This window comes from Pelophylax lessonae (assembly GCF_965119305.1).
Source record: "Pelophylax lessonae genome assembly, chromosome: 10".
NCBI lineage: Eukaryota > Metazoa > Chordata > Amphibia > Anura > Ranidae > Pelophylax > Pelophylax lessonae.
Genome location: NC_138777.1, coordinates 201,344,205 through 201,466,100, shown reverse-complemented (window position 1 = coordinate 201,466,100; position 121,896 = coordinate 201,344,205). Strand labels below are relative to the sequence as shown.

The window sequence follows — 121,896 nt, the reverse complement described above, 5'->3', positions numbered from 1 at the left end:
GCAGATTCCTACTTTTTGGTATTCTAAAGAAATCCTCATTTGTTCCTCTGTCCTCATGTGGGAAAATAAATCTAATGGGAGTGTTTTCATAATTATCAATCAGCTGTGGCACCTGCAGGACACTTTGTTGGTTGGAATGTGCTCTAGACTGCACACGAATTTTCCCGCACGACAAAATTCTACTTCAGAAGTGATGTCATGTGTTGGATTGCTTTCTTTGTGTTCTTCTTTTATCTCTGAGCATGCCCAGTCTTGCTCATAAGATTTTTCCCTGTCGAAATCTGTACTGATTGCACGAAAATCGGACGTGTTTTGACGGAGGACAAAAATTTTATAGCCTGCACACCAGATTTTTTTCGGCCGAAAAGTCAGTCGGTTGTCGGAAGCATCATACTAACAAGCCGAAAATCGGCAGGTCGGACGAAAATTCCCGGCCGAATTTCGACTTGTGTGTACGGACCTTTAGGAGGAAAGTTGCTGTGCCTGCATCCCTTTTGATGTGTTCCTATTGGGAGTATCTCAGTAAAAATTTCATTTTTGTTGCAGGGGATGCCAGAAATCTGACTTGTATCTTAGTGCAGACTTCTGGGAAAATCAGTGAGCCAATCACACAAGCAGGAAACGTTTCTGGGGTGTGGTCAGTTCACATTCTGTATACAGAACACCTCCAGGTAGCCATATTGTATTTTCAGAAAATGACAATAGCTGCAAAGTGAATCTGTATGGAAATGGTCTTATAATTATCAATCAGCTGCTGCACCTGTAGGGCTCTAATAAGGAAAGTTGAAGGGTGTGCATCCCTTTTGGATGTGATTTCCCTTTGGGAGTATCATACCAAAAATGATATTTTCGTTGCAGACTTCTGGGAAAATCAACGAGCCAATCACACAAGCAGTAAAATAACATACCTGGGGGGCTTTCTGTGCATTTTATAGAAATAACTGTGAGTGCAGATGGAAAAGGAAAGGTAGCTTTTGATAACATTCAATTACAATATGATTTGTGTTTTGTATTGTATTGTATTGTTGTTACGTAAGATTATTTTTTTGTTTATTTGCTATTCCCCCCCCCCCATGAACATGGAGTTCTCCCCCCATGAACATGGAGTTCTCCCCCCATGAACGTGGAGTTCTCCCCCCATGAACGTGGAGTTCTCCCCCCATGAACGTGGAGTTCTCCCCCCATGAACGTTGAGTTCTCCCCCCATGAACGTGGAGTTATCATTTAAATGTACTACCTCTTACAGAGATAAAAAAAAAAAGTACGTGTGGAGTTTTATATATACCTCAAGTAATAACACAAATTTTTTTTTTTAAAAAAGATCAAAATGTATTCAAATATCAAAAAGTCAACAGTTAGACATTATTTCTAAAAACAACCCGGTTGTTGGTCATATGTTCCATACATGTATTCAAACACAATCATTTAAATAGTCTTCCTAGGACTTGCCACTGGAGGTGTCCTAGATGCTTAAGAGATGAGGTTGACGCGTTTCGCGGGAATGCCGCTTCTTCAGGACCTCTTAGCTTTTCTTAAATCTCAAATATGACACACAACCCCGGAGAAAACTACCAGGAAGCGGCGGGAGGGGGGTGGGCACCTCTCCCACCGTCCATAAAAGTGATCCCGCAGCGAATCCGCCACTGGGACCACTTTTATGTGAAAAAGGACCGCCGGCCACGTAGAGAAATACCGGGGTTATGGCAGCTATCTGCTACTACTAACTATAATAATTTGTTCAATTATAGCTTTAACTGTGTTTTGTGTCATATGTGAGATTTAAGAAAAGCTAAAGAGGTCCTGAAGAAGCCGTATTCCCACGAAACGCGTCAAGCTCACCCCTTAAGCATCTAGGACAACTTCAGTGGCAAGTCCTAGGAAGACTCTTTAAATTAAATGATTGTGTTTGAATACATGTATGGAATATATGACTAACAACCGGGTTGTTTTTAGAAATAATGTCTGTTTATCTGTTGACTTTGACATTTGAATACATTTTGATCTTTTTAAAAAAAAAAACATTTGTGTTTATTACTTCTGGAGATAAATATAAAATCCCACCCATGTACTTTACTTGTCTCTGGTTTTACAATAGGGATGATACCTCCTTAAGTAGTGATTAAAATAATAGGTGATTGCCAGTTAATTTGTTTATATACTACCTCTCACAGAGATCTCATTACACACCCTGACAATGCCCTTATCTGCATTTTTCTCCAGAAGGACAGAACCATGTTTGTTTAGGCATTCTCCAAGGTCAGTGTCTACTGTGATTTCCCAAAAATTAGACCCGATCTTATATTAATTTTGGCAACAAAAGGCACAGTAGGGCAAATTTTCAGGGTAGGTCTTATCCTGTAATGTGTATTTGCCAGTTCCTGTGCCCGATGTCTTCCCTCCCCCCTCTCCTTCCCTGCCTGTCAGCTCAGGAGTCATTAGCAACTGCAACCTTTGTTACAGCGCCGCTGGGCGCTTACGTGACCCTCCGGAGCTCTCCTTCCAGCTCCCAGCTTTGCAGAGAGAGGGGCAGCGATCCCCTAGCTGACAGCTGGGAGAAGAGGAGGAGAGCAACGGATGGTCAGCTGCTAAGCAGCACTGTAACGAAGGTATTTGGCCCAATAATATTACAGAAACACACGCAATGTACATTATATAATCCTGTAATAGAGTGGATTATAGGATTTTACAACCACTTTAAATTAGGGCTTATTTTTGAGGTAGGGCTTATATTGCAGCCATCCTGAGAAATCACAGTAGGTCTTATTTTCAGGATCGGTCTTTATTTTCAGAGAAACACAGTAAAGCCCCGTACACACGATCAGATTATCGAACGATCTGTCGTCCGTTTTTTGTGGCATGCTAGTCTGATGTGGAAAGTGAAGAGGTTATTTTCATACAAATTTTCCCGTACGACAGAATTCTACTTCAGAAGTGATGTCATGTGTTGGATTGCTTTGTATGTGTTCTTTCGTCTCTGAGCATGCCTAGTCTTGCCCTTAAGATTTTTTTCCGTCTAAATCTGTACTAATGAGAGAAAAATCGGACGTTGTTTTGACAGACGACAAAAATTCTATAGCCTGCACATCAGGATTTTGTCAGCCGAAAAGTCGGAGTCGGCTGTCGAAAGCATCATACTAACAATCCGAAAATCAGCAGATCTGTCGTTGGACGAAATTTCCCTTCAGATTTTCTTATTGTGTGTACGGGCCTTTAGTGTCTGACACAAATCAGCCCCCTGCTGCAGCCTCTTACTTGCTACAAAGTTACAATGTAGCAATCCGATCACTGGAGAGAAGAGACTGAGGAAATGCCTTATGTTGCCTGCAGAAAACAGATCAGCATCATCTCAGCCTAGGCAAAGTTAGGCCCCTTTCACACTGGCGGTGCGCCAGATGGACTCCAATTTTGCTCAGTGGTGAGCAATCCGCCGATCCCCACTGAGCAGGCAGATGACAGCTCTGTCTCCGCTTACTTTACAGAGACAGACCTGTCAGAGCCCCGCTCTCCTCTATGGGAGATTGGATGAAATGGACCGCCTGTCCATTTTCATTCGATGTTATCCAATCCGATCCTCCAGACAGATGGAAAATAGGATTTCCATTCATCCGGATTTCATGGACAGGATCGGATCGGATGGCAGCGGGTGTCAGCGGACATGTCACTGCTGACATCTGCTGCTCCATAGAGGTACATGGGGCATCCGATCAGGTCCGCCTAAAAAACTGACCGGCAGACCGGATCGGAAAGCCTGTGTGAAAGGGGTCTTACTGGACTGGAGCTCGACCATTACTTTTATACTTGTATACAGCCCTACAATCTAAAATTCTGATGTATTTTGGTCCATAGGAACCACAGGTGTTGCCTACTAATCCTGAAAAACAATTTTTCTTGCTATAAAGAATCGTTAACCTGCACTCCTCATTAAAAGTATCCTATATTTATAGTATGAAAGCAGCCAGTATGTCAGACGTGTACATGTATCTGAGATGAGAACGGTTAGAGGCTATCCTCCTTTGTGTACTTTGGAATCAGAAAAATGGTAAACCATTTCTTTAGACGAGAAACCATTCCATCTCGTAAACTCAAACCTCTTATATTTCCACACTGAGGACACGTTTATATTGGCAACAGGAATGATGGGCTCCAGAATTAACCTCTCCAGAGCTAAACTCTTATCCTTTGGTTACAAACATGGTAGTCTCAAATATTTAAACTGCCAGGAATGGAATTTATTGCAAAGTTACATTAGTCCAGCTTGGTGTTCTCTGATTGGATGAGGTGAAGAGGTAAGGTGGCGATGTCATGATCTCTACCTCATCCAATCGGAGCAAAAAATGTGAATTTCGCCCATGCCGAGCAAGCGCGCTACTTCTCTTCTGATTCTTCACTTCCACAGTGGTCGCACAGATATGGTGTATGCATACTTTGGTACAATGTGACTATGCATTAAACCAGGGCTCTCAAACTGGTGGCCCTCCAGCTGTTGCGGAGCGACAAGTCCTATTATGCCTCTGCCTATGGGAGTCATGCTTCTAACTGTCAGCCTTGCAATGCATCATGGGAATTGTAGTTATGCAACAGCTGGAGGGCCACCAGTTTTAGACCCCTGCATTGAACCTTGAGTTTAGGTTTAAAGTATATCTAAAGCAGGAGAGGTGATATAAGCTCTGGGCTGTTGGGTTTGCTTTGGAACCCGGAGTATGGGTCTGTGCCTTACTGGCCACTTGAATGGTGGCCACCAGTTTATTACCTCATTACTAAGCAGGCCATATCTATTGGTAATGTTTTCATACTGGTTCTTTTGGTGGGTGGTGCACGTAGGGTGATCGGGGCTGGAGGGAGGCTGCGTGCGCCCTGCCACGGGCACAGTTTGAACCCAGTTGGGGTGTCTGGGGTTGGGGGCGGGGCCTCTGCTCGCCCATCCGCTAACCAGTTTAGTTGGTCTTATGGACCCAGAACATGCCTCCTTTGATGCAATACAGTTAGGGCCAGTTCACACTATTGCAAGTGCGGCGATCACATGTAATTTGGAGCGCACTGCTCCTTCATTACATGCGATCGGATGTGCGGATGCGAATTCAGCCATACACTTTGTATGGCTAAATTCGCACTGTACCCACACAAAAGACGCACTGGACTGTGGGAGTGCATGTGGGGGTAGGAAATTTATATATAAATATAACAGTGGGTGTGCACGTGGGGGGAAGGAAGTGTGTGTGTGTGTATGTGTGTGTGTATGTATGTATGTATATGTGTGTGTGTGTATGTATGTATGTATATATATATATATGTGTATATATATATATATATAGTCCCATTGTCGGGTCGGTGCAGTGTTGGTCATGGAGATCGGATGGCTGTTTGTTATACGAGATCTCGCTGCCCGACCCTTTGCCGCGCATGCGCACTAGGACATGTACCCGACAATGTTGCGATGTTGTCAAATTTCCCTACCTATTCCACGCATGCGCAGTAGGACTTGTGAAGTGGCTACAGCTGATGCATGACGAAGCCATAGCTGATCCGCAACCGGAAATGACGGAGGTATGGATTTCTGATGGGGTATGGAGATCTGATAGAACACTGGTTCCACCCCCCTGCGTCGCAACGCTCTCAGGGAAGGGAACCAGAAGACAGGTGCCGGCATCTGCCGAGCACAACGCAGGAGGATAGCGGGGAAGGACGGCGGGGGATCGGAGGGCAAGGTGAGTTTTAAAATATAAAACAGATTTCCATGCAAAACAATGTACCGCTTTTAGCACAGAAATCCTGATATAATCAGACCGCCAGGGAGGGTAAAGTTATTTAGAAGGAGAGAGTGTGTGTGTGTAAACCCCCCCCCCGCCCCTTTCCAGCAGCCCCCAACATCCTAAGGCCTGGTCCATACCTATGCGTTTTTTTGGTGCTTTGTGCAGAAAACGCTCTGCAGTTCATTTAACATGGTTTCCTATGGGACTCATTCACACCTATGCTTTTCTCAGCTTTTGTATTTTTGGAAAGGGCCACAGACTTTTTTTTAAAAGCAAAACTGTGCTTTTTTGGTTCAATAGAAAAGCTGCAGAGAAGCAGTAGTGCATTTTTTTTTCTGAGATTTTACGCAATTTGCGTTTTTTAATCTGTCCAACAACAAATTGGTGAAAAAAAGCATAAAAAAAACGCAAAATGCATCAAAATGCATGTGCAAAAACACACTGCAGAAATGAATCAAAAGCAAACTGCGTAGATGTGAACCAATCCTTACAGAAATGGTCGTAGAAGGGTTACAATAAGTGCATCAATTATTTATCACCTAATAAGAAAACATGCAAAAAAAAAAAAAGACAGTAAAGCCAGGTAATGGGGGGACATTTTTTCCTTCTGGATCTCAGTATGTGTGTAACCTCAAACATTTTGCACCTCTTTTGAAATTGTAACATTTTTTCATCTGTTTATAAATTCTGGATTTAATTTGGATACATTGTTTCAGATTTCATTTCATTTTAAAAAGAATGGACACATTGCTCCCTCTAGTGGCACTTTTTATATCTACATTCTATGTTTAAAATGCATTCTTATTCCCATTTTTTTTTTAACAATAAAATTGTTTTTTCCCCTCCTTTTTTTATGTTATTGTACTACTTTTTTCTGCTTTTCAGTCATTTTTTTCAGTCATTTTTGCAACAAAAATCTAAAGTGTTTAGGCTTCCAGTTCCTTGTGCCCCCCTCCCTTCCCTGGGCACTTATTAGGCTTGGGAAAGGAGGTTGGCCTCTGGGAAGTGTTGCCTAGCAACCCCAGCATGACCCCTCTACCCGGAAGGATCTGATTGCACGAGGCCTGCACACAGCACTGCTCCTCTGCAGTCTATTTCCCAGCCTGGAGGACACAGATCACAGCCCACACTCACTGCCCCCTGCTGGCCACAGGAAGCTGCCACTTCCCATCACTCTTCTGGGATTACACATCGTCTTTCACAGAACTGTCAGCGTTGTCACACTGATCGCAGTGTCTGTCCTCCAGGCTGTGCCATTCTTTTCTCCTGAGAGGGATTACAGCAGACACACATGTGCTTTGCCTTCTTTTCCTAGCCAGTGCCATGCACTGTGGGGACTGTGGCCCCCTGCTCTGATCGGTGTCTTCTCCTCGGGGTCCCCAGGTCTCATAGTTTAGGCTGAAGACATGGATGGGTTTGAAGGAGAAGCTTCCACCGCCTCCATGGTGTCGGGGGCCAGCAGTCCTTACCAGCCCACCACGGAGCCAGTCAGGCTGAACCAGGGCTGGCGGGGTCTCCAGTGTGACATGGAATACATTCGCTCCCTCTGTGGAGTCCTGAAATGCAGCCAAGTGGTGAGTGATTGGGGTCTGGGGATGGGGGTGTAATGGAGTCTAAGGGGGTTGGGAGGGAGTGATGGGGATCTCAGGATGGTGAGTGATTGGGGTCTGGGGTGGTGTGTAATAGGGGTCTAAGGGGGTTGGGAGGGAGTGATGGGGATCTCAGGATCTTGAATGATTGAGATCTGGGGGGAGAGGTTGAGGGATAGGGCTCTGGGGGTGGTGATTGATGGGGGTCTGGGGTGGTGTGTGATTAGGGTCTGAGGGGGTTGGGAGGGGAATGATGGGGATCTCGAGATAGTGAGCGATTGGGGTCTGAAGAGGTGAGTAATGGGGGCGTCTGGGGGTGGTGAGTGATGGGGAGGGTATGGGGGGTGGTAAGTGATGGGGAATGGTCTGGGGGTGGTGAGTGAGGGGGGGTCTGAGGGTGGTGCGTGATGGGGGGGATCTGGGGGTGGTGAGTGATGGGGGGGGGGGTTCTGGGGGTGGTGAGTGATGGGGGGGTCTGGAGGTGGTGAGTGATGGGGAAGTCTGGGGGTGGTGAGTGTTGGGGGGGGGTCTGGGGGTGGTGAGTGATTGGGGTCTGGGGGGGGGAGGGAATGACGGAGATCTGGGAGTGGTGAGTTATAGGGTTCTTGGGTGATTGATTGGGGTCTGGGCATGGCGAGTGATGTGGGGGAATGATGGGGATCTGGGGGTAGTAATTGATTGGGGTCTGGGGTGATGGGCATCTGGGGTGATGAGTGATAGTGGTCTCGGGGGAGGGGGGAGGTGATGTGGGTCTGGTCTTGAGATGCCTGCAGTGCTTAAAATATCTTGGTCGATTGTTTTTTTGGCATTCTTTTTACTTATTGAGGGGTCAGACCACCCTATAATTTATTTTTCAAGTTTTGTTGTAAGTTTGTGGAATGCTGTTGGACTTTAATAACTATCAAGGACGTCAGCTTTGAGAATGCCCCACCAAAGGTCTTTATTTTCCCACCTCGAATGTGGAGTACAAGGGATTCTGTGCCACTACCGAGCTTTCATCCTGAAACTGCTATTTGCCTGGCTGTCGTATCAATCTAAAAGCTGCAACACTTCCTGAGTCCCTGACCAACTACAAGTAAGGAAAAATGCATGTTCCAGGTCAGTGATTTGGAATGTACTGGTCAGAGGATTGGCAGGACTGCCAGGGAAATAGGATTTTCTGCAATTGCAGCATTCATAGTCGCGGGTGCAGGTTTCATTTAACCCTTCACTGTCACCACTGTAAGGCTTACGGCGATGCCAGGGGAGATTATACTAGCGGCTGCAGCCTCCAGGAGTGTGTGTACCCTTCACAAACCGACTCTCGGAATTCTAATTTAAAAAGTTGTCAACCTCAGACATGAAATATGAACAAAGCCTATCACTCTATAGCGAGGGCTGGCAAGCCTTCAATTGCATTTGACCCGTGGACTGCAATGGTTTGATCGGGAACACAGTTTAGCACACAGTCCTTCCCCCAGCCTCCGCCGCTCCTTACTGTGTAAAGCTGAGAGTCGGTAGATTCGCAGTATTGGATAGGGGGTGGGAGCTGCTGGAGTTAACTTTTCACATAAACCAGCAGGTGAATGGTTGCCAGGAGGTCCTAGGAACCAATCACTTGCTTGTTAATGTAAAAAGTTAACTCCGGCAGCACCTGCCCCTGCCCTCTATCCGGTACTGTCATGCTTCCTGCTTTCTGCTCTGCTACACACCCATGTAGGGTAGGAGAGTGCTACTTACACACTGGTGTGAGGGAGACAGAAGTCCTTGCATTGGGGGGGGGGGTGCATGTAGGGGGGAGAGGACATTGCATGGGTGGGGGGTGTGTGTGAAGGGGTCAGAGGACATTGCTTGGGGGGGCGGCAGATAACACACAGTGGGGGTAGGTTGTAAATAGGACAAAGGATATTGCTTTTTTAGGGGGGGGGGCAGAGGACACTACAGTGGGGGGAGGTTGTACAGGGGAAAAGTAATATTGCTTTCGGGGGGAGGGGGGGCAGAGGATACAACAGTGGGGGAGGGTGTAAAGGGGACAGAGGACATTTTCTTTAGGGGGGGCAGGGGACAAAGGAGATTGCTTTTGGGGGGGGGGGGAAGAGGACATGACAGTGGGGGGGGGGTGTGAAGGTGACAGAGGACATTGCTTTGGTGGGGGGGTGGATTAAGAGGAGACTACAGTAAGTGTGTGTGAAGGGTACAGAGGACACTGCTTTAATGGGGCACAGGTCACTGCTATGGGGGTGCAGATGACACTGTAGTGGGGGGGTTGTGATGTGAAGGGGCAGAGGACACTGCAATAGTAGGAGGTGCAGAGGACCCTACTGGGGGTTTGAGGGGGGGGGGTCAAAGGACGCTATGGTGGGGGGAGTGATGTGAAGGGGGGCAAGACACTGCATTGGGGCGGCAGCGGAGGACACTACTGTTTGGGGAGCAGAGCTCCCTACTGCGGGAGAGGGGGGAGGAAAGGTACTGGGGGGGGGGGTGGCAGAGGACACCGCTCTGTGTATCATCTGAGGCCAACCACTTCACTGGGTATATCAAAGGGTTTACACCCACTTGAAAATGATCCAGCTGCTTTATGTGACCTCTAAATTCACCTGTTAGAGGGCGTCTATGTAAGAAAATGTTGTTTGGGATACACGTTTCATGTCTTCGCGCACGCCGAAGTGGGAGCCATAATTCTAGGGCCATGTTCATGGTTAACGCTAAACTGATCACCTCACTTTTAAAACATCGCCTATGCAAAATATAGGGTAGTGAAGTTTGTTGTCGTTTTACAGCTTGCCATGTTTATATTTTTCTAAAAAATTGGGTAATATATTGAGTTTTTTGCTCTACAATTAGCTTGAATGTATTTTTCTACTGAAATGTTGCGCGTGATAAACTGTTGTGAAAATATTGTGCAACATAAAAAATTGGAACTGCTGCTATTTTATTCTTCAGGGTCTCTGTTTTTTCAAAATATATAATGTTTGAGGGTTTCCACTTGTCTTCAGGCCTAAAATGCAAAATAGCCTTGGCAGCAAAGGTGATTAGATATGATGGTGATTGATGAGCTTAGGCGTATTCAGACTAGGACCCAAATTCACATGTTTGATCCGGTCAGGAAGCAGTCACCTGTACATGGAAATCATCATATTTATCCTCTAAAGCCAGCCACAGATAGAGCGGTTTTCTTTCCTTCAACCATGGGTCAGTGTTAATGGGGGTATCCCTCCCATGGAGCCATTGTGTTCTCCTATCGGTTATAACAGCCATTAGCAATAAGCGCATTAAAAATCTGACAGGCTGGTTGTACTATGTAACTATGATATGTAACCCAAGTTGTTCGATTTAATATATTTGGGTACATTCAGCCTGCCCATATATATGGTTCCAATCTCAGCCGGTTCCTGCTGAACCGGCTGAGATTCGAACCGTCTATGGCCGGCTTTAGACCTTTCCGCTGCCTTTGACACAGTCGGCCACCCACTCCCCCTCTATAAACTCCACTACCATGGCCTCCATTACTCTGCTCTTTCCTAGTTCTCCTACCTTTCTCAGTGCACCTTTTAGTGTTACATACAATTCTATCTCCTCTTCTACTCTTCATCTATCTATCTAATCTATCTAATCTATCTAATCTATCTAATCTATCTAATCTATCTAATCTATCTATCTACATAGGTACCCCAAGGCTCTGTCCATGGGCCCCACCTGTTCTCTCTCTCCAACCCTCTTCCCTGGGCCAGTTGATAACCTCTTATGGCTTCCAATACCATCTCTTCGCCAAAGGCATCCAGATCTTTTGCTCTATTCCTCAGCTCACCCCCTCAATCTCATGTATCACAAATTTACTAAGTGACCTATCACTATCAGTATGGATTCCAAACTATTTCCTCAAACTCAATCTGTATGAAACAGAGCTTATAATATTTCCTCCTCCCCAATTTCCCCCTCATGACTTTACCATTGATCAATAGCAGAATTATTGGTCCCTCCACGTCCGGGTTCTAGGTGTAATCCTGGACTCTGGCCTCTTCTTCAGCCCCCACATCCAATCACTGGTTAAATCTTTCCGCTTCAACTTCCATAACATTTTCAGATATCACCACTTCTTAGCTAACGACACCACAAAGCAACTTATTCAGTCGCTGATTATCCCCTGCCTTGACTTCTGCAACTTTCTCCTCACTAGTTTACTTCTACACAGACTTTCTCCCCTTCAGTCTATCATGAATGCTCTTGCTAGACTTCTTATACACCTTAGTAACCTATCCATTGTTGCTACCCTCTCTGCCAGTCCTTTTTCACTGGCTTCCAGTAGCCCATAAAATTCAAAACACTAACCACAACATGCAAAGCCATCTACAACATTGCCACCAGCTACATCTCCAACCTCATCTGCAGATATCGCCCAAATTGTCCTCTCCACTCCTCCCAATACCTCCCGCTCTCTAGCTCTCGTTTCTACCTCCCAAGCTTGCCTCCAGGACTTCTCCAGAACCTCTCCCATCCTCTGGAACCCCCTACCCCAGTATGTCTGGTTAGCTCCCACTCTGCCTCTAGGCGATCCTTGAAAACTCGTCCTGTCGCAATACAAAGGCACCAAATCGAATGTGATTCGTTATCTTTCAGGCATGTGTTGTTGGCAGTTATCTGCTTTGTGTGTATAGTATCTTTGTCATTCTGTTGTAGAGTATTTGTGAATGAAGATCGAGCCAACATGAACATTGGGTTCTAAATCAAACACACTGACAGCTAAAAGCCCATTATGATCCCACAGACAAATATAATTCATTGTGTGGCGGATTTCCCTAGTGCAAAAAATTGGCACTTCCCTCTATTTACTTGAAGTACACTGCTCAAAAAATGTAAAGGCACACTTGGAAAACGCATCAGATCTCAATGGGGAAGAATATCATGCTGGATCTCTATACTGGTATGGACTGGGTAATTTGTTAGGAATGAAAGGATGCCACATTGTTTGATGGAAATGAAAATTATCACCCTACAGAGGGCTGAATTCAAAGACACCCCGAAAATCGAAGTGAAAAAATGATGCAGCAGGCTAGTCCATTTTGCTGAAATTTCATTGCAGCAACTCAATTTGCATGGCCCCTATGTGCTTGTATGCATGCATGACAATGTCGGGGACATGCTCCTAATGAGACGACGGATGGTGTCCTGGGGTATTTTCTCCCAGATCTGGACCAGGGCGTCACTGAGCTGGAAAGCCTAGCTAATGCTCACATTAATATTCAATAGGTGATACCTACTCACTCTTAAAAAATCAAAAATATATCAACAGAGTGTTACTCATATGGCAAAAAAAAACATATATGAAAAAGAAAAGGGCATATAGACAGAAATGCCCAAAAGCGCCATATCCTGTAGAGCAGGGGTGTCAAACTCAATTTCATTGCTGGCCGCATCAACATTATGGTTTCCCTCAAAGGGCCGGTTATATCTGTAGGATTGGATGTCCAGAGAACCCCACACCCCCTTACACCCTTACATGAGATGTCAAGAGCCCCCCCCCACCATCATAAGTCAAGAGTCGCCCACCCTTCCTTACATCACAATGCACCCCCTTACCTTGTGCTACTGCCAGGAAGAAGCTGCGGATGGAGGACCAGAGAAGGGCTGGAGTCAGCTTACAGAGTCTGCTGAATGCTGAGACCAGGGGAGGCAGAGAAAGGTGGTGTTGTGGCTGTACAGAGGGGTGCGGGATCTGTAGGAGGAGTTCTGCCCTCCTCTCTGCTGAAGACTGCTGAGAAGGGGGGGGGGTGGGCAAAGAGGAGCCTTTCTGCAGCAGCACAGAGAAGCACAGGATCTGGCAAAGGAGTTCTGTCCTCTCTGCTGCCGACTATTGAGACGAGGTGGGAGCAGAGACAAGGGGGGTGCCACAGCTGCAGGAGAGGTGTGAGGGCCATATGAAATGACCTGGGGGGCCGCATTTGGCCCGCGGGCCTTGTGTTTGACACCTGTGCTGCAGAGTATAGAGGTGTAAACTGTAATTTTTTCCAAAAAATGCACCCACAACAGTTCCAAATATAAAATTTTAATTTATTGAATTCAAGAACAAGGGAGCTAAAATAGACAAAGAACCTTCCACCACACCACCCAAAGAAATTGACTACGTAGTCACTAAAAACATGCACACCACATGCATCCGCTGCTGTAAATCACTATTGCAAAATCACAAAAAACATATGAAAATGGAGACATGAAGGAGCAAAATGGGGACCAGTTGCTGAGCAGAGTATCTACACGGGACAAAATGGTCGTTTGCCGTCCTCATGTACTCAATGCTCAGACTGAAAGAAGGGCAAAACCGGTAGAGAGCAGGGATATCATAGAGTAGCACCCATATAAATCAAAACAGAGGACTCAGGGCAGCTGGCAGAAAAAAGATTCAGCTCATCCTGGTGCAATCAAATCAGACTGATAGCCCCCAATGAAGGATATCCATGAAAATTCCTGATCTCACCGGTATACCAAAATAAAAGCTAATGCAAAGTCACCATGGATTGAACAGTAGATCAGTAGAAAGGGCAACAAATAAATAGTGCTTCACATAAGTAGGTAAATCCCACAAAGGACCTATAAAAATAGATAATCAATAATATATGTAAGTGAAGCAAATAATTTGCATGATAAGATTGAAACTTTCATGGCACTGATCAATCAACTGTGGCAGATGGAAATGCGTGAGGAACAATACCGGTCAATGGAGCAAAATAGACCTATAGTCTTATGAAGGTTTCCCCATGGACAAATGGCAGATGAAATCACACAGTTTTATAGTCCATAAATTCTATTAGGGGGATAATCCCTGAGGCTCCATGCAAAGCAGATATTGGCAGTCAGTGTTGTAGAAAGATAGTTACACAGGCAGATTCCTCTTCATGGAAAAGAGAAATGGACAGAGGGCGCACCAGCCTAGCGCATTATCTTTAAAACAATTTATTGTAATAGACATGTATACACATTATACTCACAAAACGATTATGAAACACGGGCAATAAGCAATGAGGGACCACCAGGGGTCTCCACTGGGCATCCTCAGCTGCCGCAGGCCGTGGAAGGATGTAGACCTCCAAAAAAACGCTTACGCGTTTCGGGGTGTTCCCCCTTCATCAGAGCCCTCTTCATATCATAGCATAGAGAGCAGCATACAGACTCAAAAGCAGGCAAAGACAAATAAGTTACTCACATAGTCGTTACTGTTTAACCGCTTCCATACAGAGCAGTTAGACCCCCTTCCTGCCCAGACCAATTTTCAGCTTTCAGCACTCTCACACTTTGAATGACAATTGCTCAGTCATGCTACACTGTAACCAAACAAAATTTTTATCATTTTTTTCACACAAATAGAGCTTTCTTTTGGTGGTATTTGATCACAACTGGGGTTTTTTTTTTCCGTGATATAAGCAAAAAAAGAGCAAAAATTTTGCAAAACACTTTTTTTTAGTTTCTATTATAAAATTTTGCAAAAAATTAATTTTTCTTCATACATTTGGGCCAAAATTTATACTGCTACATATCTCTGGTAAAATTAACCCAAATTAGTGTATATTATTTAGTCTGTGTGAAAGTTATTGAGTCTAGAAGCTATGGTACCAATTACTGAAAATTGATCACACCAGATGTACTGATGGCCTATCTCCTTTCTTGAGGCCCTGAAATGTCAGGACAGTACAAATACCCCCCAAATGACCCTTTTTTGTAAAGTAGACAGTCCAAGGTATTTAGTAAGAGGCATGGTGAGTTTTTTGAAGTTATAATTTTTTCCCACAATTCTTGGGAAAATGAAGAAAACATTTTTTTTTCTTTTTTTTTTCCCAAAACGTTGTCAATTTATAAGCTATTTCTAACACATAGCATGTACACAGCAAAAATGACACCCCAAAATTCATTCTGCTACTCCTTCTGAGTATGGTGATACCACATGTGTGAGACTTTTACACAGCCTGGCCACAAAAAGAGACTCCACGTCCAAGTAGCACCATAAGGCGTTTTAGGAGCATAAATACACATAAAACTTTCTTACTACCTATCACACTTTTCAAGGCCCTAGAGCACCAATACAATGGAAAAGTCCACAAAACGACCCCATTTTGGAAAGCAAACACTCCAACGTATATTCTATGAGGCATTATGGGTCCTTTGAACATGTCATTTTTTTCCACAAGTTTTTGGAAAATGTGGGAAAAAAATAAAAACTTTTTTTTTTTACACAAAGTTGTAAATTTATAGAATATTCCTAACACATAGCATGTACATAGCAAAAATGACACCCCAAAATACATTCTGCCACTCCTCCTGAGTATGGCAATACCACATGTGTGAGACTTTTTCACAGCCTAGCCATATAGAGGGGCCTAACATCCAAGGAGCATCATCATGCATCCTAGCCACTTGCCTAGGCCTATTTTTGACATTTGGTGTTTACAAGCTAAAATCAGTTGTTTTTGCTAGAAAACTACTTAGAACCCCAAAACATTATATATTTTTTTTTAGCAGAGACCCTAGAGAATAAAATGGAGATTATTGCAATATTTTTTATCACACCGTATTTGCGCAGCGGTCTTCCAAACGCAATTTTTTGGGAAAAAAATCACTTTTTTAAATTAAAAAATAAGAAAACAGTAAAGTTAGCCCAATTGTTTTCCATAATGTGAAAGATAATGTTACGCCGAGTAAATGGATACCCAACATGTCATGCTTCAAAATTGCGCACGCTCACAGAATGGTGACAAACTTTGGTACTTAAAAATCCCCATAGGCGACATTTTAAAAATTTCTACAGGTTGCTATCTTAGAGTTACAGAGGAGGTCTAGGGCTCAAATTATTGCTCTTGCTCTAATGATCGCGACGATACCTCACATGTGTAGTTTGAACACTGTTTACATATGTGGGCGGGGTTTCCGTATGCGTTCGCTTCTGCGCGCGAGCTCGCGGGGACAGGGCGCTTTAATTTTTTTTTTTTTTTTTTTACTATTTATTTTATTTATTATTTTTTATTTTTACACTGTTTTTTTAAAAAAAAAAAAATTGATCATTTTTATTTCTATTACAAGAAATGTAAACATTACTTGTAATAGAAAAAGGCACGACAGGACCTCTTTTTTGTGAGATCTGGGGTCAAAAAGTCCTCAGATCTCACAAGTACACTAAAAGATAGAAAAAATAAAAAAAAAATTAAATAAAATGAAAAAAAAAAAAGGGACCTTTAAACTGGTTGCTAGGCAATGACGTTTGCCGTAGCTCCGGTCCTCCTAGACCATAGAGTCAAGTGAGGGCAAGCTTGCCCTCACTCGACATCCTGTCTGTGAGGATCTGGGACCGGATCGTTTTCCCCGCTGCCGGCGGGTCCGGTAAACGGGGAAAAGGACCAGAATGCAGCGGGAGGGGGGGGGGCACCTCTTCCGCCACCCCGAAAGGGTGATCCCGCGGCGAATCCGCCGCTGGGACCACCCTTATCGGAAAGCCAACCGTCCACCGTTTAAAAAAATACCAGGGTTATGGCAGCTATCTGCTGCCATAACACCGGTATTTAGGTTTAAACGGACGACGTATATAAACCTTTTTGGACTTGGACATGGTGGCTGTATGAAGGGTGATAGGTACTCGGGTACTTTGCTGGGCAGGTGACAGGTACCCTGGTACTGATGAGCAAGTGGCAGGTACTCGAGTACTCCGATAGGCAGGTGACAGGTACTCGGGTACTCTTATGGGCAGGTGACAGGCAGGTGATAGGTACTGATGAGTAGTACTGATACTGATAGGTGATACTGATACTGTACTGATGATGGGTACGGATGATCAGTACTGATACTAATAGGTGATAGGTACTGATGGGTACTGATGAGTAGTGATGGGTAATGATGAGCAGGTGGCAAGTACTCGGGTACTTCAGGTGTCAGGTACTCTGATGAGCAGGTGGAAGGTTCTCGGGTACTCTGTTGGGTAGGTGACAGGTACTTGGGTACTCTGATGGGTAGGTGACAGGTACTCGGGTACTCCGATGACGGGTACTCAAAGTACCAGAGTACCTGTCGTCAGAGTACCCGAGTACCTGTCGTCAGAGTACCCGAGTACCTGTCATCAGAGTACCCGAGTACCTGTCATCAGAGTACCCGAGTACCTGTCATCAGAGTATCCGAGTACCTGTCATCAGAGTATCCGAGTACCTGTCATCAGAGTATCCGAGTACCTGTCATCAGCGTACCCGAGTACCTGTCATCAGAGTACCCGAGTACCCATCATCAGAGTACCCGAGTACCTGTCACCAGCCCATCAGAGTACCTGTCATCAGAGTACCCGAGTACCTGTCATCAGAGTACCCGAGTACCTGTCACCAGCCCATCAGAGTACCTGTCATCAGAGTACCCGAGTACCTGTCATCAGCCCATCAGAGTACCCGAGTACCTGTCATCAGAGTACCTGATGGGCTGGTGACAGGTACTCGGGTACTTTGATGGGCTAGTGACAGGTGCTCTTTATTGGGGGGGGGGCAATCAGTGTGTTTGGGGTGCACTGTACTTGGTAACTAGCTGTTACCACAATCTCCTCCTCACACAGGATCAGTGTGTGAGGAGGAGAACACGGTGACAGCTAGTTACCGTGTTCTCTGATGACATTTGTGACCGGCTGTGATTGGACACAGCCGGTCACGTGGTAAAGAGCCAATTTCATTGGCTCTTTACCTAGATCGGGGATCGACTCTGTCTGAGGGATGAGCCTCGTCCCCGATCGCCGCGCTGCGCGCCCCCGGGGGCGTGCATTAAGGAAGGAACGAGCGGCTCGCGCTGGAGCCGCTCATGTGATCGGCTGTGATTGACACAGCCGATCACGTGGTAAACAGCCAATTTCATTGGCTGTTTACCTTGATCGGGGTTGGGCTCAGTCCGAGGGACGAGCCTCACCCCCGATCGCCGCGCTGCGCGCCCCCGGGGGCGCGCAGTAGCGGGGAGATCCGGGCGCCGTCATATGACGTCCGCCCGGATCGAGAAAGGATTTGTGCCGACGTCATTTGACATGACGCGGTACGGAAGGGGTTAAGGAGGCACTGATAGCTTGAGATCAAGCAGCTCACGATAGTAAAACACACCGGCAGGGGCCCTAGAGGTAAGCAGGCAGGAGATGGTGTAGATGGCGTGTAGCTCGCTCAGACTCGCAACCTGGCGGCATCGGATGAACTGAGTCCCAGAGGTGTTCTATTGGATTTAGGTCAGCGTGGGGGCCATTCAATGGTATCCATTCTTTCATCCTCCAGAAACTGGCTCCATACTCTCGCCACATAAGGCTGGGCATTGTCATGCACCAGGAGGAACACAGGACCCACTGCACCAGCGTAGGGTCTGACAATGGGTCCAAGGGTTTCATCCTGATACCTAATGGCAGTCAGGGTGCCATTGTCTAGCCTGTAGAGGTCTGTGCATCCCTCCGTGGATATGCCTCCGCAGACCATCACTGACCCACCACCAAACCGGTCATGCTGAACGATGTTACAGGCAGCAAAACATTCTCCATGGCTTCTCTGAACACTTACATGTCTGTCACATGTGCTCAGTGTGAACCTGCTCTCATCTGTGAAAAGCACAGGGCGCCAGTGGAGGACCTGCCAATTCTGGTGTTCAATGGCAAATGCCAATCAAGCTCCACGGTGCCGGGCAGTGAGCACAGGGCCAACTAGAGGATGTCGGGTCCTCAGGCCACCCTCATGAAGTCTGTTTCTGATTGTTTGGTCAGAGACATTCACACCAGTGCCCTGCTGGAGGTCATTTTGTAGAGCTCTGGCAGTGCTCATCCTGTTCCTCCTTGCACAAAGGAGCAAATACCGGCCCTGATGATGGGTTAAGGACCATCTATGGCCCTGTCCAGCTCTCCTAGAGTAACTGCCTATCTCCTGGAATCTCCTCCATGCTCTTGAGACTGTGCTGAGAGACACAGCAAACATTCTGGCAATGGCACGTATTGATGTGCCATCTTGGAGGATTTGGACTGCCTGTGCAACCTCTATAGGGTCTAGGTATAGCCTCATGCTACCAATAGTGACACTGACCCTAGCCAAATGCAAAATTAGTGAACAGTCAGAAAAGATGAGTAGGGGAAAAAATATCAGTGGCTTCCACCTGTAAAACCATTCCTGTTTTTGGAGGTTGTCTCATTGTTGCCCATCTAGAGCACCTGTTGTTAATTTCATTAACACCAATGCAGCTGAAACTGATTATCAACCTCATTTGCTACTTAACTGACCAGTTCAAAATCCCAGGAGTTTATTTGACTTCATGCTATACTCTGATTAAAAAGTGTATCATTTTTTTGAGCAGTGTACATTTCAGTGAATGTGAAGAGGTCGTCTTGTAGACCACGTATAGCTGGTTTTAGGATAAATTGGGAAGTCGTGTTTTTATTTCTCTGTCTGTCTCCATTACGGCTGGAGGGGATGCATAGGTGGTCTGCCCCCATGCTGACATCACTTTGGCTCTATACCCACAGGCAGGGTGGATAAAATCGATATTTTTTTTTTTTTTTCTTTTTAAATCAAAAAAATCTGATTATTTTTTTATTTACCCACTTAAGGACCAAGCTTTTTTCTGACACATGTTGTTTACGAGTTAAAATCAGCATTTTTTGCTAGAAAATTACTTGGAACCCCCAAACATATGTATTTTTTTGGGCAAAGAGTCCTGAGAATTAAATGGTGGTCGTTGCAATATTTTTTTTTTTGTCACGCGGTATTTGCGCTGCAGTCTTTTAAACGCAATTTTTTTGGGGGAATAATATACATTTCACTGGATTTAAAAAAAATAAATAAACCGTAAAGTTAGCCCAACTTGTTTTGCATATTGTGAAAGATGATGTCACGCTGAGTAAAGAGATACCGAACTTTGCGGTTTAAAATTGCGTACACTTGTGGAATTGCGAAAACTACTAAGCACTTAAAATCCTCCATAGGTGACAATTCAAAAATTTTTAACGGTTACCAGTTTAAAATTATAGACTGGATCTTTTTCTGGAATTATTGCTCTCGCTCTGATGATCGGGGCAATACTTTTACATGTGGTTTGAACACCAGTTGCATATGTGGGTGCGACTTGCAAAGGTAATCGCTTCTGCATGCGAGCTCGGAGAGATGGGGCGCTTTAAGATTTTTTATATTTTTTTTTTCTTATTTATTTTACCTTTTTATTTTTGCAACGTCCCTTTAAAAAATAAAATTCTTGATCATTTTTATTCCTATTACAATGAATGTAAACATCCCTTGTAATATAAATAACCAGGACAGGTCCTCTTTAATGTGAGATCTGAGGTCAAAAAGACCTCAGATCTCCCATCTACCCTTAAAAGCAAAAAATAAAAAAATAAAAGGCATTTTTTTTTTTCCCAGAAAGAAAAAAAATGGGGCCTTTAAGGCCATTGGGCAGAAGCGACTTATGACGTCACTCTGGTCCTCCAAGCCCATAGAGTCGAGTGGGGGGGCCATCTTGCCCTCTCTCGATTTTCTGCCTCGGACTACAATGGACCGAATCGTTTTCCCTGCTACCGACCGCTCTGGTAAGCGAGTAAAATGACGAGAAGTGGTGGGCGGCACCTCTCCCAGCGCCCATAAAAGTGATTCCACGGCGAATCCGCCACTGGGACCACTTTTATGTGAAAGAGGACCGCCGGTCGTGTAAGAAAATGCCAGTGTTATGACCGTTATCTGCTGCCAAAACACCGGTATTTAACGTCAAAGTACCGATGTAAAACTGTGGCGGGCGGTCTGGAAGTGGTTATGTTATTTAAAACGCCGAAATAGGCATTTTTGAATACTTTTAGTTTTTTAAAATCGGCGACATTGGCAGTAATTTAAAAGGATCTTTATCCCGACTCGAAACGTTCTGGATTTATGAACTTAAGTGTTTCAGATCACTAGGACATAATATCGAATGGGACATTAATGCCCACATCAACAACTGTTAACATTCACTTAAATTCACAACCTTCCTTTGATCATTTTAATTTATTATTTTAAACATAAGGTATATCTTAAATGGTTCATTTAACTTATATGTATGTTTAACATATATGTCATTTGGTTTTATATTGCCCCCACCTACATGCATTAATTGTATAGTGTGGAATTGGAGGAGGGCACTTCCGGTGTCAACATATACCAGTAATACTACGGAAAGAGGAAAACAATTGGTTGATTACATAGATACTTCCCATTAAATGACATCTATTTCAATTTTATTTTTGAGTGCTTTTTAATAAAAAGGGATTATTTTAATTGGATTGGGAATATTCAGTGCTTTTTCCTGAAAATTCTCGTATTTTAACTTCGGGGGGGGGGGAAGAAGGGCAAACTAGTGTCCTTAAAGAGGTTGTAAACTCGTTAAAAAAATGTTTTTTTCTTTTACAACCTGCAAGAGAAAGACATAATGAGCTAGTATGCATCGCATACTAGCTCATTATGAAATACTTACCTTAGAACGAGCCCCCGCCGTGCCGCTCTCTTACCTGTATGACGAGCGACATGTTCAGTCGCCCGTCTTCCGGGATCGCGGCATCCGGCCATCTGATTGGCCGGAGCCGCGGTGACGTCACTCCTGCGCACGCGCGCGGGAGCCGACGGTCACGGCACGGGGCTCTGAAGGAACGGCACGATCAGCCGTTCCTTCAGAGCGCATGCGCCAGTGACGTCACTGGCTGCATTAAAGGTAAATATCTCCTAAACCGTACATGTTTAGGAGATATTTACAGTACCTATAGGTAAGCCTTATCATAGGCTTACCTATAGGTACAACTTCCTGAGGAGGGTTTACTTCCTCTTTAATGACCATATCTGGTCATTCCTTGCGGACACAACGGAAGCGCTGTTCCCTTACCAAATAAAATGGTGGAAGTGACGGCGCGGGCAACCTCCTATCTACGTTGGTGCCCAGTCGGGGGAAACGCGTCAGAAAGGAGGCGCCGCACCGTCACAGCCAAGAGCCGCAGTCCGCACTGCAGGCGGCCGCGAGTATTCGATTGTTACACGTCTGTTTCTTGTTACAAATTGTAAGTGCAATTCTGTTTTTTAAATAAAATCTTGTGGGATAATGCACTATTGGCTGTTTCCTTCCATCCTTACCATTGCATGATTATATCTGCGGGGGAGGCTGAGAAGAAGCGATAAGCCTACAAGAAACTATCAGGGAAGTCTGGCATCCTATATATCTGTTAGGATTTACCACTCTGAGGTGTAAATATATTCTGCCTAAAAAATCCATATTAGCTGTTAAGAAGTGAATCCTGAAGGTGGTGGGAATTAATGTGTTTACAACAGCCAACCGTTCTTCTCTCTCAGCGGCGAGTGATCGCGTATGGCTGGCGGCAATCGTTTGCACAGGAGGGGCTGCCTGCCGCAGTAAAACTGTGGAGGGCGGTCCTTATGCGGTTACTGTGTGTAGGGCTGCAACTAACGATTATTTTGTCTGTCGACTAATCTAGCGATTATTTTTCCGATTAGTCGACTAATCTAACGATTATTTTTATTTTATTTTTTTCCTTAAGAGTGTTTTTTTTGATTAATTAATCCTTTGAATAACAAAAAGTATAGACCCCTCAGTAAGCCCCCCCACCTAGTACAGACCCCTCAGTAAGCCCCCCCACCTAGTACAGACCCCTCAGTAGGCCCCCTCCCAGTACAGACCCCTCAGTAAGCCGCCCCTCCCAGTACAGACCCCTCAGTAAGCCCCCCCAGTACGGACCCCTCAGTAAGCCCCCCCTCCCAGTACAGACCCCTCAATAAGCCCCCTCCCAGTACAGACCCCTCAGTAAGCCCTCCCACCTAGTACAGACCCCTCAGTAAGCCCCCTCCCAGTACAGACCCCTCAGTAAGTCCCCTCCCAGTACAGACCCCTCAGTAAGCCCTCCCACCTAGTACAGACCCCTCCCAGTACAGACCCCTCAGTAAGCCCTCCCACCTAGTACAGACCCCTCAGTAAGCCCTCCCACCTAGTACAGACCACTTAGTAAACCCCCCTCCCAGTGTAGACCCCCCAGGCTCACCTGCGATCACATGATGCTGCTGGAGTGGCGCGTGACATCTCGTCTGTGTGGGACAGTGGGAGGGATCATCGGCGTTGGCGGCAGTCTGCAGCCACAGAGAGTCAGCTCAGTTGATGCACAGGCGCAGCTGCCCCAGGACATCATGCCGCTCACAGCGGCTGATGTAGAAGAGCCGGATACTCTGGACTGGAGGGCAGCGGGGGCCGGAGGCGGGGCAGTGCAGCCTGCAGCGGCCCCAATCAATGCAGCGGCCCGGCCGGCAATGCGAGCAGGGGGTGTGTGACATCACGCGTGACTCGTCGACGCCTTTCACGCACGTCGACGAATTTTCGTAGTCGACTACATCGATGAGTCGTTACAGCCCTAACTGTGTGTATGTCCTGGTTTAAAGGGATGAGGTGGCAACCCACCCGTCACATCCAATGTGGTCAGTATCCGCCCACCTGCCCCACCCACTGTGATCTGTTTGACTTTCTTTGATAAATTTGTGTAGGGAGATTGGATGTTTCCAGTTCTAGGATCTCATGGCCATGGTTCTCAATGGTTCTGAGAAGCCAGCAAAGATATTCCTACCACCAACATCCAGGTGTAACTGAAATAATCACTTACTGAAAGGAAAAGTATTTTGCTATTATTTAACTTTGTGCAATTTACTAAATTCTTTATTCTGTTGGGTGTTGCTGCTGGTGAGGCCAATCTCTTCCTTTTACTAGCACTTGGTGTTGGTATTTGTAGCGTCTGTGCCAACCCCACGCCTTTCTGTAGGGTCGTTCCTTTGAGAAAGTGAAGACATGGTGGTGTGTACATTCCTGGTCAAGTCTAATAAGGAAAATACTGGATATAATCCTATTCCATGGATACAAAGAATCTGAAGAAAATAACTTGAGCTTATATAGAGGGCAAATTCCTTTATATATCAGGACTGTGTTCCCAGAGCCCCTTTCCAGCACCCATGGTTGCAAACAACCAGCTTGGGACCCCATGTGGCTCTCTGCTGCCCAGGGTGGATAAAAACCAATGATTTTTTTTTTTTTTTTTTTAATCAAAAAAGTCAGATTTAAAAAAAAAATAAATAAATTAAATCCGATTTATTTATTTATTTATTTATTTTTTCATTTTTATCAAATTTTGTTCTACTAAAATGCTTTTGGATTAAAAATCTACCTAAAGATAGTTGTCTACAAAAAATGGTCACTTACCCCACCTATAATTGGTCTTAAAGAAGAAGTAAACTCTAACTTTTTTTTCCCCCCTGCAAAGTAAATGCATAATGTGGTAGTATACATCGCATATAGCACATTTACTGTTACAGGGCCGCCGCACTGCGCAGGATAACGTTTGCATGTATATATGCGTGATCCTGCACTACTGGGTATCAGGCATGAGTGTGCGCTGCGGCAGCTCGCTTCTGCTGTAGTATTACACAGGGGGAGCTGATCAGCGTGTCCCATGGACCCGATGTCTGCTGGCACCCACTGATTGTTCAGTACACAGGCAGAACGGCGGTCTGTCAATCCAAACAAGGCAGATTGCGGTTATGTCAGTACAGAAGGCATTGATCCTGTGTTCCTGTAAAGCAAAAACGCAGATCCATGCCTTCCACTGAAAGCACCCCCCCCCCCCCCCCCATTACACTGAAACACCAGCTAGGCAAACAGTTAACCCTTTGATTACCCCTGATATTAACCCCTTCCCAGCCTGTGTCATTAGTACAGTGCATATTTTTAGCACTAATCACTGGTGTTCTCAGAAAGCATTAACATCCCCAAAAAAGTGTTAAGTGTCAGGTGTCCGATTTGTCTGCCGCATTATCACATTCCTGCTATGTCACTAATCACTGCCATTTCTAGTAAAAAAAAAAAAAAAAAGTTAATAGTGATAAAAATTCCATAAAAACATCTCATAGTTTGTAGACACTATAACTTTTTCGCAAACAAATCAATATACGCTTATTGGGATCTTTTTTAACAAAAATATGTAGCACAATACATATTGGCCTAAATTGATGGAGATAAATTTTATGTACAGCATCGCACAACTGCGCAATTGTCAATTAAACGAACGTAGTGCCGTACTGCCAAAAAATGGCCTGGTCATGAAGCAGAGTTAAATCTTCCGGAGGTGAAGTGGTTAGTTGGTAATGGTTCCCGCTAGTGAGAAAGCCCTTCTGCGTTGTAAGTAGAATCTTAGGCTCTGTTCACATTTGGCGATTTTGAGATCGTGGGCAGAATTGCCAGATGTGAGCGGGGCATTCATATAGGTGTGTCAGGTGAGTGTCCCCGCACAGCCACAAGACAGGTGTGCGCAGGTATTCATGACAAGAGCCAAACATTCACCCCATCAAAAGCATGTCGCATTGGAATACATTAGGACATGCATTGCTAAATGGCGGACTGCAGGCCAAATGCGGACTGCGTCACTCTCCCATTCGGACTGCCGCGGTCCCGCCATTTAGGAGTATTTTCTTCCCCCATGCTGTCGCTCTGTAATCCTCACAGAGCCAGCAGGGGGAGACGGGACAGTTCTGGTTGGAGGGCGGAGCTGCCTGAGGTTAAGAAGCAGGTGATTGGCTGCTAGGATGAAGGGCAGTCCTAGCAGCCAAACAGGGTTAAGGACTGAATGTGTGGAGGGGTGCTGATGAATGCAGTGATGAAGCTGAGTACATCATCAAAGTGGGGGAAGCTGAGGACTGGAATGTGTGTGTGGGGGGGGGGGTAGCTGAAGACTTAAATGTGGGGGGGTAGCTAAGAAATGGAATGTGGGGGGGGGGGTAGCTGAAGACTGGAATGTAGGTGGGTAGCTGAGGATTGGAATGTGGGGGGGGGGGGGGGAGCTGAGGATTGGAATGTGGGGGGGGAGCTGAGGATTGGAATGTGGGGGGGAGCTGAGAACTGGAATGTGGGGGGGGGGGGAGCTGAGGACTGGAACATGGGGGGAGCTGAGGACTGGAACGTGGGGGGGGGGGGTTAGCTGAGGACTGAAATGTGGGGGGGGGGGAGCTGAGGACTGATGTCAAGGAAGTGTGAGAACATCACTGTGGAGGGGGATGATGTAAAGGGGGAGCTGAGGACACTCATCAAGAGGGGATCTTGATGTGAAGGGGGGGGGGGGGGGGACTGTGATGTGCAGTGGGGACTGAGGACACCGATGTAAGAATGGGTTAGGATCTGTGCATGTACATTAGGTGCACACGTCATGGGCTACACCACCCGCAAGAGACACAGAAAGAAATCCTTTACCTTTTTAAAAAAAATTGCGCCGCACCAAGCCGCATGGTGCTACAACAACATCCCGCTTGGTGCACGTGAAAAGACGCAACAGTACCGACATGATATTCGGAGTCGGACCTCTGCTAGAAGAAAATATTAACTGACCGGACCCCGGTGAATTGTAATTCAGTACCCCTGCATTAGGATAATGAAGCATCTAGTGCAGGCATGTCCAACCTGCGGCCCGAAACCACAGGCAATGCGGCCCACTGCCCCCCTGACAACTTTTTTTTTTTTTTGCGAGGAAGGAAGTCGAGTCGGGGGAACAGCCACAGAGTCTGCGTCGGAGGGGATCATCCACTAGTTGTGTTAAATTAGTGCTTGGGGGGGCGCGGCAGCACGGGAAGGGCTATTACTTGTATACCTTAACTATAGTATATATGTTATATGCGGCCCGAGAAAATTTCTCTACACTCAATGTGGCCCAGAGAAGCCAAAAGGTTGGACACCCATGATCTAGTGCAGTGGTTCTTAACCTGGGTTCGATCGAACCCCAGGGGTTCGCTGAGTCAGTCTCGTGGGTTCGGTGGAGGTCAAGACACACCCCTCCTGACACCCCATGGTATGTCCTCCCAACCCCCCCAGTGTGTGCCCTCCTGATACCCCATGGTATGCCCTCCCAACCCTACCCCCCAAGTGTGTGCCCCCCTGACACCCCATGGTATGCCCTCCCATCCCCCCCAAGTGTGTGCCCCCCTGACACCCCATGGTATGCCCTCCCAACCCCACCCCAGTGTGTGCCCTCCCAACCCCACCCCAGTGTGTTCCCTCCTGACACCCCGTGGTATGTCCTCCCAACCCCCCCAGTGTGTACCCTCCTGATACCCCATGGTATGCCCTCCGAACACCTCCCCCCAGTGTGTGCCCTCCTGACACCCCATGGTATGCTCTCCCAACTCCCCCCCCACCCCAGTGTGTGCCCTCCTGACGCCCCATGATATGCCCTCCCAACCCCACCCCAGTGTGTGCCCTCCTGACGCCCCATGATATGCCCTCCCAACCCCACCCCAGTGTGTGCCCTCCTGACACCCCATGGTATGGCCTCCCACCCCCCCCCCCCCCCCCAGTCACACTGATTTGCAGTAAATATTCATTATGTTTTTGTGTGAAAATCATGTTTTAATCACGGTTTTGTTCTTTAATGGTTTTGTTCATTTTGTGCACCTATGTATAAATATATACCCAAATATATACCTATGTTTTGAATTTGAAAAAATCAGATTTTATTTTTCCAATTAAGAAGGGTTCGGTGAATGCGCATATGAAACTGGTGGGGTTCAGTACCTCCAACAAGGTTAAGAACCACTGATCTAGTGTGTATTCTGGTAGCAGGGGTACTACTGGCATCAAACATCGGAGTAATATTTCATAGAGATCTATGAGCTGAACTGTCAGAGGCAATGTCACTGAGTCGGCGTCCATGACTGGTGACAGGAAGTCCCTGCTGCAGTCCTGATATACGGACACATCAGCCTCAGATGTCTCCAGCAGCTGGAGGAGGAAACCGTTCCAGGAATAAATGGTCTTGTGGTTGAGTGAAGGGAAGAGCAGCTCAGACTGAGGAATGTTCTGCTGGATCCATCTGAGCCAACTCGCCATCCTCTTCTCCTCTCTGGAGTAATAAAAAAAAAACCACTGCTTTAAAGTGGACCTGTCATCAGAATTTTTATAATGTTAATGTATGCCAAAGTAATGTGTAAATATAACACTTCCAGGTATTTACTACCTCTCGGAGAGATCTTTGTAATCCCTCTCACAATGTGAAAAAAAGGTTAATACAGCGCCTATGGATATAAATCGAGGGGGAAAATGTGTGTATTGACCGCTGCCACTCCAATTAATGGTATAAAACCAATAAGCAATACTTAGAAAAGAGAGAAACGGAGCTGTTCTGTATCCATTTTTGTGACTTAGGCCTCTTTCAGACGGGCTTTCCGATCCGGTCTGTCAGTCTTTCAGGCGGACCTGATCGGATGCCCCATGCACCCCTATGGATCAGCAGATGTCAGCGGTGACATATCTGCTGACACCTGCTGCGATCCGATCCTGTCCGTGAAATCCGGACAGATGGAAACCCTATCTGGAGGATCGGATCGGATGAAAACGGACAGGCGGTCGGTTCTCATCCAATCTCCCCATAGAGGAGAGTGGGGATCTGACAGACCTCTGCAAAGTAAGCAGAGACAGAGCTGTCATCTGCCTGCTCAGCAGGGATCGCCAAATCGATCCCCGCTGAGCAAAACAGTCTGCCAGGGGAAAAGCCAGTGTAAAAGGACCCCTATGTAGGTATATGTGTGATCCTATTTTAAACGTGCAAAAAAATGTGCTATGGCATAATCAATTAAATCTAAAATGTGTAACACTTAATATACACAGTGGCTTCCTATAAACAATATATAACATACAAAAGAGGTGCAAATATTGTACATAATATGCAATATGGTGCAAACAAATATAGGCAATATGGTGCAGGACATTTATTTTGGTGCAAAATAGCAAATGAAAATGCTAAAAAATGACAGTGCACCGCGCTCACATATATAAATGAATAAATGTCCAAATGCTCAAAAAATGAAAAAAAAAAAATAAGAAAAAGAGTCCCACAAATAAACATTTCCAACGCTTCAACAAGTGCCAATCCTTCACCAGCCACACTAAACTGACTCACCAGATAATATGACTGACCAAGTTATAGACCAGCAGATAAGCTCTGCTACACACTATATTTCCACCATCCAAATGGTCTGTATTGTTCCTCACCAGAAGATCCACTCGAGCATGACACGGATAGGCATGGAAGTATAAAGGAAGGAAGGTCTACATAGCATAAAACAGTTTAAAATACTACAGTTTATTAAAAATAATTCAAATCCACCCACATGATGTCAGTGTCTCCCTGACATTAGTGTATTATCGCTTATAATAAAATCCTAACTGTCCGTCGTCTCTGGCCGCAATCGCCAAGCCGCAAGTTTGAGTCAGGCGTGCGTGATGATGTCAGTGTCCTTGCCCCGCCCTACGGGTTTTGTCATATGACGTCCTCAAGGAGCGGAAGGACTCTCACAATGTCCTTACCTGCATTTCTCTCCAGAAGGACAGAGACATCTTTGTTCAGGCATTATCCATAGTTGGCCTCTATGTCTGTAAAAAATAAAAGGCGGCAGAAGGCTGATTTGTGTCAAAGTTAGTGTAGCAGTCTGAACACTGGGGGAGAGGAGACTGAGGAAATACCTTTTGTTGCCTGCAGATATCAGATCAGCATCATCTTCGCCTGGGCAAAGTCACTGGACTGGTGCTCAGCGATTCCTTTTTAGGGCTCATGCAGACGGGCTTAAATTATAGCCCTACAATGTGAAATGTGGACGTATCATACCTGGGAGCCACGAGGCAAGCAGAATCTTTTACCTGCACTCATTAAAAGTATTCTGTTTTTATAGTATGCACACACCTAGTATATCAGACATGTGCAATACATGTTATTGAAATGAGGAGAACATTTTTGTGTGCTTTGGAGTCAATAAAATCTCAAACCATTTCCTGCTGCAGAGAAACCATTCCATCTTATAAATTCAAACCTGTATTTCTACACCGAGGGCATGTTGATATTGGCAACAGGAATTATGGGATCCAGAATTAAAGTGTTGTTAAATCCACAACAGTAAAATCAGTCTGTATATGCAGTAAAGCATTCTTGTAATACTCCCTGTGGAACCTAAGGGGTTAATCCTATGCATTGTGTAAAAAGGCTTTTTGATCCTGTCTTCTGATCCTCCCATTCTTCCACTGTCCCCAATGAATCTCCTGATACAACAGAGGCTTGGGAACAAGCTGCACATGCTCAGTTTGGTGTGTATTGCTAGAGAGTTGTTTTTTTTTTTTTCTTGTGAGAGTGCATGGGATCAGCACAGGGCCAATCAGCACTGTCCAGACAGAGGGTCAGGGGTCCTGCAGCCTCATAGGACAGTCAGAGCAGAATGAAAACGTCTTCTACAAGATTTACCCAGACACTGATAGAAGTCACAAGACTGTTCTAACTGCTAATGAGAAAAGGTATTTAGCAGTTTATATTTACTAAAATCATTGCATTTCCATGTTCTGTGTATTGTGGGAGACCAGAAATAGTGAATGCAGGGTCCTGGGTTTAATAACACTTTAATATTTCCAGGACGTTGTTGTGGTTTGGTTACATGTATGGAAGTATCAAATATTTAAGGCTGAACTTCAGGTAGATTAGTGTTCTCTGATTGGATGAGGTGGAACAGTGACATCACAATCTCTACCTCGTCCATCGGAATGAAATTGACCCTGTACCATGTGATAGCTGTGACCAGTCACAGTAATCACATGTGTAAACAAAGGCTGCATGTTGTTTCCTCTCACGATGCTTTCTAAAGTGATTGGCTGGGTTTTTCTTTTTTTTTTTTTGTTTTTAATAAAGGAAAATCTCAGCGTAGCAGCCAACCAGTGTCCCAGATTACTAACCACCCCGGTATATTGTCACTATACCAGTGCAACCAACCCCGATCACTAGCAATACCAGTCCAGCCAGCAACAGTGTGCCTGTTCTCTGCCACACCAGTGCAGTGTTGCCTTTGCCTTTCTCCTGTGCTGACCTGCTCTGTTTATTGACCACGTCTCTGCCTCCCACTGACTATGTTCCTGTAAGACAGCAGTCCCAGCCGTTCCCTGCAGACAGCTGCACTCCACGAACCACAGAACTTTTTTGTTCACCCCTTGTTTAGCCTCTTGTACTTCCTGGCCAATGAACATGATATTCCTGGAGGAGCCTTATAGGAATAGAGACTGCTTTAAAGTAATTCTTTAACCATAACAACTTGATAAAAAATAATGTTCTTTAGCAAGGAACATAAATTCCACATTAATAGTTATGGTACCAAAATTAGTGTGTGCTTTAAATTGCCTCCAGCATTGTTCCTGTCTCTTCTTGCTGGAGGTTGCCATTTTACTGAAGCTCAGAGCCCCTAAGCAGCAGTAAATCTTTAGGCTGTCACTAGCCTGCCACCATAGCAGCAGATGCAGCCTGTCACTAGCCTGCCATCACAGCCATCAGATGCAGCCTGTCACTAGCCTGCCACCACAGCCATCAAATGCAGCCTGTCACAGCACCAGATGCAGCTTGTCACTAGCCTGCCACCACAGCCATCAGATTCAGCCTGTCACTAGCCTGCCACCACAACCATCAAATGCAGCCTGTCACAGCACCAGATGCAGCTTGTCACTAGCCTGCCACCACAGCACCAGATTCAGCCTGTCACTAGCCTGCCACCACAGCACCAGATGCAGCCTGTCACTAGCCTGCCACCACAGCACCAAATGCAGCCTGTCGCTAGCGTGCCACCACAGCACCAAATGCAGCCTGTCACTAGCGTGCCACCACAGCCATCAGATGCAGCCTGTTACTAGCCTGCCACCACTGCCATCAGATGCAGCCTGTCACAGTACCAGATGCAGCTTGTCACTAGCCTGCCACCACAGCACCAAATGCAGCCTGTCGCTAGCCTGCCACCACAGCACCAAATGTAGCCTGTCGCTAGCCTGCCACCACAGCACCAAATGCAGCCTGTCACTAGCCTGCCACCACAGCACCAGGTGCAGCGTGTCACTAGCCTGCCACCACAGCACCAGATGCAGCCTGTCACTAGCCTGCCACCACAGCACCAGATGCAGCCTGTCATTAGCCTGCACCACAGCACCAGATGCAGCCTGTCACTAGCCTGTCACCACAGCCATCAGATGCAGCCTGTCGCTAGCCTGCCACCACAGCCATCAAATGCAGCCTGTAGCTAGCCTGCCATCACAGCCATCAGATGCAGCCTGTCACTAGCCTGCCACCACAGCCATCAGATGCAGCCTGTCACTAGCCTGCCACCACAGCCATCAGATGCAGCCTGTCGCTAGCCTGCCATCACAGCCATCAGATGCAGCCTGTCACTAGCCTGCCATCACAGCCATCAGATGCAGCCTGTCACTAGCCTGCCATCACAGCCATCAGATGCAGCCTGTCACTAGCCTGCCACCACAGCCATCAGATGCAGCATATCACTATATCTTAGGGTTGTCATTTTTGTCCACTCTGCCAACCCAGCCACTCTATGCAGTGTGCACTATCACACTTGGAATTTCTGCCCCTTCATTGTGCACTGTACATACCCTATAACATTACCACATTCTGGACTCACCTGATCAGCGCAATTGATACCATGCCCACGTTTTGCCACAGTGCACTTTGCACGCAGCATTTCTATTTGCCCTGCGCACACTGATTTCATGATACGCCCCTGGTTTTGGGATGTAATTCTAAGTATGTCCATACTGTGTTTTAGGGACATCTTATTCATTTACAACCTTTGTCTTAAAAAATGTTTTAATTTTCTCTTCCCATTTTCCAAAAACGTGTGCCAAAAAAAATGAAATCTTCAAAATATACCTTGGTGCGTCAGCTTACAAAATGTGGTCATTTTTGTGAGTGTTTCTCTTATTCTGGCAATCTAGGTCAGTGGTCCTCAACTCCGGTCCTCAGGGCCCACTAACAAGCCAGAAGTATTACCTTGGGGAGATGCAGACTAGAGTACTGCAATCACTGAGCAGCCAATGATATCACCAGGGATGTATTTCAGTTATCTTGCAAATCTGGCCTGTTAGTGGGCCCTGTAGGCCAGGGTTGAGGACCACTGATCTAGGGCCTCCAAACATGTTATTGGTAGTCAGGAAATTGTCCAATTTGTTGCCCCTTGAAAGCCTGAAGGACTTTCTTGGATTTGGCCCCTCTATGTGGCTAGGTTGCAAAAAAAAGTCTCAGATATGTGGTATCCCCATACTCGGGAGGAACAGCAGGGAGTGTTATTGTGGGGGCTGCTTTACTTTTCTTCTTTTCAAGCTTGCCTTTTTCACCTGGTGCTCCTGCAAATAGCAGACTTTCTATATTTGGCTGGCTATGCTCACTCCTGTATTGTATCTATTGTGGTAACCATGGTTGTCACTAGGCTGCTTTTTTGATGTGGACTATAAGTAGGTCTTCCTTTTATTCAGCTAAAGCAACAGTATACTTGGGATGCCTAAATCCTCTCTGTGTTCAGCACTAGGCAGGGTAGTCTCAGGCCTGAAGAATATATGAAGAATATAGTATAGATCTATCCTGACGTCATTGAGGAGGGAGGATGCAGCACAGGAGCATGTGTGTTTAGGTAGGTAACAGCTGAACCCCAATGGGGGGTTATAAGTGCTTCCACTGAACATCAAGGACAGCTCCAGGACTATTTGAACATTAGGAACTTGGTTGTGTATGATGACAATTGTATGTATGAATACAGAACTGCATTAGTTGGGTTTATATCTGGGACTTGGAATTCAGCTTTCAAAGCACTTATTTTCTCCTGTAAAGGACACAGGAGCACAATGTTTGTAGATTTTTTCTGAAAGAAAAAAGGACTTTTAACAAACCTCCTATCCCTGTGTCCCTAAATCCCTGCAATGCATGGAGACAGAAGCTTGTAAGTCCAAATGACCCAACATCATCCAAGCTCAAGTGAAGTAACTATTTATTCCTCGCCATACTGCACTGAAAATACCAAGACCTGTACGTTGGGGAGACCAAACAACCTCTCCACATACTAATGGCCCAACATAGGAGGGCTAATTCTACAGGTTAAGACCTGGCAGTCTTCCTACACCCTACATTTCTTTCTAGCACAATTAGGTGCACATTTTGGAAAGAGAGGACAACTGGATTGCAAGAGGTGTGAAAGAGGCCATCTACGTCAAACTGGAGCAATCATTCCTGAACAGCAGGGGGGTCTTCAACGCCATCTGTTTTCTTCATATAATGCTGTTTTAACATCTCTACCCTGGTGATTTGATGACCATTCACACCTTCATCCATGTAAATTGAGGAACTGCTGCTCATGCCGCCATCCTGGCACCAAGGATGGGGTTATGTAACAAGATCAGAGTGATTCCACAACATTTGCACCTCCCACCCTGCTCTTGGACAGTCAACATCTACACATTCCTTGGTGATCGGATTGACATGTCTTTGCTACCTGTGTGAAAATAAATGGTGGGGTATCTTAGGCTGGCCATAGACATCTCTTGCTGAACCAGTGGGGATTCGAACTGTGTGTGGGCAGGCTGAGTGTACCAAGTCGATGGATCAATGAACTTGGGTACAAACAGTCTGCCGGCGGCTTTGAAATCGTGCGACTTTAGGTGAAAAAGTCGGATTCAGTGTGAACGGGGGCTAAACGTGTATGGAGGATTCCTTTCCATGGAGCTATTGTGTTCTCCCAGTGGGGTGAGGGGGAGCCATCCCGGAATGGGAGAACACACAGTGATTGTTGCTAGTGCCTATAGCCGCTGGCAATAATCGCATTAAAATCTGACAAGCTGGTTGTAATCAATCGATCAACTCGGGTACGTTCAGCCTGCCCATACATGGTTCGAATCTTGCGGGGTCCCTGCTGAACCGTCTATGGCCAGCTTTACTGGCCAGATTACCAGGTGAAAAAAGCCAAAGAAAGGAAAAGGAATGCAGCCACCACATCTAATGATTAGTAAGATGCAATATATTACTTTTTTGGTTTTGGGTTTTACCCCCTTCATGCCTAAGCCTTTTTCTGACATTTTGTTGCTTACAAGTTAAAATCAGTATTTTTTGCTAGAAAATTACTTGGAACCCCTATATATATATATATATATATTTAGCAGAGACCCTAGAGAATGAAATGCCGATCGTTGAAATATTTTATGTTACACGGTATTTGCGTAGCGGTCTTTCAAATGCAATTTTTTTGGAAGAAATACACTTTCATGAATAAAAAAAACAAAAACAAACCCTAAAGTTAGCCCAATTTCTTTTGTACAATGTGAAAGATGATACGCCGAGTAAATAGATACTTAACATGTGATACTTTAAAATTGCGCACACTACACTTGCGCCACTGGAATGGCGACAAACTACGGTACTTAAAAATCTCCATTGACGACGCTCTGAAAATTTTTACTGGTTACCTGTTTAGAGTTACAGAGGAGGTCTTGTGCTAGAATAATTGCTCCTGCTTGATCCCGGTGATACTTCACATGTGTGGTTTGAACACCGTATGCGTTCGCTTCTGCGTGCGAGCCCAGAGGGATGGGGCGCTTTAACATTTTTTTTTATTTTTACACTGTCCCTTTTTTTTTATTTATTTATTTTTGATCACTTTTATTGCTGTCACAAGGAATGTAAACATCCCTAATAGGTAATAGGCGGTGACAGGTACTCTTTATGGAGGGACTCCAAACCCCTCCTCTGCACTTAAAAACATTCAAAACGCCAAGTTTGGCTGTTTTGAATGCGGTCATATTTTAAAAATCTGTGGTCCTTACGGTTCCAGTAACTGGAATTGATGTCATGACATTGTTTTCGGGTTTCTACATCGGAAACCCGATCAAAGCTATAACTGGCTTTGTTCGGGTCTTCGGCCAGCCGGCGGACGTGCCAGCTGTTCGCAGCAGGAGGGGGAACGTCCCCTCCCGCTCCCTGTAATAACTACTGAGCGGCTGCTTAACTGCATCAGTTGTCATTACAGGAAAGCCGACCGTTGGCTCTAAACAGCGATACTGGGGTGATGCCTCTAGCTGCAGGCATCACCCTGGTACAACTCTTTGAAGCTGAGGCCACATATTTGCGTTCCATTGGCACAAAGGGGTTTATACTGCTTAGCACTCTGTATGTTACAATTTATATTTACCATACACTGATTAGTTTTTTAGTAATTGTATAGCGTATCTCATTTTAGGAATTACTCAATGGGCATATTGCTGGCTCCAGAAACTTAGGTTGGGTTGAGTGCAAGAGTGTGTTCATCACAACTTGTTGAGAACCTGCTTAGATGCCAGGAACTGTAGTAATGTAGTGTGTGACCTAATTCGGAGGAAATTTACTCCTGCAATGGTTTTTGGTCAGGTATTTCATTACCTGCACCACTCAGAGCGTTGGGTTTATGCTCAAATTGAGTGTGGGTTCCAGCATATTTGCAGGACATCTAGGGCTCTACAGGTACGGTTAGGAGAACATGTAATACAAGAAGGGTCTCATCACAGTGTGTCAAGACACTTTAAGACCTGTCATCAAAGAAACCCCAGAGGCCTCAAATGTTGGGGCATTGAGAAGGTCTTGAGACACGAGAAGGGGGAACTTCATATTACAATTATGCCACAGGGAGTCATTTTGGATTTATCAGACCAAGGTCCTGACCCCTGCAGGCTTGAATGTCGACTATGATCTCCATTGTTTTATCTGTGATAAATAGATGTTCTTTATATATGTGTTTTATATGTGTGATCTACATCTTCTCTTGTGAGGAACGTCCCCTCCCACCACCTGTTATAACGATCAAGTGGCTTAACTGCTGCTATGATTGTTCCTATGGTGAAGGGAATTGCTGGCTGCAAAAGAGGATATCTGAATGATGCCTGCAGCTGCACCCATCATTCAGATATCCCCACTCAAAGTCCAGTATGTCATATGGCGTCCTTGGGCGGGAAGTGGTTAATCAAACTATTCTTTTGCTTATAACAATAAAATGTTAACACTTTAGCTATTTATAATGTTTTAAAAGTATGCAATTTTTGAAGCTTCCAGTTTGAGGCAGATCGTGTCTATCAGTATGGTGTATGCCTGCTCCGATCATCCCTGGGAGACAGATGCATCAGCGTCCCGTTGCCATGACGCTGGGTATTTAGGAGCGGGTTGATCACGTTGCTCTGATCCTGCTGACCAAAACCCCCCCCCGGACGTAACGCGTATGGGGAGAGGAGCAACGTATGACGTCACCCGCGGCCATCTTTTTGGTTGATTTGTACATTAAAAACGTCGACAACATGCACTTGGTGGAAATGCTATATTTGTAAGCGAATTTGAACCTTTTTTAAAAAAAAAAACATTGTGTGGGCTCTAGATTGTCTTTTTTTTTTTTTTTTCTCATCCATGTATGTTTGCCATGTGGACATACTGTTACTTACATCGAGAACCGATTGCTGGAGATAATACCCCCTGATGTGGGAAAGTGTCCTGTGACCTTTCTGGGCCGAATCAAGGAGGTAAAAGGCAGATTTTGTCTATGGTGGACAGGCTGGAATCACTGCCCATGTTTGCATGTTTTTATTGGACACATCTTATTCCACAGTGGAAGTCATCCTGATATCTCCGGGATGTGTGCTTGTTATTTTAATGTTTTGTTCTTATTTAATTGGCTTTTTTTTGTGCTGCACCTATTTGTATTAAATGGTTTCCGGTTAGCCTTAGGCCCCTTTCACACTGATGCGACTTAAGTCACATGATTTTACCGCAATGTCTTTGCTGAGATTTTACCGTGATTTTGACTGGACTTGAAGCAATGCCTAGGTCTATGGACCTCCAAAGTAGTGCAGGGACTACTTTGAAGTCGTTGCGACTTGAAGTCGCACAGATATGAACGGTACTCATTGGAAATCATGGAGTAGGACTTGTCATGCGACTTTGCAGTCCCAAGTCGTACAAGTGTGAAAGGGGCCTTAGCAGAACAGTGGGTGTTGTCTGGTGTAGAGTTGGTTGTACAGTCTGTTGGTGGTGTTTGTAGATCTCCTTATAATGCATCTTCCTGTTATTACACCTGTAGTTGTACTGAGGAATTGCCCGGGGCTCCTGTGTATACAGAAGTCAGCACTCCACCGCTTATAATTTACAAGCGCTCTGCGCTCTTCTCCCCGTCCTGTCGAGTAGTTAGGCTGCAGTGGCTGGAAATGTTTACTGAAGCTAAAAATACATTTTGTTGGGCAGACTGAGCTCGTGACTTCTGAATTTGCAGTAGAAATCCTGTTTTTGTTGGTCTGCTTTTTATAGTATACTGTTGGCTCAAAGTAATCCTACAATCCCAACTCCAAAAAAAATTGGGACGCTGTAGAAAATCTGCTTAAAAACAGAATGCAATGATTTGCAAATCTCATAAACCCATATTTTATTCACAATATAAAATAGAAAACGTATCAAATGTTTAACCACTTCCATGCTGCAGTACGTCATATCATGTCCTGGGCTTTGAGTGGGGACATCTGAATGATGGGTGCAGCTGCAGGCATCATTCAGATATCATTTTTTTAGCCGGTGATTCCCTGCACCATAATAACAATTTTAGCGGCTGTTCAGCTGCTCGATCAGTCTTACAGGCGGCGGGAGGGGACACCCCCCCTACTGCCACCCTCCGGTGCTTCTACCGGCTTGCCCATGCGATCAGGGAGCTGGAGAAGGAATCGGCCGCCGGTGGAAGTACACCATAGAGACTGCCGATGACCAGATGATCCCCAGCAGTCTCTGACTCTCGGAGGCCCAGGCGCGATGTGATGATGTCACACCCGGCCTGGCAGTTGTCAATACTGCTCAGATCTCGGCTCTTTTTTTTTATTTTTTATTTCAGGCTTTCCAGCCTGTAGGATAAATCGGAGGTCTTATTGACCCCGGATCTCTCCATAAAGAGGACCTGTTATGCACTATTCCTATTTTAAGGGATGTTTATAATAGGAATAAAAGTGATCAAAAAAAAAAAATTAAAGGGAAAGTGCAAAAATAAAAAAATAAAATAAACAATAAAATTTTTTTAAATTGCCCCTGTCCAGGGCCGCTGATAGGGGGGGACCACCAGCCCTCTTGTAGGGGGCCCGAGCACACAGGGGGGCCCACACAGAGAGGGGGATTAGTGATGGACAACAAATACAGAAATCTTCCTCCAGCACCTGAATCTGATCTGTCCCTCTCCCTCCTATCGGCTTGTATCTGTTGAGAAAGAGACAGTCGTCCCTCAATAATCCCCTTCCCTGTGTGGGCCCCCCTCCCAGCACTTATCTCTACTCAGGAGTTTATGTGTAAATTGTAACTTTGTTTCTCTCTCTCTGTCTCTCTGATCACTGAGCTCCAACTGCCCAGCCTGTATATTTTTCTCATCTCATCTTTTTTATTTAACATAGTTTTTTTTTTTTTTTTTTTTTTAGATTTAGCAGGAATTATGCGAGTTATTGTATATTTGTGTCTGATAATAGTGATTTTGTTGTAATTTTAGCTAAATATATCTTTTAATATTTTCTTGGGGGGCGGGCCAGGTAGTCTGTACGGGTCCCCACGATTTCTAACAGCAGCCCTGCCCCTGTCCCTGCATGCGTATGTCGTGGCCACATAAGTAAACAGCGTTCAGTCCATACATGTGAGGTATTGCCGCAAACGTTAGAGCGGTTGGGGGTTCTGAGTAATTTTCCAGCAAAAAAAAAAATATGATTTTTACATGGAGGAGCAAAGTGCCAGAAATCACCCGGTATGGAAGTGGTTAAACTGAGAAAATTAACCATGTAAAGAAAACAAATAGGGTAAGTTTGAGATGGATGGCAGCAACACATCTTAAATAAGTTGCAACAGGGCAACAAAAAGCTGGCAAAGTAAGTTATACTAACAAGCATGAGCTGGAAGAACATGCAGCAAGTTGGGTTAAAGAAGAGTTCTGGTAGAGAATGATAAAGGATGAGTTATGACGTAGACCGCTACCTTGGGAGGCAGCCCCTTTCGCGCTGGCTCGCTAGGGGAGGTTTTTCTTTCTCTGCTTTCCGTTATGGTTTCTTTTCATGGTTTTTTTTTTTTCTTTTTTTAAATATCGAGATAGGCTTGGAGTACATTAGTCAATATATACCTTAAAATGGAGCCCGTGGGGAATGAAGGGGGGAGAGATCGGGAAGGGTAGTTCCTGCCCCTCCTCTCTCAGATTCCCACCCTCCCAAGCTACTTACATTTTTCTATTTAACACGTTTGCGTGTCAGTGTACTATATACAGGCATACCCCGTTTTACGTACACTCACTTTACGTACACTCGCGAGTACGGACACAGCTTGGTCAGCTTGGCATTGCACTACTCCCGATTTTTAACGTTGGCGTCTATGGGAAATATTGGTCAGCTTGACATGGCACTACTCCCAAACCATAAGTGACAGGGATACCAAACTTAGGGAGCATCGAGAGGGGACCCAGGACTACAACATATCCTATTCTGTGGTCGGTCAGCTTGCCTAGGTAATCTACCATGTCAAAGTCCTGGTTCCCCTTAACATGCTCCCCAGGTTTGGTGTCCTTGTCACTTATGGTTTGGGAGCAGTGCCATGTCAAGCTGACCAAGACTTCCTATAGAGCTAGTGTATTTACATGCATTGAGAAGTATAAAAAGGTATTGCTTCACTTTAAGTACATTTTTGTTTTACATACATGCTCTGGTCCCATTGTGTACTTAAAAGTGGGGTATGCCTGTAGTTACTGTTAAGATACAATGACTACAATATCTTTATTGCTTAGGCTTTTAATTTTTTTGTTATAGTTTTATACTGTTATTAATGTACGTTATCTATTGGAAAACAATAAAGGTATTGAGCAATAAAAAAAAAAAAAAAAAAAAAGCATAGTCCTTCCTCCCAACAAAACAATTAAAAGTCAGCAGCTGCAAATTCTGTAGCTGCTGACTTTAAAATATTAGGACACTTACCTGTCCAGGGATCCCGCAATGTCTGCACCCCGGCCAATTTTCAGATCGGCTCTCGGGTGCTGCCACCATTATTCGTGCTAAGGGAAACAGGCAGTGAAGCTGGTTACCTACTGTGCATGCGTGAAGCGCGCTGCGCATTCTTACTAGCCCGGCAGAGGAAAGAGGAGGGGGGCTGAATGTCCGAGGGACCTCCCTGTGGCAGGGTCTCACGGAGATGGGGACGGGTACATGTCTAAAACCGGTACCTGTTCCCTCCCTCCCCCTGAAAGGTGCCAAACTTTTAGGTGGAACGCTGCTTTAATTGGCAACAGGTCAGTAACATGATTAGGTATAAGAAGAGCATCTTGGAGAGTCTGAGCATCTCAAAAGTAAAGATGGGCATAGGTTCACCAATCTGTGAAAAGCTGTGTCTTAAAATTATAGAACAATTTCAGAATGAATTCCTCAACTTAAAATGGAAAAGTACTTTAAATATTTCATCATCCACAGTGCATAGAATCATCAAGATACTCGGAGAATCTGGAGAAATCTCTGTGCGCAAGGCATAAGGTCAAAATGCAATATTGGATGCTGACATTGTCGGCCCTTGGCTGGTACTGCATTAAATACAGGCATGATTCTGTGATGGACATCAATCACTGCATGAACTCAGGAAAACTTCCAGAAATAACTGTCTATGAACACAGTCCACTGTACCATCCAAAAATGCAAGGTAAAGCTTCATCTTGAAACAAAGAAGCCATTACTGAACATGATCCAGAAACGCCATCATCTTCTTTGGACCAAAGCTCATTTAAAATGGTCTGTTGCAAAGTGGAAAACCTTTCTGTGGTCACAGGAATCAAAATTTGTCATTCTTTTTGTTAATCGTGGGTGTCATATCCTCCAGCCTAAAGAGGAAAGACACCTTCTAGGATGTTATCGGCTCTTAGTTCAAAAGCTGGCATCTCTGAGGGTATGGTGGTGCATTAGTGGGCAGCTTGCACATCTGTAAGGGCACCATTGAAGCTGAAAGATATATTCAGGTTGTAAAGCAGCATATACTCCCATCCCGGTGACGTCTTTTTCAGGGGAAGACCTTACATATTTCAACAGGTCAATGTTAAACTGCATACTTCATCCATCGCTTCGTAATCGAAAAGTCCGGGTGCTTACTGTCATGCCTGCAGTCCAAACATTTCACCAATTGAAAATATTTGGTGCATCTTGAAATGAAAAATACAACAAAGAAAACCCAGGAGTGCTGAGTAGTTAAATCCTAAATCAAGCAAGAATGGGAAATATTCCTCTCCCAAAACTCCAGCAACTGGTCTCCTCAGTTCCCAGACATCTACAAAGTGTTGGTAAATGTAGAGGGGATGCTACACCGTTGTAAAAGTGACCCTGTGCCAACTTTTTTGAGACATGTTGCTGCCATCAATTTCAAAATTAACTTATTTTTTTCTTAAAAGGTACATTTTCTCAGTTTAAACATTTGATATGTTTTCTGTTTTCTTATTGTAAAAAAAATATGAGTTTATGAGATTTACAAATCATCACATTCTGTTTCTATGTAGATTTTACACAGCGTCCCAACGTTTTTAAAATGTGGGTTGTATCACAATTTCAGACAAGTTAAACTGAAAATACAATAGCAAAGGTTCATGTTAGTGTGATGACACAACTAAGTGGTCCCAATGATATAAGCAGCTGAAGATGATTTATGCAAATCTTAACTTTTCCTGTAAATCTGTTGACCTTGAAACTCCACAGTTTTCAGACGCTTCTCATTACAGTTAAAGTGATACTTAACACACACTGTTTAATTTACATTGTCCCTTCTATTTCTGTATATGGATAATGACACTGTAATTTATTTTAATAAAAAAAAAAAAAAATCTACGTACCTTTTTCCTAATCGATTTACAGCTGTCACATGACCCAGATCTTCCCCAGCCTGTCTGCAGGGAAACCAGCAGGAGGAGCTTCTAGTCCCTGGCTTCTGGTTACATGTCCAGAATAAAAAAAATACCTTTGGAACATCGAGTAAAAATAATATCAATCAACTGTTTTAAATTTTCATACAAATATGTATTTAAAATTAAATCTTATTTATGGTGACAACATGGTGTTGGCGGATTTCTGCCAGTCACAGGCTATGTCAGACCCCTCCAGCCTGTGTCTTAGACTAAGAGGGAGGTGAAGCCTCCATTATTCTACATGTTATATCCCACCACCCTTGTGTTTAGCTGGTTAGTGGGCATGGAGGGGGGAGGGAGTAGGCTGTCATTTACCACTGTGTATATGCCCACATGTGTGACTATAGTCCCATGGGCTGCTCAAATGTGATAGGGAGGAAATGCTAGGCTTAGACCCATGCTGAAAACTGAGAATGTGCAGAGGTGCCAACACTGCTCTGCAAAATCCCTAGCTGCTTTGGGAGACAGAGAACGGCAAGATCAACTAGGTTTTTTGCAGAATACAGAAAACGAATCTCATAGTGACTGAGTATGAACTGCATGTAATACACCATTTATTGATAGTTTTTTGATGTGGGTTTAGTGACACTGAACCAGAAGGGGACTCGTATGGTGGTAAGGGGTAAGGTCAAGCAAATTTTACCAGTAAATATATTTACATATACAGTAAAGCACAATTAATCGTTAAAAATATCGCCATCTCAATTCAACCCCCCTCATGATCTTAGTCCGGTATTTCCACAATTCATGTAACGGGTGCAGAGCCGTTCTCTGCTCACAGCTGTCCAAAAAAAAAAAAAAAAAGCAGCTGGCAAAGTTTATCACAACATTGTTCAGCACTGAGATAAAAATAAACATTGTATCATTTGGTTCTTTTAGATCAAAGGGATGAACCAAGTCTAAAAATGAGGGCAATTTACCACTTGAAGGCCTTTTTCTGACACTTATTGTTTACAAGTTAAAATCAGTATTTTTTTGCTAAAAAAAAATACTTGGAACCCACAAATATATCTTTTTTTTTTTTTTTTAGCAGAGACCCTAGAGAATAAAATGGCGGTCATTACAATCTTCTTTTTTTTTTTTTTTTTCACACTGTATTTGCGCAGCGGTTTTTAAAATGCAATTCTTTGGGGAAAAAATACACTTCAATGAATTAGAAACACCTGTAAAAACAGTAAAGTTAGCCTAATTTTTTTTCATAGTGTGAAAGATGATACACCAAGAATAGTGATCTTTAGGCTCCACTCACATCTTGGCGTCCCGGATCGCGGGTGTTCCGCAATTTGCGTCACTTTTAATGGCACCTGAAATGTGGTGCGCTTTTGCCGCAAATGTCACCCGAAGAATCGCGATACCACATTGTAATGCTTAAAACACACATTAAAAGTAGAAACAATTGGTGGAACTCTGCTTTAAGGCTCTAGGTAAGCAAAGAAATGTTAAACTCTATGGTGGATGCTTTCAGTAAATTGTTTCTGTACATCATAATGAAGATGAGCAAAACGGCCAGGGTTTCTCAACCAGGGTTCCATGGAACCCTAGGTTCCTCCAGAGGTTGCTAGGGGTTCTGTAAACAATGTCTACCTCTCAGATAAGTTCCCACTGACACCATTGATCTTTTTTAGAGGGTCTGTAAGGGGGTAATTCTTCCCAATGACCACAAGTGTAAGGAGCATTCTTCCCAATGACCACACGTGTAAGGAGCACTCTTCCCAATGACCACACGTGTAAGGAGCACTCTTCCCAATGACCACACGTGTAAGGAGCACTCTTCCCAATGACCACACGTGTAAGGAGCACTCTTCCCAATGACCACACGTGTAAGGAGCATTCTTCCCAATGACCACACGTGTAAGGAGCATTCTTCCCAATGACCACACGTGTAAGGAGCATTCTTCCCAATGACCACACGTGTAAGGAGCATTCTTCCCAATGACCACAAGTGTAAGGAGCATTCTTCCCAATGACCACAAGTGTAAGGAGCATACTTCCCAATGACCACACGTGTAAGGATCATTCTTCCCAATGACCACACGTGTAAGGAGCATTCTTCCCAATGACCACACGTGTAAGAAGCACTCTTCCCAATCACCACATGTGTAAGGAGCACTCTTCCCAATGACCACACGTGTAAGGAGCATTCTTCCCAATGACCACACGTGTAAGGAGCATTCTTCCCAATGACCACACGTGTAAGGATCATTCTTCCCAATGACCACACGTGTAAGGAGCATTCTTCCCAATGACCACACGTGTAAGGATCATTCTTCCCAATGACCACACGTGTAAGGAGCATTCTTCCCAATGACCACACGTGTAAGGAGCATTCTTCCCAATGACCACACGTGTAAGGAGCATTCTTCCCAATGACCACACGTGTAAGGAGCATTCTTCCCAATGACCACACGTGTAAGGAGCATTCTTCCCAATGACCACACGTGTAAGGAGCATTCTTCCCAATGACCACACGTGTAAGGAGCATACTTGCCAATGACCATAAGTGTAAGGAGCATTCTTCCCAATGACCACACGTGTAAGGAGCATTCTTCCCAATGACCACACGTGTAAGGAGCATTCTTCCCAATGACCATAAGTGTAAGGAGCACACTTCCCAATGACCACATGTGTAAGGAGCATACTTCCCAATGACCACATGTGTAAGGAGCACTCTTCCCAATGACCACACGTGTAAGGAGCACTTTTCCCACTGCCCAATCACAGTAATGTATCATGAGTTGTAGATCTAATCATTTTTACCAGGGGTTCCCTGAGACCAGAAAGTTATTTCAAGGGTCCCTTTGTGTTTGAAAAGGTTGGGAAAGGCGGAAATAGGCTGATTTATGTTTAAATAGGGTATTTCTGGCAACCCTGGGCCTGTTGGCTAATTGCAATCTAGTATAGAGTAATGCAAAGTGTCCAAAGGGATATTAGATAATAAGTTTTGTTTTTTTTTTCTTTCATCCCCAAAAAATGGAACTGTCAAAAGACTTTTTAGTAAATTAAGACCGCAAGAATGAGGGAAAAGTAGGGAAAAAGTCTGAGGTTCGCAAGGCTTGCTTGATTTTATCTGGCTGTAGTAAGAAGCTGCGACTTTTGAAAAGTGCTCATATGCTTTGTGCTTTGTAATCTTTGTTATACTTCCTCTGGGAGGAGAATAATTTGCCTGAAACTCACTAGGGCATAAATGTGTAACGTGAAACAAAAAGACCAAGCTTGGTCAGATGCTGGTTCCTTGACGTCTGTCGCCTCATATTTTATACCGCCATCAGCCCTCTATGCAAAAAGATGTCTGTGCGTACGCGTGACATTATTTTACACTAAGAGAATTTCCAATCTGGTAGAAGTTCGTAAGCGGTGAGGGGGAAGGCTGCCTTCCCCGGGCTCTGATTAATTTTCCTGACACTCAGAAGGGGAAATATTAACTTGTCACTTCCGTCATCTGGGAGCTTTAATTCTTTGTGATGGCAGCTCCTCAGGAAAGCAGATCTTAAAGTTAAATCATATATTATTTACAAGAAGTAGCTGACGGACTCCTTTTTTTTTTTTTTTTTTAATTCCTCTTCTGCAGCTTATAAACACGTGTTACTTTTTACATTGATTTCAAGGGGATTTCTATTTTCAGCAAAAAAATGGGAACTTTGGTTTGTGAAGGTCAAAGAGGGTCATATGGAAAGTGGTGGAAGGCCATCTTCTGGTACCCTTGTCTAACAGTTGTTTTTGAGCTGTGTGGCAGCAGCACCAAATTGCCTAGAGAACTTGGACTCCATCTTTAGGTTCTAGTTGATTTAAACAGACATCACCTTACCTCATTCGTTCAAAACTTTGAGTGTCTCGGTGGGGGGGAAGGCACCCCCAACCCCCATATACTCCCCTTACTTGCAGCTCCTTCCTCCTCTGTTGGCAGTGAAGATACTTTGCGTTGTTGAAGTGCATGTGACCTACTCCACTGCCAAAGTGCCCAGGCTTAGCCGCCAATCGCTCAGCTCCAGCATTGTCACATTGACCGGGGTCATCAACGGAACCAATCTCTGTGTCAGTTGCAGAGGAGCAAAAAGTTCCAAGGAGCCACTAGTAAGGTGAGTATACAAGGGGGTGAGGAGGTTTTCTTTCCAGAAATTGTTACCTTGCCCTGCAATGAGAAGGGGGTAACATCTCTTTACCACTTACCATCTGGAAGATTTAACCCCCTTCATGACCAGGCTTTTTTTTTTAAATACGGCACTGCGTTACTTTAACTGACAATTGCGTGGTCATGCAATGCTGTACACAAATTTAATTTTTCATTTACCTCCTGCCATAAAAACATATCCAATAAAAAAAATTTAATAAATTTAAGCCAGTATGTATTCTGCTATAAAGAGGTGTACTGTATATTGATTGGTTTGCGCAAACCTTATAGTGTCTACAAACTATGGTGTGTATATATGCTGGAAGTTTTTTTTTTTTTTTTATATATATACTAGTAATGGCGGCGATCAGCGACTTATATCGGGACTGCGATATTGTGGCGGACAATCTGACACTTTTAACACTTTGAGGGAACCAATGGCACTAATACAGTGATCCGTGCTAAAATAATGCACTGTCACTATATTAATGACACTGGCTGGGAAGGGGTTAAATATCTAGGGTGATCAAAAGGTTAAATGTGTGCCTAACCAGTGTTTTAGTGTACTATATGTGCTGCTTTTACTAAGGGAAGTGATGGGTTTTATTCCCTGCTTTGCAGGGAAACAAAATCCAGCACATCTCCACCGACAGAATTGTTTACATATGCAGAGCTCCGTCCAGCCTCTCTCCTCGCCGATCAGTTGGTGCCAGCTAACATCCATTGGCTGGCAACCGCTGATCGGCTTCTGCTGTGACTAATAACAGCAGAATTGGCGTGCGCACGCATGCCCTACCTGGAACTGCGGGATCGCGCGCGTGCATGCGTGTGTGTGCGTGCGTGCGCGCGTGTGTGTGTGTGTGTGTGTGTGTGTGTGTGTGTATGTGTGTGTGTGTATATATATATATATATATATATATATATATATATATATATATATATATATATATATATATATATATAGTGCACAGAACAGCTACCCTGGTATTTTCTTACAGGGCGGGCGGTTCTCTTTCACATAAAAGTGGTCCCAGTGGCAGATTTCCTGCGGAATCACTTTTATGGAGGTGGGAGAGGTGCCCCACCCGCCGCTTCCTGGTCGTTCTCTCTGCTTACCGGAGCCGTCGGTAGGGGGAAAAACGATCCGGTCCATCCATGTCCCAGGCAGGAAGTAGAGTGAGGGCAAGATGGCCTTCACTTGACTCTGTCCTTGGGGGACCGAAGCGACATCATACCTCGCTTCCTGCCAACGGCTTTAAAGGGCCCATTTTTTTTCATGCTAAAAAAAAATTGCTATTTCTCGTTCGTTCATTGACGGACACAGCTCCTGATATTCTTAACCATTGGGTTATACTGCCCCCCTACAGGAGTAGGACACTAGGCAGAAAGTCTGGCTACGCCTATGGGCAGTCCCAGGGTATAGGTAAGGACCTAGTTCCTTGCTGGGATCTCTGTTCCTGGCAACATTTTTTATTTTTGATAGATTTTCTTCTCCTGGTTTTTCCTGTGAGATCTACAGTCAACTCCTGGACTGGGCGACGGGTTAGATAATCTAGATGCAGTGGTCACCCCAGTCTGACCAGCGAGCTCGTGCAGACCTCAGCTCGCTCTAGGTCAGCTGTGAGGTCGCAAACAACCGGGTCTCGGCCCGAGTCTCAGTGTTCCTCCTGCCGACAGCCCCCCGATTTCGATGGTGAGGGGTTCTGTCTGGAGGAGTGCCCGTCTGGTTCCTGGTATGGTGAGTAGCTGTCCCCCCCCCTCTCCCTCTGGATCATTTTTGGATGGACGCAGGCCCCTCAATGGGACGGTTGGACCCCCGGGTTCCCCTCCTTCCTGTTGGGCACCCCCCTCACCTGTCCCCCCATCTTACCCCCTTCTCCACTAATACTAGGGCTGTATGGGTGGTCTGGTACACCTTCCGGGCTGGGGGCAGAGCGCTATGCTGGGGATGGGGGCTGGGGTGGTACGCCGCCGGCGATCGGCTGTGGGGGGTTCTAGCTGGTGGGGGCTTCTGCCAGGGCCCCCCGTCCTGTCTGTGCCTGTCCTGAGGCCTAGGGATTCCTCCTGCGATGCAGGGTGGCCATGTTTTTGTAGTACAGTGGCCATTTTGCGGTGGTTTGCCATAGACAACAGAGGCTGCCATGACAGTGGAGCCCTGTGGGCAGCGATTTTGGCAGTGGGAGCCCCTCCTCATCCCCAGGTGCTGACTCCTGGATCTTCTCCTTTCTGGATTGCCGTAGGTGCAGTGCAGATTCTCCTGGTGGCTGTGGTGCCTGGTTTCTGCGGGGTGATGAGTTTGGTGGGGTCCTCTTCCTCTCTGCTGAGGATTGATTGGGGCTCTGTGACTGGCAACCAGGTGTGCTGCCAGAGCAGTTGGGGTGTCCCTTAGTAGTGTTTTACACTTTTTTGTGAGGTCCCCCTGGTGACTCATGAAATCTTTTAGAGCACTTCTCCCCACCTGATCCCATCTCTGAGGCTGTAGGGCCCTCCGGTTCCCATTCATCCTTCGATGCACTGACGGTGGTCCTGGAGTCCTTTGTGTCCTGGGTGGAGTTGGCTTTTGGGCGACAGGCTGACAGGAAAAAAGCGCCCCCTGCCTCATCTGTCCCCTCAGATCCTGAATCTGATTCGGCCGCTGCGAACGTGGGTCATCCTGCATGGGTCTGCGACCACACGGCCTAGATCCTCAGATAGTAAGGAGGATTCTTCCACTACTCCAACCGCGTACGAAAAGGCGCCCGGGGACGCACTAATGGTATCTGTGCGTGAGACCTTAAAGATGGAGGATGCAGCTGCAAATGAGGCGTAGGTCCCCTTTGCACTCACAAGCCATCCAGAGCAGCAAAGGTGTTACTTTTCCACTCCTTTTTTGACAGAATTCTCACTACAGAGTGGGGATGACCAAAGCGTCCCCTTGGTGTCCCTAAGCGCTTTTCTAGGTGATACCCCTATAAGGAGTCCCTTCTTAAGAAGTAGACTGTTCCACTGGTAGTGGACCTTCCGGTTTCCAGATTAAACAAGGCAACCGTGATTTTGGTTGAATAGTCCCCGGCCTTTAAGGACCCGGCTGACAAGAAGGCGGAGGCTTTGGCCTACAATATGTACACCCTGGCTGGTTGGGCAATGAGGCCAATATTCACCATTGCCCTGGTGTCACAGACTCTGGCCGAGTTGGCTAAGCTTTTATGCCGTGACCTGGAGGGAAAAATGCTCCCCCCTGCCTTTGCTGAGCTGTCCGACTAGCTGGTCCAGAGGCTGCAGTTTATCTGTGATACCTCTTTGGATACGGCTCCCCTAGTGGCTTGGCTCTCTGTTGCCACAGTGGTCCTTTTGGCATGTTTTTTGGCTCAAATGCTGGTCTGCAGACCAGACTTCTAAAAAGGCCTTGACTGATCCTCCCATTTAAGGAGATCGCCTGTTTGGTGCTACCCTGGATGTTCTCATTAAAGGTCTCACACAGGCTACTAAGGACAAGGTCCCTTATTGTAGACATGGGCCCTCCTTCTCGGTTCATAAGTTTTCTTTTTTTTTTTTCGTCCCTCAACTGACAAGGGATCGAAGCCCTTCAGAGGGCCTCCTTTGGAGGATACAAGTGAACTTGGTCTGGCAAGTCAAGACCGGGCTTCTCTAGACCCGAGAACAAGGCCCCTTCAGCTTGAAGGTGTGCTCTCACCTATATCTGGGGTGGGGAATGTCTTTGTTGTTTGCCGGACCCGTGGACTTCCCGATACAAGACAAGTGGGTCCACAAAGTCATACGGTCCAGCTACAAGATCGAGTTTCGCTCTTCCCCCCTGGAACCCGCTTACAAGCTCTCTTTGGGTGCGGTGCAAGACCTTTTAATTGAAGGGGTGATTGTCCCGGTTCCGACTTCAGAAAGTTTTCAGGGGTTTTACTCAAACCTGTTTACAGTCCCCAGAAAGGAGGGCAAGGTGCCTCCAATCCTGGACCTTAAGGTGCTGAACTGCTTGTGCAGAACTTAACTGATTTATCATATTTTATTTAAAAAAAATGTATTTAAAAAAAAAAAAAATTGCGTTTGTAGGACCTCTGTACAAATACGGTGTGACATAAAGTATTGCAACAATCTCCATTTTATTCTCTAGGGTCTCTGCTAAAAACAATATAAAATATTTTTGGGGTTCTAAGTAATTTTCTAGTAGCAAAAAATACTGATTTTAACTTGTAAACAACAAGTGTCAGAAATAGGCCTGGTCCTTAAGTGGTTAAATCACCGGGCAATTGGAAGCCAATGGAGGCATTGGCAGAGGCAGGGGGTGGCAGACACTGAGTGGTTGGTAATGTAGATGAGACTGCCAGAAGCATTCATGATGAAGAGAGTTGCAATAGTCCAGGCGAGAGATACAGCAACAAGGGAATGAATGAGTAGTTTGGTTTCATTAGTTGAATAGGTTAAAAATGTTGCTTACCACCTCCTAACAAGGCCAGTTGTATGGCTGCCATGTTGGCCCAGTGCCTTGGATACCATTCATGACTTTGACTTGATTTGCAGATTAGAAATTCAAAGTGAACTACTGGTACCACGACAACTTGTGCTTGTTTTTCAACATTTACCAATTAAATAAAAATGTCCCAAAAAAATAAAAATCAGAGTGAAAGTGGTATTAACCCAAAGCCGATATCCCCACCTCCGTGTTTGCAGGTGACTCCTTTTGGATGACTAGGTGCTAAGACACAACCTGTGCATGCGCACTCTTGTCTGGTACCTGGCCTGAGCTGTGTGTGTCCATAGCTTTAAAGACAAACTCTAAGCAAATATATATATATATATATATATATATATATATATATATATGCAAATATATATTTAAAAAAAATCTGTTATATGATTACATATTGATTAACGGATCAAACCTATTTATATACAGCCGTCTTCATTTTAACCTCTTGTAGTTCTTTGAGGGGCAGCACTCTATTGCACAATGTTGTTAGTTTTATACTGTGAACATGCTTGATTACCAATTACCACTTCTCTTCTATTGCCTGGGCTCTTGGACCAAGATGTGTTGCATAAGAGCAGTGTGGCCTGCAGAGAGATCCAGGACTGTTCTGTCTGGCAGTCGTGTATGGATCGCATGATTGGCTTAACAGCATTAGAAATGAGAGTTACTTATACATTTTTCAACTGTGCATAAAGCTGCACAGCTAAAGTTCAGCTTTAGGACTTTTAACACAACAGAAAAACCGGTCATCAGTTTTATACAGACATAAAATAGGAAGGGTTATGCCCTCTCATAATTCATATTTTCATTTTGCAAAGTTGCTCCCTTTTTATGTTTGTGTTTCTGTGTAACTGATTGTGATGTTTTTTGTGTTGACAGCTCCTGGCACTGCTGGCATTTATCTCCATCGAGACGATAATGGAATGCGCGCCATGTGAAGCATTGTATTTCTTTGAGTTTGTCAGCTGCAGTGCGTTCGTGGTGACCGGCGTTTTACTGCTCATGTTCAGCCTGACTCTCCATGAGCGCGTCCCACACATCAACTGGATTCTCACGGTGAGTCTCCTGCTGTCTGCGCAGTTTACTCATTTTCCTTGCACCTGATTGGGTATTCTTTACAAAGTGAAACGTCCCCACATTCACTAAGCTCTGGGGGGAAATGAGTGGAACAGCAAAGTAAACGGTCTGTTTGCTTTTAGTAAATCCACCCCATTGTTCATTTTTAAAATGGCACTCAGGACTCAAGTGGGTAAATTATATAAATCTGCTGTCTTCCAAACAAATTAATCACCCAAGCGCTCACTCCAATGGGAATAGTAGGCGTGCTGCTCTCCTCAGGCAGGGAACTCCAATCAGAAGTGCAAAGGAAAGAAAAAAGGAGGCGCAAACACCTAGTGCATTTATTTTTCTCCCACTGTTTACTTTCACTTTTGTGTGTGTTTTCACGGATTGTAGGGTGTGAGTCCTCAGGCTTACCCTGAAGTCTAGGGGGAGGATGTGTGGCCCTCAGGTTCCTTCCTCCCTTGCCTCTGGGTGGTCTCTCTGCGGGAGAGCCCCTCGACCTAGTATTCGGGGTCGGCTTCGGCTGGCCTGAAGAACGGGGTCTGCCAGGTCTTCTGGCTAGGCAGACCATGTAAACCCTTTGTCCCTATCGGGAGCCTTGAGCCCCGGGGGATCAGGGTTGAAGTCCTACCCCTTCGGGGGGTGGACTAAAGCACACCCTTAAGTGCACTTCTTAGTGTGTGTTCACACGTCATTGTAGGTTTTTGCACCACCGCGGACAAAAAAGAAAATTACCCTTGGACACCTTTAAAACTTTTTATTAAAATGCCAAAAACATACTCACAGACATGAAGAGCAAAAATTGCATTGAATGAGTCCACCACATGTGGAGGTGTTCATCCCTGTAATTTTGGTCCTGTAAGAGCGATCCAATTACAGTGATGAACACCTCCCAATGTGGTGGACTCATTCAATGCGATTTTTGCTCTTCAGGTCTCCAAGTAAGTTTTTGGCATTTTAATAAAAAGTTTTAAAGGTGTCCAAGGGTAATACACTAGGTCGGCCGTCACTAAATGGCGGCCCGCGGTCCATTGGCGGCCCGCACGATGCTTTCACCCGGACCGCGAGGCCACCTCCTGTATTAAATCAAAGGTTTGCTGGGACCGCGGGTGTCCCAGCAACCAGTGACGTACTGTGTGTGCGCTGCGGCTCCCGGCCGGTGTCCTGTCGGGCCGCGAGTAGGGGCGTGACGTCACGCACGCGCCCCGCCCCCCGCTCCTGACTGCGGCTCCCATTCAGCCAGGCAGCGAGTTGGGGCGTGACATTATGTGCGTGCCCCGCCCCCCTGCTCGCGGCTTCTGGCTCGGCTCCTGGCTCCAGGTATGTGGAGCACAAGGGGAGAATGCAATGTGGTCATAGCTGCACTTAAAGCGGATGGGAGGTTTTTAAAGTCTGCAGATTGATGGGCATATTTTGTAGTGCTCATTAGAGTGCCCCATAAAAAAAAAAAGGGGCCCATCAGAGTGCCGTCCCTAAACATAAAATGTGCCCATCAGCATGCCCCTTATTTTATGTTAAGGGGCACTCTAATGGGCATATTTAATGTTAAGGGGCACTCTAATGGGCATATTTTATGTTAAGGGGCACTCTAATGGGCATATTTTATGTTAAGCGCAACGCTGATTTACACGTATTGTTTTGCCCATCAGAGTGCCCCCTAACATAAAATGTGCCCTTCAGAGTGCCTCCTAACATAAAATGTGCCCATCAGAGTGCCCCCTAACATAAAATATGCCCATCAGCGTGCCCCTTATTTTATGTTAAGGGTCACGCTGATGGGCCTATTTTATGCTAGGGGACACTCTGATGGGCATATTTTATGTCAGGGGGCACGCTGATGGGCATATTTTATGCTAAGGGGCACTCTGATGGGCATATTTTATGCTAAGGGGCACTCTGATGGGCATATTTTATGCTAAGGGGCACGCTGAGGAGCATATTTTATGTTAAGGGGCACACTGATGAGCAAATTTTATGCTAAGGGCATATTTTATGTTAGGGGGCACTCTGATGGGCACATTTTATGTTAGGGGGCACTCTGATGGGCATATTTTATGTTAGGGGGCACTCAGGCATATTTTATGTTAAGAGCAACGCTGATGGACACGTTTTGTTTTGCCAATCTTTCTGAGTCATAGCAAAGACTTCAGATTCGGACCTCGGCCCAAAGAAAATTTTAGCAACCGGACCTCCTTGAATTTTAATTCATTACCCCTGCACTAGGTGTTTGCGCCTCCTTTTTTCTTTCCTATGCAACTCTGCTGTCTTACCTGTGTTCTGGACATTTTATAAATAGGCAACTCCTATCCTCATATTGATTAGTGGTTCCAAATTGGAAGTGCTGCGTCTGTCGATGAACTTCAGAGAAAAGGATTTTATGGTAAGTCAAAAATCCAGTTTTCTCTATCGTTCCTTGACAGACGCAGCTGCATAATCTTCTTAACCAGCTTAAGTTAGGTTTCTTATAAAGGGGTCTGGACCTAAGTAGGTTTCAAAAAGCTTAGTAAGAATATCAAAAAATTCTGACCAGAAGGCCTGTACGACTGGGCATTCCTGCCAGATATGTAGGTGGATACCTACTTGGGTGCAACAACGAAAGCAATGAGGGGAGTAGTGTGGTAGGAATTTTGAGATCCTGGCGGGGACCAGATACCACCTGGTGAGAACCTTATCGTTTGTTTCCAGAGCCACGATGTTCTGGGAGGAGGACTTAGTGGCATTCCAAATGTGGGTCCAATCTTTGGGGGTCTAAGGAGATTCTGAGGTCTCTTTCCTACTTAGCAACATACAGGGTTAAGGAAGTGCTAATGGGTTCTGGCAATTGGGGGTGTAGGTCAGAAATTGAGGCCCCGCCCATGTGGGTCTTTGTCACAAACATGTTAGAAGAAGGACATCCGGGATGTGGAAGGATCAGATGGAGTTAGAGGTGTCAGAAAATGTTTTATCTGGAGGTAGCAGAAGAGTTCAGAGGAGGGGATGACGTGAGATTCGCTTAGAGAAGCGAATGAGACAATTAATGCCAGCTGAGACCCATGCCGAAAGAGGCGGGGTTTTTCTTTATGTTTAACTGATGATCCTGCCAGTAACACACTTTCTGTCCTGTAATGACCATCTTCACTCACTGCACTGTATCTATGGATGACCATATTCACTCACTGCACTGTATCTATGGAGGAGCAGTATTGTCATCCTAGGACAGGAAGAGTCAGGACTGTAGAACACTTCCCGCTTTCATCTTCTCTGTAGCATACCACGTTTCCCCAAAAATAAGCCCGGGTCTTATATTCATTTTAGGTACAAAAAATGCATTAGGACTTATTTTCGGGGGATGTCTTATTTGTCATCTGTCTTCTCTCCCCCTCTCACTTCCTGTCAGCAAAGGAGTCAACATCCCTGTAATCTCCAAAATAAACTCTGGTAAAGTCCTTGTAAGTCATTTAATCTGCTCTGTAAATGGATTATTTCTTGTCCAATGTGTGTCTTTATGTAATGTTAGAGAAAATACCTTATTTACAGCGTTGCTGGGAGCTCGCATGACCCGCCTGAGCTCTTCTTTCCCGCTCTGAGCACTGCAGAGGAAGATGCCGGGATCCCCGCTGACGTCAGCTCTGCTCCGAACACTAGAATGATATAAAAATTGCTGCGCTGCACACCATAAATAAAATCTTATTAAATAATTGCATAAGCAGCTACACAAAACGATTCTGAAACAATCTAGGTTAATATGTAATAGGGGATGTAACGCTAATCAGAAGAGCGAGCAAATAATAGTCCATATAAAATAATATGTATCCACGTGACAGTATGAAGCCACACCAACAGTCCTGGAAAAGCAAGGGGTGCAATAGATCGGCCACCAAAGAAGGTCTCCAAAATACCCTTACCGGATCAATAGACCAAAAGGTCATAAACAGCAGATGGTAAATATCAGTAAAGCATCAATCTGAAGCATCATTTCTCTATCGCTCATTGACAGACGTAGTCCTCGGTGATACAGCACCTTCGGGTTATGTTGCCTCCACAGGAGCAGGACTAGACGGGAAATAAAAATGCTCTGGCCACACCCCAGGGGCAGTCCCCGAGGGTATATCCTCTCTCTCTCCGCCACAGCAAATCAGTTTTTTTCTGTCTAGTCAGAAGTAAGGACCTAGATACCTTGCTGGGATCTTCGGTCCTGGCAAGATTTTTTTCTTAAAAAGATTTTTTAGACAGCTTTTTCTCCAGTGTTCCTGTGAGATCTTCAAGCAAGAAAGCTGAACTGGGCGACGAGCTGGATGTTGAGATCCGGTGGTCACCCCAGTTCAGCCTACGAGCGCGTGCAGGCCATAGCTCCGCGCTGGGTCGGCCGCGACATAGTCCCACTGGGGGACTGACCCCGCGAGTTAAACGTCTCGCTGAAACGCCAAGGACCATGAGTCACTGCGTCCGTATTGGTCGACAGCCCTCCCGCCCCGGTGGAGAGGGGTACTGTCAGGAGTTGGTGCCCGCCTGGTTCCGGTATGGCGAGTAGTATGTTCCCCCTTTTCCCCTGACGGGTCTTGTGGTGAACACGGGCCCCTCTCTGTATGGTAAGATAGAGTCCCCCTCTATCCTATAACATGGCACAGATCCCCCTACTTTGAGTGTGATTTTATGTGCAAAAAGCCAGGAGGCTTGGTTTGGGAGCTAACAATCTAATTGTATACATGTTAAAAAGATTGTAATCAGTGGCAGTCTGGGAATCTTACTTTGATAATAATAAAGTACCTACCAGTCAGAAGCCACGGACATGTAGACTGCCTTCCTAGTCAAATCTCCAGCTATAGCAGGCCTTCCGAACGGCCATGCGGTCTGCCAGGGCCGATACCGCCAACCACGCCAAATCCCCATGCAGAGAAGGTGTTGTGTGCTCTGCAGCACACCGCTATTCGGTACAGGCCGCCGCCATTTTTTTTGCTGGATCGCACGAGCCGCCATTTTGGCGTAGCCTCGTGTCTCCAGCATGGGGGCGGCCATGTTTGAGGTGATCCAAACACCTCGTGGAGCTAGGGGAGGCGCCGGAAGGCGTGCAGAGGGGCGGAGCCGCCTCCTTTCTTCCTGGGCAGCCAGCCAAAAGACTTCCTGTTTGTGAAGACAGCGCTGTAACCTGTTGCAGTTAAACTCTGAGCATCAAGTGGTGAGCCTGGGGGTCTATCTCTCTCTCTCTCGATCGATAGGGATCCCTAGCAGGTAACACTAAGGGGCTTTTGTGGCGTTGGGGGTCTGAAAAAAAAAAAAAAAAAAAGTTTTTTATTTAATTGAATTGTATTATCCGGGAAGTTACTGGAATAATCATGGACCCTGCCACACAAATTCCCCCACCTGTTTCCCTCGAGGGGGCCACGGGACCCGCCGGTGCACAGAGTATGGATGCATTTACAGCAGTTTTGGAGTCTTTGGTGGCTCGGGTGGAGGCAGCCTGTCAGGGACGGGGGTCAAGGAAGCGACCCCCGCCTACCCCTATATTATCTGACACCTCTGACTCAGATTCAGAGATGGTCACTGCAGCTGCAGGTCCCTCTGCAAGGGCTGTTATCCCAGGTAAAGCCCCCTCAGACAGTGAGGAGGACGTTCCTTCTCCCGCTATAATTCAGGAAGAAGCATTGGTGGACGCACTAGTTGTGGCAGTGCGGGAAACCTTAAGACTTGAGGTTTTACCGGCAGAGGCAACTGAAACAGAGATTCCCTTTGGTACTAACAAGCCCATCAAAACGGTGAAGGTTTTTCCTGTACCCAAGTGTTTTGGTAATAAAATTAAAGGAGAATGGGAGCATTCTAAGCGTACCTTTACGATTTCCAAGCGTATTGCTAGACGCTATCCATTTGAGGAATCCTTCATTAAGAAATGGACGGTACCACCAGTAGTGGATCCACCTATTTCCAGGCTGAATAAAGCCACGGTTATCCCAGTGGAGGACACTTCGTCCTTTAAGGATCTGGTGGATCGGAAGATGGAAGCAGAGTCCCGCACTATCTTCTCTCTGATAGGGTCAGCATTTAGACCAGTAATTGTTATTGGTCTAGTTTCCCAGACACTTACGGAATGGGCGAGATTGGTACGCCAAGACCTTAGGGGAAAAGATATTCCCCAGGAAACATCTGATTTGATGGAACAGATTATACAAGGGCTACAGTTTATCTGTGACGCAGCCTTGGACACTACTCCCCTATTAGGGCATGCATCTATGTCAGCGGTAATCCTCAGACGTGTGCTGTGGTTAAAATGCTGGTCAGCTGACCTAGGTTCCAAAAAGACCTTGACGAATCTCCCCTTTCAGGGGAATCGTCTATTTGGGGCCACCCTAGATGAAATTATTAAGGATGCCACTGGGGGCAAGAGCACTTTTTTGCCACAGGCTGCTAAAGCTAAGGGACCTCGCAACAAGCGAGGACCTTTCTTTACCGCCCATAAAGGGTACGTACGCCCGGCTGGAACAAGCGGGAAAGGCAAGACTCCTCCAGGAGGGTTCAAGAAAGGCTGGTCGGACAAACAGAGGACCGACTCAGCCAAACCCGAAGCAAAGGATTACACAGCCTGAAGGTGCGCCCCCACCCGGGTTGAGGGTGGGGGGACGTTTTCACCGGTATTCAGGATATTAGATCGAGCATCGACTACCACTACCGGTGCGATTCTTCCCTTCCAACATTTAAGTACTACAGGGAGCGGTAGTCACCGTTCCCTGAATAGATCTTTTCCGTTACCTTTTCCTAAGATTAGTCTCTATTCTCCACAGGAATCGGATCTGGTTGACCAGACAGACCAAGAAGCCTCTAGCCGGGTGACTTCGGTCCCTGAGGTTCAACCAGAAAAGATCACCCTTCCTGATAGGAATCAGGTATCTGATAAATGTGTGGGAACAGGAAACGACCAGACTTTCTCGGATGGTCGGGGCCAGATAGCTCTAGGGACGCCTGGTTCAGATCCAGTCAGCGCCAGTGGTCCTAGAAATTCTAGACTGGCCTCGTCAAGCCGGCCTGGCCGACTTGGACATGCTAGTCGCAGACGTTCCGTGGGAACTTCGTCTCAGGGAATTTCTGTGGTCTCAAGGACCAATTTACCATTGTGCTTTACAGTCGCTGGTTTTAATGGCCTGGCCATTGAGACCCAAGTACTGAAGGACAGAGGGTTGTCAGCTTCAGTCATTCCTACCCTTATTAAAGCAAGGAAAGTGACTTCCAGCAAGGTCTATTATCACACATGGAAGACTTATATTGCGTGGTGCGAATCTTTAGGATTTCCTCCACGTACCTATTCGGTGACTCGAATATTGGCTTTTTTGCGAAAAGGGGTTGAGCAGAAACTAGCCTTGAGCACCATCAAAGGTCAAGTTTCAGCATTAGCAATCTTCTTTCAGAAACCTTTAGCTACCAAGTCCTTGGTGCGGAATTTCATCCAGGGGGTGCGGCACCTGGCTCCACCAGTCCGCGCGCCCTTACCGCCCTGGGATCTTAATTTAGTTTTGTCGGTTCTACAGAAACCTCCCTTTGAAAACATCAGGGAGATTCCCTTGCTTACTTTATCCCAGAAGGTGGCCTTCTTGGTGGCTATCACTTCTGCTCGCAGGGTGTCAGAACTGGCTGCTTTATCATGCCAGTCCCCATACCTAGTGATTCATAGGGATAAGGTAGTACTTCATCCTAAGCCATCCTTTCTTCCTAAGGTGGTTTCAGATTTTCATCTGAATGAAGATATTGTACTACCTTCCTTGTGTCCTCAGCCCAATCATCATCGGGAACATGCGTTGCATTCCTTGGATGTGGTTCGGGCAATCAGGGTATACCTGAAAGCTACGGAATCATTCTGTAAGACGGATTCACTTTTTGTGATCACGGATGGCCCCAGAAAGGGGTTGCCTGCATCTGCCGCGACCATTGCCAAATGGATTAGACAAACGGTGGTACAGGCTTATTCTATTAAGGGTCAGAGTCCTCCGTTCCCTGTTAGGGCGCACTCCACTCGAGCGCTCAGTACTTCCTGGGCCTTTCGCCATCAGGCGTCAGTGTTCCAGGTATGTAAGGCGGCCACCTGGTCGTCGGTACATACCTTTACAAAATTCTATAAAATTGATGTGATGGCGGTTTTGCAGGCCGCAATTTGAGGAGACCGGTGGTCTACCTCGAGGGTTTTTTTCTGTTTGAAAAATTTATTTTTGTTGAGTCTCATCATTAAGGATGAGCATTGTAAACTTCTAGTTGGCACCGGTTGGGCCTTCTAGATTGGGATTTGATTTCCATTTTCCCACCCCTCATTTGTGATACTGCTCTGGGACTTCCCGAAGGTGCTGTATCACCGAGGACTACGTCTGTCAATGAGCGATAGAGAAAAATGGATTTTTGTAAAATCTTACCGTAAAATCCTTTTCTCTTAGCTCATTGACAGACGTAGTCCCCGCCCCTCTGTTTTTGAGTTGGGTTGGGTTAAATTCTCTAAGCACTGCTTTTGTGACATAACTGATTTGCTGTGGCGGAGAGAGAGAGGATATACCCTCGGGGACTGCCCCTGGGGTGTGGCCAGAGCATTTTTATTTCCTGTCTAGTCCTGCTCCTGTGGAGGCAACATAACCCGAAGGTGCTGTATCACCGAGGACTACGTCTGTCAATGAGCTAAGAGAAAAGGATTTTACGGTAAGATTTTACAAAAATCCATTTTTCCTTCACTTCCTGCATTCCATCTCAAGTCACTGGTCTGCCTTAGTGATTCAGTCACTATGAGATTCGTTTTCTGTATTCTGTTGATCCTGCCAGTGAAATCCACCTAGTAGAGCGTCCTATGATGATGTAACAACAATGCTGCGCTGCTTCTGAATTCAGAGCTCAGTTGCCACCCTCATGTAGGCTACAAAGCTTGCACTCCACTCCACACACTTAGCCGACCTGGTATGATATAAATCCAGCAAATGCACAGCAGGTGTATCTGCTAATGTCTGTATCTGCAGGCATTACTTCAGTACAACCACTTGAAGCAATATCGGCAGGTTTGTGACCGATATTTCAAAAAAAGTGAATATTGGCCCCATCGATAATCGGTTGATCCCTAGTTTATATACACCTTAAGGCACCTTTCACACTTAGGCGACTTGTCATGCGATTTGGGACTGCAAAATCGCATGACAAGTCGTTCTCCATTATTTCCAATGATTCCCATTCATATCTGTGTGACTTGAAGTCGCACCGACTTCAAAGTAGTCCCTGCACTACTTTGGCACAACTTTGATGCGTTTTGAGGAAAAGACAATTCAAGCCCAGTCAAACTCACGTCAAAATCGCTGCAACAAAGTCGCAGCAAAATCGCTGTAAAATTGTGCGACTTTGAAGTCGCACAAGTGTGAAAGGGGCCTAAAGTGCACCGGTGTCCAGGAAATTATTCACAAATAAAGGAAAGCCCTGAAAAGTGCAGTATTGCAGCTTTTTTCCCTTCCTTTTTTATTCTAGTACTACTATCTGTAGTAGTCATGCTCTGAATGTAACAAAGACAAGAAGCTGCTTAGTATATTGCTGGACTGCCCCCTAGAATGGCTCTCAGCCACTTGCAATGACGTCTGCAGTTTGTCCGCTCTCCTCCCCACCTGTCAGTGCTCCTTTCACTAGGTCAACAGGAGAAGGCAGGTCCTTGGAAGTCTGATTAGGGCTGCTGAGTGTGCCTGTCACAAGAGCAGGTAAACAAGACCACAGCGGTGTTCCTGCTAGAAGATCCAATGCAAATGTCACCTCTGTCAGCATCAGTATTGTTGCTGTGCTCTGCAAAGCTAAATCAACATGCTTTGTATGCTAAAAGGCACCAATTATTCATGATAAAAATGTTATTTTAATACATGAATGATCTATGCTGGAAAAAGATGGACAGCAGCACTGATAAACTGCTACACTCCTCTTTTCAGGGATACTCTAAGGAGTCCTTTTATGAAGTAAAGTAATGGTCATTGTTTCCTTATCATTGGCCATGGCCCAGTTTAAATAAAAAATAAAAAAAGGTAACACACATTTCACAAATGTGCATTACATTCCCCTTGCCTTGGGACCCTAGTCACAGAGCCTGACGAAGTCAAATGATAGCTTTAACCAAAGAAAAAAGTTCTCTAAGTGTCTTTTACACCAAAAGGTGATTAATTCATATATAAATAAATGATATGCAAGAATTATACAATATTCCATATGATGTGCAAAATCGCATTAAAAAGTTGATGAAAGATATACAAGTACTAAAATTATCAATTCATATTCAGCATCCAATCCCAGAGGATGCCTTGTTTGGGCAAACGTGGTGGGTGGAGTTTACTTTGTGACGTCACCACGCACTGGCGCGCTCAAATACATCGCGGCTGTGCTGGAGTGTTTTTTACTGCTTGATATATATTTTCACTTGTAAGTGTTCCTTTTGAAAAAAATAAATTTTTGATACAATACAGCACTATGAGATTTCTTCCTTTGCTTTCAATATATTCTTGTGCTGGAGCATGATGGTAGAATAATGGCCAAGTGTACGGCTGAGATACTGCTGGTGGAACCAGCTGAGGGGGTGGCAAAGCTTCCCATGGTGAGAGCGTCGGCTCTCCGAGGTGGAATACACAAAGTGATCTAGATCTCCTTATTGTGAGATCATATCTGTTTGCTAGAGCTGCACGATTATTTGTTTAAAAAAATCACGATCTCGATTCAACCCCCCTTACGATCTTAACCCGCATTATAATAAATAGAAACATGGTATCATTTGGTTCTTTTAGATCAAAGGAATGAACTTCTGCAAATTAGATCAGTTTAACCACTTAAAAAGACTTAGGGACCTTTCACACGGGCGCTCCGTATGTCCGCAAATCATCCTATTTTTTTGCGGATGATTTGCGGACATAATGTAAGTCTATGGCATTGCGGATGTCAGCGGAATACCATCCGCTGACATCCGATTTTCTTCCTGTCAGTTCTGTTCTGTTTTTTGGAACTGAACAAAACCCTATTTTTGTTCCGTTCAAAAAACGGAAAGGAAGGAAAATCGGATGTCAGCGGTGTCATCCGCTGACATCCGCAAACCTCCATAGACTTACATTATGTCCGCATATCATCCGCAAACGGATGGGATGATATGCGGGCCTACGGAGCGGATGACAGAAATGTCATCCGCACCGTGGAAAAAAAAAAAAAGGACCGCAGCGGAGCTCTCACACGGAGCGGCCGTGTGAAAGAGCCCTAAGGGTCCTTTCAAACAGGCTTTCTGCCTGGCGGACTCCGTTTTGCTCAGCGGAGATCGATCCACCGATCCCCACTGAGCAGGCGGGTGACAGGTCTGTCACCGCTCACTGTGCAGAGACAGAACTGTCAGAGCCCCACTCTCCTTTATGGGAGATCGGATGAAAACGGACCGCCAGCCCATTTTCATCCCATCCGATCAGTTAAAATCTGTATTTTTTGCTAAAAAATTACTTAGAACCCCCAAACATTATATTTATTTTTAGCAGAAACCCTAGTGAATAAAATGGCTGTTGCAGTATTTTATGTCACACTGTATTTGCGCAGCGGTCTTTGGAGCACATTTTCCCACCTGATCCCCTCTCTGAGGCTGCGGGGCCCTCCATGTCCCAACCATCCATCCATGCACTGACGCCGGTCCTGGAGTCTCTTCTGTCCCCAGTGGAGGTGGCTTGCGGTCAATGGGCTAGCAAAACGTTCCCTAGTGTTGCAAACTCTGACCAAGTGGGCTAAGATCTTACGCCGTGACCTTGAGGGGGAACAGCTCCCCCCTGCCTTTGCCGAACTGGTGGCCCAGCTGGTCCAGGGTCTGCAGTTTATCTGTGACACCTTTTTGGATGCGGCTCCCCTGATGGCTCGCCTTTCTGTTTTGTCAGGGGTCCTTCAGCGTGTCTTTTGGCTCAAGTGCTGGTCTACGGATAAGACTTCAAAAAAGGCCTTGACTGATCTTCCTTTCCAAGGAGATTGCCTGTTTTGGAGCTACCCTGGATGACATCATTAAAGGTGTCACATTGGGCAAGAGTACTTTTCTTCTGCAGGCTACTAAGGGCAAGTAACCTTGTCGTAGACGTGGGCCTTCCTTCTCAGCTCATAAGAAGTTTTTTCATCCCTCAGGGTCGACCAGAAAAGGGCTCAAAGCCTTTCAGGGCCTCTTCAGGAGGATCCAAACAAACCTGGTCTGGAAAGCCAAGATCAGACTTCTCCAGACCTGTGGACAAGGCTCCTTCAGCGTAAAGGTGCGCCCTCACCCCGTATCGGGGATGGGGGAACGTCTTTGCTGGTTTCCGGACCTGTGGACTTCCCTAGTGCAAGACAAGAGTAGGTCCACAAAGTAATTCGGTCTGGCTACAAGAATCTTCTTCTTTGTTGGCCGTTCTTGTTGGACGATTCCTTTTGCTTTACAAAAAAAAAGTGATTATTTTAAAAGGGAGTAATTCTTTTTCTATACCCACTATATGTGCAGTACTGTATCTCTGGATATGCAGCATTGCTGCCTAAGGCCCCTTTCACATGGACGATCCGATCTGCCTGTCAGTTTTTCAGGTGGACGTGATCGGATGCTCCATGCATCCCTATGGGGCAGCGGGTGTCAGCGGAGACATGTCCGCTGCTATCCGATTCCGATCCTGTCCGTTTATTCCGGACGGATGGAAACCCTATTTTCCATCCGTCTTGAGGATCGGGTCGGATCGGATAGGATCAGATGAGAAGGGACAGGCGGTCTGTTCTCATCCGATCTCCCCATAGAGGAAAGCGGGAATCTGACAGCTCCGTCTCTGCACACAGAGCGGAGACGGAGCTGTCATCCGCCTGCTCTTAAAGGATCGGCGGATCGGTCCCCTGCTGAGCAGAACGGACTCTGTCGGGCAGTGTGCCTGTGTGAAAGCGGCCTTAGGCAGGAAATATTAGGACTACACAATGCCTTCTCCTCTCTGTAACACGGAGGTGTCCTGTAGTGCACAACATTTTGTTGAGAAGGGCTGATAAGGGCTCTCATTCAGATGGGTGATTTAATCCCGTCCTCCATGCAGAGCCACTGCAGAATGCACTACAGCACACAATTCTGGCAGGAACAGCAGTTATTTTTTCAGTTATTGAACAGATTTAACACAACCCTTTCAATGCTGCATTTAGATCAAAAGGGAGCAGATAAGAGAAGGTCGTACTCTTTGAGTTCAGGGCTCCTTGATGTGATCTTGTAATGCACACTCTGTAGATAGCACATTATATTCTTAGAAGGTCCATGCTTAGCACGGTTCCTTTGTATGTGGAATAGAGGAGACTCCTAGAGTCTGTGAAAAACTATTCCCATGATGATTAATAGGAAACCACTTCCTTCCCCATGATTAGGCCGGTCACATGACTCCACGGTGCTTTTAGGCACGCAGAAATTCTGCTGAAATATTAAATCACATGAGCTTTACCACCTTTGGTTTGGGATTATTTCTTAAATATGTGCACGTCTGTAAGAATTACAGGAGGTTGGCATTGTGCTTACTAAAACTGAAATTCATTCTTGGCTTAAGAACATTAACCCAGAAAGACGTCCTCCTCCCTTTCCAGTCTCCTTCACGAGTTGCCGTTTAACCACTTGCCTGCTGGGCACTTTTACCCCCTTCCTGTCCGGGACAATTTTCAGCGTTTTAAGCGCTGTCACACTTTGAATCACAATTGCGCGGACATGCAACTCTGCACCCAAATAAAATTTTTAAAAATTTTTTCACACCACTAGAGCTTTCTTTTGGTGGTGTTTACTGCTGTTTTTTTTTCTGCTAAATAAACAAAAAAAGACTGACAATTTTGGAAAAAAAATAAATAATTTTTTTTTCTTAGTTTCTGTCAGTAAATTTTGTAAATAAGTAATTTTTCTCACTGATGTGCGCTGATGAGGCGGCACTGATGTGCGCTGATGAGGCAGGGCTTAAGTGCGTTGATGAGGCAGCGCTTATGTGCGCTGATGAGGCTGCACTGATGTGCGTTGATGAGGCAGCGCTTATGTGCGCTAATGAGGTGGCACTGATGTGAGCTAAAGAGGCGGCGCTGATGAGGTGGCACTGATGTGTGCTGATGAGGCGGCACTTATGTGCGCTGGTGAAGCGGCGCTTATGTGCGCTGGTGAGGCGGCACTGATGTGCGCAGATGAGGCGGTGCTGATGAGGTGGCACTGATGTGTGCTGATGAGGCAGGGCTTATGTGCGCTGATGAGGCTGCGCTTATGTGCGCTGTTAGGCGGCGCTTATGTGCGCTGGTGAGGCGGCGCTGATGTGCACTGGTGAGACGGCGCTGATGTGCGCAGATGAGGCGGCGTTAATGTGCTCTAAAGAGGCGGCGCTAATGTGCTCTGATGAGGCGGTGCTGATGAAGCGCCACCGAAGGGCATTAATATGCCACACTGATGGGCACTGATGGGCACTGAAAGGCAGCACTGACTGGCATCACTAATGGCCACTGATTGGTGTTACTGATGGGCACTCAGTGGGGTCACTGATGGGGCTGTACTGTAATCAGGGCACTTATGATCAGTGCCCTGATTACTTGTACAGGTCTCTTGTGCGAGGAGATGCCGCTGATCAGGTCTCTTCGCCACACACACTGTCAGTGTGAGCTGAGGAGAGCCGATAAAATTACCAGGAGTTCAGCTTAAAAAAAAAAAAAATCAAAACTATGGAAGAGTAAAACTGTAAAAAAGTCAAAGTTACAAAAAAAAATGACTAAGTAAACACTGCACTGAAAATATACAGTACCTTCACCTAAAATGTGGGTGGATTTACTGCCGTGCACCAATCCCTGGGCACTGTTGGCTGTATGCTGTCAGACATGACTTGTAGCAGAGCTCAGGCATTGTAAATAGTTGTTGTAGTTGGAAGGTTATCGGGGGACACACTCAGCCTTTGGGAAATCTGCTGACTCGTCTGTTTTGTTCTACTTCATGATATATGGGTTGTGTATATATAGATTCTTCTACAGAGAAATCTTACACTGTACGACTTTCATGGCAAGATACACATCTGTGGCTTCTTCACTCCCGCACAGCCATTCTTCCTGCAGCTTCCCTATGTACACCCCACCCTAATGCTGCCCGCAGCTTCCCTTTGTACACCCCACCCTAATGCTGCCCGCAGCTTCCCTATGAACACCCCACCCTAATGCTGCCCGCAGCTTCCCTATGTACACCCCACCCTAATGCTGCCCGCAGCTTCCCTATGTACACCCCACCCTAATGCTGCCTGCAGTTTCCCTATGTACACCCCACCCTAATGCTGCCTGCAGCTTCCCTATGTACACCCCACCCTAATGCTGCCTGCAGCTTCCTTATGTACACTCCACCCTAATGCTGCCTGCAGCTTCCCTATGTACACTCCACCCTAATGCTGCCTGCAGCTTCCCTATGTACACCCCACCCTAATGCTGCCCGCAGCTTCCCTTTGTACACCCCACCCTAATGCTGCCCGCAGCTTCCCTATGAACACCCCACCCTAATGCTGCCCGCAGCTTCCCTATGTACACCCCACCCTAATGCTGCCTGCAGTTTCCCTATGTACACCCCACCCTAATGCTGCCTGCAGCTTCCCTATGTACACCCCACCCTAATGCTGCCTGCAGCTTCCCTATGTACACTCCACCCTAATGCTGCCTGCAGCTTCCCTATGTACACCCTACCCTAATGCCACCCTTATCGGTACGCTCTGCGTCTTGTATTCTCTTTGCATGGGTCAGCTCATGTGTTTTATCTTTGCTGCGCTCCTTGTAAATACCAGTGGTGGATTGATCTTGGCCTGCTGGGAATTGTCCCCTCTTAGTAGTGAGCGTAATGGAAGACACATGGCCTGTGGGGGCTGGTTGCCAATAACTCTCAACAGGAGCTTCCAGCAAACTGAGTTTTGCTAGCAGAGGGCCTAATGATGTGTGAAAAAGGCTGTCTTGTGCATTAGGCTTGTTTTCACTCTCGGCGGGTCTCTTATTCTCTCCATACTTTTGTAATAAAAACCAGCAGAAATGGACTGCGTGCTCCATGACATCTTGCTTAGAGCAGCAATAAACCCGAAACCAAAAAATGTCATATATTGCAGCTTACCAATCATTCGATGCGTTGACTGCATTCATTTTCTATGTTTTAGGCTTTTCTTCCTCTGTTTGTTTTTACCTGGTGATCCGGCAAGTAACACACCTCCTTATTAGAGTGCCTCCACTTCGGATGAAGGAGCACAGGAAGTACCTTTTGGACAGCAGCATTGTCAGTCAGGGGTGGTTAGATGGACTAGTGGATTTAAAAATGTACCTAACAAATTAAAGCCAAACTCCAGCTAACACTTTAAAATCTGTTACAACAACCAGTATTGTTCCTTTTGGCATAAAGGCTTTACATAAATAAAACTGATCATTGTAAGCATCCCTGCCAATGCTGCATGGTGTCCAGTGAAGCTGTGGTTTTATATACTGAAAAGCAAGAGCAAAACAAAAAAAATGTGTGTGTGGGGGGTGGGCAAGGAACTGGAAGCTTACTTGAACTGAAAACTTGAAAACTTTACAATTTGTTGCAAAATTACTAAAAGAAAAATATAATATATATATATATATATATATATATATATATATATATATATATATATATATATATATATATATAATGTGTGTGTGTGTAATACAATCATAACTAATATAAAAAAAAGAAGAAAAAATAGGTTATTATCATTATTAAAAAATAGAAAAAAAATAAGCTTTTAAAAATAGATTGTAGGTATAAAAAGTGCCACTGATGTTCAAAGTTGCATGACAAGTCGCACAAATGTGAATGGAGCATTACTGGCCAGTGAAAATAAAGGAAAGAAAGCCTAAGGCCCTGTTCACACTGGGGCGATCCGACTTCCCGGGGCGACCTCCGAGGTCGCGGTGCGAGCAGCGCGCCGCGACCTCGGAGCGGCCGGCACGGACTTCATAACATTGAAGTCTATGACGGTCGCTCCGGGTCGCCCCAAAGAAGCTCCGGACCCTTTTTCTAAGTCGGAGCGACTTGTGTCGCTCCTATTAGAACGGGTCCGTAGCTTCCCTGTGGAAGGCGACCTACGGCGACCTGTGAGGCGACCAGGTCGCCTCACAGGTCGCCCCAGTGTGAACGGGGACTAAAAAAGAAAACAAACTACCACATCTAAAAATTGGAAAGCAGCAATATAATGTTTGCTTTTGGGTCTAATACCGCTTTAAATACGCATTTTATTGTTTGGGCAGTAAATAAGGGAAGGGAGGGGGAAGATAGTTACAGCGAGATGTTGTAATCCGTGAGCTATGACTTGGGGGAGGGGGGGAGGGTTGAGGCAAGCGTATCTAAATAAACGGTATGTCAACTTGTACACGGGAGGTAAACTAAGGGGAGTAAAGTGAGTCCGAGAGTTAAACACCCAGGTGTTGGGTATGTGCTCTGAACGTTGTATGACAAGGTGCCTTCGGAACTTTAGGAGTGTTCAGGACAGTAGATCTTCATTAATTGAAGGTAAAATCGGTTAGTGGCTTTATTCGTGGACTGGGCAGTTTGGGAGGGGGTTGGTAAAATTGAATGTGCTCAAAGTCTGATAGCGCTCTGGTGATGTAAAGGTCCCACTTGCGATGAAAGCCAGGTGATTTCTGGTGGTGGGATAAGACCAGGTCCAGCTTCTATCTCCTTTTTAGGGTCTGTAGGTCGTTTTTGACATCTTTGATAGTGGGAGGACGAGATGTTGTCCATTGTTTGAGAATGGCTCTTCTGGCTGCCATATAGCAGGTAGTAAGCCATGGTTTGTTGTGCTGTATGATTTTGGTTTGTGTTCTTTGTGGGGATGGGAGGGGGTATCCAAATAGCCGAAGAATAGTGAGTAGATGTCCCTGCGAGGTTGAAGCCTGGTGATCTTTGGTACCAGGATCTCTACTTGGTCCCAAAAGCGTGTGATATGAGGGCATGACCATAGCTTGTGGAAGTCTGTGTTCCTTGCAGAGGGTACAATATTGCCGGTCAGGAGAATGTGGTTGTGTCAAGTGGGGTATATATGCTCGATGCATTATTTTGAATTGTTGCTCACGGCAAAACTCGTTAGTTATTAATGCGCAGGTGGTATTGTAGCCAACTAAAACAGAATGATGTGCTTCCATGGATTGCAGATCTTTGTTCCAAGATGATGCAGTCCTAGAATATATTGGTTTTCGTTAACCACTTCTGGACCAAAAGATTTTCCCCCTTAATGACCAGACCATTTTTTGCGATTCGGCACTGCGTTACTTTAACTGACAATTGAGCAGTCGTGCGATGCTGTACAAAAATAAAATTGATGCCCTTTTTTTCCCACAAATAGAGCTTTCTTTTGGTGGTATTTGATCACCTCTGTGATTTTTTATTTTTTGCGCTATAAACAAAACGTGAGCGTCAATTCTGGAAAAAAAAACAATATTTTCACGTTTTGCTATATAACATTACCAATAAAAAAAAAAAATTAAAAATCATATTTTTTTCATCATTTTAGGTCAATTTGTATTCTGCTACATATTTTTGGTAAAAGAAATTCCCAATAAGCGTATCTTGATTTGTTTGTGCAAAAGTTATCGCGTCTACAAACTAGGGGAAAGATTTATGTCATTTTTATTTATTTATTTTTTTACTAGTAATGGCAGCGATCAGCCGTTTTTAGCGGGACTGCGACATTGCAGCGGACAGATCGGACACCTAACTGACATTTTTGACACTTTTGGGGGGACCGGTGACATTACTAAAATAAATTCACGGTTACTGTACTAATAACACCGGCAGGAAAGGGGTTAACACCATGGGAGATCAAAGGGTTAAATGTATGCCTAGGGGGTGTTTTCTAACTGTGGGTGGGGGGTGGGCTTATGGAATCAGCACAGGGACCTGTATTCCTAAATAGGAGGCACACAGGAGCCCTGTGTTTACAACAGCAGACCACAGTTCTGTCTCCAAAGGGAGCGATCGCGGAAATCACGGCCCCAACCCCGCAGTTTAGCTTCCCCGCTTGCGAATGGCCACGCGTGCCCCCACGATTGCTCCCGTTAAACGCTGTACGTATATTTGTGGCGGCTGGTCGGCAAGTGGGTAACTTGGAATGCAGAGGTTTGTAGAGGTCGGAGATTTTGTGACATTGGAGGTCCACAAGAGAGTCAATGAGAGATCTTTTAAAACGCAGGTCCCTAGTAGGATATACTTTGCATGCAAAGCTAATTGCTTGTTTGGTGTATATTAGATGATGGATGGGTAGATAAAATCTTTGAGCTATCTGTGGAAGGGCCAGAGGCCTTCCTATTGAGGTGTCAAAAAGTTAAGAGAATTATATTAAACCTTGCGAAGTCCATGTGGCGAAGGCTGCGTATTGCTGCACATGTGGGAACAGATGGTGATTTAAGATAGGGAGGTACAGTGAGAGCTGAGGGGGTCCACCCAGTTTTTTTTCTCAATTCTCTCCGAGCTAGCACTGTATACAGTATCAAGAGATTGTTTTAATGAAGGTGGTAAAGCTCTGATTCCACAGTGCAGAAATGCGGTCAGACCACTTGGCCTGACCATCTAAGACTCCAGCTCATAGTTTGAGTATCTGGAATTTGGAGTTATCCAGTCTAGACCTCCCTCGTAAGGGATCAGATAAATTATAGAGGTGTACGTTTGGGAGAATGACACCCCCCTTTATGCTTTGGGATGTATCGTTTTTGGATGGATATCCAGGGTCGGCGCCCTCGCCAGATAAAAATGTTTAGGGCTTTTTGGCGTTTTTGGAGATCTGAGTGCTTTAACGAGAAGGGGATGGTCTGTGGGGGGTAAAGGAGTTTTTGGAAGCTAACCATTTTAAAAAGGTGACATCGACCAAAAAACGAGAGGGGAAGGCCTGACCAGTTGTCAAGTTCCTCTATCATTTTAGTTGGAACAGGTGAGTAGTTGAGGTGATATAGTGACAAGGGGTCTTTTTTTAATCATCCAATTAAAATCACCCAGGTATGTAATGTGGGATCCAATTTTAACATCCAGGTATGTAATGTGAGTTTTGGCTACCGGGAAAACTGAGTCCTTTGCTCAGGGAGGGGGGCGGGCCTGGAAAAAGGGAAGAGAGATATGAATTCTTAAACTTGAGCATTTTCAAATGAATTGTGCAGGTTTTCCTGCGCCTCGACCCACAGAGTGAACTGTTTTTGGCGCCTTGCCAGATTTCCCTGTTTTCTGTAGAATCATAATTCTGTAGAATTATGCTGTGACATAAGGGTTTGATCTGTGCTCAGGGCCATGCTTGCTTCCTTGAATTCCCTAGGGACCCTTTTCTTGTAAGCAGAAACGTAGATAACGATCTTACCCCTAAGTACTGCCTTCCCAGCCTCCCAGAGCAGGTTGGGGTCGTCATTGTGTCGAATTGGATGCTAGGTAGTCAGCCCAAATGTCCCTAATGACCTTTTGCAGAGCTTGATTGTGTGCTAGGTATAAGGAAGGGGAAGCGCCAGACCTTGCCTGTGTTTTGGACGTTCAAGCCTGACAGTACTGCAGAGACTGGGGCGTGATCAGAGATAGCTATTTCATGTTTGAGGGGGTTCGTGGTATACTTTCAAAGCGCGGAGTTGGCTAAAATAAAATCACTTCTGGATAGGTGTGTGTGGGGGGGGGGGGGGAGAGTAAAAGGTGAATCCCCCCCCCCCCGTCTGGGTGAGTCAGTCTCCATATATCAACTAGGTTAAGTCCCTCCGTGAAGTGTGACAGAAGGGAAGGCAAATTTTTGGGAGTAGAGCCAAGGAGGTGTTGGTGGTTTTGATTTATCCTCCTGGCTATTCATAGCAAAGTTAAAATCGCCTCCCACCAAGAGAGGGAGATGGATGACCGGTGCTAGGAGAGATGTAAGGTGTTGAAAAAGTTTTTTGGATGGAGTGTTGGGGGCTTAGACATTGGATATGACCCTCTCCTGTGCCAAGGTTTTAACTTTAGCTGTAAGAATACGGCCCTCTTCATCGGTTTGCAGGGAGAGTAACTAGAGAGTGATTTATGGATGAGGAGGACACCAGCTTCTGACAGCTGGTGACCCGAAGACTTGTCCTACCCAGAGTTTGCGCATGTGGGCGAAATCTGTCTTTGTCAAGTGTGTCTCCTGCAGTATCGCCTTATCTTTTTTTTAATTGCTTAATTTGACGAAGGACCGCCATATGTTTTTGGGGCAAACGTAGGCCCTTTGCATCTATATTTATGTTTATTTATGTATTAGCGCTGCACTATTTATTGTTTATGTTAAATGTAGGTCCTTGACATTCCAAGAAACTACTTTCATAAAGTAATGCCTGTCTAGTTGGTTTGGAAGCGTTAAATGGAAGATGGTGGGTTGTGTATGACTCGCTATTGGGAGATTGTCTACGAGTGGAAATCCTAACAGGGGATGCTTGCATCTCAGGGAGGAGGAACTAGGAGGGTGAACGATCCAACAGCGGTCTGAGGGGGGGAAACATAAGGGTATACACCCAGGAGAGCCTGGACTTCGCTTTTTTCCACATATGATACACTCAAACCAGCGAACAGCGTTACCAGGGATCGAAGGTCCTCGTCCGCGTCTCTGAGGAGGGCTGCCCCTCAGGGGAAGCCTGGGGGAGGGAGGAGAGGTGGTAAACGATGACCCTGATGTGCCACCAGGCGTGGCCTTTGACCATCTCGTGGTAAGGTTGTGCATTGCTAAGAAATACAGTAAAACCTTGGATTGCGAGCATAATTCGTTCCGGAAACATGCTTGTAATCCAAAGCACTCTTATATCAAAGCGAATTTCCCCATAAGAAATAATGGAAACTCAGATGATTTGTTCCACAACCATTTATTCATAAATCCTTCAGTTTATAGTCCATATAAAAAGATTATAGCAATGTGATAGGTTGTGTAACCATAAAATATCCATCCACAAATAGCCGCTTCCACAAGGGGATTAGAAGCAAAATCCAGCAGGAGCTACAGAGTATCAAAGAGAAGAGAGGCGCCTCTAAGTGTAGCAATATGGTTCCATTTAATGAAGGTATAACATTTAGCAACTCACATGGTTGATGAATAAAACAGGCACATCTAAGTATGCAGGCATCCGGGGTAAAGCTGTCCACATGGACTATCTTCTGCACCACCAGCTGCCAGTCTGTAATCCTGACCAGGAAGACCAACCGGCATTAAAGCGATCTGAAAGCAAGGGGCAGCATGGAAGGGATGACGTAGATGGTGGTGCGGAGGATGGTCTATGTGGACAGCTTTACCCCGGATGCCTGCATCCTTAGATGTGCCTGTTCCAATCATCATCCATGTGAGTTGCTAAATGTTGTACCTTCATTAAATGTAACCATATTGCTACACTTAGAGGCGCCTCTCTTCTCTTTTATACTCCGCTGTGACTTGAGGCTACTTGTAGATCAAGACATCGCTTGTATATCAAGTCAAAATGTATTTGAAAATTTTGCTTGTCTTGCAAAGCGCTCTTAAACCAAGTTACTCTCAAACCAAGGTTTTACTGTAGTGCCTATAAACAAGAAAAATATAAAAAAAAAATTAATGTTGAACTGTAGTGGTGAATGACTGTTTTGCTTGGAGGAACAAGTGTGTCAGAGTGCTCATCTAGAGCCGTGGTTATGGGTTGTTTGGAGCTCAGTTGAAGTATCAGTGGGATTTGTACCGGCCCGAGAGATTGGATAGCCTGAGTTACTTAAGTGGATCCTTCCTGGGGCTTCGCTGGTCTCTCGGGTCTGCCACTCGTTTGGGAGTTGACCCATTGGCGATGTCCATAGGGATGTGGAGGTAGGAATGTAGGTATTGACCAGCCTCATCCAGATGAGAAAAGGATTTAGGGTCTCCCGAGGGGTCTGTGAACTGGAGGGTGGCTGGGTAAGCCAAGGTGAACTTCACCCCCTTTTGGTAGAGTGCTTGACAAATTGGCTGAAAAGCTTTCCTGCAGCGTGATACTTCTTAGCAGCTTGTGGCCATCAAGTTGGAGAGATTTTGAGTTATGGAAGGATTTCGGAATATTGACTCTATCTGTATAATTCAGATAACAGACTATAGTGAGGGGTACATTGTTTGTTGGATGGGGCGCCTAGACGGTGAGCCCTTTCCACTGTGCATGTTGCAGTGATTCCCAGGGCAGATGGTATGCGTGCCGTACAGATATTATGTAGGGAGTCAGTGTTATAGTACTCTGGCAGCCCTATGATTCTTAGATGATGTTCTGAAGTGAAGGTGTTTTGGACTTCGTTGTCCAGGTCAGACATGCGATGCTCCAGTTCAGATAAATGTTTAGATTGCTCTCCTAGCTCCTTCCTAAGCTGAGTGATTCCTGCCGCAATAACCCTGTCCACTGCTTCAGTGATCGTGGGGGAAAGAAGGCCTGCAACAGCTTGTGCTAGTCCTACAACCTGTTCCTCTGGAACAGCAGGTGTAACAGGCCTCAGATCTGTAGAGTGCGGAATGCAGGGCAGTGCAGCCGTGTCCGCCATATTGGCCTTGTGTGTGGCTGGCAAGGGGGATCTGTGTGTGCTGCTGATCCCGTTATTGCAGGGCCCTGTACTAAGAATGTATCCATCCCTCTGGGTACCTGCAGTAAGGTGATGTCCGTGGCCGGGTCGGATTGAGTACGTGGGGTGTGATAAGTCGGTTTTTTATGCTGTTGTTCCCGGAGCCGCTGTTCCAAGCTCCTTCACTTGAGGCGCCATAACCAGAAGTATACGGTAGATTTTTTTTGTCCATTTGATTACACAATCCGGGGTTACATTTTAACATGCGCATGCGCTGTCGATTTTTTGAACTGTTTTTGATCGGTTCCACTACTGTTTCAAAAATCGTTTCTTTCAGGGCAAAAAAAAAAACTACATGTCGGTTTGTTTTTTTGCCATAAAAATTTGCATTTCGAGAATCCAAATTAGCCCACTGATGTTTAGAATGTCGAATAATTAAGCATGTTGAACGCTTTTTTGAATGCTTTTTTTAACCATATATGGCCAGCTTTAGACAGGATAATTCAGTGGGTTGTAGGCTGGTTGGTGAGTTGAGCTGGGAATTTTCTTTGGTTTGTTTGACCTGCATCACCCTTCCACGTGCTCCTTGTTGTAAAGGCCAGTTATGGTAATGGTAATTTCTTACAATGGGCTGCACTGATGGGCACTGACAGGCTGCACTGATGGGCACTGACAGGCTGCACTGATGGGCACTGACAGGCTGCACTGATGGGCACTGACGGGCTGCACTGATCAAGAGGCACTGATAAGTGACACTGATGATAGAAAGGCAACAGTAACTCAAATAACCACCCATTACAACCAAGGTATGCAGAATACCATCTCTGAACGCACAACACATCGAACCTTGAAGTAGATGGCAACAGCAGCAGAAGACCTCACCGGGTGCCACTCCTGTCAGCTAAGAACAGGAGACTGAGGCTACAATTGGCACAGGCCCACCAAAATTGGACAACCGAAAATTGGAAAAACGTTGCCTGGTTTGATGAGTCTCGATTTCAGCTGCAACAGTCACATGGTAGGGTGAGCATTTGGCGTAAACAACATGAAAGCCTGGATTCATCTTGCCTTGTATCAACGGTTCAGGCTGGTGGTGTAATGGTGTGGGGAATATTTTATTGGCACACTTTGGGCCCCTTAGTTTAAAAGCCACCTGAATATTGCTGCTGACCATGTCCATCCCTTTATGATTACAGTGTACCCATCTTCTGATGGCTCCTTCCAGCAGGATAATGCACAATGTCACAAAGCTCCAATCATCTCACCACTGGTTTCTTGTACATGACAATGACATGAGGTCACTGTACTCCAATGGCCCCTACACTCACCACATCTCAATCCGACAGAGCACCTTTGGGATGTGGTGGAACAGGAGATTCGCATCATCGATGTGCAGCCGACAAATCTGCAGCAGCTGTGTGATGCTATCATGTCACTATGGACCAAAATTTCTGAGGAATGTTTCCAACACCTTGTTGAAACTATGCCACGAAGAATAAGGGAAGTTCTGAGGGCAAAAGGAGTTCGAACCCAGTACTAGGAAGGTGAATCTGATAAAGTGGCCGGCGAGTGTAGACTACAATACAAATCTGATGACAGAGGTTCTTCCCTTTCCCCATGCTGTTGAAATATTAAAAAGGTTTTAGCTGGAGTTGGGCTTTACAAATGCCTGTTTGTACCTATTTTTTCATTGTGGTCTAGGGCTGGGTTCACACTGGTGCATGGTTAGACATCACATGTGATTCGCACAGCATTGCTGTGCAGATCACATGCAATGTCTATGTGATGCAAATTCAGTCATACAGATTGTATGGCTGATATCGCATTGCATTTGAACCAAAATGGTGCAGGACCCTTTTTGGTCCACACTGGAATTGGATCTCATGGGTGTGAAAACCCATGAGATTTGATTCCGGCACCATTTGGCAGTTCGCACTGCGATCTGCAAACCGATCTGGGGTTGTCATTAACTTTGTATCTCCTCTTTTATACAGAAAGTGTATGGTTTTTGTGTCCTAGCCCGGCTTAGAATAGTGTAACCTGTAATTAATCTTATAGGGGATGACTGCATTTCTTCCGTAGACGGGGGTTGGGGGAATATTTGATCTATGACTACTCTGGTAAATAAATAGCCACCTCTTTGCTGCCTAGAAGGGAGATTCTCTGTTTGCTGCTGGACTGCTGTTTCGTTAATTTTCCCCTTCTAGAAAATGAGGTTCAGGTGTAAAGCTGGCCATAGATCGATCGTATCTCAGGAGGTTCAGCAGGGACCGGTTGAGATTCCATCCATGTATGGGCAGGTTGTCGGATTATTTTGCATGCGATTACTGCCAGCAGCTATAGCCGCTAGCAGTAATCCTTGTGTTCTGCCGGCAAAGAAGGCCGCCTGCCGGGAGAACACAATAGCTCTGCAGGAGGGATCCCCCCTTCATCACTGACTGTGTTGACGGTGGGAGAATAGAGCGATTTTTCTTTTTTTTTTTTTTTTTTCTTTTCTGCAACGGGAAAGCAAATTGCATCATCTATGGCTCTCCTAAGTTGTTGCATTGAAAGTTAGATGTACACTGGATAATATTTAGGGTCCCGATCACACCAGGTGCGGCGGCTCTTCCGGTGCAGTCCCAGCAGATCATCACTGTAAGACCGAGTGCAATGTCTTGTCTTCGGTGTTGCCGGTTCACACCAATGCGTTGGGTCACTACACACTGGCAGTCAATGTGTAACATTTCAATAAAGGTTATGTAGCACTGCCCCCTTGAGGACTGCTGGATAACACACTCTCGGGTCCCCCTGAGTTACCGCAACTGCAGCATGCAATTTAACTCTTCAGTCCTTGGGATGTAGTTGTTTTTGTGGTTTTATTTAAATTAAGGATGAGAGAAGGTGCAGCCAGGCTGCTGATTCATCTTGCCACTAGATGAATCTGGGATTAAGTCTCTATGTAGATGACTTGTTAGGATGAATGATCTTCGGGATACACACCCCGCTATTGTCACACAACTGGGTGGGCTCTGCGCCCGGAGCCCACCCTTTTTTGAAGCCTATTAGAGCCTCTGGCTCTAATCACGTGCTTAAAGAAAAAAAAACCCTTTGAAATCCATGTGTCCGGCGCCCTGCATGTAGATTAGGGGGCCGGATGCATGGATGGGAGTGGGGGGGCGGTGCCCCAATGCACCAGCCACCACTGGTGCATGTGATCAGCACAGGGCCAATCAGCACTGTCCAGACAAAGGGGTCATGCAGCCTCATAGAACAGTCCGAGGACAATGAAAACTTCTGATACCGGCTGTGTGCTGCAGATCCCTCCTCTGTCACCTTTTTTCTCTTGGTGTCAGGAAAACTTGTCAGAAGTGATTCATGTAGATAGCAGAGGAAGGAGACAACAGACAGAAATTACACTTAGTGCTCTGGATTAAGATATGTACACACTATAGAAGGGATATGTGTTGCTCATCTTTCATGTCTGAGGTGTACAACCACTATAAAGTATTAACGCCAGAGAGGTTAACAGCCAAGACAATATTATTTTGAAAAGAAAAGGCCAGCAATGGCATACTGATGTGTTTTTTGAGTCCTCCTCCTGAGCTGCCACGTGTGCCCATGGCCTGGCTGCAGAGGTTTAAATTGCAGGGCTGAAGAATGTGCCGGACTGTCATTTTCATTGTCTCTTGTGTTTGTGTCTTTCAGGATCTGGTAAACACGGGACTCAGCGCTCTCTTTTTCTTCATCGCCTCTATCATTTTTGCCTCGCTGAACCACAAGATTGGGGCGGAAATTTCTGCAGCGGTAAGAAAACGGTTTCTGAAGTCTTTCCAGCGAGAAGTGAATGTGCACTTTAACCCAGATTCTGCTGCCTGGTCTCCTGGTCCAAACTCCTCCCTTCCCGGTTCTGTATTCTGTGTGTGGCATTAAAAGCTATATTAACCACTTTAAAGTGGAAGTTCCGGCCTCAGGGGTCAAATTTAGATAAAAATACCCCCGGGACAGTCAGGGCTAGTACATTCCACAATGGATAGCCTCTGAACTGTCCCGGGTCACTCTTACCTGTAAGAAGAAATACTTACCTTGAAAAGTTCTTCTCCAGCGCTGCCATCTCAGGTGTGGGCAGCTGAAGCCAGTGGCCTCTTCCGTGACGTCGGAGTCCCACAATTGCCTGCACCGGCCCCGCTCGTCACTTCCGGTGCAGGCGCGGCACCCCTGCACAGCTTCTGGGCATGCCCAGAAGCTGTTTAGCAGGGAATGCCGCGCCTGCACCGGAAGTGACGAGCGGGGCCGGTGCAGGCGCATTGACTCCTGGGAGCGATGACGTTCAGCTCCCAGGAGTCATCGCAAACCGAAAGAGACGGCACGGGCCGCGGTCGCCGAGGGAGGAAGTGGAAGGAAGGTGAGTATATTTTCTTCAATATCAAGGTAAGTGACCAAAAAAAAAAAAAAATAAATTGGGAGCATCCATTTCTTTTTCAGGTAGCCCTCAGCAAGCAGATGGCCCAAAATCAATTTTCTCTTACGTCCTCCGACAGTCGCCGCCCACTTCATATTCATCACCAATGGGGTTATGTCCTTTATTCCGTAGGAGTAGCTAGGCAATAGAATATGTTAGTACAAAGACTTTTAACATATCCCACCCCCAGGGGGTGGTCCCCTCAGTACATAACCCTCCACTTCCTGTATCCAACTCAGTTTCATTTGTCTAGCTGTCAGGAGTAGCTGGAAGTTTCTGTGCTGGGGCACCTTGTCTCAGCTCTCTTTCCTTTCTTTGGATTTTATTTCAGTTTTTTCTCTCTTTCTTGTTAGCTGTTATTTTACCAGCGTTAGTTAGTTCTTCGGAAGAAGAGGATCATGCGGGCTGCGTCTCGGGCTGACCCCCCTGGTAGCAGGCTGTGGGTCAGTGGCTTCTCAGCCCGCCATCGAGCGTTCAGTCAGGTACCGCTCCTGAGTTTTCTGAACGACCCATCCCTGTTCCGTGCAGGGATGCTAGGGTGAGGTGGCTACCTCACTGGACGCTGTGCGGTTTCTCAACCCACCTTCTGCTGCGTCCTGGATGCGACTCTCCCTGTCTCATGTACAGCGGCTTGTTCGCCTGTGCGGGTCCCCCACGCCATGTAAGAGGTAAGTGTATCTATGTGGGGACCTGTCTGTCTGGGGGGTGTCAGTCTGGGACTGTGTTACCTTGCCCTGTGTTCACACTATTGATGTTTCCCTATCTCTCACACTGCATGCTGTGGGCTGCATGGAGGGGGGGCTGTGCTGCACTCTGTGTCAGTCTGACTGTGTGAACGGCTGTGTGCTGTGGGGCTTGATGCTATCATGCTTGGGGCACATTACAGCGCCGCTGCGGCGGTCCACCATGTTATTCATGACTTAAGGTGTATTTTCATTTCACCCTCATGAGGTGAGGGAGCGGCGTTTTCGGCGCCAAACGGCGCCATTTTGGCTGTGCTCGCTCCGGCCGCATGGTACACGTGCATGGCGGCCATTTTCTTGTAGCCTCCATAGGCTTTCATAGAGCGCCCTGCATATCAGCATTTCCTTTCCTTCAGGAGCACCGCAGGCAGCAGCAGCAGCACCGATCTCTCCAGGTTCATTTATTTTTATTCCCTGTATCCTGCCTTGGTATACTTGTCCCTGTGGGGGTCCCTTGTGTGGGATGCCTAGTGTGAGTGGGCTACGATCGCAGCGCTCTCTTAAAGGGGCGGTCACCCTTTTATTTTTGCTGCTACAAGGGCATGGATTCTCAGGAATACTAGTTTCCTGCCAAATTAGTGGGAAGCCAGGGGACTGCGGTTTCCCCCCCCCGGGGGGGGATTTGGCTGCGATTGTGGCTAGCCTTGCGACTCAGGTGCAAATGCTGGTGGTTGCTCAATCCTCTAAAAGGCCCAGAGTTTTCAATTTCCTCTGTTTTCAGAGGGTGATGGTACTGGGGCTGCTGTGGCAGAGATCTCCTTATCGGGGTCTCGTTCCTCCCTGGACCTTATAGGGTCAGAAATGGAGGCTGAGGTAGAGGGGGTTGATAATTCTCCCCCTGGCTCGTCTGAAGAGCTTGCACTCATGGATGAATTGGTTGCTTCTATCAAGCAAACTCTGCGTTTGGAGGAGGACACATGTCCTCCGGCTGCCTTGGCGGCTTATGGGACGCAGAAAAGGCGCAAATCATCGCAGATGTTTCCATGCACTGATGATTTTCAGCGCGCTGTGAAAGAACGATGGCGTAATATACGCAAACCTTTTGCTGTACCAAGTAGGTTTAAGCTGCGCTATCCTTTTACGCCCGCTACTGATGGGCGTTGGTGTGTCCCACCTCCGGTGGACCATGCGTTAGCAGTTTTGAACATGTCCACTGCGATTCCTGCTGAAGACACCCCGGTGTTCCGGGATGCCACGGACAAGAGGATGGAGTCCCTTGCCCGTCGTACCTATTCTATTATGGGTTCTATGTTAAATGCTTTAATTGCTTCACTTATGGCGGCCCAGGCGGTCGCGAGCTGGACGCAGGTGCTTAGGCGTGTCCTGGTGGCTGATTCTGCCCCCCAGGCGACTTTGGATATGGTGGATCAAATCCACCAGGGTGTCATGTATTTGTGTGATGCGGACCTGGATATGGTTCCGTTGGCTGCACGTGTACACAGTGTGGCGGTGTTATCTCGCCGCCTGGTTTGGTTGAAGTGTTGGTCTGTGGATCAATCTTCACGTAAGACCTTGGCCAATCTGCCTTTTGATGGATCTCGCCTTTTTGGCGAATCCCTGGATGCCCTAATTAAAGGGGTCACGGGGGGTAAGAGCACGCTCTTACCTCAATCCCACAAGACTGCGACGGCTCCTGGAAAAAAGAATGCTTTCTTTCGGCCCCCTCAGGGGTCCTTTTCGTGCCTTTTCGGTCACACTTTGGGGCAAGCCGTCCAAGGGTCAAGGCTCCCGCAAGAAGCCGGGGGCAGGTAAGCAGAAGTCCGGCCAATCCGGTTCTGCGGCCCACAACAGTGCGGCCTGAAGGGGCGCCCTCACCCAATTCACAGGAAATCGTTCGATCTGGCTGCTAGATCGAGTGTCTCTCTCGACCGGAGAGCAGATTTTTTCCCTCAAGTCTTCTCTTATCCCCGGAGCGTTTGCGGGACCTGCATCTAGCGGTGCAGGACCTGAGGGCTCAGGGAGTGGTGGTCCCGGTGCCTCATCGGGACAGATTTCGAGGGTTCTATTCCAATCTGCTCACCGTGCCCAGGAAGGAGGGCTAGGTGCGTCCGATTCTGGACTTGAAGGCGCTGAACCGCTTTGTGCGGGTGCGCAAGTTCTGCATGGCATCCCTGCGGTCGGTGGTGGCTGCCCTGGTTCCGGGGGAGTTCATGGCTTCCATCGACTTGAAGGATGCGTATCTTCACATCCCGATTTTCGAGGGTCACCAGAGGTACCTTCGATTCGCCATAGCGGAAGATCATTGCCAATTTGTGGCGTTGCCTTTTGGTCTCGCCTCGGCTCCGAGGGTGTTCGCCAAAGTGCTGGCACCGGTTCTGGCTTTGTTGAGGGCCCAGCGCATTTCGGTTCTGGGGTATCTGGACGATATTCTGGTTCGGTCTGCGACCAGCCAGAGTCTGGAGAAGGATCTGTCCGTCACGTTGCAGACTCTGCAGGAGTTTGGTTGGACGATCAATTTTCCAAAGTCGACATTGTGCCCATCGGTTCGGTTTTCTTACCTGGGTATGATTCTGGACTCTGTCCAGGCGAAGGTCTTCCTGCCGGAAGTAAAACTCGCAGCTCTTCAGGAGGCAGTCAGGTCCCTCAGGGACGTTCCATCTTCGTCCATTAGGACGTGCATGCGGTGTCTGGGATTGATGGTCTCGGCTTTCGAGGCGATTCCCTTCGCCCAGTTTCACACACGGGATCTCCAAGCGGAGATATTGTCCAAGTGGGATGGGCGTCCGCAGTCTCTGGATCTCCAGATGTCATTGAGTTCTCGGACCAGAAGGGCTCTTCTGGGGTGGCTTCAATCCCCCTCTGTATCGGGGGGGCGAGTCTTTTCGTCCCCTTTCGTGGACGGTGATCACCACGGACGCCAGCCTGTCGGGCTGGGGTGGTGTTCTGGGCGTTCTGTCCGCCCAGGGTGTTTGGTCGACGGAGGAATCCTCCCTTCCGATCAACGTTCTGGAACTGCGAGCGATACTCCTCTGTCTTCGTCGTTGGACGGACAATCTTCACGGCTACCCGGTTCGGGTGCAGACGGACAATGCCACGGCGGTGGCTTACATCATTCACCAAGGGGGCACCAGGAGTGCCCGGGCGGCGCGAGACGTGGCCGCGATTCTGTCTTGGGCCGAGACGCATGTCCCGGCAATATCGGCAGTTCACATTCCGGGGGAGGAAGTTTGGCAGGCGGATTATCTGAGCCGCCAGACCCTGGACCAGGGGGAATGGTCCCTTCACCCGGCTGTCTTCCAGATGTTGTGCGCGAGGTGGGGTCTTCCGGAGGTAGACCTGTTCGCGTCTCGTCTGAACGACAAAGTACCACGGTTCATGGCAAGGACGCGCTATCCTCGGGCAGACGCGTCGGACGCGTTGGTTGCCCCGTGGCATCAGCACCAACTGATGTATGCGTTCCCACCGATTCAATTGCTGTCCAGGTTCCTTCGCGGAACCGACCACGGTGATTCTTGTGGCACCGGACTGGCCTCGCCGGTCCTGGTACGCAGACCTCGTATATCTGGCAGTCGACGCCCCGTGGCGTCTGCCTCTTCGAGAAGATCTTCTGTCGCAAGGACCGATCTTCCATCCTGCTTTACAGTCGCTGGTCTTGACGGCCTGGCTGTTAAATCCGAGGTCCTGCAGAACAGGGGTCTTTCCCCTGAGTTCATTCACACCTTAATAAATGCGAGGAAGTCTTCCTCGGGGAAGGTTTATTACCGTACTTGGAAGGCGTATTTTGCCTGGTGCGAATCCAGGGGTTTCTCTCCTGACACTTATTCGGTGTCTAGGGTGTTGCCCTTCCTTCAGACGGGTGTTGACCAGCGTCTGGCGCTGGCCACGATCAAGGGTCAGGTGTCTGCTTTGGCCGTTCTTTTTCAACGGCCTGTGGTATCTGATTCTTTGGTTGGCACTTTTGTGCGGGGGGTACGTCATCTGATCCCTCCTAGGAGGGACCCTCTTCCCCCTTGGGACTTGAATCTAGTTCTATCAGTATTGCAGCGTGCTCCTTTTGAAAGGTTCAGGGAGATCTCGCTGTCTTTGTTATCCAAGAAGGTCGCCTTTTTGGTGGCTATCACCTCGACTCGTCGAGTGTCGGGGCTGGCAGCCTTGTCCTGCAAGTTTCCGTGTCTGGTTGTGCATTTGGACAAGGTGGTCTTGCGACCTAACCCTTCTTTTCTTCCAAAAAGGGTTTCGGACTTTCATCTCAATGTGGACATTGTCAAACCTTCGCTTTGCGCGAAGCCAAAGCTTCCGACGGAGGTGTTGCTTCACTCCTTGGATGTTGTCCGGGCGATTAGAGTCTATCTCAGATCGACTGAGTCTTCTCGTAAGTCGGATGCCTTGTTTGTCCTTCCGGGAGGTCCTCGGAAGGGCATGGCGGCGTCGGCTTCTACAATCGCCATATGGATCTGACGGGACCATTTATCAGGCCTATGTTTTGAGGGGGAAAGTTCCCCCTGTACCTGTGAAGGCGCACTCTACCAGATCTCTGAGTACGTCTTGGGCCTGTCGTCATGGGGCCTCTGTGGCCCAGGTGTGTGAGGCGGCGACTTGTCGACTGTACACACTTTCACGATATTCTACAGAGTAGATGTTCAGGCATCGGCTGATGCTTCCTTTGGCCGCAAGGTTCTTAGTGCGGCAGTTTCCTAGAGCCCTTGTTTCGGGTTCTTTGGCTTTTTGGGATTTTTGTTTTTTCCCTGGGTTTTCTTGCTCCTGTTGAGCGAGTGTTTTGTTCTTATGCCCAACTGGTTTCCTTCCTTTGGTAAGGTTCCTTTCTCTGATGGGGAGACGGCGTTGCCTTGGGCGCGGTTGAGTTCTTCCCACCCCTCATATTTACACTGCTTTGGGACATCCCCATTGGTGATGAATATGAAGTGGGCGGCGACTGTCGGAGGACGTAAGAGAAAACGGAATTTTTGTAAAATCTTACCTGTAAAATTCCTTTCTCTGAGTCCTCCGACAGTCGCCGCCCCCGCCCCTCTTTTGGGGTTTTGATGTACTCTCTACTGCTATTCCACTGAAACTGAGTTGGATACAGGAAGTGGAGGGTTATGTACTGAGGGGACCACCCCCTGGGGGTGGGATATGTTAAAAGTCTTTGTACTAACATATTCTATTGCCTAGCTACTCCTACGGAATAAAGGACATAACCCCATTGGTGATGAATATGAAGTGGGCGGCGACTGTCGGAGGACTCAGAGAAAGGAATTTTACAGGTAAGATTTTACAAAAATTCAGTTTTTCTCGATTTTGAGGCCGGAACTTCGCTTTAAGATCGGGCCTATTTTTGACACTTGGTGTTTACAAGCTAAAATCATTTTTTTTTTTTTTTTTTTATAGAAAACTACTTAGAACCCCCAAACATTATATATTTTTTTTAGCAGAGACCCTAGAAAATAAAATGGAGATCGTTGCAATATTTTTTATCACACCGTATTTGGAAAAAATTCATTTTTTTAAAATTAAAAAATAAGAAAACAGTAAAGTTAGCCCAATCTTTTTCTATAATATGAAAGATAATGTTACGCTGAGTAATTAGATACCCAACATGTCATGTTTCAAAATTGCGCACGCTCACGAAATGACGACAAATTTTGGTACTTAAAAATCCCCATAGGCGACATTTTAAAAATGTCTACAGGTTACCAGCTTAGAGTTACAGAGGAGGGCTCAAATTATTGCTCTCACTGTAACTATCGCAGCGATACCTCACATGTGTGGTTTGAACACCGTTTACATATGTGGGCGGGACATCCATATAAGTTCACTTCTGCGCGCGAGCTAATGGGGACAGGGCGCTTTAATTTATTTTTTTTTCCCTATTTATTTTATTTATTATTTTTTATTTTTACACAGTTTAAAAAGAAAAAAAAATGTGATAATTTTTATTCCTTTTACAAGGAATGTAAACATCCCTTGTAATAGAAATAGGCATGACAGGTCCTCTTTATTGTGAGATCTGGGGTCAAAAATACCTCAGACCTCACAACTACACTAAAAAAAAAAAAAAAAAAAAAAAAAGTTGAAAAAAAATCTGCCCTTTAAACCGGTTACTAGGCAACGACGTTTGACGTCACTCTGGTCCTCCAAGACCATAAAGTCGAGTGAGGGCCATCTTGTCATCTTGGGTGACTTTCTGTCCCTGAGGATCCGGGACCGGATTGTTTTCCCCGTTGGCGGTAAGCGGGGAAAACGACCGGGACGTCACGGGAGGGGGGCACCTCTTCTGCTGCACCGTAAGGGTGATCCCACTGTGAATCCACCACTGAGACCACTCTTATCTGAAAGCCCATCGCCCGCCTTTTTAAAAAATACCGGGGTTATGGCAGCTATCTGCTGCCATAACCCCAGTATTTAGCGTCAAAGGACCGGCGTCAATCGACGGCGGGTGGTCGGTAAGTGGTTAACCACTTGCCGACCAGCCGCCGCACATATACTGCGGCAGACCGGCTCTATTGCACAAAACCACGTACCTGTACATCGTTTCATGCAATAGCCAGTGGGGGCATGCACGCGCGCCCTAATTGGCCAGAGGGAGAGCCAATCAGCAGGTCCGGCTGACGCAATGGCTGCCCGCGATCGCTCCCCATTGAGACAGAACGAGACCGCCATTCTGTCACAGATGAGCACAGGGATCCTGTCTTCCTGCTTTTTAGGAACACCGATCTCTATGTTCATGTAGTGAGTCCACCCCCCACACAGTTAGCAAGCACTCCCTAGGAGCACACTTAACCCTTTGATCGCCCCTCATGTTAACCCCTTCCCTGCCAGTGTCATTAGTATAGTAAAATTGCATATTTTTAGCACTGACTACTGTAGTAATGCCACTGGTCCCCTCAAAAATGTCAGTTAGGTGTCCATCTGCCCGCCGCAATGTCTCAGTCCCGCTAAAAATCGCTGATCGCCGCCATTATTAGTAAAAAAAAATGCCATAAATCTATCTCCTAGTTTGTAGACGCCATAACTTTTGCGCAAACCAATCAATATATATTTATTGGGATTTTTTTTTTTTTTACCAAAAATATGTGGCAGAATACATATTGGCCTAAAATGATGAAAAAATTTGATATTTTTTTTCTTTTTTATTGGATATGTTTTATAGCAGAAAGTAAAAAATATTATTTTTTTTTTTCTGGTAGAATTGTCGCTCTTTTTTTTTGTTTATAGTGCAAAAAGTAAAAACCACAGAGGTGATCAACTACCACCAAAAGAAAGTTCTATTTGTGGGAAATTTTTATTTGGGTACAGCGTCGCACAAGCGTGCAATTGTCAGTCAAAGCGGAGTTCCACCCTGGAATTTTTTATTTTTTTTAAAAATACCCCCGGGACAGTCAGGGCTAGTGCATTCCACAATGGCTAGCCCCTGATCTGTCCCGGGTTGCACTTACTTGTTAGGACAAATACTTACCTTGAAAACGTCTTGTCCAGCGCTGCCATCTCAGATGTGGGCAGCTTGAAGCCAGCGAGATCCTCTTTGGGGTCCTCTTCCGCCTTCTTCGGTCCCACGATGCCCTGCGCCGGCCCCGACGTCACTTCCGGGTCGCGCGCGTCATCCCTCCACAGCTTCTGGGCATGCCCAGAAGCTGTTTAGAAGGGGATGACGCGCGCGCCCCGGAACTGACGTCGGGGCCGGTGCAGGCGCAATGATTCCTGGGAGCTATGACGTTCAGCTCCCAGGAATCATTGCAGAGCCAGGAAGTGAAGACGGGCCGCGGCCGAGGAAGGAGGAAGTAAGGTAAGTATATTTTCTTCGCTACAAGGTAAGTTAAAAAAAAAAATGCGATTATCCATTTCTTTTTCAGGTGACCCGGAGCGAGAAGATGGAGGTAAGTATAAAATTAGGGTGGAACTCCACTTTAAAGTAACGCAGTGCCATATCGCAAAAAATGGCCTGGTCATTAAGAGGTAACACCTTCCGGTCCAGAAGTGGTTAAAATAGCATTATTATACACATCACCTGAAAACAGGATTTCAGGTAGACATAGGTGAACTGCATTGTCCTCTGTGTTAGAGACCCTGTCACCAAACCTAAAAAGTGCCCAAAAATCAGGAATTTTATTAGCTTGCTTGCAGAAGTTTTTTTTTTTTCAGTAATTTTTATGTGCGTCTGTTCCGCTAGTCAACCACTCTGAGCTCAACACAGTTGATTTCCGAGCACAGCCACAGTTCCTCCTGCCTCCTTGCACATCATAGCTCTCTTCTCAGGAGTGTTCAGTTACTGTTTATGCTGGCCCAGCACCCCTGTGCACTGCGCACCCCTGTACACTGCGCACATTTTTGTAAATATTTTATTATATCTTTTCATGTGACAACACTGAAGAAATGACACTTTGCTACAATGTAAAGTAGCGAGTGTACAGCTTGTATAACAGTGTAACTTTACTGTCCCCTCAAAATAACTCAACACACAGCCATTAATGTCTAAACTGCTGGCAACAAAAGTGAGTACACCCCTAAGTGAAAATGTCCAAATTGGGCCCAAAGTGTTAAAATTTTTTGTGGCCATCATTATTTTCCAGCAATGCCTCTTGGACATGGAGTTCACCAGAGCTTCACAGGTTGCCACTGGAGTCCTTTTCCAGTCCTCCATGATGACATCACAGAGCTGGTGGATGTTAGAGACCTTGCACTCCTCCACCTTCTGTTTGAGGATGCCCCACAGATGCTCAATAGGGTTTAGGTCTGGAGACATGCTTGGCCAGTCCTTCACCTTTACCCTCAGCTTCTTTAGCAAGGCAGTCGTCGTCTTGGAGGTGTGTTTTGGGTCGTTATGTTGGAATACTGCCCTGCAGCCCAGTCTCTGAAGGGAGGGGATCATACTCTGCTTCAGTATGTCACAGTACATGTTGGCATTCATGGTTCCCTCAATGAACTGTAGCTCCCCAGTGGCGGCAGCCCCAGACCATGACACTCCCACCACCATGCTTGACTGTAGGCAAGACACACTTGTCTTTGTACTCCTCACCTGGTTGCCACCACACACGCTTGACACCATCTGAACCAAATACATTTATCTTGGTCTCATCAGACCACAGGACATGGTTCCAGTAATCCATGTCCTTAGTCTGCTTTTCTTCAGAAAACTGTTTGTAGGCTTTCTTGTGCATCATCTTTAGAAGAGGCTTCCTTCTGAGACGACAGCCATGCAGACCAATTTGATGCAGTGTGCAGCGTATGGTCTGAGCACTGACAGGCTGACCCCCCCGCCCCTTCAACCTCTGCAGCAATGCTGGCAGCACTCATACATACAACACATATATGCACAACCAGGTGGATGTGAGAGCTCTACCTTCTCCCATATATTCACAGACATATGGACTTCTATTGATCTGTACATGAAAATACAGGAAGGTGGATAATGAAGTGTGGTTACTCCCATCAGCATTTGAAAAAGAGATCATCTTTAATTGAAACCAAATGTTTCCACATACATGTGAACGAAAAGACACATTAAAAACATGTCCTACATATACTGCTCCCCACTGACCTACCTATACCTGCATGTGTACACATGAAATCTAGCATGCTAGCTATCTATTTAAAGAGCATATATACCGCATATACTAGAGTATAAGCCGGCTTTTTCAGCATGTTTCGGCTTATACTGGAGTCCAGAGGAGGCTCTAGGCTTTGTGAGGCCTTAGGCAGAATTTAGACATGAGGCCCCACTCACCCCCTTTGCAGAGGTTAAGGAAGAACCCAGAGGCCAAGCATCGAATTACTGCTGCTTGTGTGGGTGGGATGTGTACTGTGGAAATCACATGGGATGAATAGGAGAGGGATGGGACTGGGAACCATGGGATAGGGGAGAAGGAGAAGGGGGTAAAAAGGGGGGAGTGGGTAGATGATGAGGGATGGGTAGAGGAGAACTGGAGTGAAACTGGGGGGAACCTGGTCTGTATAGCAATAAAAAAAGAAGGATTTGTGCTCGCATGAGGGAAAGAAATGGGGAGGGGGATGCCAGGAAGAAAGAAAAGGAATGAAGAGAGAAAGAAAGACCGAAAGAAAGGAGGGGAGGGAGAAAGAAAGAGAGGAGAGAAGAAAGAAAGGAGGGGAGGGAGGGAGAAAGAAAGGAATGGAAAGAGATGGAGGACGGGTGCCCCTTACATCAGAATACTCACTGGAAGTAGAAGGGAGTGGATGAGTGGATGGATGGGATGAAGGGATCGGGTGCCATCTTTCCTCTTCTTGTTCCATGGTCTGCGGGGCAAGCACAGGTGGAGCGGGCGGGAAGAGGAGCAGAAGTACCTCTCTCTCTCCTCCCCCGTCTGTGTTCTGTGAGATAGGGGGAAGTGTCAGCGCCACGGCTCTAGTATCTGGCTGTGATCCGGAGCTGTCAGTGTACTCCCATCCCCTGGTGAGCTGCTCCTGATCACAGCCCCAAATCCACTTACAGACCGGGACTGTGCTGATGGCAGGGAGATCCCTGCTGCCAGCCTCAGAGGTGGCTCTTTAACTCTGCAAATTAGGCGGCCGCGAGGCCTTAGGCGACCGCCTAATTTGCCTAATTGGAGAGCCGCCTCTGCTCGAGTCACAGTCTCACTTACCTTTTCCCCGGGCAGTGCGCATGTGCCCGTACACGTTCAGCTATTCCCGGGCAGACGGCACATGCGTGGTGACGTGTTGGTGCCAGGCGGCACCATTTTTAAATGTAAGACGGAAAGGTAAGTGAGACCCCTCCGCTCCGCAGCCCCTGCATCTCCTCAGGAGATTCAGTGCTGCGGGCATGGTACAGGAGATTCTCCTGCACCATGCCTGCAGCACTGCATCTCCTGTGCCATGCCTGTACCATCTCCTGTGCCATGCCCGTCGCATTTCCTGTGCCATGCCCGTCGCATTTCCTGTGCCATGCCCGTCGCATTTCCTGTGCCATGCCTGTACCATTTCCTGTGCCATGCCCGTCGCATTTCCTGTGCCATGCCCGTCGCATTTCCTGTGCCATGCCCGTCGCATTTCCTGTGCCATGCCCGTACCATCTCCTGTGCCATGTCCGTACCGTTTCCTGTGCCATGCCCGTACCGTTTCCTGTGCCATGCCCGTACCATTTCCTGTGCCATGCCTGAACCATCTCCTGTGCCATGCCCACAGCCCTGCATCTCCTGTGCCATGCCCACAGCCCTGCATCTCCTGTACCATGTCTGCAACCCCTGCACCATGCCCGCAGCCCCTGTTTAGGGTCTTGTGGTGGTCCAGTAACTGCTGCATTTCCCACCCTAGGCTTATACTGAGTCAATAAGTTTTCCCAGTTTTTTTTGTGGTAAAATTAGGTGCCTCGGCTTATATTTGGGTCAGCTTATACTCGAGTATATACAGTATATATAGCAGATAGGTGGTCACCCTATGGCTAGTGATTATATGAAAATGCAAAAAACTTGAACACCATGACTCAAACTATATTCTCTTGTGCCTGCTTCCCCACGGGTTGGGTGGGTGTGAAATGTGTAAACCACTTGTGGGCTGTACTGGGGGAATCCCCTGTATACAAACATCCCTGTTCGAAAGCAACAAATGGAAAGGCAAAGTTCAATGATAGTAATGTCACTACACTCGTAGTCTAGAGGAGGTAAACTAGAGAAGAAAATAGTGTCATCTCAGGATCAGGCGATGGAATCTTTGTCTCCCTCACATGAGGGTGTTTACAAAGTACAGTCCCAATGGTATGTGAAAATACAGAAATTCTGAGCTGATATTTGTGGAATCCAAGTGTGTCTCAGTCCCCAATAAAGTACACAAAGACAGGAAATGAAGGCCCATGGGACTTTAACGAGACACACAACGGATTTAAAAATAAATTTTATTACGTAAAAAATATATAAATACATAAAGATAATTCACAAATAACAAAGGTGGTCATCCGTTAAAAAAAAAAAAAAAGAAAATACATACAAATTGTCACTTCTTCTATTTCTGACATTTCACACATAATAATCAATCTGTGCTGTGTGGATCTCGACGTTTTTCGCAAAATCAATCATTGGCTTCCTCAGGAGAAAACAAAGATATGAATAGTTTCAGCCATAGTCAAAATATAATCACTACTGTTCCTCTATGCCCATTCCAATAAATAGCACAGCGACAGAAGAAAAAGTCCTTCCTCCTCTCAAAAAAATGTGTGCAACTCTCCCCTCCAGGAGTTGGGGAGAGAAGGGACACCAGGCCAGAGAAACATACAAAGGCGAGGCCTCCAGATACAAAAGTCAGAAGATGGAATCCTAGAACTCAAGGGCTGGAGCTGACGAGATCTGGCAACAGGACTTATGAATGAGTCCTGTCCTGAGAACTGCGATAAGTCCTGTCCTGAGAACTGCGATAAGTCCAGTCCTGAGAACTGCGATAAGTCCAGTCCTGAGAACTGCGATAAGTCCAGTCCTGAGAACTGCGATAAGTCCAGTCCTGAGAACTGCGATAAGTCCAGTCCTGAGAACTGCGATAAGTCCAGTCCTGAGAACTGCGATAAGTCCAGTCCTGAGAACTGCGATAAGTCCTGTCCTGAGAACTGCGATAAGTCCTGTCCTGAGAACTGCGATAAGTCCTGTCCTGAGAACTGCGATATGTCCTGTCCTGAGAACTGCGATATGTCCTGTCCTGAGAACTGCGATAAGTCCTGTCCTGAGAACTGCGATAAGTCCAGTCCTGAGAACTGCGATAAGTCCAGTCCTGAGAACTGCGATAAGTCCAGTCCTGAGAACTGCGATAAGTCCTGTCCTGAGAACTGCGATAAGTCCTGTCCTGAGAACTGCGATAAGTCCTGTCCTGAGAACTGCGATAAGTCCTGTCCTGAGAACTGCGATAAGTCCTGTTGCCAGATCTCGTCAGCTCCAGACCCTTGAGTTCTAGGATTCCATCTTCTGACTTTGAGAGGAGAGTTGCACACATTTTTTAGAGAGGAGGAAGGACTTTTTCTTCTGTTGATAAACAGGTTCTGCAGATAAACAGGTACAACCCAGATTATTTTTAAGATTTTTTTATTAAATATGTTTTATAGCAGAAAGTAAAAAAAAAAAAATTTTTTTTTCAAAATTGTCGGTCCTTTTTTTTTTTTTTTTAAAGCGCAAAAAATAAAAGCTGCAGAGATGAACAAATACCATCAAATGAAAGCTTTATTTGTGGGAGAAAATGGACTTAATTTTTGTTTGGGTACAGCATTGAATGACCGCACAATTGTCAGTAACGCAGTGCCATATCGCAAAAAATGGCCTGCTCACAAAGGGGGGTAAATCTTCTGGAGGTCAGGTGGTTAAGACTTTGGTACTCTGAGCAACCTACAGGCAAAGCTAAAAAATGTGTGTATCTTTTTTTTTTTTTTTTTTGCCCCTGAACCGATAAAGAAGTTTAAATGGTCTTTTCATCCAGTCTTGTTCCCAAGATATCCCTGCTAGCAAACTGTTGAAGCCACTGGCAATCAGCAAGATGGCCAGGCATCCAGCATTTTGTATGTATGCAGAATGTTGTAAATGTCACAAGTAAAGTTTCTTAAAGAAAAACCATGCTGAGATATATGAAGGCCGTCATAGCTGACCTTGCCTTCTGAAAATGCTAGTTCCCTGGCTGTTATGCTGACTTGGGGGCTTCAGTGCTTTTTGTATCACTGAACCTGAACATATATGCAGATGAGGGGTTCTACCCTCTGTCTGACTTTACTTGCTGCTTGCTTGTTCCAGGTCAGAGAGCCATAACATATGAAAGCCATTGCAACAGCATGATAGTCTGTTAGCATTTTCAGAAGTCGGTCACTAATTGGTTGAACTAAATGGACTTGTTTGTCTCTTTTATAAGCCGACTAACTTTTTTTTCAAGCCGACTAACTATTTAACTAATAGCAGCCCCATTATTTCTATTATTTCTATTCATAGACATTTCCTCCAACCAGTTAACTGGAATCTGGGAGTATGCAGCTACTTGCAACAGCTGCTCACTTGTGGCTTTCCTGTAAACCTCTGCATTGTAGTATACCAGATACAGCAGTCTCTGCTGCCCCCTAGTGCTTTTATTTGTTTATTATAGACCATCGCCACCCAAGGCTGTTAATACAAGTTTTAGCTCACCTGCAGGTAAAGCCCAAGTATGAGAAACAATAGGAATAAAATATTAGATGGCCACACCAAATACTTTGATTAACCACTTCAGTTCCAGAAGGTTTTACCCCCTTAATGACCAGGCCATTTTTTGCGATCCAGCACTGCATTGCTTTAATTGACAATTGCGCGGTCGTGCGAAGCTGTACCCAAATACAATTGATGTCCTTTCTTCCCACAAATAGAGCTTTCTTTTGGTGGTATTTGATCACCTCTGCGGCTTTTAGATTTTGCGCTATAAACCAAAAAAAAAAAAAGCGACAATTATGAAAAAAACAAAATTTCTCTAGCGCTCATTGACAGACGTAGTCCTCGGTGATACACCACCTTCGGGTTATGTTGCCTCCACAGGAGCAGGACTAGACAGGAAATTAAAAAGCTCTGGCCACACCCCAGGGGCAGTCCCAGAGGGTATATCCTCTCTCTCTCTGCCTCAGCAAATCAGTTATTTTCTGTCTAGTTAGGAGTAAGGACCTAGATACCTTGCTGGGATCTTAGGTCTTAAAGGATTTTTTAGACAGCTTTTTTTCTCCAGTGTTCCTGTGAGATCTTCAAGCAAGAAAGCTGAACTGGGCGACGGGCTGGATGTTGAGATCCGGTGGTCACCCCAGTTCAGCCTACGAGCGCGTGCAGGCCATAGCTCCGCGCTGGGTCGGCCGCGACAAAATCCCATTAAAGGACTGTCCACGCGAGTTAAACGTCTCGCTGAAACGCCAAAGACCATGAGTCACGGCGTCCGTATCGGTCGACAGCCCTCCCGCCCCGGTGGAGAGGGGTACTGTCAGGAGTTGGTGCCCGCCTGGTTCCGGTATGGTGAGTAGTATGTTCCCCCTTTCCCCCTGACGGGTTTTGTGGTGAACGCGGGCCCCTCTCTGTATGGTAAGATAGAGTCCCTTTCTATCCTACAACATGACACAGATCCTCCTACTTTGAGTGTGATTTTATGTGTGCAAAAAGCCAGGAGGCTTGGTTTGGGAGCTAACAATCTAATTGTATACATGTTTTAAAGATGTAATCTGTGGCATTCTGGGAATCTTATGGGTTAAGAATAAGCTACCTACCAGTCAGAAGCCACGGACATGTAGACTGCCTTCCTAATCAGATCTCCAGCTATTAGCAGGCCTCCCGAACGGCCATGCGGTCCGCCAGGGCCGGTACCGCCAACCACGCCATATCCCCATGCAGAGAGAGTGTTGTGTGCCCTGCAGCACACCGCTATTCAGTACGGGCCGCCGCCATTTTTTTTTGCTGGATCGCACGAGCCGCCATTTTGGCATAGCCTCGTGTCTCCAGCATGGGGGTGGCCATGTTTGAGGTGATCCAAACACCTCGTGGAGCTTGGGGGAGGCGCCGGAAGGCGTACAGAGGGGCGGAGCCGCCTCCTTTTTTCCTGGGCAGCCAGCCAAAAGACTTCCTGTTTGTCAAGACAGCGCTGTAACCTGTTGCAGTTAAACTCTGAGCATCAAGTGGTGAGCCTGGGGGTCTACCTCTCTCTCTCTCTCTCGATCGATAGGGATCCCTAGCAGGTAACACTAAGGGGCTTTTGTGGCGCTGGGGGTCGAAAAAAAAAAAAAAAGTTTTATTTTTGAATTATATTATCCAGGAAGTAACTGGAATTATCATGGACCCTGCCACACATATTCCCCCACCTGTTTCCCTCGAGGGGGCCACGGGACCCGCCGGTGCACAGAGTAGAGTCATTTACAGCAATTTTGGAGTCTATGGTGGCTCGGGTGGAGGCGGCCTGTCAGGGACGGGGGTCAAGGAAGCGACCCCCGCCTACCCCTATACCATCTGACACCTCTGACTCAGATTCAGAGGTGGTTACGGCAATTGCAGGTTCCTCTGCAAGGGCTGTTATCCCAGGTAAAGCCCCCTCAGACAGTGAGGAGGACGCTTCTTCTCCTGCTATTATTCAGGAAGAAGCATTGGTGGACGCACTAGTTGTGGCAGTGCAGGAAACCTTAAAACTTGTGGCTTTACCGGCAGAGGCAACTGAAACAGAGATTCCTTTTGGTACTAATAAGCCCATCAAGACGATGAAGGCTTTTCCTGTACCTAAATGTTTCGGTAATCAGATTAAAGGAGAATGGGAGCATTCTAAACGTACCTTTACTATTTCCAAGCGTATTGCTAGACGCTATCCGTTTGAGGAATCCATCATTAAGAAATGGACGGTACCACCAGTCGTGGATCCGCCTATTTCCAGGCTGAATAAAGCCACGGTTATTCCAGTGGAGGACACTTCGTCCTTTAAGGATCCGGTGGATCGAAAGATGGAAGCAGAGTCCCGCACCATCTTCTCTCTGATAGGGTCAGCTTTTAGACCAGTAATTGTTATTGGTCTAGTTTCCCAGACACTTACGGAATGGGCGAAAATGGTACGCCAAGAACTTAGGGGAAAAGATATTCCCCAGGAGACATCTGATTTGATGGAACAGATTATACAAGGGCTACAGTTTATCTGTGACGCAGCCTTGGACACTACTCCCTTATTAGGGCATGCATCTAAGACAGCGGTGATCCTCAGACGTGTGCTGTGGTTAAAATGCTGGTCAGCTGACCTAGGTTCCAAAAAGACCTTGACAAATCTCCCCTTTCAGGGGAATCGTCTATTTGGGGCCAACCTAGATGAAATCATTAAGGATGCCACTGGGGGCAAGAGCACTTTTTTGCCACAGGCTGCTAAAGCTAAGGGACCTCGCAACAAGCGAGGACCTTTCTTTACCGCCCATAAAGGGCGCCCGGCTGGTACTAGCGGGAAAGGCAAGACTCCTCCAGGAGGGTTCAAGAAGGGGACCAACCCAGCCAAACCCGAAGCAAAGGAGTACACAGCCTGAAGGTGCGCCCCCACCCGGTTTGAGGGTGGGGGGACGTTTTCACCGGTATTCAGGACATTAGATCGAGCATCAACCACTACTACCGGTGCGATTCTTCCCTTCCAACATTTAAGTACTACAGGAAGCGGTAGTTACCGTTCCCTGAATAGATCTTTTCCTTTACCTTTTCCCAAGATTAGTCCCGATACCTCACAGGAATCGGATCTGGTTGACCAGATAGGCCAAGTAGCCTCTAGTCGGGTGACTTCGGTCCCTGAGGTTCAACCAGAAAAGATCACCTTTCCTGATAACTATCAGGTATCTGATAAATGTGTGGGAACAGAAAACGACCAGACTTTCTCGGATGGTCGGGGCCAGATACCTCTAGGGACGCCTGGTTCAGATTCAATCAGCGCCAGTGGTCCTAGAAATTCTAGGCTGGCCTCCTCAAGCCGGCCTGGCCGACTTGGACATGTTAGTCGTACACGTTCCGTGGGAACTTCGTCTCAGGGAGTGTCTGTGGTCTCAAGGACCTATTTACCATCATGCTTTACAGTCGCTGGGTTTAATGGCCTGGCCATTGAGACCCAAGTACTGAAGGACAGAGGTTTGTCAGCTTCAGTCATTCCTACCCTTATTAAAGCAAGGAAAGCGACTTCCAGCAAAGTCTATTATCACACATGGAAGACTTATATTGCGTGGTGCGAATCTTTAGGATTTCCTCCACGTACCTATTCGGTGTCTCGAATATTGGCCTTTTTGCAACAAGGGGTTGAGCAGAAGCTAGCCTTGAGCACCATCAAGGGTCAAGTTTCAGCATTAGCAATCTTCTTTCAGAAGCCTTTAGCTACCAAATCCTTGGTGCGGAATTTCATCCAGGGGGTGCGGCACCTGGCTCCTCCAGTCCGCGCGCCCTTACCGCCTTGGGATCTTAATTTGGTTTTGTCGGTTCTACAGAAACCTCCCTTTGAAAACATCAGGGAGATTCCCTTGCTTACTTTATCCCAGAAGGTGGCCTTCTTGGTGGCTATTACTTCTGCTCGCAGGGTGTCAGAACTGGCTGCATTATCATGCCAGTCACCATACCTAGTGATTCATAGGGATAAGGTAGTACTTCATCCTAAGCCATCTTTTCTTCCCAAGGTGGTTTCAGATTTTCATCTGAATGAAGATATTGTACTACCTTCCTTGTGTCCTCAGCCCAAGCATCATCGGGAACATGCGTTGCATTCCTTAGATGTGGTTCGGGCAATCAGGGTATACCTGAAAGCTACGGAATCATTCCGTAAGACGGATTCACTTTTTGTGATCACGGATGGCCCCAGAAAGGGTTTGCCTGCATCTGCCGCGACCATTGCCAAATGGATTAGACAAACTGTGGTACAGGCTTATTCTATTAAGGGTCAGAGTCCTCCGTTCCCTGTTAGGGCGCACTCCACTCGAGCGCTCAGTACTTCCTGGGCCTTTCGCCATCAGGCGTCAGTGGTCCAGGTATGTAAGGCGGCCACCTGGTCGTCGGTACATACCTTTACAAAGTTCTATAAAATTGATGTGACGGCATCGGCGGATGCCTCATTTGGCCGCAAGGTTTTGCAGGCCGCAATTTGAGGAGACCGGTGGTCTACCTCGAGGGTTTTTTCTGTTTGAAAAAAAAAAAAAAAAAAATTTTTTTCTCTTTTTTTGTTGAGTCTCATCATTAAGGATGAGCATTGTAAACTTCTAGTTGGCACCGGTTGGGCCTTCTAGATTGGGATTTGATTTCCATTTTCCCACCCCTCAGTTGTGATACTGCTCTGGGACGTCCCGAAGGTGGTGTATCACCGAGGACTACGTCTGTCAATGAGCGCTAGAGAAAAATGGATTTTTGTAAAATCTTACCGTAAAATCCTTTTCTCTTAGCTCATTGACAGACGTAGTCCCCGCCCCTCTGTTTTTTGAGTTGGGTTAAAATCTCTAAAGACTGCTTTTTCACATAACTGATTTGCTGAGGCAGAGAGAGAGAGGATATACCCTCTGGGACTGCCCCTGGGGTGTGGCCAGAGCTTTTTAATTTCCTGTCTAGTCCTGCTCCTGTGGAGGCAACATAACCCGAAGGTGGTGTATCACCGAGGACTACGTCTGTCAATGAGCTAAGAGAAAAGGATTTTACGGTAAGATTTTACAAAAATCCATTTATTTTTTACTTTCTGCTATAAAACATTCCCAGTAAAAAAAAATTAAAAAATTTTTTTTTTTTTATCAGTTTAGGCCAATTTGTATTCTGCTACATATTTTTGGTAAAAGAAAAAAAAAAAATCCCAAAAAGCGTATATTAATTGGTTTGCGCAAAAGTTATAGCGTTTAAAAACGACAGGATAGATTTATGGACTTTTTATTTATTTATATTTTTTTATTAGTAATGACGGCGATCAGCGTTTTTTTTTTTTTTTTTTGGGACTGCGACATTGCGGCGGATAGATCAGACACCTGTGTGTGGGGTGTGGGAGTGGCAGTAGTTAAGAAATTTTGGCATTTGGAAACAAACGGTCTAGTTTTGAACATTCCAGAACGTTCCGCCCTTGATTCTTATGGGGCAACTTACCAAAGTTGGAGGAGTAACTATGTGTGTGTGGGAGTGGCAGCAGTTTGTGCGTGCGTGCGTGCGTGCGTGTGAGCAGTTGAGAAAGTTAGAGACTTAACCGTTAGTAATCACAAGACCCCGGCCGACAAAATGAGGGAGTGGCAGCAGTTTAGAAATTGTGGCAAGATTTCTTCGCTCACCCTCTAACTATTTTCAGGCCCCACTCTAGTTTTGAACATTCCACCATTCATTCCTATGGGGCCAATTTCGCCACAAAAACGACAATATTTTGCAAACCAATTGGCGAAACCTTCCAAAATGTGATAGCAACGCAATCGGGAACGATCCGCTCGTTTCGATATATTACTTGTCTATGTAGTCTAAAAACTGTGGGAGAGTTAGGGTACCAAATTTTCCCATAGGCTTTCACTATAAAAAGAATAATATATATGTAAAGGAATAGTTAGTGTGCTTGCCATAGGCAAGAACACTTAATGAAAGCAAAGGCCTTGGAGATTGGCATGATGGGAGTTGCAGTTGCTTTTTTTTATGTTACATGATAATTGTGTAACTTTTTCAAATGCATATTTTCAGGCAAAAATACACTAAAATGAGTTTAAAGTGGAGTTCCACCCTGAACATTTTTTTTTTACCTAAAAATACCCCCGGGACAGTCAGGGCTAGTGCATTTAAGCAACGATAGCCTCTGAACTGTCCCCTGTTTCACTTACCTTTTAGAAGAAATACTTACCTTGAAAATGTCTTGTCCAGCGCTGCCATCTCAGGTGTGGGCAGCTGATGCCGGAGCATCCTCTTCGGTGACGTCGGAGTCCCAGAATGCCCTGCTCGTCACTTCCGGTGCAGGCGCGTCAGAAGCTGTTCTGCAGGGAATGACGCGCCTGCCCCGGAAGTGACGAGCAGGGCCAGTGCAGGTGCATTGACTCCTGGGATGGATGATGCTCACCTCCCAGGAGTCAATGCAAGCACCTGGATTGATTCCTGCCCAGTTGAAGTGGCTAACGTGAGGGTATACATCTGATCACTGCCATTGTGTATGGTGCATTTCTTATATGCCTATCATCCCTATTGACTCTGGTAAGGAGATTTGGTTGGAACTGTGGTGTGAAGTGCTATACTTTCACACTGAAGCTGGTGTTGGGATTTGGTCCTTCCATCCTTTTTTATGATCATGGACTGTCATGTTCTGGTTTATGTGCTGCATATGGACTTTTATATACCCCCTGGGACTGCCCATGGGTGTAGCCAGAATTCTTTTCTGCCTAGTGTCCTACTCCTGTGGGGGGCAGTATAACCCAATGGTTATGAGTATCAGGAGCTGTGTCCGTCAATGAACATCAGAGAAATGGATTTTATAGTAAAAATCCCATTTATTTTTCTTCTATTGTTGTTACTGGAAACTGTTTTCTGCTTTTTAGGACAAACCTCTCTATATCACTTCTTTTCAAATACAATCATATATTTTATATTGTGTCATCTAAATCATTGTGGTAAAGTAATTTTAGAATTCTCTGTCTTATTTTAGGTTTTTGGCTTTTTAGCCACCCTCTCCTACGCTATCAACACCTACCTGGCGCTGCGAAAATGGAGATTCGGCAGCCGGCCCCAGAATATGCGTCAGTCCAGCGACTACATGAGGGCACGCAGCGAGTCCCGTGATGTAGACTCCCGCCCTGAGATTCAGCGTCTGGATGCCTGAGTGGCCAATGCCAGTGGGAAATTTTTATCAATGAATACCAAGTGACTTCTCACCAAAGGCCTGGGATTGGCCCAGTTTTGTAAGAAGGCAGCAGGCATGGGAAAAGTTTCCCATCTTTGACATGTGTTCATATTCCTGGACTAGGTCCTACATTCCTGATGTTGTAAGGGAAGGTAGGTGACCATCTTTGTGGCAGAGCCGCGGAGTTGATCGGTATGTCGTCGATATACCTTGCCTCAGAAAGCCTGCTAAACAGGATTCATGAAGGGACAGTCGCATTGGTTTAATAAAGAGCTGTACGGCACATTCATTAAACCAGAGAAGGAGGAAAATGAAGTTATTTTTATTGTCTATAAAATTAATCCACACTTTTTAAATCCTCACCTAGGACGTTTTAATCATGTATTATTTAATGATGACATTTTACTGATTTTCATGTAAGCATTATTAATTTAACAGTGGTTAGTTTTTAAACATCAGTTTTTGTACTATTTGGATAATAGTTTTTCTGAAATGTACAGCTCGTCGGGCTCATAAGTCTAAAGGGGCTAATCGTGATTGGAAAACTTTGGAACGGTTCAAGATGTATTCCAGGCAGATGTAAAAAGTTCCATTTATTCTACATAAATATTTGCTGAAAATTGCTAAAGATATTTTAAACTGCTATCTGTAATTATTTGTATTTCTACTTTATGTTAAACTGCCTTCATCCTCTGCACACCAGCTGGAATTTCCAAACAGCTTGGTTTTTCTGCACTGTCCGCCTAAATGAAAGCGAGAGTGAGTGGGGCACAATCTTATCCGCAGCTTAAAACCCCAATTGTACTTTCAGTTTAGATAAATGCATTGCTCACACATCAAAACAATTAGTATTGTTATAATTTTTTTTTTTTTTTAGACAGTGTCCACAATGGTGAGAAAAGCCTGTCCCCTGCCAACATGTTACAAAGAAGGATACTTACTTTCTATGTGGAAGTAGTGGTCTCTCTGCATGGGTCTCATGCTCCTGAGGAAGTCAGAACTAGAGCTGTCCAATCAGCAGGGAGCATGAGTTGTTTTGTGGATTGTGTCTGACACAGCATGGGGCATTTTAGACCTCTACAGAGAACAAATGTCCTTCTCTACTGCATGCTGGCGTAGTAGTGGCTTTACTACCCATTATGGATACTTTCTGAAGAAAAAGATCTGTAAGACTTTAAACATTGACAATTGTGTCAAACTGCAAGCATCCAGAAGTGCTTGCAAATATGGCGGTTGATCTTTGGCTATTTTTTTGTGGGCGAGAAATGCTTTTGGATCTCAAGCCCCCACTGTAATAATAGATAGGGGTTGATTATTTTGTAATGAAAGCTCCACCTTAAGACAAAATTATCCTCAAATGGTGTTTTTTTTTTTTTTAGGTAATTTACCTTTTGAAAATCTGTGTAAAAAGAAATGTATTGTCATTAATGTGTATAGTAGCTTTTGTAACCTGGTGGTCAAATGAATATCACATCACACACGTGTAGTATATATCAGAACGGACCAATACAAATACGTTCTTTATTTTGGAAAATATTTAATTTGTTAATGGGAAATAAGCATTAAAAATAATAAATATATTCTGACTACAGCAGGTAAATTAGAATAAGCTAAAGCTCAAGTTGAGTAGAACTATAGTCTTCCATTAAAATAATCTATGCTACAGCAGGGGTCTCCAAGCTTCTCAAACAAAGGACCGTTGACCTTCAGACTTTAGGGGGGCCGGATTGTGGCTAGTGGGGGGAAATAATGTCCTAGCATCAGTGAGAATGCACATGGCCTTAGGGTTGGTGGTCAGTAGGAGGAGGTGTAGTGTCCCATCACTGGTATTAGTGGAAGAAATCGTTACCTATTGTTGGTGTCAGTGGGAGGAATAGTGCCTCATATCATTGGGAGGAATAGTGCCTCATATCATTGGGAGGAATAGTGCCTCAAGGGCGGCATAAAGGCTAGCAAAGGGCAACATCTGGCCAGTTTTGAGACCCCTGTGCTACAGCACCTAATTACATGTGCATATGCACAGTTTTCTTTTAGTCCCTCTGCAAAGTCTAACAAATATCTGTTGACCCTGCCAGTGAAATCCAGCGAATTCAGTTTCTCATGATGGTGTGGCAACAATGGTGCACTGCTCCTGAATTCAGAGCAGCATTGTCGCTGTCATGGAAGCTGTGCCTGCTTGCACTACAGTGTGATGATAGATGTTGCAGAGAGCGCAGCCATCAGCATGGTTACTGCCGATTCCCAAGCCTAGCTTTTTAATCGGAACCTGGCTACACCTAGTCCTGCCCACTGCTTTCTGGATGGACTGTAAGCTGCAGTGTCTGGGAGGGGGAAAAAAGGTGAGCTCCAAATGAAGGAGGACTTTGCTTAGTCGGGGGGGGGGGGGGGGTGTAAAATACGTTTTTTGTTTACTTTATTGGGGCTTGAGCGTCACTTAGTAAATGGATCTGGTACTTGTTGAGACTGTTTACACATAAGCCCTTAGTTGTACCTTGATGTTTGTGATGTTATGAAGAGTTAAAGGTCTATGTTGGACCGCTGGATGATGATGCCCCTTGCTGGGGTCATTGTCGGTCATACAGACCAAAAAAACATTTAGGTCTGATTGTTTCATGGGCATGAATGGAAAACTCAGACTTTGAGCCGACTGTCTTTTTAGACTCCAGCTAATCATGAGGTTGTTGGTGTGGGTGGCTCTTGCTCTGTGATTCCTGGGGAGATGAGTAGGGTAATTGGGTGCAGAATGGTTCACAGGGGTTTAATCCCAACCTAAACTGTTATTTAAACTTTAAAATAGGTTCTTATCTTACATTTTTTTATTGCAAGCTAAAGAGTGCATGGTCTACCTGATGTCTGATAAACAAAGCTTGGCTCAAATTTAGGCAAATTTCACAGATCATTCTGTTTGGACAGCAATCTTTGTCTTTAATGCTAACAATCATATAATATATTTACAGTACAATATTGGTATCCCTGCTCCACCATTGGTCTCCTTCATACACATTTATATATATATATATATATATATTTACATTACTGTAAATTCTGCCCGCCTCCAGAAGGGAATTTCCTATTTACACAGAATTCGGAATCATTTTATGAATGCTCTTTTGGGAAGAATTTAAATTGCTTACCTATATTGCAGACCATTCAATTGCTTTTGCATGCTTGGAACATAACTTAAAGCGGAGTTCCGGCCTCAAATACCTTTTCTAAATAAAAATACCCCTATAATACTAATCCATCGCCCTTTACAGAACCGCTGTTCTCATACTTACAGAATGGCTGTATGGATCGTTCCAAGGATGTAGGAAAATCTTCCTGCTGGGGCCCCAAATGGCTGTAGAAAACCATTGCTACACTGTACTCTAGCTTGGCATGTGTTAATATAATGGCACTTTTCCACTGCAAGTACCGGCTAGTACCGGCTCGGCTCTACTCGGCCCGGTTTGCTTTTCCACTGCTGGTACCGCATGGTACTGTGTCGGAACGGTTCGGTACGGTACGGTATAGGTTTGCTTTTCCACTAAAGTAGTACTAAAGTTAAGTGGGTGGGATAACAAAGGGGTGGGTGGGATTCTCTGACCAATCAGTGGCTAGTAGTGACTGCATGCAAAGGATTGTGGGATATGGTACCAGTTGGAACCACAATCGAGTAGGTACTGTTTTTTCAGAGCCATACCGTTCGGTTCCATGCAGTGGAAAAGCAAACCTATACCGTACCGAACCGTTCCGACCCTATACCATGCGGTACCAGCAGTGAAAAAGCACAAAAGCGTGCCGAACCGTTACGGTTCCATGCAGTGGAAAAGCGCCATAATAAACCTAATGTGGCAAGTACTGTTGTAGCATTTGTGAAAAAAGGCAGAATATATATATTTTTTTTTATAAGCATATTAAAGCATAGCTGTCCATATTGTCACATATCTAACTTCTACTAACACTCCATCTACTCCCGGCATTCCCCTGTGTGAGATGGTGTGGACATGATGTCTGTAAGGCCAGTAAAGCTTTGGGTCAAGGCCCCTTTCGCACATGCGGACCGTTCAGATCCACCGGCCAGTTTTTCAGGCAGATCTGAACGTATGCCCCATGCATCTCTATGGGGCAGCGGATGTCAGCCGAGACATGTCCGCTAAACAAAAAGAAAGCAGTGCCAGCTTAGTGAAGCATAAGGTTTATTAATACAAAAAACACATAGTGACTTACTCTTAGGTAAGTAAAGGCCGGTAGGGTAGGTGAATGGGATCATCCATCTTCTTGTCCTGGATACCGTTGCAGAAAGGAGGGGTGCGGGGTGCCGGTGGTGCGTGGAGGCTGTTGTCTGGCAGCCGGTCTGATGGTGCTGTGGTGGTGGAGGACTCTCAGTGGGGCTCCACTTCCTACTTCCTGTCAGCCCGACATCACTTCCTGTGAGGCGGAGGAAAAGATGGGCGTTGCTAGCTTTCGGAGCATCCGTGCTCCTTCATTAGACATGTCCGCTGACATCTGATCCGATCCTGTCCGTCTAATCTGGATGGATGGAAACCCTATTTTCCATCCGTCTGGTGGATCGGATGAGAACGGACAGGCGGTCCGTTCTCATCCGATTCCCCCATAGTAGACAGCAGGGATCTGACACTTCCATCTCTGCACACAGAGCGGAGACGGGGCTATCATCTGCCTGCTCAGTGGGGATCGGCGGATTGATCCCCCGCTGAGCAGAACGGAGCCGTGTGAAAGGGGTCTTAGGTGTACGGTTCTTACAAGCGTGCGTGTGTGTGTGTGGGCATTGCATCTAGGAACAAGCACTTTTCAGAAAGGCTCTTACTGACAATAAAGGGGGCTGGTTACCCGAGCATGTCTAACTGCATGCAGACAGCTCTGACAAATGTCAGCGATTTTTTATTTTTTTTTGCAGATAAGGTCAGTTGCTGACCAGAAAATGTCATTGCTTCCTATTTCATTGCTTTTTCTAATCAGATCTTTCTTAGAAATAATGTTATTGATCTGTGCACACTCAGTGATTTATTTTTATTTTTTTTCATTTTGTGTTTGCAGATACAGTATATAGTTAATGTGTATCTAAACCCAAAAACAAAAATGTTCTATATTTCAGTTTAATGCAGCCACCACATCTAAGGATTTGTAGTTTTCTTTTATCAGGGTGAAACAATTTCAGCAAGTACAGAAAATACCCGTTGATCTTGCTTGAAGTGCAGTGTCCTTGTTAGGCCTCATGCACACTGGATAGTATAAAAAATGCCAGAAACTTTAGCTGTGGAATGCTGCGTTAAAAACTTGTTTTTTTTTTTTTTTTTGCGTTTTTACAGTGTTTTTGCATTAGCGTTTTTTTTAGAGTTGGAGTGTTTTTACAGCTGTTTTCAAACCCCCTAGTTCTGGGTTTTTCCAGCCATAAAACACTGATATAAACGCATAGGATAACATACTGGCTGCCGAAAAACTGAGCAGGTGGATGACAGGTCCGTCTCCACTATGCAGAGTGGACACAGACACAGCCCGCTCTCCTCTATGGGGTGGTTGGATGGAAAAGGACTGCATGTCTGTATCCATCTGGATGGATGGCGAACGTATCGCCATATGTCTATTTCTAGCGGATTTTATCAGATCGGATGACCAGCGGGTGTCAGCGGACGCATGTCTGCTGACATCCGCCGCCCCATAGAGAACAATGGGTGGTCCAATCGAGTCCACCTGAAAAACTGAAAGGCGGACCACATCGGTCTGCTGGTGTGAAAGGGGCCTTACTGTCCATGTGCCCCCCCGTCCATGCTAGCCTTATGAAGAGAGAAATACATGTTTGTAGTCAAGCCTGGTTGACAACCATGACTCCCTCCATAGATAAGTGTTATTTGCAGGAATAACAGATGTAAAAAAATGCATAAATAAAAAAACCAATGGCAGGCAACTCAACCTATTACATTTGTAGGTTTGGGTTTAGATTTGACTAGACGAAGCTTTATAAATGTTACAGAAAAGGCCCATCTTGGAAAAAAATAACCTGTATATGACCCTGGTGTATTTCTCTCATATTAAATAATGTCCTGGGTGCTCTCTAATGTAGATATTCAAATCATTCAATATGTCTACAACCTAATTCTGTCTAGACATATGTAGTAAAATGGAGTAAAAAAAACCTGAAATGGATGTATTACAACATCATGCAAAACTATTATGGTGCTACAAACTTGAAACACTACAAACACTTTGTAAAGAAAGTAGCAGAGGAGCAACTTCTCCATAATTGTAAAGCGTGTGTATGCTGTAAGTGTAAAAAAAAAAAAGTATCTCTGTACTGGGTGTAAAAAAAAAAAAAAAAGTATCTCTGTACTGGGTGTAAAAAAAAAAAAAAAGTATCTCTGTACTGGGTGTAAAAAAAAAAAAAAAAGTATCTCTGTACTGGGTGTAAAAAAAAAAAAAAAAAGTATCTCTGTACTAGGTGTAAAAAAAAAAAAAAAAATGGGTGGTTAGTACCGTAACTATTTCAAGGTTTGAAATGAGAAGCAAATCTATTAGTGGACCAAAGGCTCTATATCGTTTAAAGCAGTGCTAAAGCCCATAAATACAGTACCTGACATCTTCTCCTTGGTTTGGGTGCTAGGTTTTCAGCCTTTTCAATTGGCTGGGGAAAAATGACCCAACTCCCAAACACTCACATAGATCCACGAAAAGGAGTGCTTGTTAACCACTTAAGCCCCGGAAGATTTTACCCCCTCCCTGACCAGGGCCTATTTTGCAATTCGGCACTGTGTGACTTTAACGGACAATTGCGTGGTCGTGCGACGCTGTACCCAAATGAAATTGACGTCCTTTTTTTCCCACAAACAGAGCTTGCTTTTGGTGGTATTTGATCACCTGTGCGATTTTTTTGATCATGCGCTATAAACAAAAAAAGAGCGACAATTTTGCAAAAATAACAATATTTTTCACATTTTTTTATATGAAATTCCCCCCAAAAAAATGTAAAAATCTAAATTTTTTAACATTTTAGGCCAATTTGTTTTCTGCTACATATGTTTGGTAAAAAAAATCGCAAAAAGCGTATTTTGATTGGTTTGCGCAAAAGTTATTGCGTTTACTAACTAAGGGAAAGATTTTTGTCATTTTTATTGTTTTTTTTAACGAGTAATGGCGGTGATCTGCGATTTTTTTTTTTTCGAGACTGCGACATTGCGGCAGACAGATCAGACCCTTGACTGACATTTTTGACACTTTTGGGGGTACCAGTGACATTACTACAGTAATCAGTGCTATACATATGCACTGTTACTGTAAAAATGACACTGGGAGGGAAGGGGTTAACTTTATTGGAGAGGGAGGGGTTAAGTGTGTCCCTAGGGGCGTGTTTCTAACTGTGATTGGATGTGGCTAGTGGTTTAACAGCACAGATCCATGGTCCTACATAGCAGGACAGTATGATCTGTGCTTTTACACAAGGGAGAATGACAGGCGGCTTTGTTTACATTAGCCGCCTGCCTTTCTCCTTCTCCACCAGACGATCGTGAGTGACCGGCGGACATCGGGTCCGCCGGTCACACGCGTGGGCTTCTTAGGGTACGAGCGAGGGCGGGAGCGCGCCCCCCTATTGGCTTCCAGGCTAGTGACGTATCGGTATGTCACTTTGCCTGGGAGGGGCTGACCACCGCCGTATATAGTCGGGCGGCGGTCGGCAGTCGGCAAGCGGTTAATGCAGTAACATCTATAGAGGATCATCCAGAGTCAAGGGAAAGGGGTCGGCAGCAGCTTGCAGCATAGGTGGATCAGCTGAAGAGACGCTCATCAGCTGGAGCGGAAAGGCATCCGGAACTACTGTGGAACCAGAAGTGACGTCACGTCAAGGGATGATCCATATCTGCTTTGACAAAGGAGCTGATTGGCACTCCGAAACACATTACCAAGGCAGCAGATCATACCTCCGTGTGACGTCACTTTTAGTTCCACGTTCCATGGTGGTTTTTCGGATGCCTTTCCACTCCAGCTGATGAGCGGATCTTCAGCTCATCCACTCTATGCTTCAAGCTGCTGTTGACCCCTCTCCCCTAAAGTGGTTGTAAAGTCAGGAGGTTTCTTATTTTAATGCATTAAAATAAAAAACCTGTGTGCAGCAGCCCTGCTAATACTTACCTGTGGTCCATCTAGATCCAGCTATGTGGCACGAGTCTTGGCTGCCCGGGACTCCCCTCCTCATTGGCTGAGACAGCAGCCCGGTGCCATTGGCTCCTGCTGCTTTCAATCAAAGTCAGTGAGCCAATGAGAAGAGGGAGGGCCCAAACCGCAGCTCCATGTCTGGATGGACACACAGGCTCGGTTGTCCCCATAGCAAGCTGCTTGCTGTAGGACACTTGGCAAGGTGGAGGGTCCAGAACCACTGGTGAGGGACCCGAGAAGAGGAGGATCTGAGCTTCTCTGTGCAAAACCACTGCACAGAGCAGGTAATATATGACATGTTTGTTATTTTTAATGAAAAAAAAACAGACTTTAGTATCACTTTTAGGCCCCGTTCACATAGGGGCGACGCTACTTCGCACCGCGACCTCGGAGGTCGCGGTGCGAGCAGCGCGCTGCGACCTCGGAGCGGCCGCCACGGACTTCATAACATTGAAGTCTATGGCGGTCGCCTCCTGGTCGCCCCAAAGAAGCTCCGGACCCTTTTTCTAAGTCGGAGCGACTTGTGTCGCTCCTATTAGAACGGGTCCGCAGCTTCCCTATGGGAGGCGACCTACAGCGACCTGTGAGGCGACCAGGTCGCCTCACTGTGAACCGGGACTAAGTCTGGACAATCCTCTATAGATGTTACTGCATTAACAAGCACTCCTTTTGTGGATCTATGTGAGTGTTCATTTGGCTGCCGGATTAAAGTTGTTTTTTCCTACTGCACCTAGTACCCCCCCCCCCATGTTCCATTGTTTTTTGGAAATCCATTCCTGCCTCTGGGTGGCCGCTTAGTGTCTCTTCATTTTATTTATTTATATATAAATAATATATATATATATATATATAAACTCTATTAGCCCCCTTACCATATGGACTAGCTGCGGAGTGGATTTCTAGTTCTTACCTGGGATTGCGCCATATACTTTGCTTTATTTCCCCATCTGCATCAAGTATGTGAATGGGGGAACTGTTTTTTTTTTTTTTTTTTTTTTAATGTATATTCTACCCACTGGTTGAATGAAAAAAAAAAAGTGACAAATGTATGGGCTGCCTCAGACTCTGATTTTCCTTTTACTCCTACACACACCCTTTTATGCCTTGAAACAAAATTCTTGGTGTTAAACTTTTAACCAGATAAACTTTTACCAGTTAAGAGTCAGTGATGTGATCACACTGACAACCAATCACATGGACAAAGCCCCGTACACACGATAAGAAAATCGGAAGTAAAATTTCGTCCGATGAACGATCTGCCGATTTTCGGATCATTAGTATGGTGCTTTTGACAGCCGATTTTTCTTACGAAAAACTGGATATGCAGGCTGTAAATTTTTTTATCGTACATAAACACAACATCCAATTTTTGTTTAATTTGTACAGTTTTCGTTCGAAAAAAAAATCATAAGAGCAAGACGTATGCTCGGAAAACGAAACGAAAGGAAACATACAAAAGAATTCAACACATGACATCACTTCTGAAGCTGATTTCTGTCGTATGAGAATTTTCGTATAAAAGTAACCTCTTCGCTTTCGATATGAGACTAGCATGCAACAAAAAACGAATGAAAACTCGTCCAATAATCTAATCGTGTATACGAGGTTTTAAGCACTTAATAAATCAGACTTCTTTTTGCACCCAACCCTTCTCACATTACTGATGGATAAGCTATAGGGAATTTTACCTTCCATTGCCTGGCTCCTGGAAGTGTCCCTTGTTCCAGGAGAGGCAGATCACTGTGATGCTGCAAGGGTGTGCTCTGCCTTGGAAGTAGCACCGCTCCTGAGCCTAGAGTGATGATGGCCTCCAACCATCTATGAGAGCTTCTGATATGGCAGACGGTGGTTGTACAGACAGGTTCACAGGGGCCGACTGTATCTGCTAAAGAGAAGTCACGGTTCAGAGTATGCCGCCTCAGATTTATCCTTAGAATCAAACTAATAATTGTAACCTAATTTTCTAACATAAATATTAACGTAAATTCATCTAAATTTCCATATAAAATAGGATACTGTGTACATTTTTTAGTACTGTAGAGAAAGCATAAAGCAACTGTAGAGGAAAACGTGGCTTGGGATGAAAACTCAGGGGTGGGAGGTTTGAATGAAGTAGCCAATCCAAGAGCGTTGTTCATTTTTCCTTGCTGCTGATTGGCTGCTGCCCTTTGATGCATCTCAAACAGATGCAGCCAAGCATTCCCACATTCGAGTGTTTTTCGTTTTGTTCTTTTTAAAGCCCTAAGATGCCACGGATGCTCTAGGAACGTAACCCCTGCCAATTTTGGGGGTCGACTGTAATCCATTTTATTTCCTGCAAGGAAATAAACGTAGGCTTATTGCACTTATGTAAGATATTTTCATATGGGATCAACTATTTCCATAATTTCAGCTCAGTCCACCTAAAAGTGGTGGGTTCGCTAGGGGTGGAGCCTGTTGAATTCACCAATCCCCTGGCTTTTAATATAGCAAGGATATCCCAACAGTGAGATCTCCCTGTTGCAGTTGTCGACTCTGTTCTTGGTAGATTTGGGTCCCCCCATTACCTTCTCCATATTGTAAAATAAGGCCTCTTTCACACGGCTGCTCCGTATGTCCGTATATCACCCCATCCGTTTGCGGGTGATATACGGACATAATGTATGTCAATGGGATTGCGGATGACCATCCGCTGACATCCGATTTGTGTCCTTTCAGTTCTGTTCCGTTTTTTGGAACGGAACAGAACCCTATTTTTCTTCCGTTTAAAAAACGGAACGGATGCAAAATCGGATGTCAGCGGTGTCATCCGCTGACATCCGCAATGCCCATAGACATGCATTATGTCCGTATATCATCCGCAAACCGATGGGATGATATGCGGACATACGGAGCGGATGACACAAGTGTCATCCGTGTCTGTGAAAAAAAAAAAAAGTGCCGGAGCGGAGAAAAAAAATGGAGCGGCCGTGTGAAAGAGGCCTAAATGTATAATCCACTAGGGATAGTGAGAATGGCCACAGACCTGGAACTTAGGGAGATCTTACCAACAGTGTCCTGGAGAGAGAGAAAAATTTGTCAGGTGGTGTAAAGTAGAAGAATAAACTAAAAAGGGTCTACGATTCATTATTAAAGTAGTCTGTTTTCCGATTACCTGTTGATCCTGCTGGTAGATCTGTTATTTTTTCCACTTCCTGGAACGGGCCAGGTTGTCAAGCTAAAGTGACAGTTAGGGCCCTTTCACACGGCAATCCGATCAGATCCACCTGTCAGTTTTTTAGGCGGATCTGATTGGATCCTCCTTGCAGCTCTATGGGGCAGCGGATGTCAGCGTAGACACCTCCGCTGACACCCGCTGCCATCCGTGTCCGATCCTGTCCGTGAAATCTGGACGGATGGAAACCCTATTTTTCCATCCGTTCAGTGATCGGATCAGATCGGATGAGAGCGGACAGGCGGTTCGCTCTCATCCGATCCCCCATAGAGGACAGCAGGGGCTGAGACACCTCCCTCTCCGCTCTGCAAGCGGAGACGGAGCTGTCATCCGCCGGCTCAGCAGGGATCGCGGATCGATCCCCGCTGAGCAACACGGATCCGCCTACGGAGGCGGACCATGTGAAAGAGGCCTTACAGAGTTTGTATGAACCATGTGACACTGCTGGAGGTTGTTGGAATGAAATGTTTTTATTCATGCAGTTCAAGAGTTTCCCCCCCCCCCCACCCCCCACCCCCAAAGATAAAGAAACCATTACTAAAACTACTTAAAAGGTGTTGGCTGGAGATGGGTTTTCATTTTTTTTATAATTTCTAAAGATGACTATACACTACTGTTGCAGCAAAAAAATTGAAACCAGAATTAATTTCTTGGACTTCGGAATCAAACCTTTTTATTCGCTAGCGAAAATGGCTTAGCCCGGCTCATGCCCGCTTGCCAAGTGCGTAAAAAAGCGTGTACATCACATATATGAAACAGCAGTTACGTCACAGATACATATTTCCCTAACTAGCTTGGCAGCGATACAACACATATCCTCCCCCTACTGATGATTTCCGTACATCTGTGTGTAGCAATTACACCCCTGGCCTCGGCCTTCGCGCTTATCTGTATTCTCGCTAGTTCTTAGGAGTCTGGAGAGGAAAATATGAGGGGAAGGTGGGGGCCTCAAATGTACAGCTTGACTGTCATGGTCTCTGTAATACCACATAATCTACTATTTTGTCTTAAAAGGCTATTTATCCGCAATTTTAGAAGCTTTCTAGGTACTGCCACACTGTCTCAAACCCCAGCCCACAGGCCAAATGAGACCCGCTACAGGATTTTATCGCTAGGGTCCGAGGCCTCTCACACAGGTCCTTGGATCTGACTATGGACCTTGTTTCTCTCCAACATCAACAATCGGGGGATGCCAGGGGAAACTACGTGGAAACTAGAGGATGACCTCTGGTCTCCAATGCAGACTTTCCCGGTTGCACTGTCATTGTACCCTCGTTGGTTGCCAAGACCCCTTGCGTCCTAACAACCAATCACGTGCTTGCCCCGGCATTTTCAGGAGGACAGCACTTCCTCTGTTCAGGCTTGCTTCACCTATGTCTAGTGCTGCAGATATGCTGTAAGTTTGTAAGATGGACTTTGATGTGGAGTTGGGGGCTCTGATGAGGACCGTGATGTAAGGGAGAACTTTAATGGGGACTCTGATAGGCTCAAGTTTATATGAACTTATTTGTTTTTTCTGAAGTTCTTTGTTGTTTGAATCTTAACATGCTGACTACAAAAAAGCTCCAAGTAAAACATATTCATTAATTTATAAAACTTATTTTTATTTTTTTTTTGGCTTGTGACTATTTGTAAAATATACAATGTGGACCTCATACTGAAAAGTATGGAGACAATCTGCGCTATACAATCTCATTGTAGACTCTGCTTCAATACAAATTGAATGGATTGGGTGTGCCCCTCCTGTTACAAAGTTTTGGTAAATTTTACAATCTGATTTTAAAGTGGATGGGCCAGCATTGGACCGCATTCACACTGGCCATGACATGGGATTATGTGCATTTTTAGGACATTTCTAAATACATGTGATGATTGTAAGTGGTGTAATGCACACACTGGGGTTGATTTACTAAAGGCAAATAGACTGTGCACTAAGTTCAGTTACTCCAGAGCTTTGTAAATGAGGTAAAGCTTACATTTGCTAAGAATACCCAATCACATGCTTGTACACGATTGGATGATGGAAGTCAGCAGAGCTCCCCCCTTATTTACTAAGCTCTGCTGCAACTGAACTTTGCAAAGTGCACGGTCTATTTGCCTTTAGTAAACCAACCCCTGCGTGTTTTACTTGCGTTCAGTTTAATTGCATTTAGAAGAAATAGGAATTTGTGCATCCAGGGGCAGATTAGATACACTGAACTTGTGTAAACACATGCAGAGGGAGAAGCCTGTATGAAACACCTAAATGCTTGTAAACCGATTTATATGTATATGCATTTACATTTTATATATAAATATGAAAGGAACTCAATACTTTCCCGGATCAATAAAAATAAACAAATGCAGCATGTCGGTGTGAATGGGGCCTAAAAGTCAATTTAAAACTGTCCATCCTATGGCTTGTTCACACTAGCTTTGGCCTCTGGATCGCTCTTCAGAGGGCATTTGACAGATGGGGAGGTGGCATTGTATCACCTCTTCACCCCTTGATCCCCGTATTAGCATGCCGCAACCATGCTACACCCACAAAACACAACCTATTCAAGTGAATGGGGCCGCTGTGCAAGCACTCCACAACTGCATGCAATGCACATGGTTGTGGGGCTATTGCAGAGCAGCCCCATGCACTTGAATGGGTCACTTCTGGCTGGAGTAGTGCACTTGCGGCACACTTGTACAGGGATCAGAGGGTTAAAGCGGGCAGTGAGGAGGCAATACAAAGCAACGGGGGGGGGGGGGGGTATAATTCCTACGGAGGCATGTGTACACATCCAGGTTGCTGCTTTTTCAGCTAAAGGGGTAGGATTGGGGTGCGGTAAAAGCATGGATCAACCGCAGGATATTACTGACCCTAGCGTGACTTAGCCTTTAGATTGTTCAAAAGGAGGTACCTGTGTTGGGTGCTATTGGTGGTGCCACATCCCAATAAAGACTCAAGAAAAAGTTTCCCCTATTGGTGGGACTTTTTAGGCACTCACATGTACACAAAGTTTTATAAAAATATAAATTTTATTGAAAAAATATAACATCACATATGCAATTGGAAGTGACCACACCAGTACAGGGTGAAGGCTCAAGACCCTTTAGACTGCTGTCTGACAACCCTGCTGCTCAATGTCACTGCAGAACAGGCAGCATTGTCACCCAATAACAGGAAGAGGATAAACAGATCTACTGTAATGCACCACAGCGCCACACCATGGTGTAAAGCGGGTCCAAATCACATACTGTCAGTGCCATCTTAAGAGCATTAAAGGGCCCAGGGCAATGCAGTGCACTGGGGCCCTGCCTACACAATCACCCACGAGAATAAAAATGCAAAAAGGCAACTGGGGCCCCCGGGCAACTGCCCAGCGTGCCCATTCGGTAAGATGGCCCTGCATACTGTAGCTATACAACATTTGGAAACTATAGACAAGTTTTAGTTTGGAGCCGGAGTTCTTCTTCTGTGACTTTAACAAATGTATTTTATATTCTGCTGTAACATCATTCCTATAGGGACCTGATAGACGTTGTACAGCTTCCTCCCGGGAACACGGTGACCATTCCTCCCCACTCAGCATTTAACATGGTGCTTCTACCCAACCCTTCCATTTATATGTCCGGCCTTTTTATATGAAGGTTCTCGTCTCTTCGATGTCCTCATTGTCTCATGAAGATTTGTTTTCTAATGGAAAATCTTTGTAATTGTCTCACCTTGTGTGCCTTTTGTATCAATCTGCACTTGTCAATCATTGATGATGTCTTGTAATTTTATGAAGATGGGTGTTCGTGTTTCTTCTGTGTCGGTACAATGGAGATGATTTTTAATCTGTTAATAAAAGATCAAATACACCTTTGTCTTGTTGTTTTTTTTTTTTTTGTTTTTTTTTTTTATAATGGTCAAAATTGGTAAATCTATTATATAAAGCAGGGATATGCTAACTGTGGCCCTCTAGCTGTTGCAAAACTAAGAGTCCCATCATGCCTCAGCCTCTGGGTGTCATGCTTTGTGGCTGTCAGAGTATTGCTATGCCTCATGGGACTTGTAGTTCTGCAACAGCTGGAGGGCCACAGATTGCATTTCCCTGATATAAAGGGTAACTCCAGTTTTGTGGGGAAAAAAAAATAGCAAATAAAGAAAAAAACAATATAGTGTATACAGTTGTGACACAAATCATATCGGAATTGAATGTTATTAAAAAATTCCCTTTCCTTTTCAATCTGCGGCTGTTGTATTTTTCTGAAAATGCAATGCAACATGGCTACCTGGAGCTGTTCTGTACACAGAATGTATACTGACCACACCCCAGAAACATCATTTCCTGCTTGTGTGATTGGCTCACCAATTTTCCCAGAAGTCTGCCTAAGATACAAGTCAGATTTCTGGCATCCCCTGCAACTAAAATGTCATTTTTGGTGAGATACTCCCAATAGGAACACATATAAAGGGATGCAGGCCCAGCAGATTTCCTCATTAGAGCCCTGCAGGTGCCACAACTGATAGATAATTACGAAACCACACCCATTGGACCCACTCAGCACAGAGGAACAAACAAGGATTTCTTCAGAATAACAAAAGGTAGAAATCTGCAACAAAGTGTTAAAATCCTTGCAATGTACAGAGATCACCCAGAGGGGAATGTTTTTTTTCTCAACAAAAGTGGATTTACGCTTTAAAGAGATTCTGTCACTTTGCCACTCCATCTGAGCTATATATACTTTATATATATATATATATATATATATATATATATATATATACACACACACACACAATGTACACCTGGTGCTATGGGGTTTGGGGACCATGTGGCCCATTCTGTGATGGAGTGCATGGGCTTGAAAAACCAGTTGCCAGGCCACAGGGGAGGACTGGCCCAGGGTGCAGGGGGGGGGGGCAATTGCCCCTTGGGCCACTCTGATGTCCTATAAAAAGCAGTGGCGGCCGGCCGATAGGGGGCGCAGGGGTGCCGACCCCCCCCCCCCCCAAAAAAGAAGGAAAAAAAGATTAAAAAAAAAATTGTCCATTTTCAGCCCACTAGGGGCACCGGACCTAGTGGTGGGTATGGGGGGGAGGGTGGAGTTTTTGACCCCACCTGAGGCGCCGATTGGCAGCCTTCTGGGGGAGTGTCGGGGCGCAGAGTAATGCGACCCGACACTCCCCACATTACTGGACTCCTGGCTGTGATTGGTCCAGACTCCAGCCTGGACCAATCACAGCAGGACATCCCGGGACCTGGTGACCTTCCCGCCTGCCGGAGAGAGGAGAGCCGCCGCGCCCGTGTGAGGAGTCGGAGTGGTCAAACAAAATGGGGGAGTCTATAAGGGGTGGGGCTTCTGAGAAATGGGAGGGGTCAAAATGGAATGGCGAGGTCTTGCGTCCCACCATCTTAAAACTTCACCAGCTGCCACTGATAAAAAGGCTGCACTGCTTCTGCCACAGACATGCCTAAAGGATTCCTGGTGAAGAGAAATAAAAAGTCCCCGCCACTTACCTTCTAAGTGTAGGATGAAGACAAGGACAGAGCGCAGGCCTAACCCCCCCTCTCCCCCTCCCCCCCTTCAGCATGGATAATGTAAACTGTGTCTGAACAGAGGCCGGTTCCATGCCCCACTGGAGACTCTCCTCCCCTGGCCAGCCCCAACCAAGCTGTCCCAGCTCCCCCCAACTGCCCCCTGCTGGCCGGGTTGGGAACCCTGATTCAGCCGGTGAGTACCTGGAGCAGGGCTTCATCCTGGAATGGGGGTCAAGAGGAGGCCGGGAAGAGGGAGAGTGGGAACGGGGCCGAGTCGCTGTACCATGGGCCTCTGCTTGTGCCTGCCCCCTGGGCTGAAAGTTGCCAGTCAGCCCCTGCCAGGCCAGAACATTGTGATGACATCCTGAACCCAGTGAAAGCTCAGACACCAACACGAAGCTCACCCAGGTGTAAGGCCCCGTTCACACCTGAGCGATTTTCTGCTTGAAGCTTGTAGCTCGAAAACGCTCAACAAGCCAAATTCCAATAATTTCAATGGCCCCAGTTCACATCTGAGCGTTCTGTCACCTGAAGCAAAATGCCTGTCGCTCTAAAAAGTACATGAGCTTCTTTTTGGCAGATTACAAGCATTTTTGGCCCCATAGACTTTAATAGAAACGCCTGACTTGAGCATTTTACAAGCGTTTTCTTTTTCCGCTAATTTTCTCCTCAAACAGCAGCTCTACCCCCCTAATTTCCTCTCCCTCTCCTCCCCCCAGTGCTTTCTATTGGCTAAACAAAAATGCCTGAGGCTGTAAAAAGCTGCAGAAACGCTTTAAAAAGAAAAAAAGCCCCAAAAAACACCAGTAAATCGCTACACTTGGGTGTGAATGGAGCCTTAAAGCGTTTGTTACCCCAACACTTCATATTCCTGATATGTGGCTGCTGTACCATGTACTTGTATGATAAACTATCCTGTTCTCTTTGTGTGAAATCCCTGGTGTTCCTGCCAGTCCCTCTGCTTTCCTACTAAAAACTGACCACACTAAGCAGGAAAGCAAACTGTGGTCAGTTCTCTAGCTATGCTGGGAACTCAACATGCTCTCCTCCAATGATCAGACTAATGCCCCATACACACGTGCAGATTATCTGAAGACTTTTGTCTGCAGATTTACCTTTTCTATGTAGTGCAAGGGCCTGCCGGATTGCATACAAATTGAAAGTGTTTAGGTTTCACCTCATATTATATGGTTTTGGTAAGTCTGCAGACAAAAGTCTTCAGATAATCTGCACGCGTGTACGGGGCATTATCCTGACATGCCCCCTGCTGCACAGCCATTCACTGGGAAGCTCAGTGTGCTGTTGCTTCTCCTCCCCCAGCTATTATGCAGCTGAGAACAGAGGGAATGTGATCACTTATATAAAAAAAAAAAAAATTAAGGTATTTATATTGTTTTTTATATATCTATACAAAATAGTTTTATGCCTTTCATTTCTATTTTACACTGCATGGGTTGTTTTACACAGTGATCAATTACAATCACTTTAAGGCTCGGTTCACATCTACGCAGTTTGATTCTGATCGGTTTCTGCAGTGCCTTTTTTTGCACATGCGATTTTGCCGCAATTTTGTTTTCTACATTTTTTTATGCTTTTCTTTTTGGCCAATTTGTTGTTGGGTTGATTTAAAAAATGCAAATAGTGACAGAAACGCACTACATGCTTTTCTGCAGCTTCTCCATTGAAGTCTATTGAACCAAGAAAAAAAAAAAAAAGCACCGTTTTACGTAAAAAAAAAAAAAAGTCCCTGACCCTTTCCAAAAACGCAGCAGCTGAAAATAGCATAGATGTGAACGTGTGCAATAGGAAACCATGTTAAATGAGCTTTAGTGCGTTACTTCACAAAGCACTAAAAAATGCATAGGTGTGAACTGAGCCTAACACTGCGGTGGGGTAAGCACAGGGAGCTAATGGGTATAATTGGGCCCGGCTTTAACCACTTTGCCACTGAGTACCGTAGTACTACTGCGGCAAAGTGGCTCGTTATCGTCTGACGACGTAGACCTACGTCGTCAGTCACAGCGGGAGTCGGGCCAGGGGAGGAGCAGCGGCGATTGCCGCTGCTCTGCCCCGATCGTCGGGGATCTAGTGTGGAGATCCGCCCGCCTGTGTAAACACAAGCGGGCGGATCTCCCAAGTGACAGGGAGTGACAGATCAGAGTGTTCAGCATAGCTGAACATCCGATCTGTCCTTGTGTCACTCAGTCACCTCCCCCCCCACACGTCAGTAAGCACCAGGCATACATTAACCCCTCCCTCTCCAATAAAATTAACCCCCTTCCCTGCCAGTGTCATTTTTACAGTAACAGTGCATATATATAGCACTGATTACTGTAGTAATGTCACTGGTACCCCCAAAAGTGTCAAAAATGTCAGTCAAGGGTCCAATCTGTCCTCCGCAATGTCGCAGTCCCGCAAAAAAATCGCAGATCGCCGCCATTACGCGTTAAAAAAAAAAACCACCAAAAATCTTTCCCT

The 121,896-nt window shown here is 45.8% G+C and overlaps 1 protein-coding gene across 1 annotated transcript; it reads left to right on the top strand.

Moving 5' to 3' along the window:
- Positions 1–6,855: 6,855 nt before the first annotated feature.
- Positions 6,856–103,289, top strand: CMTM4 (CKLF like MARVEL transmembrane domain containing 4). Its single transcript, XM_082269717.1, has 4 exons — positions 6,856–7,324; positions 52,575–52,751; positions 79,903–80,001; positions 102,385–103,289. Exons 1-4 carry the CDS (start codon positions 7,157–7,159, stop codon positions 102,556–102,558), a joined length of 618 nt encoding a protein of 205 aa, XP_082125843.1. The 5' UTR covers positions 6,856–7,156; the 3' UTR covers positions 102,559–103,289.
- The last annotated feature ends 18,607 nt before the right edge of the window (positions 103,290–121,896 follow it).

Bases quoted from the DNA above. Each gene is read 5' to 3' on its own strand.
- CMTM4 (XM_082269717.1), top strand. From the start codon at position 7,157: ATGGATGGGTTTGAAGGAGAAGCTTCCACCGCCTCCATGGTGTCGGGG. The intron at 7,325-52,574 runs GTGAGTGATTGG...TTGTGTTGACAG, and splicing joins TCCTGAAATGCAGCCAAGTG to CTCCTGGCACTGCTGGCATT. The intron at 52,752-79,902 runs GTGAGTCTCCTG...TGTGTCTTTCAG, and splicing joins ACATCAACTGGATTCTCACG to GATCTGGTAAACACGGGACT.